Source organism: Heterodontus francisci, chromosome 1 (assembly GCF_036365525.1).
Source record: "Heterodontus francisci isolate sHetFra1 chromosome 1, sHetFra1.hap1, whole genome shotgun sequence".
NCBI lineage: Eukaryota > Metazoa > Chordata > Chondrichthyes > Heterodontiformes > Heterodontidae > Heterodontus > Heterodontus francisci.
In genome coordinates this window covers 139,145,825-139,290,003 of record NC_090371.1, presented here as the reverse complement: position 1 = coordinate 139,290,003, position 144,179 = coordinate 139,145,825, and the positions used below count along the sequence as shown (strand labels likewise).

Below are 144,179 nucleotides of genomic sequence, written 5' to 3'. Positions count from 1 at the left end.
CCATCCCTCAACCACGTTCCCGTAATAGCTATAATATCACAATCCCATGTACCGATCCATGCTCTGAGTTCATCTGCCTTACCTGTAAGGCTTCTTGCATTAAAATAAATGCAGTTTAGCCTATCAGACCTTCCACGCTCCCTGTCCTGCCCCTGCCCGGCCTGTCTACTTGACTTGCTTGCTTTCTTCTTTGGCCTCCTTGTCACGAGAGACAATGGGTAAGCGCCTGGAGGTGGTCAGTGGTTTGTGAAGCAGCTCCTGGAGTGGCAATAAAGGCCAGTTCTAGAGTGACAGACTCTTCCACAGGTGCTGCAGATAAAATTGGTTGTCGGGGCTGTTACACAGTTGGCTCTCCCCTTGCGCTTCTGTCTTTTTTCCTGCCAACTGCTAAGTCTCTTCGACTCGCCACACTTTAGCCCCGCCTTTATGGCTGCCTGCCAGCTCTGGCGATCATTGGCAACTGACTCCCAGGACTTGTGATCAATGTCACAGGACTTCATGTCGCGTTTGCAGACATCTTTAAAGCGGAGACATGGACGGCCGGTGGGTCTGATACCAGTGACGAGCTCGCTGTACAATGTGTCCTTGGAGATCCTGCCATCTTCCATGCGGCTCACATGGCCAAGCCATCTCAGGCACCGCTGGCTCAGTAGGGTGTATATGCTGGGGATGTTGGCCGCCTCGAGGACTTCTGTGTTGGAGATACGGTCCTGCCACCTGATGCCAAGGATTCTCCGGAGGCTGCGAAGATGGAATGAATTGAGACGTCGCTCTTGGCTGACATACGTTGTCCAGGCCTCGTTGCCGTCGAGCAAGGTACTGAGGACACAGGCTTGATACACTCGGACTTTTGTGTCAGTGCGCCATTTTTCCACACTCTCTTGGCCAGTCTGGACATAGCAGTGGAAGCCTTTCCCATGCGCTTGTTGATTTCTGCATCGAGAGACAGGTTACTGGTAATATTTGAGCCGAGGTAGGTGAACTGTTGAACCACTTACAGAGTGTGGTTGCCGATATTCATGGATGGGGCATTTCTGACGTCCATTCCATGATGGTTAGGTCAAATTTGTTGCAGGCAGCCGCAATCCTGTCGATGAGTCTCTGCAGACACTCTTCAGTGTGAGATGTTAAAGCAGCATCGTCAGCAAAGAGGAGTTCCCTGATGACGACTTTCTGTACTTTGGTCTTAGCTCTTATTTATTTGAGAGATACAGCACTGAAACAGGCCCTTCAGCCCACCGAGTCTGTGCCGACCAACAACCACCCATTTATACTAACCCTACAGTAATCCCATATTCCCTATCACCTCCCTGCACTAGGGGCAATTTACAACAGCCAATTTACCTATCACCTGCAAGTCTTTTGGATGTGGGAGGAAACCAGAGCACCCGGCGAAAACCCACGCAGACACAGGGAGAACTTGCAAACTCCGCACAGGCAGTACCCAGAATCGAACCCGGGTCCCTGGAGCTGTGAGGCTGCGGTGCTACCCACTGCGCCACTGTGCCGCCCATGGCACGATGGGCATGTAACGATGGGCAAGTTTGAACAACCTGCCCCCTGATCTTGTGTGGAGGAAAATCCCTTCTTCTGAAGACTTGAACGCATGTGCGTGCTGAAAGTATAGCAGGCTTGGCACTCTTGATGATTTCAGGGGTAATGCCGTCCTTCCCAGGGGCTTTTCCGCTGGCTAGAGAATCAATGGCATCACTGAGTTCCGATTTTGTTGGCTGTACGTCCAATTCATCCATGACTGGCAGAGACTGGGCTGCACTGAGGGCGGTATCAGTGACAACATTTTCCTTGGAGTACAGTTCTAGGTAGTGCTCCACCCAGCGGTCCATTTGCTTGCGTTGATCAGTGATTGTGTTCCCTGATTTAGATTTGAGGGGGGCGATCTTCCTGATAGTTGGCCCAAAAGCTCTCTTAGTGCCATCATACATTGCTCTGATGTTTCCGGTGTCGGAGGCCAGCTGAATATGACTCCATAGGTGTTGCCAGTAGTCATTTGCGCAGCGCCTGGCTGTTCTTTGTGCATCGCTTCTGGCTGCTTTCAGTGCTACGGATGTTAACTCGCTGGGTTTCTTGTATTTCAGCAGTGCAATGCACTTAGTGGCTATGAAAGGTTCCAGCTCTTCAAAGTGAGATTGAAACCAGTCTGCATTCTGCTTCACACATTTGCCATAGGTGTTCATTGCTGAGTCATAGATGGCGTCTCTGATGTGGGCCCACTTGGTCTCTGATTCCCCTGTAGGAGTGTTTTGCAGGGCTTTTTCAAGTGAATTTAGAAACTTATGTAACAGTTGTGGATAAGAAATTCTGCTCGTGTTGATGCGCAGGCAGCCCTTCTGCTTGGAGTGATGCAGCTTCTTTGGTTTGAGTCTAACCTTGCTGCACACCAGGGAGTGGTCGGTGTCGCAGTCCGCACTGTGAAAGCTGCGTGTGATTTGAACGCTGTTTAAGGAGGCTCGCCTTGTGATGATGAGGTCCAACTGATCTTGGGTGCCTCCAAGAAACCTGGTGACAGGGTTGAGTATGAAAGAACGAGTTGGTGATGCAGAGGTTATGATAGGTACACAACTCAAACAGTCTCTGTCCATTCTCACTCATTCTTCCAATGCCATAGCACCCAAGGCAGGAGGACCATGAGTCATGGTCGGCCCCAACCCTGGCATTAAAGTCCCCCAGCAGGAACAGATGTTCGGTATTGGGGATGCTACTAATGATATTATGGAGTTCCTCATAGAACTGGTCTTTAGCTTCAGGTGGGGAGCAGAGTGTTGGAGCACAGATGCTGAGTATGTGTACTGGACCAGAGGCAGTCGGATGGACAGTATACGTTCCGAGCCATTTGAGGGTGGCTCTATCATGCTGAGCAAAGAGTTTCTGATGGTGAAGCCCACTCCATGCTGTCTTGGTTCTTCAGGATCCCTACCCTGCCAGAAGAAGGTGTAGTCTTGCTCTCTTAGAGATCCGCTCGCAGGGAGGCGTGTCTCCTGCAATGCTGCAATGTCCACATTGAGTCTACTGAGCTCGTTGTTAATGATGGCGGTCTTCCGAGAATCGTTGATTTGTGTAAGGTCATCCGACAGGCCAGGACACATAGTTCTGACGTTCCAGCTTGCAAAACGAAGGGCTGGTACCTTCTTTCCTTTTTTTGTCGTGCTATTTGGTGTGGTGTTGGTGTCCACTTTTCGGGCAATGACCCTGAGCTCCAAGCACCCATTGAAGCAGGTGGACTGTGGCCGGACAGAACCTTACTGACCAGGGACTGCCCGGTTTGAGGCAGGCGATAGCTGTCCAGTGAGATGCGATGATCTCTCCCACCGACAAAGGCAACCCGTGGCACCCAATCTCTATGCCAACTGAGCTGGATTTATAACCCGTAACTGCTGCCTTCCATGTTGTTTTGGTCGCTGTGAGGCGACTATGGAGTGACCTCTCCATGGCGCATGCATGGAGTGGATGTGAGTTGCCCAAGTGTCAAAACCCCCCTCTCGGCCTTCCTGGTGGGGTCCAAAGGAGTGCAGAGCACAACGTTTGGCACCGGTATGGCTGCAGGAACTGCCGGAAACATGCCAAAGGTGACACATGACGGCCTTCGGGGTTCCGCTCCGGATTTTCTGTTCGGGTTTACTCCCTTAGCCTTGGTCTCTCCCGAGATGCTCACAAGGCAGTGGTGTTGTTAGGGCCCCTGCTGTCAGTGGGAGGAGGGGGTGCGAGGGGGAGGGGTGCGGTGGGAAGGGGTGGAGGAAAGGGGGTGCGAGGGGGAGCTGGGATGGTGGTTGCAGGGGGGTAGGGGAGGGGTTGCAGAGGAAGGGGGTGCGAGGGGAAGATGGTGCGAGGGGGAGCTGGGAAGGGGGTGCGGGGGGGGTGAGGGGGGAGGGGGTGGAGGAAGGGGGTGCAGGTAATAAAACATTTCATCAGCTCCCACCATGGGCTGTCGGAAGGCAGGATAAGCAAGTGTTGGTGAAGGAGTCTGAGCCTCCGCCGCCGCCGGGAAAGCTCACCGGGTCCTCCGGGAGGTGGGCAACAGCTTCGAGTGCCAGTACCAGCAGGAATTCGCCAACATTGTGCTGCAGATGCGCTTCGAGCCGCATCAGAGTACCTGAACGAATTCAGGTACAACAAAGGCAAGGTCTCCCTCCATGCTATACACTGGGGGGGCGCTGATATCGAGGAGGCCGTGCAGGCTGTGGGCTGACCTTCTCGCCAGGATCGCGATCCACTTATTGACAAAGACGATGCAGATGGAAGCGAACAGGTTCACCGAGAGCCCAATTTACCTGACGAAGTCCTTTCTTAAGTGCATTGCTTGCTTTAACCTTTACATCAACTATCTCATCAGAGAGCAAACTACTTTGGGTCCCACCCCCCTGCAAGACTAGTTTAAACCCTCCCGAGTAGTACTCGCAAATCTCCCTGCAAGGATATTGATCCCCTTCTAGTTTAGATGCAACCCGTCCTTCCTGTACGGGTCACCTCTGCACCAGAACAGATCCCAATGGTCCAAGTAGCTGAAGCCCTCCCGCCTACACCAGCTCTTCAAACACACATTCATTTGCCTTATCCTCCAATTCCTACCCTCACTAGTACGTGGCACAGGGAGTAATCCTGAGATTACAACCTTAAAGGTCCTGCTTTTTAACCTGCTGCCTAACTCCCTATATTCACTTTGCAGGACCTTATCTCTCTTCCTGTCTATGTCGTTAGTACCAATATGGACCACGACCTCTGGCTGCTCACCCTCCCCTTTCAGAATGTCCTGCAGCCGCTCCGAGATGTCCTTGCCCCTAGCACCAGGGAGGCAACATACCATCCTGGAGTCTCGTTTGTGGCCACAGAAACGCCTATCTGCACCTCTTACAATAGAATCCCCTATCACTATAGCTCTTCCAACCCTTTTCCTCCCCTGCTGTGCAGCAGAGCCCTCATGGTGCCTCAAACTTGGCTGTTGCTGCTTTCCCCTGGGAGGTCATCCCCCCAAACAGTATCCAAAGCGGTATATCTGTTTGAGACGGGGATGGCCACAGGGGACTCCTGCACTACCTGCCTGCGCCTACTACTCCGTCTGGTGGTCACCCATCTCTTTTCTGCCTGTGCAGCCATTACCTGCGGTGTGACCACCTCACTAAACATGCTATCCATGACGTCCTCTGCATTGCGGATGCTCCACGCTAAATCCACCCGCAGCTCCAGCTCCGTAATGCGGGTAGCCAGTAGCTGCAGCTGGATACACTTCCTGCACACATGGTCGTCAGGGACACTGGAAGCGTCCCTGATTTCCCACATAGCCCAGAAAGAGCATATCACGGGGCTGAGCTCTCCTGCCATGACTTACCCTCAAGTTAATTAGTTACTCCCTTAATTAAAAAATACTAATTACACTAGGGGCCTTGTTCTACCCACTCCAATCTAAAGTCTTTAAAAATAAAACACTTTAGTAGTACTCACCTTTTTTTCCAACAAAAAAAAACTTTCCCCTTATTTTTTTAAGATATTCTAACAGCTGTTACTCACCGACCAATCACCTTGCAACTCTCCTCTGACGTCGCTGTTGGCTTTTTTTTTCAAAACTCCGCCACGCTAGAAGAGCTCCGCTCCCGGAAGGTAAAAGACTGGGCCTCGATCCTCGGTGTCGATTTATAGGCTCAGCACTCGGCGTCCTCCCTACAGGTCCGCTCCGGTCTGCTCCCGGAAGATAAGAGCAAACAATACTCTAGGTCTCTGAGTTACTAGTCCACTGATAATACCACTACACCATCACCCTCACTACACCATCACCTTTTGTTAAGTTTTTATTTTTTATTAGGTCACATAAATTTTTTTGTTTTCACCGCTTTTGCCATCTTGTCCATTCTTGGTGCTGAGTGATAAGTGGGCTCTTAGGTTGTTTGATGAATGTGAGGGCATGAATTTATGGGGACCAATGGGGGACGTTGAAGGGGGGTGTTCGTTGGTTGCGAGACTGCTTTGTGTCACTGACATTGGTTCGGGGAGGGGGAAGAGTGGTGTTGCATGATTGCCTTTAAGAGTGATATCCCTTTAAGATCTTAACCAACAACTGCCAAGTTATCTGCATACAATAGGGTCACCCAAGCCTTGCAGTGGAACACTAACAATGCAGCTACGGCAAGTCAGCATGGAAGCTACAAATATTTTACCTGATATACGGGAGTGGACCAGCGGTGGCAGGACCTCAAGTGTAAGGACCTCAACAACATAACTATCCATGAGTTCACTGAGAGAGCGGCAAACAGCAAGAGAGGAGCGGGGCATAAAGAGCCCAGGAGAGAGAGAGCGAGAGTTCACTGGAGAGCGGCAAACAGCAAGAGAGGAGCAGGGCATAAAAAGCCCAGGAGAGAGAGAGCGAGGGTTCACTGAGAGGGTGGGAAACAGCAAGAGAGAAGTGGGGCATAAAGAGCCCAGGAATGAGAGAGAAAGAGGTGTTCACCAAGAAAGCGGGAAACAGCGAGAGAGAAGCGGGGCATAAAGAGTCCAGGAGAGAGAGAGAAAGCAAGAGTTCACTGAGAGAGTGGGAAACAGCAAAAGAGGAGTGGGGCATAAAGAACCCAGGAAAGAGAGAGTGAGAGTTCAGTGAGAGAGTGGGAAAATGTAAGAGCGGAGCGGGGCGCAAAAAGCCCAGGAGAGAAAGAGTGGGAAACAGTGAGAGAGGAGTGGGTCATAAAGAGCAGAGAGAGAGAGCCAGAGTTCAATGAGAGAGAAGGAAACAGCGAGATAGGTGTGGGGCATTAAGAGCCCAGGAGAGAGAGAATGGGATACAGCAAGAGAGGAGTGGGGCATAAAGAGCCCAGGAGAGAGAGAGAGCAAGAGTTCACTGAGAGAGTGGGAAACAGCGAGAGAAGAGCAGGTCGTAAAGAGCCTAGGTAAGAGAGAGTGGGAAACAGCGAGAGAGGAGCGGGGTTTTACGAACCCAGGAGAGACAGAGTGGGAAACAGCATGAGAGGGGTGGGACGTAAAGAGCCCAGGAGAGACAGAGTGGGAAACAGTGAGAGAGGAATGGGGCATAACAAGCCCAGGAGAGAGAGCGAGAGGAGCAGGTCGTAAAGAGCCCAGGAGAGAGAGAGAGCGGGAAGCAGTGAGAGAGGAGCGATGCATAAGGAGCCCAGGAGAGAGAGAGAGCAGGAAACAGTGAGAGAGGAGTAAGGCATAAAGAGCCCAGGAGAGAGAGAGTGGGAAATAGCAAGAGAGGAGTGGGGCATAAAGAGCCCAGGAGAGAGAGAGAGCAAGAAACAGCAAGAGAGGAGTGGGGCATAAAGAGCCCAGGAGAGAGAGAACGGGAAACAACGATAGAGGAGCGAAGCATAAGGAGCCCAGGAGGGAGAGAGCAGGAAACAGTGAGAGAGGAGTGAGGCATAAAGAGCCCAGGAGAGAGAGAGTGGGAAATAGCAAGAGAGGAGTGGGGCATAAAGAGCCCAGGGGAGAGAAAGCAGGAAACAGCAAGAGAGGAGTGAGGCATAGTGAGCCCATGATTCAGAGAGTGGGAAATAGCAAGAGAGGAGCGGGGCATAAAGAGCCCAGGAGAGACAGAGAGAGCAGGAAACAGTGAGAGAGGAGCGGGGCATTAAGAGCCCAGGAGAGAGAGAGGGGGAAACAGCAAGAGATGAGTGGGGCATAAAGAGCCCAGGAAAGAGTCAGTGGGAAACAGTGAGAGAGGAGTGGGGCATAAAGAGCACAGGAGAGAGACAGAGCAAGAGTTCAATGAAAGAGCAGGAAATAGCGAGACAGGAGTGGGGCATTAAGAGCCCAGGAGAGAGAATGGAAAACAGCAAGAGAGGAGTGGGGCATAAAGAACCCAGGAAAGAGAGAGTGATAGTTCAGTGAGAGAGTGGAAACAGCAAGAGAGCAGCGGGGCATAAAGAGCCCAGGAGAGAAAGAGTGGGAAACAGCGAAAGAGGGACGGGTTGTTACGAGCCCAGAAGAGACAGAGTGGGAAACAGCATGAGAGGGGTAGGGCATAAAGAGCCCAGGAGAGACAGAGTGGGAAACAGTGAGAGAGGAGAGCAGCATAAAGAGCCTAGGAGGGAGACAGGAGGAAACAGTGAGAGAGGAATGAGGCATAAAGAGCCGAGGAGAGAGAGAGGGGGAAACAGTGGGAGATGAGAGGGTCGTAAAGAGCCCAGGAGAGAGAGAATGGGAAAAAGTAAGAAAGGAGGGGGCATAAAGAGTCCAGGAGAGAGAGAGCGCAAGAGTTCACTGAGAGAGCGGGATAAAGCAAGAGAGGAACAGGGCATAAAGAGCCCAGGAGAGAGAGAGTGGGAAACAGCAAGAGAGGAGTGGATCATAAAAAGCCCAGGAGAGGGAGAGTGAGAAATTGCGAGAGAGGAGCGGGGTGTTATGAGCCCAGGAGGGACAGAGTGGGAAACAGTGAGAGAGGAGAGGGGCATAAAGAGCCCAGTAGAGAAAGAGTGGGAAACAGCGAGAGAAGAGCAGGTCGTAAATAGCCCAGGAGAGAGATAGTGGGAAACAGCAAGAGAGGGGCGGGTTGTTACGAGCACAGGAGAGACAGAGTGGGAAACAGTGAGAGAGGAGAGTGGCATGAAGAGCCTAGGAGGGAGACAGTAGGAAACAGTGAGAGAGGAATGAGGCATGAAGAGCCCAGGAGAGAGAGAGTGGGAAACAGTGAGAGAGAAGTGTGGCATAAAGAGCCCAGGAGAGAGTGAGGGGGAAGCAGCGAGAGAGGAGCAGGGCATAAAGAGGCCAGGTGAGAGAGAGGGGGGAACAGCAACAGAGGAGTGGGGCATAAAGAACCCAGGAGAGAGACAGTGGGAAACAGTGAGAGAGGAGCGGGGCATAAAGAGCAAAGGAGAGAGAAAGCAAGGGTTTAATGAGAGTGGGAAACAGCAAGACAGGAGTGGGGCATAAAGAACCCAGGAGAGACAGAATGGAAAACAGCGAGAGAGGAGCGGCCATAAAGAGCCCGGGAGAAAGAGACAGCAAGAGTTCCCTTAGAGAGTGGGAAACAGCAAGAGAGGAATGGGGCATAAAGAGCCAGGAGAGAGAAGGGGGAAACAGTGGGAGAGGAGCGGGGCATAAAGAACCCAGGAGAGAAAGAGAGCGGAAAGTAGTGAGAAAGGAGCGGGGCATAAAGAGCCCAGGAGGGAGATAGCGGGAAACAGTGAGAGAGGAGCGGGGCATAAAGTGCCCAGGGGAGAGAGAGTGGGAAACAGCAAGAGAGGAGTGGGGCTAGCTGCTGCTGGTACTGCTGCCAGTCTGCCGGTTTTCGGAAAGAAAAATCAAGGTGTGACATCACAGGGAAGCAGGTAGGTGATTGGCTGGTGAGTATTTCCTAGTTATTTAAACTAAGAAATAAATTGGTGTGTCTTAGCTTTTTTTATGGTAATGTTTATTACTACCAATAAAGTTTATTAAGTATTAATAAGGTATATTAACATTAGTAAGATTTATTAATAGTAGTAAGGTTTATTAGTATCAGTAAAGATTTATTAGCAGTCGCAAGTTTATTAACTAACAAATAAAGGAATGGCAGGGCCATCGTTCTCATATCCTGGATAACCATATGTACAGGAAGTGCTGTCAGTTGCAGCAGCTTGAGATCCAGGTTTCAGAACTTTAGCAGCTGCTGGCATCACTATGGTGCATCCGTGAGGATGCGAGCTTCGTGGATAGCATGTTTATAGATGTGGTCACCCCACAGCTTAAAAGTATACAGGAAGAGAGGATATGGGTGATCATCTGACAGTCAATAAGAAACAGGCAGGTAGTGCAGGAGACCCCTGACTGTGTCTCACTCTCCAACAATTCTGAATACTGAGGAAGGTGACATTTTGCTAATGCTGTTGGGGAGGGTTTGAACTAGTTTGGCAGGGGGATGGGGACCTGAAGATAGACTCAGTTTGGACAAAATTGGAAATGAAAATAGAAGGCAGAAAATTAATGGACGCGTCTGGTAGACAGAGGAAACAAAGGTCAGAAAATTTAAAAAAGAGTTTGGCAGTGCTCAAGGGCATCTACTTCAATGCAAGGACTATAGCAAATAAAGCCAATAAGCTGAGGGCACAGATAGACACGTGGCAGTATGATATTATAGCTATTACAGAAATATGGCAGCTCAACATTCCTGGTTACAGAGTTTTCAGACGTGATAGGGAGGGGGATAAGAAAGGAGGGGGAGTGGCAATTTTGGTCAAGGAAACTATTAACGCTGTGAGGAGGGATGATATGTTGGAAGGTTCATCAAATGAGGCCATGTGGATCGAGCTAAGGAACAAAAAAGGGGCAATCACACTGCTAGGAGTATCCTATAGACCCCCAAGCAACCAGATGCAGATAGAAGTGCAGATATGTAGGCAAATCTCTGAGAAGTGCAAAAACAATAGGGCAGTAATAGTAGGGGATTTTAACAACCCCAATATTAACTGGGATAGTTTTAGTGTGAAAGGAATTAAGAGAGCAGAATTCTTGAGGTGCATTCAGGAGAACTTTTTTGGCTAGTATGTAGCAAGTCCAACAAGAGAAGGCGCAGTTTTAGACTTAGTTTTAGGAAATGAAGGTGGGCAGGTGGAAGGAGTGGAAGTGGGAGTGCATTTTGATGGTAGTGATCATAATTCAGCCAGTTTTAACATAATTATGGAAAGGACAAGGATAGAACAGGAGTTAGAGTTCTCAATTGGGGCAAGGCCAATTTCTCTAAGCTGAGGAGTGATTTAGCAAAAATGGACTGGAAACAGCTACTTGAAGGTAACTCAGTATCAGAGCAGTGGGAGGCATTCAAAGGGGAGATTTAAGGGGTTCAGAGTAAACATGTTCCCACAAAGAAAAGGGTGGGATGGCCAAATCTAGAGCCCCTTGGTCGTCAAGTAGCTTACAGGGTAAGATAAGGCAGAAAAGGAAAGCTTATGTCCCGAAACCGAGAACTCAATACTACAGAAAGCCGAGAGGAGTATAGAAAGTGGAGGGGTGAAATCAGAATGGAAATTAGGAAAGCAAAGAGAGGGCATGAAAGAATATTGGCAAACAAAATCAAGGTGAACCCAGAGATGTTTTATCAATACATTAAGAGTAAGAGGATAACTAAGGAAAGAATAGGGACAATAAAAGACCAAAGGTAACCTATGTGTACGGGCGGAAGATATTGGTATGGTTCTTAATGAATACTTTGCACCTGTCTTCACAAAAGAGGGGGATGATGCAGATATTGTAGTTAAGAAAGAGGGGTGTGAAGTATTGGATGTGATAAACATAGGGAGAGAGGAAGTATTAATGGGATTAGCATCTTTGAAAGTTGATAAATCACCAGGGCCGAATGAAATGAACCCCAGGCTGTTAATAGAAGCCAGAGAGGAAATAGCAGAGGGTCTGACCATCATTTTCCAGTCCTCACTGAATACAGGTGTGGTGCCGGAGCATTGGAGGTCTGCTAAAATTGTACCTTAGTTTAAAAAGAGAGCGAGGGATAGACCAAATAATTACAGGCCAGTCAGTCTAACCTCAGTAGTGAGCAAATTATTGAAATCAATTCTGAGAGACATGCTAAACTGTCACTTAGAAAGGTACAGATTAATCAAGGATAGTCAGCATGGATTTGTCAAGGGAAGATCTTATCTGACCAACTTAATTGAATTTTTTGAAGAGGTAACAAGGAAGATTGATGAGGGTAATGCAGTTGATGTGGTCTATATGGATTTTAGCAAGGCTTTTGACAAGGTCCTACATGGCAGACTGGTTAAAAACATAAAAGCCCATTGGGTCCAGGGAAATGTAGCAAGGTGAATACAAAATTGGCTCAGTGGCAGGAAACAAAGGGTAATTGTTGACGGGTGTTTTTGTGACTGGAGGGCTGTTTCCCCTGCTTTTTGTGGTATATATTAACGATTTGGACGTTATGCAGGGGCATGATCAAGAAGTTTGCAGACGACACAAAGACTGGCCATGTGGTACATAGCGAGGAGGATAGTTGCAGGCTGCGGGAAGATATTGATGGACTGGGCAGATGGGCAGAAAAGTTGCAAATGGAATTCAAGCCGGAGAAGTGTGAGGGGATGCATTTAGGGAGGTCAATCAATACAAAGAAGTGCATTAATTAATGGGAGAATACTGAGAGGTGTAGGGATCTTGGAGTGTATGTCCACAGATCCCTGAAAATAGCAGGACAGGTCGATATGATGGGTAAGAAGGCATATGGAATCCTTTCCTTTATTAGCCAAGGTATAGAATATAAGAGCAGGGAGGTTATGCTGGAACTGTATAACTCTTTGGTTCGGCCACAACTTGTGTACTGTGTGCAGTTCTGGTCACCTCATTTGAGAAAGGATGTAATTTCACCAGAGAGGGTACAGAGAAGATTTACAAAGATGTTGCCGGGACTGGAATAATGCAGCTAAGAGGAAAGATTGGATAGGCTGGGATTGTTCTCCTTGGAATAGAGGAGGCTGAGGGGAGATCTCATTGAAATGTACGAAACTGTGAGGGGCCTGGATAGAGTGGAGGTGAAGGCCTATTTTCCTTAGCAGAGAAGTCAGTGACTAGGGGGCATAGACTTAAAGTGATTGGTAGAAAAATTAGAGGGGAGCCGAGGAAAATTTTTTCAAAGTGACTTCTGACAACGCATCCTCGCCCCAACGTCATCAGAACGCTCCCAGCTGCGCTCATGCGCAAAACGGTCTCTTGTTGTCAGTAAGGTGCTGCGCATGCACAGCCTATATTCTTGCCAGAACTAATTTGTGCATGTGCGCAAAAGCATCATCGCATACTGGAATGTCATCCCGCTTATCTTCCCTGGCACTGCCTCCCGTGCCCGTCTGCTCACAACTGCATCCCCATCAGCCGCTCACTCCGCTCATCGCTTCAAACCACCCCCCTCGTTGGCTATTCGCTTCAGGCCTCGCCACTTCATTCCCCAACCCCCCCCCCCCCACTTACCCCTCTCATCCAGTCTCTCTCTCACAGTCTCCTTCCCCTCCCCTGCCTATCCCTATCTTGCCACACCCTCTCTCTCTCTCCCCCGCTTCCCTCGTGGGGAGTGGGGGGGGTGGGGGGAGAAGTGGGAGGGAGCAGGCGGGTGGGGAAACGGGAGGGTGTGGGGGGGAGAAGTGGGAGGGAGCGGGATGGGGTGGTGGGGAAGGAATGGTTGGGGGAGAGGCGGGAGTGAGCGGTGGGGGGGAGAGGTGGGAGCAAGCGCTGATGGGGACCGAGTGGCCAACTTGTGGGTGGGGGGTTTAAGCTGGCAGCGTGTGGCTGAGGGAAGGTAGCGACAAGGCCAGGAGCGAGCGGCGAGCAGACGGGCGTGGGAGGCAGCACTGGGGAAGAGAAGGGGGATATCGTTGGGGGTGCAGTGGGATCGCAGAGATTGAGTTTAATTTTTTTGTGATCAATTGAGCAGTGCCATCTTTAATCCTGGCAGCTGCCTGTGACGTCACAGACAGTGACGTTTCAGTGCATGAGGTCGTATTTGCGCATCCGCAAGTACTGCGCCACCTAGAGGTTGCATTGTCAGCAAATGCAACCAAACCTTTTTCAGAGCGTGGGGGGTCTGGAACTTACTGCCTGATACAGTAGTAGAGGCAGAAACCCTCAACTCATTTAAAAGGTGTCTGGATATGCACCTCAAGTGCCGTAACCTGCAGGGCTACAGATCAAATGCTGGCAGGTGGGATTAGACTAGGTGGCTCATTTTTCAGCCGCCACAGACATGATGGGCTGAGTGGTCTCTTTCTTTGCCGTAAACCTTCTATGGCTCCATTTATTCAGGTTATGGAATCCATCCTGACCCAAGCAAAGTCGAAGATGTAAGGCATATGCCTACCCCACAAGACAAGGAAGCCCTCCAGAAATGTCTTGGATTTTTCAACTTCTTGGCACCATACATTCCAAACGTTTCTGACAAAGCATCATCACTGAGAGAGCTCTTAAAAAAAGACATAACATTTGTATGGCAGGAGGACCATCAGTGTATGTTTGAGTCTCTCAGACAAGCATTGTCAGCAGAAACCTGTACCCTGCAGTACTACGACCCAAGGAAGAAGACAATCCTGGAAGTCAACACCTCACAGAAAGGGCTAGGAGTGTGCATCCTGCAGGATGGCAAATCAATTGCATTCGGGTCCAAATCTTTATCCGCAACATAGTTCAATTACTCAAACATAGAGTATGAAACACTTGCTCTGATGTTTGAAATCGTAAGATTCCACACCTACCTGTTCAGTAAGCAGTTCATGGTGGAAACTGACTGCAAACCACTGGAGATAATCTGGCGCAAACTATTGACAAGCACACCACCTCGACTACAGCGGCTCTTAGTGAAAATACAGGGGTACGACTTTGACATCTGCTACAAACTCGTTTCCAAAGTGGTCACCTTGGATACGCTGAGCAGATTGCCAAACCTGAGCAAGAATGAAGAATGCACAAGAAGACAGCATGGACATGGAGCTGAAGATGTGCTCAAAATTGATTTATTGAATTTTGGTCAGCACAAATGTGACCAACTACAATCAGAAATAGACAATGACCCACAGCTGAAGGGACGGTGGAGGGCCATCATAGAAGGTTGGCCTGACACAGTAGAATAAGTGTCAGAAACCCTCAGGTGCTTTTGGCCTTATAGAGATGAACTGGGTATCTCGAGAGGCGTCACCTTCAAAGGAAAACAAGTGATTGTGCCCAAAGCTCTCCAACAGGACAGCTTGTCACAATTTTACCACGGCCATATGGCATGGAGCGAACCAGATAAATGAGACAGTATCTATTGACCAGGGACATCAAAAGGTTGGTGAGGATGTGCGAGGCATGCCAGAGTCACCGGCCACAACAACGCAAAGAATATCTACACCCTCACAAGATTCCATCAGTCCCTTGGTCCAAAATCGCCTCTAATCTATTTTCCGTTAACGGAGACAACTTTATCTTAGTCACGGATTATTTCTCCAAATTTCCAATTGTCAGGCAGGTAAAAGTCACTTCAAGTGTGGTCATCACAGACACATTTAGAGCCATATTCAGTCTATTCGGTGCACCTGAACAAATCATTTCTGATGATGGGCCACAGTAAACGGGCAAACCTTTCAGGGATATGTGCGCCAAATGGGGTGTAAACCATGTGACGTCCTCACCACATTACCCCAGGTCTAATGTTTTGCCGAGTGAATGGTTCTCACAGTTAAATCACTTATCCTGAAGTGTAGGACAATGAAACAAGATTTTCGTGTTGCCATGCTCCATCTCGGAGCTACACCTATGGATATGAGCTTACTTTCACTAGCAGAGATCATGTTTGGCAGACAAGTACTAACAACTCTTCCAAGCCATCATCTGTCCAAATTCTCTGAGATGCAGGAGATACTGCTCGAAAAACAAGGGAGAATGAAGATGCTGACATGCAGGGGCAGAACTACCTAAGCTACACATGTGACAAAAGGTCAGGGTCATACATCCCACATTGAGAACATTGTTACCTGCAGAGGTATCCAAAGTATGCAGTGAGCCTAAAATAAAAACAAGAAATGCTGGAACCACTCAGCAGGTCTGGCAGCATCTGTGAAAAGAGAAGCAGAGCTAACGTTTCAAGTCAGTGACCCTTCTTCGGAACTGACAAATATTAGAAAAGTCACAGGTTATAAGCAAGTGAGGGGGGTGGGGGGGGGGGAGGGGGGCAAGAGATAACAAAGGAGGTCTAGATTGGACCAGGCCACATAGCTGACCAAAAGGTCACGGAGCAAAGGCAAACAATATGTTAATGGTGTGTTGAAAGACAAAGCATTAGTAAAGATTAGGTGTGAATACATTGAATATTGAACAGCAGCAAGTGCAAACCTGAAAAAAAAACAGTGGGTAAGCAAACTGAACAAATTAAGATGAAATGAAATAAATGCAAAAAAAAGATTGTAAAAAAGAATGTAAAAAAAAAGGAAGAAAAAATAACTAAAAATGAAAGTACAATGGGGGGCTGTCATGCTCTGAAATTATTGAACTCAATGTTCAGTCCGGCAGGCTGTAGTGTGCCTAATCGGTAGATGAGAAGCTGTTCCTCGAGCTTGCGTTGATGTTCACTGGAACACTGCAGCAATCCCAGGACAGAGATGTGAGCATGAGAGCAGGGGAGAGTGTTGAAATGGCAAGCAACCGGAAGCTCATGGTCCTGCTTGTGGACTGAGTGGAGATGTTCCGCAAAGCGGTCACCCAGTCTGCGCTTGGTCTCCCCAATGTAGAGGAGACCACACTGTGAGCAGCGAATACAGTATACTACATTGAAAGAAGTACAAGTAAATCGCTGCTTCACCTGAAAGGAGTGTTTGGGGCCTGGGATAGTGAGGAGAGAGGAGGTAAATGGGCAGGTATTACACCTCCTGCGATTGCAGGGGAAAGTGCCTTGGGAGGGGGACGAGGTGGTGGGGGTAATGGAGGAGTGGACCAGGGTGTCGCAGAGGGAACGATCCCTTCGGAATGCTGACAGGGGAAGGGAGGGGAAGATGAGACTGGTAGTGGCATCACGCTGGAGGTGGCGGAAATGGCAGAGGATGATCCTTTGGATATGGAGGCTGATGGGGTGAAAAGTGAGGACAAGGGGAACCCTGTCACGGTTCTGAGAGGGAGGGGAAGGGGTGAGGGTAGAGGTGCGGGGAATGGGCCGGACATGGTTGAGGGCCCTGTCAACCGCAGTGGGGGTAAATCCTCGGTTGAGGAAAAAGGAGGTCATATTAGAAGCACCGTCATGGAAGGTATCAGAGCAGATGCGTCGGAGACGGAGAAACTGGGAGAATGGAATGGAGTCCTTACAGGAGGTAGGGTGTGAAGAGGTGTAGTCGAGGTAGCTGTGGGAGTCGGTGGGCTTATAATGGATATTAGTAGACAACCTATCCCCAGAGATGGAGACAGAGAAGTCGAGGAAGGGAAGGGAAGTGTCAGAGATGGACCATATAAAGGTGAGAGAAGGGTGGAAATTGGAAACAAAGTTGATAAAGTTTTCTAGTTCGGGGCGGGAGCAGGAAACGGCACCGATACAGTCATCAATGTACCGGAAAAAGAGTTGGGGGAGGGGGCCTGAGTAGGACTGGAACAAAGAATGCTCGACATATCCCACAAAAAGACAGGCATAACTAGGACCCATGCGGGTACCCATAGCGACACCTTTTACTTGAAGGAAGTGCGTGGAGTTGAAGGAGAAGTTGTTCAATGTGAGAACAAGTTCAGCCAGGCGGAGGAGGGTGGTGGTGGATGGGGATTGGTTGGGCCTCTGTTGCAGGAAGAAGTGGAGAGCCCTCAAACCATCCTGGTGGGGGATGGAGGTGTAGAGCAATTGGACGTCCATAGTGAAGAAGAGGCGATTGGGACCAGGAAACTGGAAATTGTCAAAATGACGTAGGGCATCAGAAGATGTAGGTGGGAAGAGACTGGACCAGCGGAGAAAAGATAGAGTCTAGATAGGAAGAAATAAGTTCAGTGGGGCAGGAGCAGGCTGACACAATGGAGTGAGCCTAGGTCATCTGAGCAGTGTTGAGAAGGAACCAAAGCCAACTAAGAGAAGTGTGCAATACTCCAATTGTGCACAGTGGACTTGAAAGAGCGCACTCCGATGATGAGGGTGTGACGGAACAACAGGACACCAACCAACACAGTGACAATATGCCTGCAAACCCAAAACAGCCAAGGGTGAAATCCACATCCCCAGAAGGTTGTACCATAACCAGAGTTCTTTGCGTTGTTGTGGCTGGTGGCTCTGGCATGCCTCGCACATCCTCACTAACCTTTCAATGTCAGTGTTGATCCCTGGTCAATAAACAGTGTCTCATGCCAGACGTCTGGTTCGCTTTACGCCGATATGGCCTTGATAAAGTTGTGACAAGATGTCCTGTTGGAGAGCTTTGGGCACAATCACTTGTTTTCCCTTGAAGGTTACTGGAAGAGTTGTCAAACCACCAAAACTATATATGGACTCTTAAGCTTCTATAACTGTAAATTTTATCATCTATATCCCGTTTAACTAATTTTGATGTTATCTAATTTTATGTGTTTTTATTTTTAGCATACAAGATTTATCTTTCGAAAGAAATGGGATGTTGTATGATTCCCTTTAGGAGTGATGTCCCTTTAAGATCTTAATATGCTAATGAGCTAAATACCCAGGATGCAGTCATGTGACTACAAGCCAGAGTCACTCTGCAACTGTAACACCTAGAGGAAGGTTTGCTCTGTACTGTATATAATAGTTTAGCTGTAATAAATCTGTTTGAGATCTTCAACAAACTGGACTCCAAATATCTCATTTATGTTGTATCAGACAACATAAAGAACTCATTACAAGTGGCTGTTGCATTTTCTGGTGACATGGGTGCACTGGTGCAAACTAAGTGAAATGTGCTTCGATAAGGGCTTCCCTGGCATCCCAGGCAACAATAGGAGCAGCTGGGGCGCATTGCCCTCATCTCCCTCCTCTTCCTCTTCTTTCTCCTCCCACTCCGAATCATCTGAGGAGGATCTGAGCTCTTTGCCTTGTTCCTCAGCATGGCAAAAAAATTACCATTCTGGAGTCGCTGGCTGGTGTGTTCTGAAAGGTGCTCCTAGATCTGTCCAGGCATCTTCAGCATGCTGGTGGCCTGTTCAATCACACATCTAGTGGTGACATGGCATTCATTGTACTGCTGTTAGGCTTCTCTGGTTGTGTTTCTGATGGTCATCATAAGCCAAATTTGCAGTGGGTAGGTATCCCTGACCGCCTAGCAGCCACCCCTTAATTCTGCTTCTAGATCTGAAGAGATAAGGGATCTTGGGCTGCCGCAGGATGAAAGCATCATGGCAGCTCCTGGAGAATCTTGCATATATCTGCATAAACATCTTTAGTGGTTGCGCTTCAGCTACACATCGATGGAGTGGAAGCCCTTGTGGTTAACAAGTACCCCTGGTTATACAGGGAGTACCCAGGTTACCATGTGTGCAGCCGAGAGTGCCCTGTGCCAAAAGGATGCCATCCAGACCTGCAAAGTCAAGTGCTCACTCATTCTGACGGCCATCTTCAGTGGTAAAGTTGATATAATTGGCAAACAACTCATCAGTCACCTGTCGTATGCACTTGGGAGATTCTGCATGTTTTTGTGGCAGAGCCTTGGAAAGATCCAGAAGCAAAAATGTTGAGGGCCATGGGTAACTTGTTGTAGCCAGGTTCAGCAGACAGCTTGTCTTCTTCTAGGAGGCTGCAGATATCTGCTATGATCTGACAGGACTTCCTGTGTCTCCTAAGACACTGGTGTTCAGACATGTCAAGAAAATTGATCCTCTGTCTGTAGACCCTGTTTCTCTGTCAGCTGCATTTTTCTGCTGGTCTTCTCTCTTCTGGTCCCTTCTCTGCTGTGGAGCTACAGGTTTGTGAATAGCAAGCTGCTGCGGGTGCTGTTGCTGGTCATTTTAGTCCTCATCTGAGGTCCAATCTAAAGCAGTATGAGCGGAACCCATCCTGATGTGATAAGGCAAACCTCCAAAGTGTAGAAAGTATCTTCTAAATTGTAGAAAGTAACCTCTCAGCAAAAGTGGTGTGAACAAACCCTTTCTACAGAGCAGGTCAGAAAGCAGCTGTGAGTGCTGAGTATTTAGTGATGCCTTTGACTGAGATTGCTTCAGCCCCCTCAATTAACACTTGCCTTGGTTTCACAGGCAAGTTTCAGGAAGCCCGGGAAACCCGTGAATCCAATGTGAAACTGAAAACTGTGTGTCAATTTTACTTTAATTGAGCAATTAGTAAATGGAAATTAACAACCCGTCTCTCCCCAGGGGTTTACAGCACGCAGCCTAACGTACTGCAGTGGGAGTTTGCTGTCACATTTCCTAAATTACAACAGTAACTACATTTCGAAAGTATTTGATTGGCTATAAAACGCTTTGGAATGTCCTGAGGTTGTGAAACATGCTATATAAATGGAAGTCTTTCTTTCCTTGGAAAATGAATCCTCAGCTTGGTTTGTATGCGTTCAATTAGGCTGGCAGTTGAAGAGGAACTAGGAACTTCTGTGAGTTAAAGATTGGCCTTTCTCACTTGGGACCTAGACTCGAAACAGGTCAGAGTGTCTGCTTGCTGTAGGGGTCCTACATGCGTTGAGTTCCCTAGTGGGATTGGATTCACAGCACTGTCCCCAGTTCAGCACTCATTTGCAATAAATAGGCAATTTCAATACGTACAGTTAGGCATGAAGGGTGCAGTGGAATGTGGTAGCACAGGAAAAGGAGGTCAAATTTAATGACAGGACCTCATTTTTTTTTCTTCTGTTCCCCGCTCCGCAGCCAGCCAGCTTGTCAAATGCAGTAGCAGATGGCTGCCGCCGGGGGCCCTTGGTGACAGCCCCTGGCAAATGGGGCAGGGGGATAGTGAGAGATCGAGCTTGGGCAGGGGGAAGGTCGGCAATTACAGCATGGGGGCAGAGGAGACCGCTATTGGCAGGGCGGAGGCTGAAGGCTTCCTTAAGGAGTTGAGGGAAACACTCCTGGCCCACAAGGAGTGCTGAAAAGGCCTTCTTGAGCCAGGAGCTCCCAGCCCCCAACTCCCCTTCTACCGCCAGTTTTCCCAAGACTTAGGAGACCCACACAGCAACTATTAAATTTAAATCAGCCTCCTGATTGCAGCATAGGAGCCCAATTTAAATATGATAATGAAGTTTTCCACTTCCCAAGGTTGGGATACTTACATGACGTGAAACCCCTTGTCCTAAGATTAGCAACAAGCTCGTCCACAGAAGGTTGGGGTTGCATTCCCCACTTTAAGATTTTTAACCCCCTCCCCCACAATCCTCTCCTGCCCCTCATTGGGTGGGTTAATATTGAGATTAATATTGAGGTGCGGAAAATGTTGAGTTGAAAATTGTACCTGAGCTGGAAATGCTTTTACTGGATGCCTGATATGCAATATCAGTTCTTTGATTCCAAGTTTATACGCCAGAAGCAATGTGCTTGGCAGACAGGGGCATTCTGGCAGAGAAAACGCTATGCTAGCAGACAGAGGCATTCAAACCTGACAACTATTTGTGTGAGCAATTCATGTCAGTTCTCATGTGGGTGCGGCTGGTGACATCGATCTCACTCAGAGTCACCTTCAGGCAAAGTGGAAAGAGACTGGAACAGTAGAAATGACCAAACCTAACTATAGTTCAGCAATTTGTTGCCAAAGGTAAGAAATTAAAAACAGGGCAGGGCCAAAGCAAGAATAGAAATTGTGTTAATAAACCCATGATTCATATGGGCGTTTGTCAAATTATTAACAGTGTAATCCTACAATTATAAAATGTTAGCCTTTTCACAAATACTAACACAATTTGGATTTCCTGCAAAAGTTGCCAATGAAGTAATTTCATTCTATTAGAATATTCAGAGCACCTTAGATTGCTACACAACAAACATGTATGTAGTTTAGCTTAAATTTAAACAACTTTTTAATTTGTAATAGTAACTGAACAATCCAAGTTTTATTGATTCACTAACTGAATATCTAACAAGAATTCATCCAAACCAAATGTCTACGAATGATTTTAACCTCAATAGAATCATACAGCACAGAATAAGGACATTCAACCCATCATGCCTGTGCTGACTTTTTAAAAGAGCTACCCAATTAGTCCCACTCACTTGCTCTTTCCTGATAGCCAAATGTCCTCTAATGCTCCCCTATACCCTAGACCTGAACTCATATCTTTCTCTAGTTTCTCCTGTATCTCCCCTCATCTTGTCCATGAGACCCACCTCCTGCTCTCTCGATCCTATTCCCACTAAACTGCTTACAACCCAACTTCCCCTCCTGATCCCCATGTTAGCCAATATTGTTAATGGTTTTCTCCCTTCAGGTATTGTCCCTGTCGCTTTTAAATCTGCTGTCATCGCCATCCTCAAAAAACTAACACTTGACTCCATTGCCCTTGCAAACTACCGTCCCATCTCCAACCTCCCTTTTCTCTCCAAAGTCCTAGAATATATTGTCATCTCCGAAATCCATTCACATCTTTCCCGGATGTTTGAATTGCTCCAATCCAGTTTCTGCCCCCGCCACAGTCCCGCAATAGCTCTTATCAAAGTCACAAATGACATCCTATGTGACTGTGACAAAGATAAACTTTCCCTCCTCGTCCTTCTCGACCTGTCTGCAGCCTTTGACACGGTTGACCGCACCATTCTCTTCCAATGCCTCTCCACTGTCATCCAGCTGGGTGGGACTGCTCTCACCTGGTTCTATTCTTATCTATCTCATCGTAGACAGAGCATCACTTACAATGGCTTCTCTTCCTGCTCCCTCATCATTACCTCTGGTGTCCCCAGAGGATCTATCCTTGCCCCCCTCCTAGTTCTCATCTATATGCTGCCACTCGGCAACATCATCCGAAAGTTAGTTTTCACAAGTATGCTGATGACACTCAGTTCAATCTCACCGCCACCTCTTTTGACTCCTCCACCGTTGCTAAATTATCAGAATGCTTATCTGACATCCAGTACCGGATGGGCAGAAACTTCCTCCAATTAAGACTGAAGCTGCTGTCTTCGGTCCCCACTCCAAATTCTGTTCCCTCGCTACTGACTCCATCCCTCTCCCTGGCAACAGTCTGAGATTAAACCAGTCCATTTGCAACCATGGTGCCATATTTGACCCCGAGATAAGCTTCCAACCTTATAATTGCAGCATCACTAAGATTGCCTATTTCCACCTCCATAGCATCACCCACCATCACCCTATCTCAGCTCATCTGCTGCTGAAAACCTCATTCATGCCTTCATCACCTCTAGACTTGACGATTCCAAGGCACTCCTCGCTGGTCTCCCACATTCTAACTTATGTACACTTGAGGTTATCCAAACCTCTGCTGCCCGTGTCTTAACTCTCATCAAGTCCCTTTCCCCTGTCACCCCTGTACTCGCTGACCTCATCCTTGTTTTCAAATCCCTCCACAGCCTCACCCTGCCCTACCAGCTCCACAGTCCTCTGAGATATCTGTGCTCATCTAATTCTGGCCTCTTGAGCTTCCCCCGATTTTAATCGCTCTATCATTGGTGGCAGCACCTTCAGTTGCCTGGGCCCCAAGCTCTGGAAAACCCTACCTACTCCTCTCCAACTCTCTACCTCGCTTTCCTCCTTTAAAACACTCCTTAAAACCTACCGCTTTGACCAAGCTTTTGGTCATCCGACCTATTATTTCCTTTTGTAGCTCATATTTTGTTTTATAATGTTCCTGTGAAGCACATTGGGATGTTTTATTACGTTAAAGACACTTTATAAATATATGTTTTTGTTGTAGCCTGCAAATGTTTCCTCTTTAAAAATAGCCAATTCCCTTTTGAAAATTATTATTAAATCTGTTCCCACCACCTTTTCAGGCAATATATTTCAGATTGCTGCGTAACAATAATACTCATCTCCTGCAGCTTTTGTGTCAATTATTTAAATCTCTGTCCTCTGATTACTGACCCTCCTGCCAGTGAAAACAGTTTCTCCCTATTTACTAATTCAAAATCCTCCAGGAGGGTTCCCATTGACTAGAGTCACTGGGAATGAGGGGAAAAACTCTCCGCTGGTTGGAGTCATACCTAGCGCAAAGGAAGATGGTTGTGGCAGTTGGAGGTCAGTCATCTCAGCTCCAGGACATCACTGCAGGAGTTCCTCAGGGTTCCCAACCATCTTCAGCTGCTTCATCAATGACCTTCCTTCAATCATAAGGTCAGAAGTGGGGATATTCGCTGATGATTGCACAATGTTCAGCACCATTCGCAACTCCTCAGACACTGAAGCAGTCCGTGTAGAAATGCAGCAATACCTGACAATATCCAGGATTAGGCTGATAAGTGGCTAGTAACATTCGTGCCACACAAGTGCCAGGCAATGACTATCTCCAACAAGAGAGAATCTAACCATCTCCCCTTGACATTCAATGGCATTACGATCGCTGAATCCCCCACTATCAACATCCTGGGGTTACCATTGACCAGAAACTGAACTGGAGTAGCCATATAAATACCATGGCTACAAGAGCAGGTTAGAGGCTAGGAATCCTGTGGCGAGTAACTCACCTCCTGACCCCCAAAAGCTTGTCCACCGTCGACAAGGCACAAGTCAGGAGTGTGATGGAATACTCTCCACTTGCCTGGATGGGTGCAGCTCCAACAACACTCAAGAAGCTCGACATCATCCAGGACAAAGCAGCCCACTTGATTGGCACCCCATTCACAAACATTCACTCCACCACTGACACATAGTGGCAGCAGTGTGTACCATCTACAAGATGGGCTCCAGCAACTCACGAAGGCTCCTTTGACAGCACCTTCCAAACCCACGACCTCTACCACCTAGAAGGACAAGGGCAGCAAATGCATGGGAACACCACCACCTGCAAGATCCCCTCCAAGCCACACACCAGCCTGACTTGGAACTATATCGCCGTTCTTTCACTGTCACTGGGTCAAAATCTTGGAACTCCCTTCCTAACAGCATGGTGGGTGTACCTAACCCACATGGACTGCAGCAGTTCAAGAAGGCAGCTCACCACCACCTTCTCAAGGGCAATTAAGGATGGGCAATAAATGCTGGCCTGGCCAGCAATGCCCACATCCCATGAACGAATTTTTAAAAACACCTTTATTAAATCTCTCCGTAACCTTCCCTACTCTAAGGAGAACAACTGTAGCTTCTCCAGCCCCTCCACATAACTGATATCCCAAATTCCTGGTACCATTCTGATAAATCTCCTCAGCGCCCTCTCCAAGGCCTTAAAATGTTTCCTACAATGTGGTGCCCAGAATTGGGCACAATACTTGAGCGGAGGTCTGACCAGCGATTTATAAAGATTTAGTGTAACTTCTTTGGTACTCTATCATGCCACTATTTACTCAGGACTGGGAGGAGAATGGGGGAAGAGGCGGATAGACTGGAAATACAAACTTAATAATTTTCCCGATGTCCTGCAGGATTTAAACGCAGGACGTCTTTTTAAATTTTTCAGTCGATTTCCTGCCAACGGCCAGCCTGATTGGCAGACGGCCCACCTGTTGGGTAGAAAGCAGCTGTGGAGTGGAAGCCAAGTAAATGTGGGGAGTCAGATATCACAGGGGATGGGGGCCGGAGGTCACTGGGGCTGGGGGCCGGAGGTCACGGCCTGGGGACCGGAGGTCATGGAGGCTGGGGGCTGGACATCACGGGGGCTTGGGGCTGGAGATCACAGGGGCCGGGGGCAGGAGATCACGAGGAATGAGGGGCTGGAGATTTTGAGGGCTGGTGGCTGTAGGGACTGGTTGTCGGATTTCACAGGGGCTAGGGGCCGGAGGTCACAGGGTCTGGGGGCCGGAGGTTACGGGGCTCGGGGCCGGAGGTTGAATATCACAGGGTGGAGGTTGAAGATCGTAGGAGGAATTGGAGTTTGCAGGGGTTACAGCAGTAAGCTTGTTACAGCTGGAGGAAACACTCCTGCTTCTCCTGGTCCACAAACAGTGTTGTAACAGCACTTATCTTGCCTCATTTTTCCTGAGAATTCCTGAGCCCCGTGAATCCACGAGATAAAAGTAGAAAACCTGTTAAAGTAAAGGCATGCATAGTTTTATCAAGTTGTTATGCCACCTTCAGTGATTTGTGTACAGACCCCCACAGGTCTGTAAGGCAGAAAAGGAAAGCTTATGCCCAACATAGAGAACTCAATATTACAGAAAGCTGAGGAGTATAGGAAATGGAGGGGTGATATCACAAAGGAGATTAGGAAAGCAAAGAGAGGGCATGAAAGAATATTAACAAGCAAAATCAAAGTGAACCCAAAGATGTTTTAGCAATACATTAAGAGTAAGAGGATAACTAAGGAAAGAGTAGGGAGCATAAAAGACCAAAAAGGTAGCCTATGTGTAGGGAACAGAAGATGTTGGTATTGTTCTTAATGAATACTTTGCGTCTGCCTTCACAAAAGAGGGGGATGATGCAGATATTGTAGTTAAGAAAGAGGGGTGTGAAGTATTGGATGTGGTCAACATAGGGAGAAAGGGCGTATTAATGTGATTAGTATCCTTGAAAGTTGATAAATCACAGAATCACAGAATTGTTACAGTGCAGATGGAGGCCATTCAGCCCATCGTGTCCCCACCAGCTTTCTGAAAGAAAAATTCCCTCAGTTCCATTCCCCTGCCTGCTCCCTGCACATTCTTCCTTTTCATATAACTATCTAATTCCCTTTTGAATGCTTCAGTTGAACCTGCCTCCATCACGTTCTCAGGCAGTACATTCCAGATCTTAACCACTCGCTGCGTGAAAAAGTTTTTCCTCATGTCTCTTTTGCTTCTCTTACCAAATACTTTAAATCTGTGCCCTCTCGCTCTCGATTCTTTCACGAGTGGGAACAGTTTCTCTCTATCTACTCTGTCCAGACCCCTCATGATGTTGAATACCTCGATCAAATCACCTCTCAGCCTTCTCTTCGCCAAGGAAAACAGTCCTAACTTCTCCAAACTATTTTCATAACTGAAATTTCTCATCCCTGGAACCATTCTCATGAATCTTTTCTGTACTCTTTCCAATGCCCTCACGTCTTTCCTCAAGTGTGGCGCCCAAAATTGGACGCAATACTCCAGCCGAGGCTGACCTGGTGTCTTATGCAAGTTCAACATAACTTCCTTGCTCTTGTACTCTTTGCCCCTATTGATAAAGCCCAGGATACTGTATGCTTTATTAACCACTCTCTCAACCTGTCCTGCCACCTTCAATGACTTATGCACATATACACCTAAGTCCCTCTGCTCCTGCACCCCCTTTAGAATTGTACCCTTTATTCTATATTGTCTCTCCATGTTCTTCCTACCAAAATGAATCACTTCACATTTCTCGGCATTGAACTTCATCTGCTACCTGTCTGCCCATTTCACCAACTTGTCTATGTCCTTTTGAAGTTCTACACTATCCTCCTCACAGTTCACAATGCTTCCAAGTTTCGTATCATCTGCAAACTTTGAAATTGTGCCCTATATAACCAGGTCTAGTTCATTAATATATATCAGGAAAAGCAAGGGTCCCAACACTGACCCCTGGGGGACTCCACTACAAACCTTCCTCCAGCCCGAAAAACAACCATTAATCACTACTCTTTGTTTCCCGTCACTCAGCCAATTTCGTATCCATGTTGCTACCGTCCCTTTTATTCCATGAGATACATGTTTGCTCACAAGTGTGTTGAGTGGCACTGTATTAAATGCCTTTTGAAAGTCCATGTACACCACATCAACAGTATTGCCCTCATCAACCCTCTCTGTTACCTCCTCAAAAAACTCCAGCAAGTTTGTTAAACATGATTTTTTCTTAAGAAATTCATGCTGGCTTTCTTTAATTAACTTGCATTTGTCCCTGTGACGATTGATTTTGTCCCTAATTATTTTTTCTAGAGGTTTTCCCACCACCAAATATAAACTGACTGGCCTGTAGTTGCTGGGATTATCTTTACACCCTTTGTTGAAAAGGGTGTAACATTCGCAATTCTCCAGTCCTCTGGCACCACACCTGAGTCTAAGGAAGACTGAAAAATTATGGCCTGTGCCTCTGCGATTTCCACCCTCACTTCCCTCAGTATCCTTAGATGCATCTCATCTGGCCCTGGTGTTTTATCCACTTTAAATACAGACAGCCTAACTTCCTCTTAATCAATTTTAAACCTCTCTAGTGTCTGACTTACCTCCTCTTTCAACATTGCCTGGGTTGCATCTTCTTCCTTAGTAAAGACAGATGCAAAGTATTCATCTAATACCTCAGCTATGCCCTCTGCCTCCATGCGTAAATACCCTTTCTGGTCCCTAATCGGACCCACTCCTTTTACCACATTTTACTATCTATATGCCTATAGAAATCACCAGGGCCGGATGAAATGTACCCCAGGCAAGAGAGGAAATAGCGAAAGGTCTGACCATCATTTTCCAGTCCTCACTGGATACAGGTGTGGTGCCGGAGGATTGGAGAATTGTTAACGTTGTACCTCTGTTTAAAAGGTGAGCAGGGATAGATGGAATAATTACAGGCCAGTCAGTCTAACCTCAGTAGTGGGCAAATTATTGGAATCAATTCTGAGAGACAGGATAAATTGACACTTAGAAAGGCACAGATTAATCAAGGATAGTCAGCAAGGATTTGTTCAGGGAAAATCTTGTCTGATCAACTTGATCAAATTGTTTGAAGAAGTAACAAGGCAGATGAGGGTAGTGTAGTTGATGTGGTCTACATGGATTTTAGCAAGGCTTTTGACAAGGTTCTACATGGCAGATTGATTAAAAGAACTAAAATACCATGGGATCCAGGGAAATCTAGCACGGTGGATACAAAGTTGGATCAATGGCAGGAAACAAAGGGTAATTGTTGACGGGTGTTTTTGCAACTCGAGGGCTGTTTCCAGTGGCGTTCTGCAGGGCTCAGTACTGGGTCTCCTGCTTTTTGTGGTATATATTAACGACTTGGATGTAAATGTGGGGGCATGATCAAGAAGTTTGCAGATGACACTGGGTGTACTCTGGGTGGGGGACTTCAATGTCCATCACCAAGAGTGGCTCGGTAGCACCACTACTGACCGAGCTGGGTGAGTCCTAAAGGACATAGCTGCTAGACTGGGTCTGTGGCAGGTGGTGGGGGATCCAAAACGAGGGAAGAACATACTTGACCTCGTCCTCACCAATCTGCCTGCTGCAGATGCTTCTGTCCATGACAGTATTGGTAGGAGTGACCACCGCACACTCCTTGTGGAGACAAAGTCCCGCCTTCACATTGAGGATACCGTCCATCATGTTGTGTGGCACTATCACCGTGCTAAATGGGATAGATTTCAAACAGATCTAGCAATGCAAAACTTGGCATCCATGAGGCGCTGTGAGCCATCAGCAGCAGTAGAATTGTACTCAACCACAATCTGTAACCTCATGGCCCAGCATATCCCCCACTCGACCATTACCATCAAGCCAGGAGACCAAAACAAGAAATGCTGGAGTCACTCAGCAGGTCTGGCAGCATCTGTGGAAAGAGAAGCAGAGTTAACGTTTCGGGTCAGTGACCCTTCTTCGGAACTGACAAATATTAGAAAAGTCACAGATTATAAACAAGTGAGGTGGGGGTGGGGCAAGAGATAACAAAGGAGAAGGTGCAGATTGGACCAGGCCACATAGCTGACCAAAACGTCACGGAGCAAAGGCAAACAATATGTTAATGGTGTGTTGAAAGACAAAGCATTAGTAAAGATTAGGTGTGAATACACTGAATATTGAACAGCAGCAAGTGCAAACCTGAAGAAAAACAACCTGAAAAAAACAGTGGGTAAGCAAACTGAACAAACTAAGATGAAATGAAATAAATGCAAAAAAAGATTGTAAAAAATGTAAAAAGGAATGTAAAAAAAAAGGAAGAAAAAATAACTAAAAATGAAAGTAAAATGGGGGGCTGTCATGCTCTGAAATTATTGAACTCAATGTTCAGTCCGGCAGGCTGTAGTGTGCCTAATCGGTAGATGAGATGCTGTTCCTCGAGCTTGCATTGATGTTCACTGGAACACTGCAGCAATCCCAGGACAGAGATGTGAGCATGAGAGCAGGGGGGAGTGTTGAAATGGCAAGCAACCGGAAGCTCAGGGTCCTGCTTGCGGACTGAGCGGAGATGTTCCGCAAAGCGGTCACCCAGTCTGCGCTTGGTCTCCCCAATGTAGAGGAGACCACACTGTGAGCAGCGAATACAGTATACTACATTGAAAGAAGTACAAGTAAATCGCTGCTTCACCTGAAAGGAGTGTTTGGGGCCTGGGATAGTGAGGAGAGAGGAGGTAAATGGGCAGGTATTACACCTCCTGCGATTGCAGGGGAAGGTGCCCTGGGACGGGGACGAGGTGGTGGGGGTAATGGAGGAGTGGACCAGGGTGTCGCGGAGGGAACGATCCCTTCGGAATGCTGACAGGGGAAGGGAGGGGAAGATGCGACTGGTAGTGGCATCACGCTGGAGGTGGCGAAAATGGCGGAGGATGATCCTTTGGATATGGAGGCTGGTGGGATGAAAAGTGAGGACAAGGGGAACCCTGTCACGGTTCTGGGAGGGAGGGGAAGGGGTGAGGGTAGAGGTGCGGGGAATGGGTCGGACACGGTTGAGGGCCCTGTCAACCACAGTGGGGGGAAATCCTCGGTTGAGGAAAAAGGAGGTCATATCAGAAGCACCGTCATGGAAGGTAGCATCATCAGAGCAGATGCGTCGGAGACGGAGAAACTGGGAGAATGGAATGGAGTCCTTACAGGAGGTAGGGTGTGAAGAAGTGTAGTCGAGGTAGCTGTGGGAGTCGGTGGGCTTATAATGGATATTGGTAGACAACCTATCCCCAGAGATGGAGACAGAGAAGTCGAGGAAGGGAAGGGAAGTGTCAGAGATGGACCATGTAAAGGTGAGAGAAGGGTGGAAATTGGAAGCAAAGTTGATAAAGTTTTCTAGTTCGGGGCGGGAGCAGGAAACGGCACCAATACAGTCATCAATGTACTGGAAAAAGAGAAAAAACTCTTTTTCCGGTACATTGATGACTGTATCGGTGCCGTTTCCTGCTCCCGCCCCGAACTAGAAAACTTTATCAACTTTGCTTCCAATTTCCACCCTTCTCTCACCTTTACATGGTCCATCTCTGACACTTCCCTTCCCTTCCTCGACTTCTCTGTCTCCATCTCTGGGGATAGGTTGTCTACCAATATCCATTATAAGCCCACCGACTCCCACAGCTACCTCGACTACACTTCTTCACACCCTACCTCCTGTAAGGACTCCATTCCATTCTCCCAGTTTCTCCGTCTCCGACGCATCTGCTCTGATGATGCTACCTTCCATGACGGTGCTTCTGATATGACCTCCTTTTTCCTCAACCGAGGATTTCCCCCCACTGTGGTTGACAGGGCCCTCAACCGTGTCTGACCCATTCCCTGCACCTCTACCCTCACCCCTTCCCCTCCCTCCCAGAACCGTGACAGGGTTCCCCTTGTCCTCACTTTTCATCCCACCAGCCTCCATATCCAAAGGATCATCCTCCGCCATTTTCGCCACCTCCAGCGTGATGCCACTACCAGTCGCATCTTCCCCTCCCTTCCCCTGTCAGCATTCCGAAGGGATCGTTCTCTCCGCGACACCCTGGTCCACTCCTCCATTACCCCCACCACCTCGTCCCCGTCCCAGGGCACCTTCCCCTGCAATCGCAGGAGGTGTAATACCTGCCCATTTACCTCCTCTCTCCTCACTATCCCAGGCCCCAAACACTCCTTTCAGGTGAAGCAGCGATTTACTTGTACTTCTTTCAATGTAGTATACTGTATTCGCTGCTCACAGTGTGGTCTCCTCTACATTGGGGAGACCAAGCGCAGACTGGGTGACCGCTTTGCGGAACATCTCCGCTCAGTCCGCAAGCAGGACCCTGAGCTTCCGGTTGCTTGCCATTTCAACACTCCCCCCTGCTCTCATGCTCACATCTCTGTCCTGGGATTGCTGCAGTGTTCCAGTGAACATCAACGCAAGCTCGAGGAACAGCATCTCATCTACCGATTAGGCACACTACAGCCTGCCGGACTGAACATTGAGTTCAATAATTTCAGAGCATGACAGCCCCCCATTTTACTTTCATTTTTAGTTATTTTTTCTTCCTTTTTTTTTACATTCCTTTTTACATTTTTTTACAATCTTTTTTTGCATTTATTTCATTTCATCTTAGTTTGTTCAGTTTGCTTACCCACTGTTTTTTTCAGGTTGTTTTTCTTCAGGTTTGCACTTGCTGCTGTTCAATATTCAGTGTATTCACACCTAATCTTTACTAATGCTTTGTCTTTCAACACACCATTAACATATTGTTTGCCTTTGCTCCGTGACCTTTTGGTCAGCTATGTGGCCTGGTCCAATCTGCACCTTCTCCTTTGTTATCTCTTGCCCCACCCCCACCTCACTTGTTTATAATCTGTGACTTTTCTAATATTTGTCAGTTCCGAAGAAGGGTCACTGACCCGAAACGTTAACTCTGCTTCTCTTTCCACAGATGCTGCCAGACCTGCTGAGTGACTCCAGCATTTCTTGTTTTTGTTTCAGATTTCCAGCATCCGCAGTATTTTGCTTTTAAGCCAGGAGACCAACCCTGGTTCAATGAAGAGTGCAGGAGGGCATGCCAAATGAGGTGTCAACCTGGTGAAGCTACAACCCAGGATTACTTGCATGCCAAACTGCGTAAGCAGCATGCACTAGACAGAGCTAAGCGATCCCATAACCAACGGATCAGATCGAAGCTCTGCAGTCCTGCCACATCCAGCCATGAATGGTGGTGGACAATTAAACAACTAACTGGAGGAGGTGGCTCCACAAATATCCCCATCCTCAATGACGGGGGAGCCCAGCACATCAGTGCGAAAGATAAGTCTGAAGCATTTGCAACAATCTTCAGCCAGAGGTGCCGAGTTGATGATCCATCTCGGCCTCCTCCTGAAGTCCCCAGCATCACAGATGCCAGACTTCAGCTAATTCGATTCACTCTGCGTGATATCAAGAAATGACTGAAGGCATTGGATACTGCAAAAGCTATGGGCCTTGACAGTATTCCGGCAATAGTACTGAAGACCTATGCTCCAGAACTTGCCGCACCCCAAGCCAAGCTGTTCCAGTACAGCTACAACACTGGCATCTACCCTGCAATGTGGAAAATTGCCCAGGTATGTCCTCTACACAAAAAGCAGGACAAGTCCAACCCGGCCAACTACCGCCCCAACAGCCTACTCTCAAACATCAGTAAAGTGATGGAAGGTGTCATCAACAGTGCTATCAAGCGGCACTTGATTAGCAATAACCTGCTCAGTGACGCTCAGTTTGTGTTCCACCAGGGCCACACAGCTCCTGACCTCATTACAGCCTTGGTTCAAACATGGACAAAAGAGCTGAACTCAAGAGGTGAGGTGAGAGTGACTGCCCTTGACATCAAGGCAGCATTTGACCAAGTATGGCATCAAGGAGCCCTAGCAAAACTGAGGTCAATGGGAATCAGGAGGAAAACCCTCCGCTGGCTGGAGTCATATCTAGCACAAAGGAAGATGGTTGTGGTTGTTGGAGGTCAGTCATCTGAGCTCCAGGACATCACTGCAGGAGTTCCTCAGGGTAGCGTCCTAGGCCTAACCATCTTCAGCTGCTTCATCAATGACCTTCCTTCAATCATAAGGTCAGAAGTGGGGATGTTCGCTGATGATTGCACAATATTCAGCACCATTCGTGACTCCTCAGATACTGAAGCAGTCTGTGTAGAAATGCAGCAAGACCTGGACAATATCCAGGCTTGGGCTGACTGATAAGTGGCAAGTAACATTCGCGCCACATAAGTGTCAGGCAATGACCATCTCCGACAAGAGAGAATCTAACCATCTCCCCTTGACATTCAACGGCATTACCATCGCTGAATCCCCAACTATCAACATCCTAGGGGCTACCATTGACCAGAAACTGAACTGGAATAGCCATCTAAATACTGTGGCTACAAGAGCAGGTCAGAGGCTAGGAATCCTGAGGCGAGTAACTCACCTCCTGACTCCCCAAAGTCTGTCCACCATCTACAAGGCACAAGTCAGGAGTGTGATGGAATACTCTCCACTTGCCTGGATGGGTGCAGCTCCAACAACACTCAAGAAGCTCGACACCATCCAGGACAAAGCAGCCGGCTTAATTGGCACCCCATCCACAAACATTCACTCCCTCCACCACCAACGCACAGTGGCAGCAGTGTGTACCGTCTACAAGATGCACTGCAGCAATGCACCAAGGCTCCTTAGACAGCACCTTCCAAACCCGTGACCTCTACCAACTAGAAGGACAAGGGCAGCAAATACATGGGAACACCACCACCTGCAAGTTCCCCTCCAAGTCACACACCATCCTGACTTGGAACTATATCGCCGTTCCTTCACTGTCGCTGGGTCAAAATCCTGGAACTCCCTTCCTAACAACACTGTGGGTGTACCTACCCCACATGGACTGCAGCAGTTCAAGAAGGCAGCTCACCACCACCTTCTCAAGGGCAATTAAGGATGGGCAATAAATGCTGGCCTGGCCAGCAACTCCTACATCCCATGAATGAATAAAATAAAAACACAAAGATTGGCCATGTGGTTGATAGCGAGGTAGATAGCTGTAGGCTGCAGGAAGATATTGATGGTCTGGTCAGAGGGGCAGTAAAGTGGCAAATGGAATTCAACTCAGAGAACTGTGAGGTGATGCATTTTGGGAGGTCAAACAAGGCAAAGGAATACACGATTAATGGAAAAATACTGAGAGGTATAGAGGAAGTGAGGGACCTTGGAATAAATGTCCACAGATCCCTGAAGGTTGCAGAACAGGTCGATAAGGTGGCGAAGAAGGCATATGGAGTCCTTTCCTTTATTAGCCGAGGTATAGAATATAACAGCAGGGAGGTTATGCTGGAACTATATAACTCATTGTTTAGGCCATGACTTGAGAACTGTGTGCAGTTCTGGTCACCTCATTACAGAAAGGATGTAATTGCACTAGAGAGGGTACAGAGGAGATTTACAAAGATGTTGCTGGGACTGGAAAAATGCAGAATTGAGGAAAGATTGGATAGGCTGGCGTTGCTCTTCTTGGAACAGGGGAGATCTGATTGAAATGTACAAAATTTTGAGGGGGCTGGATAGAGTGGAGGCGAAGGGCCTATTCACTTTAGCAGAGAGGTCAGTGATGAGGGGGCATAGATTTAAAGTGATTGGTAGAAAGATTAGAGGGGAGATGAGGAAAAGTCTTTTCACCCAGAGGGTAGTGGGGGTCTGGAATTCACTGCCTGAATGGGTAGTTGAGGCAGAAACCCTCAACACATTCAAAAGAAGTCTGGATATGCAGTAAGTGCCGTAATCTGCAGGGCAATGAACCAAATGCTGGAAGGTGGGATTAGAACGTGATTTGGCCGGCACAGATACGATGGGCCAAGTGGCCTCTTTCTGTGCCATAAACATTCTAAGTTTCTATGTCTCTCAGCTCCTGCACGTCCTTTTAAAATGTACACATTTTTCCTTCCAAAATGCATCACTTCACATTTCTCTGCATTGCATCTACCATGTGTCTGCCCATTTTACCAGTCTATGTCCTCCTGAAGTAACTACTGTCCTCCTCATTGTTTACTACATTTCCAAGTTCCGTATCATTTGCCAACTTTGATATTACGTCCTTTATAACCATGTCCTGGTCATTAATCTATAGATGAAAAAGAGTAAGGGTCCTAATAGGGACCCCTGGGGAACACCACTGTACTTCCCTCCAGTTTGAAATACAACTGTTAACCCCTGCTCTCTGCTTTCTGTCTCTTGGCCAATTTGATATGCACACTGCCACTGTCTCTTTAATCACATGGGCTTCAACTTTCTTTATTTCTACTGTGCCTACCCACTGTTTCTTTTTTCATGTTTGTACTTGGGACCAGGGCTGTTAATTTTTCTGTCAATTAACACCCTCTCTGTACTAGCACTTTGTCTTTCAGCACACCATTAACATACCATTTGCCTTTGCTCCATGACCTTCTGGTCAGTTATTCTCTGTGATCTTTTCCATTCAACACCTTCCCATTTGTTATCTCTTTCCCCACCTCCGCTTTATTTGCTTATAACCTTCTACATTTCTAATATTTTCCAGTTCTGATAAAGGGTCACTGACCCGAAACGTTAACTCTGCTTCTCCCTCCACAGATGCTGCCAGACCTGCTGAGTATTTCCAGCATTTCTTGTTTTTATTTCAACCTTCTTTTCTGAGTTAAACCACAGAAATTACACAATCAAATGTACAATTATTATTTTGTTTTTAATGCAGTGATATTTCTAAACTTAAATGCGGGAGTTGGTAGGTGTGCCCTGTCATTGAGTGAGTGATTGTCCAGCTAAGTCCTCTACCCGTGTTAACTGCTGGGCTGTGTCAGGGGGTGCTGTGCTGTGCTGAGTCAGGTGTGCTGTACTCTGCTGGCTTAGTTAGTGGGTGCTGTACTCTGCTGAGCTGAGCTAGTGGGTGCTGTGCTCTGCTGGGCTGAGTCAGGGGGTGCTGTGCTGTGCTGGGCTGAGTCAGTGGGTGCTGTGCTGTGCTGGGCTGAGTCAGTGGGTGCTATGCTGTACTCTGCTGGGCTGAGTCAGTGGGTGCTGTACTGTGCTGGGCTGAGTCAGTAGGTGCTGTGCTGTGCTGGGCTGAGTCAGTGGGTGCTATGCTGTACTCTGCTGGGCTGAGTCAGGGGGTGCTGTATGCTGCTGGGCTGAGCTACTGGGTGCTGTGCGGGGCTGAGTCAGTGGGTGCTGTGCTGTACTCTGCTGGGCTGAGTCAGCGGGTGCTGTACTGAACTCTGCTGGGCTGAGTCAGGGGTGCTGTACGCTGCTGGGCTGAGTCAGCGGGTGCTGTACTGTACTCTGCTGGGCTGAGTCAGGGGGTGCTGTACGCTGCTGGGCTGAGTCAGGGGGTGCTGTGCTGGGCTGGGCTGAGTCAGGGGGTGCTGTAGTCTGCTGGGCTGAGCTAGTGGGTGCTGTGCTGTGCTGGGCTGAATCAGGGGGTGCTGTTTGTTGCTGGGCTGAGCTAGTGCATGTTGTGCTCAGTCAGTGGGTGCTGTGCTGTACCCTGCTGGGCTGAGTCAATGGGTGCTGTACTCTGCTGGGCTGAGTCAGTGGGTGCTGTGCTGTACGCTGCTGGGCTGAGTCAGGGGGTGCTGTGCTGTACTCTGCTGGGCTGAGCTAATGGGTGCTGTGTTGTGCTGGGCTGAGTCAGGGGGTGCTGTATGCTGCTGGGCTGAGCTAGTGCATGTTGTGCTCAGTCAGTGGGTGCTGTGCTGTACTCTGCTGGGCTGAGTCAGGGGGTGCTGTACTCTGCTGGGCTGAGTCAGTGGGTGCTGTGCTGTACTCTGCTGGGCTGAGTCAGGGGTGCTGTACTCTGCTGGGCTGAGCTAGTGCATGCTGTGCTCTGCTGGGCTGAGTCAGGGGGTGCTGTACTCTGCTGGGCTGAGTCAGTGGGTGCTGTGCTGTACTCTACTGGGCTGAGTCAAGGGGTGCTGTACGCTGCTGGGCTGAGCTACTGGGTGCTGTGCTGAGTTAGGTTGTGCTGTACTCTGCTGGGCTGAGTCAGGGGGTGCTGTACTCTGCTGGGCTGAGTCAGGGGGTGCTGTACTCTGCTGAGCTGAGTCAGGGGGTGCTGTACGCTGCTGGGCTGAGCTACTGGGTGCTGTGCTGTGCTGAGTTAGATTGTGCTGTACTCTGCTGAGCTGAGTCAGGGGTGCTGTACTCTGCTGGGCTGAGTCAGGGGGTGCTGTACTCTGCTGGGCTGAGTCAGGGGGTGCTGTACTCTGCTGAGCTGAGTCAGGGGGTGCTGTACGCTGCTGAGCTGAGCTACTGGGTGCTGTGCTGAGTTAGGTTGTGCTGTACTCTGCTGGGCTGAGTCAGGGGGTGCTGTACTCTGCTGAGCTGAGTCAGGGGGTGCTGTACTCTGCTGGGCTGAGCTACTGGGTGCTGTGCTGAGTTAGGTTGTGCTGTACTCTGCTGAGCTGAGTCAGGGGTGCTGTACTCTGCTGGGCTGAGTCAGGGGGTGCTGTACGCTGCTGGGCTGAGTCAGGGGGTGCTGTACTCTGCTGGGCTGAGTCAGGGGGTGCTGTACTCTGCTGGGCTGAGTCAGGGGGTGCTGTACTCTGCTGGGCTGAGTCAGGGGGTGCTGTACTCTGCTGGGCTGAGTCAGGGGGTGCTGTACTCTGCTGGGCTGAGTCAGGGGGTGCTGTACGCTGCTGGGCTGAGTCAGGGGGTGCTGTACTCTGCTGGGCTGAGTCAGGGGGTGCTGTACTCTGCTGGGCTGAGTCAGGGGGTGCTGTACTCTGCTGGGCTGAGTCAGGGGGTGCTGTACGCTGCTGGGCTGATCTAGTGCATGCTGTGCTCTGCTGGGCTGTGTCAGTGGGTGCTGTGCTGTACTCTGCTGGCCTGAGTCAGGGGGTGCTGTGCTATGCTGGGCTGATCTAGTGCATGCTGTGCTCAGCTGGGCTGAGTCAGTGGGTTATGTACTCTGCTGGGCTGAGTCAGGGGGTGCTGTACTCTGCTGGGCTGATCTAGTGCATGCTGTGCTCTGCTGGGCTGTGTCAGTGGGTGCTGTGCTGTACTCTGCTGGGCTGAGTCAGGGGGTGCTGGGCTGTGCTGGGCTGTCAGTGGGTGCTTTACTCTGCTGGGCTGAGCTAGTGGGTGCTGTGATACGCTGGGCTGAGCCAGGGGATGCTGTACTCTGCTGAGCTGAGTCAGGGGGTGCTGTACTCTGCTGGGCTGAGCTAGTGGGTGCTGTGCTGTGCTGGGCTGAGTCAATGGGTGCTGTGTTGTACTCTGCTGGCCTGAGTCAGGGGGTGCTGTGCTATGCTGGGCTGAGTCAGGGGGTGCTGTACTCTGCTGAGCTGAGTCAGGGGGTACTGTACTCTGCTGAGCTGAGCCAATGGTTTCTGTGCTGTGCTGTGTTGTGCTGAGTCAGTGGGTGCTGTGCTGTGCTGAGTCAGTGGGTGCTGTGCTGGGCTGAGTCAGGGGGTGCTGTGCTGTGCTGGGCTGAGTCAGGGGGTGCCGTGCCGAACTCTGCTGGGCTGAGTCATGCTTGGCTGCTGAAACCTACAGACTAGGGAAATGAATACCATCAATTATCCTACAAGACATTTGGGTGGTGAAATCAATTCATGGAGCTCAGCTGCAGCTATTGATTTCTAACAACATAATATAAGAAGTAAGAGCGGGTGTGGACAATTTGGCCCTTCAAGAACACAAGAACACAAGAAATAAGAGCAGAAGTAGACCATATGGCCCATCGAGCCTGCTCCGCCATTCAATACAATCAGGGCTGATATTGGGCTTCAATTCCACTTTCCTGCCTGCTCCCCATATCCCTTGATTCTCTGCGAGACCAAAGATCTATCTATCCCAGCCTTAAATGTATTCAATGATGGAGCATCCACAAGCCTCTGGGGTAGAGAATTCCAAAGATTCACAACCCTTTGAGTGAAGAAATTTCTCCTCATCTCAGTCCTAAATGATTGGCCCCTTATCCTGAGACTGTGTCCCCGTGTTCTAGATTCCCTGACCAGTGGGATCAATCTCTCAGTGTCTACCCTATCAAGCCCTTTCAGAATCTTGTATGTCTCAATTAGATCGCCTCTCATTCTTCTAAACTCCAGAGAATATAGCCCCAATTTACTTCGAGCCTGCTCCGCTGTTCGCTAAGGTCATGGCTGATCATCTACTTCAACTCCATCTTCCCGCGCTATCCCCATATCCATCGATTCCCTTCAGACCCAAAAACCTATCGACCTCTGTCTTGAATATACTCAACGACTGAGCATCCACAACCCTCTGGGGTAAAGTTCCAAAGATTCGTAACCCTTTGAGTGAAGAAATTTCTCCTCATGTCAGTCCCGAAAGACCTAAATTCTCCACTATTTTCACTCGCTTGGGAAAGAGAAAACGTGAGTGTAGTAATTCCTCCTGCCCGCCAGGTGAGCGTCTTTATACCAGGGCTGGATTGCTGGTTTTACACCTGCCCAGAATTGCTCTCCATTGCTTCAATGGAAAGTAAAATCAGGGGATCTGTAAAAGGAGCATTGAATCCACTCTCGTCAGTTTTCTGACAGGCAGGTTAGGTTAAAATTGTTCCTCACAGGTTAGAAAATCCATTCCCTCATAAGGTGGATTTCTGGGGTGGAGCATGTGGGATTTGAGGCAGATCCTTGATCTACTGGAGTTCTGCTCAATTAAATAAAGCTCAAGCAAATTCCAATCTGAGGGTGTGAATGCTTCTTCTGTCCATGCCCCTGACATCCCAGGTCGAGGCATTCCTGCCATTCCTGAGTGAACACTGCTGAGAGCAGGCATCAGCTCTGGGCTGAAAGTGGGCCTCATAGCGTCGATTCCAGGGGATGGTTTACTCTTTGATTCAAACCCATTAATCTATAATCAGGAAGTGAAAATTCTCCTGAAGTTTAAATCTTCGGCCTGGCCAGCCTGTGCCTCCCCTTGTCTGAGCAATACGGTGCCAACTTTAGGATTCCAAAGTCCGTGCCCCTCATAGTCTAAAGATACACTTCCCCAAGATTGGGGACAGGGTCAGACCAGTGTCACACCAATGCCTGTCATCCTGCATTGCTGGAATTCTTTTGCAACAAGTATCCTGCAAGATATTGGGGGAAGTGAGGTTATTGTGTGGGGACCTGCTGCAACTGCTCATTTCTGAGGAGAGCATTTTATTGGTGGAACATGATTGGGCAGAAACTTGAAATTAGAAAGAAAAGCTTTGCACAACAGGGGCTGAATTTAATGAGGCTGTTTGGAGCGGGAATGGAACTGTGGGGAGGCCAGAGAATAGCGTTGGATGAGTCGGCCTAGAAACGCCACATCCTGACGCTTGTGCCAGATTTAGTCAGCAGCAGGAAAACACCAAGGTGGCATTGTCACCCTGACATGAAGTGAGTGCAATTTAAATTGCAGAACAGTTAGTTTTAATACATCAGCTTGTAATTGATCACAATTAAATGGTGGGCTTGGAATTAAGTGGACGGCGGATGGCCCTCCCTTGCCTTTGGATCCTGGCCATTGAAAGCTGGTAGCATCGAGGTGATTCCTCAGTGTCATGACGGGAAGGCAGCATAGGGGAAGACCAGGGAGCAGAGGCCATTGTCGGACTGCAGTGCTGTGTACTCTGCATAGGTAGGCGTGGTCTCGCGTGGCAGTACCAGGTGGGCTGGGTCTTGGGGGGCAGTGCCAGGTGGGCTGGGTCTCGGGTGGCAGTGCTGGGTGGGCTGGGTCTTGGGGGGCAGTGCCAGGTGGACTGGGTCTAGGGTGGCAGTTCTGAGTGGGCTGGGTCTTGGGTGAGTGCCGGGTGGGCTGGGTCTTGGGTGACAGTGCAGGGTGGTCTGGGTCTTGGGTGGCAGTGCCAGGTGGGCTGGGTCTTGGGTGGCAGTGCCAGGTGGGCTGGGTCTCGGGTGGCAGTGCTGGGTGGGCTATGTCTCTGGTGGCAGTGCCAGGTGGGCTGGGTCTTGGGTGGCAGTGCTGGGTGGGCTGGGTTTCGGGTGGCAGTGCCAGGTGGGCTGGGTCTAGGGTGGCAGTGCTGGGTGGGCTGGGTCTCGGGTGGCAGTGCTGGGTGGGCTGGGTCTCGGGTGGCAGTGCTGGGTGGGCTGGGCCTTGGGTGGCATTGCTGGGTGGGCTGGGTCTTGGGTGGCAGTGCTGGGTGGGCTGGGTCTCGGGTGACAGTGCCGGGTGGGCTGGGTCTCGGGTGGCAGTGCTGGGTGGGCTGGGTCTCGGGTGGCAGTGCTGGGTGGGCTGGGTCTTGGGTGGCAGTGCTGGGTGGGCTGGGTCTAGGGTGGCAGTTCTGAGTGGGCTGGGTCTCGGGTGGCAGTGCTGGGTGGGCTGGGTCTCAGGTGGTCTGCAAGGGGGGGGCTTGGTACTGGGTGCCCATACCTATTGGATGGCAGTATCGTGCGCCCATAATGCTGGGTAAGAGGGGCCGGTGTCCATACTGCTGGTTGAGAGGGTCAGCTATCAGCAAGGGTGGGCACTGAGGACCATTAGCGAGTTTGCCAAAAGACGTAGCAAACGGAAAGCTGCCAAGGCAGGTTCGTCTCTGCTAGGATAGGACTCTGGAGCCTACTTATTACCTGACCTGGGTCTCATACACCCTGTCTTTTTGGACCCCTGTGGTCTGATGCGGTGCCTCTGATGGAGAAAGGGCCACACCGCAGCTGTGCCTGTCCGTGCAACTCCACACTGACAGCAACAACAGCCGGCCATGCCATGAAGGGCCCACCTGCGCCAGAGAGTGTACCGGACTCGAATCAGTTACCTCCAAATGTCCAAGCAGCATTTTCAGCAAAGACCACAGCTCTCTAGGGAGGCCGTCAACGACTTATGCTGCAGGATAAGTTGTGACCTATGTCAGTGGCCCTGAAGAACACCATGGCACTAAACCTCTGTGGATCTTTCCAGGGATCCAGTGGGGACATGTGTGGTGTCTCCCAGGCAGCAGCCCACCGCTGTATCAAGGAGATGACCTGTTCAAGAGGGCTGGTGACTATGTGCGCTACCGGACCGACCCTGACAGTCAGGCCGAAAGGGTCGTCGGATTCAGGGCTATCGCTGGAGTGATATACTATAGATTTGAAGGATACATCCCAGGACTTAACCAAGTTCCAGAATGCACCTCATGGATAGAGCTACTAAGATATAATTTGCTGGAGCTAATTACCAGCCTTTACATTTTCAGCGGTTTCACAACACTGCTGAAAGATCAGGAGTTTTTTTTCATTTGTTCATGGGATTTGGGTGTCGCTGGTTAAGCCAACATTTATTGCCCATCTCTAATTGCCCATAAAAAGGTGCAGGTGTCTGCCTGCTTGAACTGTGGCAGGCCATGTATTCACAAGAACACAAGAATTAGGAGCAGCAGTAGGCCATTCAGCCCCTCGAGCCTGCTCTGCCATTAAATAAGATTAAGGTTGATCTGATTGTGGCCTGAACTTCTGGCTGCCCCTCCAAACCTTGACTTCCTTGTCAATCAAAAATCTAACTCAGCTTAAATAAATTCAATGACCCTGCCTCCACTGCTCTCTGGGGAAGAGAATTCCACAGACTAATGACTAATGGAGAAAACATTTCTCGTCATCTCCGTCTTAAATGGGAGACCTCTAATTTTTAAATTGTGTTCCCTAGTTCTAGACTCCCCCACAGGGTGAAACATCCTCTCAGCATCCACCCTTAGGATCTGATACGTTTCAATAAGATCACTTCTCATTCTTCTAAACTCCAATGGATACATGCCCAACCTGTCCAACCTTTCCTCAGAAGATAACCCCTTCATCTCAGGAATCGGTCGAGTGAACCTTCTCAACTTCCTCGAATGCAATTTCCTCCTTTCTTAAGTAAGGAAACCAAAACTGTACACAGTACTCTCGATGCAGTCTCACCAACACCCTGTCCAACTTTAGCAAAACTTTTATAAAAGCAAAATACTGTGGATGCTGGAAATCTGAAATAAAAACAGAAAGTTCTGGAAATACTCAGCAGGTCTGGCAGCATCTGTGCAGAGGGAAGCAGAGTTAACGTTTCAGGTCTGTGACCTTTCATCAGAACTGGCAAAAGTTAGAAATGTAATAGGCTTTGAGCAAGTGAAAGGTGGGAGTGGGGAAGAAGAACAAAAGCGAAGGTGTGTGATAGGGCAGAGGTCAAGGGCCTCCCACACCATCCCTCCCGATTTCCATCCTCCAACCCCAACCCTCCTGATCTCAGTCTCCCACCCCCAACCCTCCTGATATGATGGGCAGGAAGTGAACCGCCCGCCATGTTGGTGAAGCGATGGGCCCTTGATGTTGGGCTGAGAAGGGATATGGGACAATGATCCGTAATGGAGATTGCTGCTCATTTTTGTGCGAGCCACATTTTCTGCCATCAGTTCCAGAAGAAGTAGCTACCCATTTCTGGACATTTATTTATTTATTTGTTTTATTTTATTTATTTAGAGATACAGCACTGAAACAGGCCCTTCGGCCCACCGAGTCTGTGCCGACCAGCAACCACCCATTATACTAACCCTACAGTAATCCCATATTCCCTACCACCTACCTACACTAGGGGAAATTTACAACGGCCAATTTACCTATCACCTGCAAGTCTTTGGCGGTGGGAGGAAACCGGAGCACCCGGAGAAAACCCACGCAGACACAGGGAGAACTTGCAAACTCCGCACAGGCAGTACCCAGAATTGAACCCGGGTCCCTGGAGCTGTGAGGCTGCGGTGCTAACCACTGTGCCGCCCCATATGCATATGCATGTTAATAAGGTAGTAAGGACATGGTGACATCATACATCCCACATGCATCATATCCACCTCATTTCAGCTCATTAATCGCACCAGTATAAACTAGAGTCCAAGGTTGCTAGGCGTCTTCCTGAAGGCACAAGTTAGTTTTAAAGGGACAAGTATATTCAGTTGTCGTAAAAATGTTAGTACTGTATAATTTTATTGTTTCTTTGTTGTTGCCATGTACTTTGCAATCTGCTTTGTACCATTGGTTAAGGGACTGCCATTCCCCCTCGTGCCCATTTCAGAAAGAGCACAATGGGTGATAAGTGGGAAGTTGATCTGGCTGACAGGTTGTAGAAAGAGGGTCTTGACCACACCTTCTTGCTTTCACTCTTATCTATTTGACCATAGTCAGAGCATCTCCTGCAATGGTTTCTCTTCACACTTAAAGGATCCATGTTTAGATTCCTCCTCTCTCTTATTTATGTGCTGCTTCTTTTGTAAACATGGGGTCAGTTTCCACATGTACACAGATAATACCCACCAGCTTCCGACCATTCCATTACCTCTTTGCTGTCAGCCTACTTCTCCAATATACAATCTTGGATGAACTGTAATTTCCTGCGGCTAAACATTGGGAACACTGAAGACTTTAATTTGGTCCAGGCATAAACTCGATGCCCTCGACAATGTCTTCATCCCCCTCTGTGACCTCTATATCGGGCTCAACAGGGCTGTTTGCAGCTTTGGCACGCAGCATGGCCCTGAACTGAGGTTTTGCAATAAGGAAGGAAGCTGAAGTTCAGGCAGAGGAAGCCGAAGCTTCTCCTGGCCCCACTAGGCCATTTAGTAAGGACCCTGCCGGCCTCACACGGGTGTCTTTGCCGCCTACTCAGAAGAGCCAGTGAAGATCAAAGTTGGTGAGAGCCAGGCAGAACATTGGTGGGTAGGTCACTGGTTGATCTAAGCTTCCTGTCCACCCAGTTTCTACCAGGGGCACAGTTTTAAAATTGACCCCTGGGTTTCTTGAGTTACAAATTCAGATAACTGCAAATAGAAATACTTTCAACCCATCTATCACCTATCAGAAATCACCTGGCAGAGGGAAAGGAGGAGCCCTAGGTATGTTAAAAAAAACACACCAAAAGTAGAAAGAGTCAAAAAGATCAGAATCTTTTACATTCTCTCAAGAAGCTATTGAATTGTGTTCATATTCTTTTTATATTTTAACCCTTGCATCACTCTTTCCTTTTATGAAGTTTGCATGTTGAAGTTTGAACTGTTCACTACTTTCAGACTGGAATTGCTGAGATCAACTTTCACATTCACTCCATCTTTCACAAAGGCTGGAATTTTACCGGGTCATTACGAGTGAGTTCAGAGGCGGGGGATGTGAGTTGGCGGGGTGGTGCTATAAAATGGCTGGAATTCTGATGTCATATTGTTTTACTTCCAGATTTTACCAGTGGTGAGAATCCTGGAGGGCGGACCTGACATCGAGGTGGTGGGACACCAATTGAGATATTTAAAAGGCCAAATAACTGAATTTTACGGGGCGTTTTGGATTTTATCAATGACGCACGGGAACCACGGGGCTTCGGAACCCCGCCTGATGAAATGAGGCAGCAAGGAAGTGGGGGGCTAATCACTTTCTCTCTAACGAAGACATAGGGTGCCAGGAGTGTGGGGCCGTGTGGCCAGGGTCAGTCACATTTGTCCTGAGGAGAGGACTCAGGAACAGGTTTGGGGGTGTCGGAGGGGGTGGGGTGGGGAAGGGGGTGGTGGTCATCCTTATAGAAGGCCTAGGAATCGGAGAGAGGACGCATGCCATAGGCTCATTCACCCAGGCCTCATGGCCCCTGTTGAGGAGGAGGGGCAGCTCAGAGGGTGGGAGGTCCAGGCACCGAGGTGAGGGGGAGGCACGTCACCAACCTCATGACAAGTAAGAGGGACAGCCTCAGGATGGACATGGTGCAGAAAGCACAGGGGGCAAGCCAACAGACACATGCGCGCAGAACAGCCTAACCCCAGGAGAGAGTCCACTGCCCAAGGCTGCACTTACTCCAAATGCCTGTGGCAGTGGCAACGGAGACTGTGACTCTCAAGGGAGGCCATCACTGATCTCTGCAGCAAGCTGCCCCGTGGTCTGGGATGATCTTGGCGGCTGTTCTCTGGCTGCCTGAAGCCTGGAAGGCCCTGGCATACTGAGGGCCTCCTGCACAGGCATAGGACTCTCCTCTGTCATTATGGCTGTTTGAGGTGATGGCAGAGGGGTTGAGGAGCTGCTGTCCACACCAGGAGCAGAAGGCAGCCATTTCTCCTCCCTTACAAGGCACACTTGTATCTCCCTGCTAACCTGAGATGGATAAGGACTTGGTGAAGAATCCAGATGCCTTGTCCCTCTTATCTTGCCACTGCTGCATTGAGCTCATTGGCAAGGCGATGGCCTGCAGGTCTGCACGCATCTCCGGCGTCCACTGAGTTGTCTGCTGGATCTGGCTGTTCATGAGGGTTGCCAATCTCCCGATGGAGGAAGTGAAGCGTCGATGCCACGGCAGCACTCATACCCTGGATGGACTACTGCATTGTCCGTACATGGGTGTGCATAGCCTCTGGAAGCTCTGTCAGATGTTCCCTCACCTCTCGCTGCAGCTGCAGTGTCGCAATTCACTCCAGAGGCACATCATCAGCCTGGGGCTCATTATTGGCCTGTCCTCCCACAGTCCTTCAGTGGAGTAGGCTGTAACAGAGTACGTCAGCTGCTCAGGTGCATCTGTGCTGTGCTCACCAGCTTATGACCCTGATTCTAATTTGGAACACATACTCACCAACGTGAGAGTATCTCAGGCACCATCTGTCACTGCTGATCCCCACAAGGTCCCTTGAGAGTGGCTGTATACAGGGGGCATTTGTGTGCCCCCGTCATGGACCGCTGGGTCCCCAACAACATAGGCTTGTGCTTGTGGGGAAACTAACAGTCTTCCTTTTTGTGCTTGCAGGAAAAGATGGCACACAACATTAAAGAGAGGGCCAAGACTGGCGGGTGGGTGGTGACAGCACCTACTACGGCGTCAGCTGATGCTGATCCTGCTGCCCACTTTGCTATCTCGAGCCTGGGATGGGATAGCCCCTGCGCCTTAATTGGACAGCCCCTGAGCTGCATGTTCCTTAATTGGTTGGCCGCCACAAGATACCTGGCTCGCCTTCTATTAGCCTTCCCTTTGTACCTCTTGGCTGGTTATCCGTAAATTCCACTGTAACCTTTACCTTTTCTTGAGTTATGTAGCCTGGTTTCAGCCTGGCACTTGCCAACACTGATGCTACAACATTGCACTCTCTTTTGTAACCTCACTGGGTTGTGACTGTTGCTGCTTCTGTCACCCTGGTTCTAAAATCTCCAAAAGGCTCCAGACTGATCATGCTGAGTAACCAAGGGGTTTAAGCTGTTTCAAATTCAGCTGGAGGGCCTCAGCCAGCCTCTATCTACAAGAACTGAGTCCAGTCCTATGGGATTGGAGCCATTGTAATTAGAGTTGGGTCTTCCTCTTCCAATCAAAATCTCAGTCAGGATTAGTAGGGATCCTGCCCATGCTTTTGATGATGGAGTCTGGGGAGTTGACCGATTAACCTTGGCCAGTGGGTATTTTCAGCAGCAACTGAGGCTGCAGCTCTAGCCTGACTCTGCTACATTGTTTCCAATGAAACAATCCCCCTTTATACTCTATTATATTGTTACTCTGTGCTTGAGAACTTTTCTCAAAGAAAACCTGAGACATTATGCAACCTGGATACCCAGGGAGAGGGAAACAGCATCATGTTCTCATAGATTGCTCCAGTGGAATGGACAATTTTATGAACTATTTACAATCATTAAACTTTTTTTCCTAAAATATACTTTACAAATAAAATTTGTTCAACTTTGACAATCCTATTTACAACCATTAAATGTTATGCTCGTAGTGGGAGGCAGTGTTCGAGTGCTATGCAGGGAGTCCTGCCTTCCACTACTTTACAATGATGTGAGTATGCTGCAAAAGCATTGCATAAAATCCAATACTTCATCTTTCAGTGCAGAATAAATGTTGCATTAATACAATTTTCTCTCCAATGTCTCTTAACCTCTTCCCTGTCTCTCTGCAGCACTCCAGGTTGCTGATGCAAATTCCACCACTGCACTTTCTGCCAGTCTCCAGTGAGAAGCTATAAAACTGGGAGTTATCAGCACAGTAAAGATGTAAAGTCAGGAGAAGGCAAGGTAGGAGGACGCCGCAATCTCACTCTTGACTGGAGACAAGTCATTCATTTTGATGCAAGATTTTGATTTTAATATATATTTTAAAATACTATATTGAACAAGTGGAAGAAGAATGTGAAATCAGAGAATCAATTAAAGAATGCAACTGATCATCAAACTAATCTTACAAGGGAATCATTTGCTTATTCATATTGATTAATATACCACATGATGTGCTACAAACACAAAATGGGAAATTGTCACATATTTACTCATTGTGTATGCATCCAAACATGTATCTGTGTACATGAAAACTGGTTCTCGAACTTATGGTTTAATGCTTCAAGTATGCTGGTTTGAGGAACGTTTTGTTGCTTCACTGTAATCATAGAAATAAGACAGTGCAGGAGGAGTTGGAGGAATTGTCTCTTTATGACTGTGCGGCTCTTTAAAAGGTCTATCCAGTTAGTTCCATTCTGCTACCCTTTTTCCATATCCCTGCATATTTTTCCACCCTTCAAGTATTTCTCCAATTCTCTTATGAAAGTTATTATTGAACCTGTTTCCACTACCCTTTCAGGTAGTGCATTCCAGATCACAACAACTTATTGTGTGAAAACAATTTCTTGTTTGCTGCACATTCTACTTTCTGGACTGACCCAATATTCAGTCCTCAATGTTAAATTCTTCTCCGTTTGCTTTGTTGGCAATCATCTAGTCAGGCTTTGCACAAAAATCTTGGCAGATCTCCATCAACAGCTCCAGTCTTTTAACACAGCATTTCAGCAAAACCTCAATAGCCTCTCACTGAACCTGCTGGCTTAATGCTTCTTTGCATTTTCTGGCTCAAACAGGATTTATAAGCACAAAAGGAAGACTACTGACCACTTTCATAGCTTTCCACTTCCTTCAGACTCATATTTTGTGCAAACAATCTCTAGTTCGATAGATACATTAAGATATTCTTTGCAGCAGATCACAGAAGCTTTCTCGTTTTATTCTCACAGTAATTGGCACTATGAAACAACAAGTTAATCTGTCAAGTTCTTTTTATGAATTATAAATAGTTGCACTATGGGTCAAAGAGTCTCAGCAGATTCTAAGTAATGGTAGGAGTGTAGTCCAGAGTTTTTATAACTCCACCCTTCCCCCTTTGAGTCCGCCCTAAATTCGGGTGGTCATGTGATTGTAGAAGAGTACTGGCTGTGTTCAGGGCAGTAGGATTTACATTACATTCTCAAAGGCAGAGAGAAAGCAGAGTCTGTGAATTAAAATCAAGGACTACAGTGGGGAATTTACTAAGCTGAGACAAGTAAGTTTTATTTTTAAATCATACTATAGCTAATGTTAATGTTTTCAGTTATAAATTTATGTGTAATATGTACAGTTTACTTGAAATGTTTGACATGCACAAGCTGTAGTTCAATTATTGTTATAAGTGAATGGAGGGCTAGTCTTAAACATTTTGTAGAAGATATTCCTTATTCCTGGTTATTGTTTTACTCAGTTGAAACTGTGTTTCCTCCCTGTATTTTTGACTGACTCTTTTTTGTCTCTTTCACAATCGGCTCCCTCTCTCAGACTTGTATTATTTCACATTCAGATCCCTTTAACTTTATCAGATGCCCTAAATTTTTATCTGTATATTGTAAGGCTGCTATTGCATAATGTATGAAGCTCTGGACTATTCACTCATCTGTTACTGCCCTGGTATCCAAGTCATTTCCTTTTCCTCAGTAATAGTCCTGTCACCTTATATTCAGGAGGAGAAAGAAGCCAATTTGACATTACCTGAAGGAAAAAAAATCAAATTTTAACTCTTGTGACAAAAAGAGACAGACGAGACAATGTACTGATTTACTTCAACTGCTTAAATGCCTATTGCTGTAAACAATTATTTTGATCAGTAACATTGGAAGTGAGTGACATCCAGGAAGAATTGCAAAATTAATAATATATTGAGTGATGGTTTTTGTCTGATCACTTGAACCAACGAGAAATGTTATCACTGTTGGATCATTTGTACATGTTTAGCCAAATACAAGGTTTTCTGGTTTGGGTGGTAAAAGTGAGAAGGGTAAGGAATAATAATGTGCAATGTGCTGGTTTGTGAAAAGGTATCTAGAGATCTCTTCATCTGTGTAGTCATTGTGAAGAAGTGACTTGACCTGCACTCAGTGGATGAGCTTCAGGGACCACATAAATGATATGGCTCTGATTACTAATGTCAAAACTCTGTGGCTGGTCTAAAAGTAATAATGAAATGGTTATAGCCTTTCCTGATATTTAGATTTTTTGCTTTCTGTCAAATCTTCTGGCATGGTCAGAGGTGAACATATTTCAGCTTTTGATCTATTCTGATCTTGTAATGGAAAGATTCCTAATACGTCAGGGTTCTATTCAGACATGTGACGATAATTCCATTTAACCCGAGACTCTGCCTAAACTCAGATGAAAGTAATCCAGGGTGATGCTGAGCCAGCTCTGGGTGTGAACAGTGCTGTTGTGGGTAGTGTATGCAGTTTGGTGCTACAACTGTTCAGTATTGTCAGAAAATTCATAGAAATATGGTCCCTTGCTTGTTTTCTGTCTTATTTTCTTCTTAAACTATATCTCCATGTTACTCCATCCACCCATTGAATACTGTGTTTTGAACACATGCACATATAATCAGCCTAAGTTCCTTTCCAGATTGCTGCCTGAAAATTCCTGCTTTAAAGTGCCTGGCTTTTGGATGAGGACAGCATTGGGCTTTCCTGTGATGCCATCAGTGATTGGATAGGCTGCATACTCTCAAGGGTGGGTTTTCGGTCTGTAGCCAGCCCGCTGCCCACACTATCATAGGTCTATTTCTGTTCCTATATTCATTTCAGCCTTTTGAGTTTTTTCTGCCATTCAGTGAGATCATGGCTGATCTGTACTTTAAATCCATCCACCCGCTTTGGCTCCATATCCTATGATACCCTTGCCAGATGGAAGGCAAAGTGCATCTTGAGGGTGCAGCCAAATCAGCAGTAAGCTGCATGCTACAGGCTGGAAGAATGTCGGATGGCTTGGAGGTATGGAGAGAGTGAACTAATTGCGGAGGCAGGAGCAGAGGGTGGCAACAGCTTTATTATTCTTGTGGAGCCTGGGAGAGCATGCTTGCTCCACCTGCCACCATAAAAATGATTTCTCACCTTTTTGGGGCCTCTTCCTCTTCATGTGTGCACGGTCTGCTCAATTGTTCCTCAAAATTGCATCAAAGTGCTATATACAACATAGAATCCCAATTTTCATTCAGTTATGAGGTTCCCACCTAATTCAGGTGGGTACCTGGGCCACTGAGCAGAAGGAAAGAGATTATGTGACAGTGTAGCAGGAACAGGCAGTAAGTTCACAGCAGCAATTTTAACTCCGCTAAGGCCTGCTTCTGGCAGGCAGGCAAAGTTAAAATCAGCCCATTATTGCCCCAGGCTCTCAGCAAGAATGGTCTGTTGGAAAATTTGCAAAAGGACTGCTGGTGCCTGTAGAGCAGTATCCCAGAAAGATTCAGTACATTCAGGAGAGGGGAGAAAAAGGAAAGAAATTTTGGGAAGAAACAGGTATAATTCAGTTACAAACAACCTTTTTAGCCCACCTCAAAAGAAAGTAAACATGTAGATTAGATTAGATTAGATATACAGCACTGAAACAGGCCCTTCGGCCCACCGAGTCTGTACCGACCATCAACCACCCATTTATACTAATCCTACACTAATCCCATATTCCTACCAAACATCCCCACCTGTCCCTATATTTCCCTACCACCTACTTATACTAGTGACAATTTATAATGGCCAATTTACCTACCAACCTGCAAGTCTTTTGGCTTGTGGGAGGAAACCGGAGCACCCGGAGAAAACCCACGCAGACACAGGGAGAACTTGCAAACTCCACACAGGCAGTACCCAGAATCGAACCCGGGTCCCTGGAGCTGTGAGGCTGCAGTGCTAACCACTGCGCCGCCCCGCGTAGCATCAATGTAAGTGATAATGGTGAATTGAAACTATATTTCCTTATTTGTCAGTTTTATATAGGTGAGTTCCGTTTAGGACCTGTTTATATAACCTGATGAATTGATTAATGGGTATGATTTATAGTGACGTTTAGGCACAGCATGGCATGGTTACAATAAATAACATTTCAAATCTGTCACAAAAGAAGAAAATACATAATGCAAAAACAGAATAAGCAGCTATAGTATGGTCAAGGATCCAGACATACTTTATTTCTTTAGTTCAATTAAGTAAGATTTAAACATTAACTAGTCTGCCCTTCCTCCAGCTGTCCCACTTTGTTCCACTTTCTGTTCGTGCCTTTTAGTTTAGTTCTGTGCATCGACAGTAGAAGTCAGGACTGACAGCCCCATAGAAATCATCAACATAATGTAATGGACGTGCGCTTGAGTGGTGCAAGACCGGGTACACATCAGGACATATTTCCCTTACTTCCACTAAGAAAAACATTTGCTGAGTTAGGACCAAGTGTAGACTGCATCTAGAGTACTGTGTACAGTTTTGGACTCCTTACTTAAGAAAGGATATAGTTGCATTAGAAGCAGTTCAGAGAAGGTTCACTCGACAGATTCCTGGGATGAAGGGGTTATCTTATGAGGAAAGGTTGAACAGGTTGGGCCTATACCCATTGGAGTTTAAAAGAATGAAATCTTATTGAAACATATAAGATCCTGAGGGGACTTAACAGGGTGGCTGTGGAGAGGATGTTTCCCCTTGTGGGAGAGTCTAGAACTAGGAGACAGTTTTAAATGTGAAACCTCTAATTTTTAAGCTAAGAAGAGGAGAAATTTTTTCTTTGGAGGGTTGTTAGTCTGTGGAATTCTCTTGCCCAGAAAGCAGTTGAGGCTGGGTCATTGAATATATTCAAGGCTGAGTTAGATAGATTTTTGATTGATCAAGGGTTATGGGGGGGTAGAGAAGAAAGTGGAGTGAGGTCACAATCAGATCAAGCATGATCTTATCAAATGGCGGAGCAGGCTCGTGGGGCTGAATGGCCTACGCCTCCTAATTCTTGTGTTCTTGTGACTACTCCTGATCTTCCAGCAGCGTTATGAAACTGCTGAAAATGTTAACACTGGTTATTAGCTCCAGTAAGTTATATCTTAACAGCTCTGTCCCTGAGGTGCATTCTGGAACTTGGTTAAGTTCTAGGACTTATCCTTGGAATCTGTAGTATATCACTCCATTAATGAGATGTTTCTGCTTGGGTTCATTTGAAGGAAAGAGCATCAATAACCTCATTCGTACCTATGGCATTTATATATTATGATTCTGTTATACCAGTGTCAAGGTGCAATATCGTGTTTGAAGAGTGTTTAGCTTTTCACTGTTATGAACAGGCGTGGCTGGGTATGGCTTGTCTTTCCAGAGGAATCTCAATAATAATACTGAACAGCCATGAATAAAGAAAATTAATTGACTGTCAGACTATGTTTTTTATGTAAGTTTGTGTAGTTTTTAAAATTTTTATTCCTAACAGGTTTCTGTTCCTTTCTTTGTAACTGCTAAGTCATACTATTATGATCTTCATCTATACTCTCTGATAATTAATGGTCTTTAGATCAATAAGTTTTTAAAAAACTAGTCTCAAGGGGCATGACTGGTCCAGTACCAGAAATGTTATGCAAATCAAACACTAGTACAACATGCTATGTAACAAATAAAAAGAAGCTTCCTTTGCACTCAATTTTAATTGCTGCACTATTGACTGCCTTCAACTGCCAAGGCCCTAAGCTTGAATTCCCACCCTACCCATCCTCTGTACCTCTCTCTCCTCCTTTAAAACACTCCTTAAAACCTACCTATTTGGCCAAGTTTTTGGACAGCTTTCCTAATATCTCCTATGTGACATGGTGTTAAATTTTATTTGAGCATGCTCCTGTGAAGTGCTAAGGATGTTTTACTACTTTTAAAGGCATTATATAAATGCAAGCTGTTGCACTGTCGACCTCAGTAAGTTCATTGTTTTGATTTTATAAAACTCTGAAAGCTTTGTTCCATAAATATCTCTATAACAATAAGTAATACTGTTCTAGTGTCCCCTTGTTTAGTAAGAATTGTGTTTCATGCCTGAAAGTTATGGGATTCTTGAGTCATGAGCTTCCAGTTTCCACAGTGGTTCTGGTAGCGATTCTGGGATTTATAGGGTTAATAAAGTAAGAACTTTAAGGACTGGATTATTGGAAAATGTAGAGTGGAGCATGGCACCAGGAGACAGTGCAATCAGTGTAAGGATAGATTGCCTATGTATTTTCACTGAGTGATGTAGTTTAAATTTTGAGCACAAGAAAGTTTCGGACATGTTTCACTTCAATAAATTAAAATCACAGTAGATCAAAACACAAGGCCATAGATGGTCTGAAAATTGCACGGAAAGTGCTGTGGAGACCACAAGACCAGAAAAAACCCCCATTGGGCTTTGAGCCAGAGGTTCCTTGGAATGTAACATTGCTGTGCATCGTATGAATCGTAGGCTGAAGTTATTTTCTCTGTTTATTACTTGATTTTGTTTTCTGTTGGGCTCCTACTTTATTCTTCCATTAATGTTGCAGGCAATAGAGAAAAGTGGCCCTGTGCTTGTGTAGACCGCTTAGAGATAGCACTGTTGTAATGCAGCTATGAAGTGATTCCATCCTTGTTTCCAGCTTCATGCTGGTTGGGAGTGGGGGTTGTGGAGGAGGATGCAAGTTTCACTGCTTGTGTATCAAAGTTCATTCAGTCCCAGAGCCTAATTATTCATATTCAACCTTTCCTGTAAGAAAATACACAGTATCATATATAATGTGCTAATATAGTTGGGGAGAAAAGGAGGTCAGTTTGAATGTTAGTAACACCTTGATCCTTCACCGCTGAATGCAATGCCTGACTACGTTTCTTTTTGGTTTAGTGCTGTGCTGGAACTGCTTGCTCCTGCCCTGCAAATCTAAGAGTCACGAAAGATTTCAGTTCACTCAAAACCCATTCACTTACACAGAATTAAAATTGGGCCCCCTGTTTCTATTACCAAGTCCCACCAGCAGTTGGCCTCAAGTGAAGTCCAGTGGACTTTGTTATTGCCACTGGCTGTGTAGGATAGCAATTGTGCATCAGGAGCCAGCCTTTTAAACACTGTAGTTAATGAAGTGATCTGACAAAACCAGTTTTAAAATTTTCTGATAATGCTCTGCTTGGAAGACACCAAACATTCGATATTAGTGTTCTTATGCTATTTAAATAAATGTATTGAGAAAATGATGTTGAGGGTCTGAAAGCTATCGCACAGTAATTTCATAAAAGAACAAGTAACATTAGTAAGAGTCAGTCACGTCCACCTAACCCCATTAGCCACCGAAACTGCGCAGCCACTAAACACTCGCTCCCTTACAAGGCAGCATTGTGGCTCGCACAGTAAAAACAAGCCCTCCCTTCCAAACACACATGACCACACCCAAAAAATAAAAATATCTTAAGTTACCAGTCTCAACTATTCTCAACCTATACCCTCAGTTCTTACACTTTATAGATAGAAAGGTCTAAGGGAAAGTATTTTGAGTACCAATGTTTCAAAGATATCTTAAAAGTAGGCCACAAAATCCTTCTGTGCAAAAAAAAATCCCAGTGAGACTGTCGAAACAAAAGTTATAAAAGTCAATGAAAGCAATGCATTGAAATAAAGCATATCAAACATCACAGGAAAAGCCTACAAGACTCTGATAACTTTTGAGTTTGAGCTAAGAGTGCATGCACCTTCACTAGTGTAATAAATAGTGTATGATTCCCATACCTGTCACCCGCAGTTTATAATCTCTGCAGGGGTTATATGTTTTGAAAGGTACTTGAGTCCTAAGTTGATTCAACACAAACTGGTTCCCTCTACAGGTCAAAACAATGATAGCTGTGGACTAACTGTGATAGCTAACTAGCGATGAATACAGTAATCATTTCTTGATTCAGGTCAGTCCAAAATCAAACAAGTATATTCATTTTAAGAATAAATATCATATATTTTATATATAGGCTTAATTTGAACAGATTCATATTCAAAAAGAAGAAAAATAAAGAAAGAAGCATTAAGTTCATACAAGTTCAGTGTGTTGTCTGTTCTGTGCTTTCAGAATATCATATTGTAACTTGTGCTAAATATTTTACTTACTGGTTGTAACAGCCATAAGGGTGTGACTGGGCAGACTGGCAGCAGGCTGAGGGAGGTGGCTAGATGCTCATATAATTGTATCTGGTGGGGGAAGTGCCTGTATTCCCTGGCAGTCTAGGTAAGTTCTTTGTTCTGTTAATCCTTCTGGCTTGTTGTTAATGGACGATATTAAATTCAGGTGGTCCAAATTCATATATTAAGTCCAAAGTCATATAAATTCTATGAAAACAGTTTGGTGTTTTCACTGATTAGCTTGCTAGTCTGACGAGAATGGTTGCTTTGTACCTGATGTGGATTTCCACTGTAAAACCTGCAGTAGAGGTGGAAACCAATCTATAATAATATCTGTGTGTTAGTGATAATGACAAAGAACCTAATATGAGGGAGTGATATAAGGGTTCGTATTACTCAATAATACTTGTTTGTTAATATTATTGTATTTGTGTTTTGGTGCTTTTAAGAATTTGATTTACTTATGATCAACAGTGAAGGAGCAGCACTATAAAATATTGAGCAGCACTAGGAAAAACTTTTTTGACTTTATATATGTATAACCCAAAGGCTTTATAACTTTTGGAGAAACGAGGAGCTGAATATAGGGAATCTCATAAGCCTAGTAAATAATGTTAATAAGCACCTGATTGTTTTCAACATCCCCAAATTCACGCCAACATTGCTTACTGGCACCAGAAGCGATACGATTTTACCTTGTGATAAAAGGGATTCATTCAGTCCCAGGAATAGTAGACAAGGTTTAACTGAACGGTATCAAATGAAAGAGGATTTGTTTTCTTTAAAAGATCTATATTCCCATAAGGCGTCACTTGTTCATTTGTTCAAATAGTAGCAAACTCAAAAAACAGCTTAACTCTGGACTGAACATTTACAAGCATCGTTCTCCTAACTAAAGAACACTCATCGATGTCAGTCAGCATACAAATGGCAAGCAGCCAATGATCATTTCCTCAAAACCCCCTGACCCGAACTGGCCCAGCTGCCCATGTAAATAAGGCTGTTTAGAATGTGTAAATGCCTCTCCCTGGTTTCACTCCACCTCAGCCAGCCAGAGCAGTTTCCTGCTCTTTGTTTCAAGGCTGAGGTTTGCGTCATGCATTCCAAGTGCTATTTCAATGTTCTTTCCTGTTTAGGTTGTTTTCTACCAGAGGAGCTGCAGCCCTGTCCCAGCCCCAGTTCCTCCCTGCCCCCAGATCCATTATCTGTTGACACATTCTGTACTGATGTTCGCTTTTCTGTGGTTGCCTCCAGTCAGGAAAGATGAAGCTTCTCACGAGATAACTGTTTACACATTGATTTAAACTAGGTGATCAAGCATCACTTTGCAGTTATTTTATTTGACAGAAAAGTGACTATACACAGTACTCTAGGAGTTGAGACAAATGAAGGAAATATCAAGTTATTGTAAGTTAAATTTGTGACGTGTGAAGTATTTGTGGAGTGACTTTTGCAACTTTATTTCAAACATACCTTTCTGCAATATTATTGTAACTGAAATTATAACATTTTCCTGATTTTCTTTTTCCAGGAAGAAACTGTTGACTGAGAAAGGGACGACATTAGTTGAGTGAAGAGATAAGGTAAGTGCTCAGTTGCGATTACCTCCTCCTAGGTTAGGTAACTTTATTATGTGGGCGAGATTGTGTTGCATCTGTTGTAAACACATGAATATGCATTGGCCGATGAAGCTATTTTTCACGAAGACCTATTAATTTATTTTTATTATTTATATTCATTTACATTCATTTATTGGGGTGTTTGTGCTGCCAATTCTCCAAGTGAGGGTCCTGTGTAGCCAGCACCAATCCCAAAGTAAATACATTGGTTTTGATTAGGCAAACTGATATTAAACGAACAAGCGGTCTTCCTGGTGATCGACCTTAGCAAATCTGCCACATTCATTCTGGGAATGTCTCTGGCTCTATGAGACCACACCATGAGAGCTGGTGGCACCAACACTCCACTAAATCCAAAAGAGGAGCATCTTTAGTTTATTTATGGTAGGTACGGTGTCTTGAGGGTACAACAGATCACATTCACAGAATGTAAGGAAGCTTTGATCAGTTTAAGAAGTTTAGCTGACTGAAATGTTTAACTGAATACTAATTCAATTTAATTGCCTTTTTGACACATAAGTATACCATCTCCTTATTACATCAATATTGATCCATCCATTCAGCTTGTGAAGCTCAGAACAGTAATGCAAATCTAGAAACAAAGACTAGCATGGATAGATTTCCACTCCCACCAGATATGCTTTGAATGTTTGAGAATCCAGGATGGTGTGTCCATATTGTCAATCAAAAAAGGAAGACTCTCTGCTTAAATTTATAAAGTATCAAGGAGACCCAGATGACCTCATCATTGTCTTAACACCTTACTCCAGTTATGCTGCATGGATTGTTAAACCCAAATGACTGTGTTAAAGAGTCAGTTTGGGCCTGACTCTAGAATTATTCTGTCACTGCTGCATCACTACAAAGCAGGAGTTATTTAATAACAATACAAAAGTAATAATATAACGCCCCCTTAACTTAACATTGCATCCAGCTTGCTCTTTATAACTATATATTGCTTTATAACTGTCCAGTTGCTACACCCAGTTGTACTCAAATCAAGTTGTGACACTTATCATGTGCCTGCAGGGAAACAACTAAACAGACCAGGCTCCAAGAGCTGAATGGCCTCATTCTGCTCCTTTTCTTATGAATATGACAATGACATGCTCATGTCACCATATGCTAGAGTCTAGGATGTTTTTCTTCAATCTGAAATAAATTAGTACATTGGAACAGATAACATTGCTGCTATAGGACACTTATATTGCTGAAGATAAAAGAAAAAAAACTGCAAATGATGGAAGTTTGATAAATAGAAAATGCTACAAGGACAGTATTACCACCTGAAAATAGGAAAGACAGATTAACCTTTCAGGTTCAAACTCTGTCAGAAACTAGTTCTTGAGTTCTGATGAATGGTCGTTGCCTGAAACATTATTCTGTGATTTTTCTCTTGTCAGATGATGGTGAGTCTGCAGTATTTTCCAGTATTTTCATTTTAACCACCAATTACATTGTGGACAGTTTGTACTGTAAGCTTTTGTCGGGTATTTACAATCTGGTTGCTTCTTGCACCTTTCTGCAATTAAATAACAACAGGAAATAGGTTCTTATTTCTTCATCTATTGGTGATGTGTGCATCGAGGCAATTGGGGAATAGGGTTTCTACACTTTCAAATAGTTAATGATTGGTTCATTACAAGTTGCATGTTCATGTTAGTTCTAAAGGTTAAAGTGGGACTTGGTCTCATTCTTTTATCAGACAATTATGTAATGTTTAAGTTCACAAATTTCATTCAATCAGCTAGGCTTGATTTGAATTGAACTCAGTATTCCAACAAAGGTCAGCGTGCTGATTCAAATACGATATAATTTGTCAGAATTGCCAGTTAATTGTTTTGGCAGATGTGTATTCACAGCATATAAGAATTATGTAAAATATTTATTGACCAAGTTTTATTTTGTTGGTGTGACTTAATGATCTACAGATGAAAATGTTAGCTCTGTAATCTCATGTAGAAATCATAGTCCAACAGAAACGCATGTTTTACAATGCAATTTATGAAGTAGAAATAGTTAGCAAACTCTCTGGTATGGAGTTGTATTCTTGTCCCAAGCAGAAGTTTGGGTTTGAGACAGGAAACCAGACAGCAGTCTGCTCTGATAAGGGAGGGTATTGTCTGAGGGAGTTGGCTCAAGTGCACTCCCTGGAGATTTTTGGGTGGGAAGGGATGGCTGACAGGATACCACATGTAAAGCTGCCTAATATTCTTCTCTGTGGCTGGCTGTTTTTACTTAAGTGACTAATGGGAAAAGCCTGCATACATGTAAAACGTCATTTCATCTTGCATTTAATTGTATAACTTTGTCACAAATGCTTTCATTTCAGTGTTTGTTTGAATCAAATTATAATACAGTGCAGTCATCAGCAGACAAGAGAAATATTTTCCAAAGTATTTGAGCATGAACGTTGTGAGCAGGACTTGGGGTGTTTGTGGGGTGCATGAAAATATCTGGAAGAATGATAAAATTGAACAAATCTAACTCTTCCCTTGATCACAGCTGCCATTCTTGGTGAATCAAATAGAACATGTGCATTTCTATGGCAACAGCACACATAGTTGACAGCTTTGTGAATTTTTCTCAAAACTCCACGTCTCAAGAAAAGAATCATTTGGTTCTTTTCTCCTCTTGTATTCTTGCCCTTCCGCAGTCCCCTTCATCATCTGTACACCATTGGGAATTCTCTCTACTCAGAAGATGGGACAGTCTAGGCCTATACAATGCTTGGTCAGTTCCACTGTACAGGTAGCCACCCAGAGCTGTGATTCAAGTCAGCTGAACCCAATCAGATCAATGTTTGCTCAAGCTCATCTACATTACCTTGTTCCTATGTGGCAGACTACCTTTGCAAAAGTGAGGGAAAACTCACTCCACTGGGACCATGACGCCAACAACAACAATCTTTATTTATATAGTGCCCTTGACATAGGAAAAAAAAATCCCAAGGATGGTATAAAGGGGTTTTAAAAAATAGCTAATTCAACAATGAACAAGAATGACCAAAAGCCCCATTGAGCTGGACAATGGAGGTGAGGTCTGGAGGAGGAAGAGAGAAGATGCTGTAGCATGGTTACAGTCATAGTGGATGTAACTTGTGACTTCCCTTAGGGCCATTCTGGTGCTGTGGCAGGGAGGAAACCTGAATAGAGAGATTCAAACTGGGAGTTGTGGGAAAGACGGGCATGGGTTTTAAAAGCCACAACATGTTCAAAGACTTTGGAGGGAAAAGAGAAATTGGAGATGGGTGAATAGTTTGCAAGGACAAAGGGACCAAGGGTAGGTTTTTTTTAAAAAGAGGCTGGTGATAACAGTGGTTTTGAATGGGAGATGAACAGTGTCTGAGGGCTGAGAGTTATTTATAATTCCAACTAGCATAGGGGATAGGAAGGGGAGATGGTGATCATCTTTAGAACAGAAGTGGAGTTAATGTAGCAGGAGGTGGGTCTCGTGGATGAAGTGAGTTTGTGGGCAGAAGGGGTCATGGGAGAGAAACTAGAGAGACACAGATTCACGTCTGATGCGGGGGAGCTTCAGAGGCGTTTTGGCTTGGGGAGGGGAAAAGGGGGAAGCAGCAAAGGTAGCTGAACTGATTATTGTAATACAAGTGACAAAAAAGTCCTTGAGCTCCTTGCACGAAGGTGAGCCTGGAGGGAGTAGGAGAAAAGAGGTTTAAGGCAATGGCTGATCAAAGTGGATAAAACAAACTAGGGACTATCTTTGCTCTTCAAGATGATCCTGGAGTAGTGACTGATTTTGACAAAACTTAGAATTGACTTTTTAATGCCAGGTTAATTCATCTTAGGTTAGACTTCTTTTCAAAATAACTTGTCAAATGGACTGTTTCTTGTTCACAAAATAGCTTCTTTTTTTTACTATTTTGCCTTTCCAAAAATACTTTCTTTAATTTGTTGAAATAACACTGCTAGTTTGCGTGAGATGTTAGTACGATAATAAACTTTTATAAATCCATGTGAATCATAGGACAGTTGTGTGTAATAATTAGACAAAGTATATCTAAAGTCCTCTTGTTGCTATGGGGCAGCTGGGATTGGAAATTGTGCCAATTTGGTTCAATGTATCCTGTGGGTAAACATTTTGCTGAGTGAAATTTGATCTTGGAGCATTGGAGGTGAATCATAGTTTGAGCTGAGAACATATTCATCAGAAAATGCTCTTATTTCTCCTAAGACTTACATGAAATACTAAAAATGAATGTCTGCTTTCATTTTGTGGGTTACTGATTTTTGTTGTCCCACAGTATTTAGTTTCAGAAATGTACTGTGTAGACGTTGTGTTCAAAGACAATTGACCATTCAATTAGATTGCATTGAAGCTGCTTAAAATCACTTCAAATAAGAGACTTTCCTCACATGTATTTCTTTTCCCTTGTGCTAATTGTTGTTAAGCCTTTGTGGAATTGACTGCATTATGAAGTTCTTTTTTATGTTGAGGTGTGTGTGTGTGTATATATATATATATCTGTTAAATTTAATTTGACATTTTCTCTGTGTCTGAAAAGAATGACTAGTAAGACAAAGTGCGTTTCTCTGCTTGTGACTGAATAAGCTTAGTTATTTGCGTGACCCAATTGGTTAATGTCCTTGGACAATTGCACACATTTTATTGGCTTTGCCTCCTCATCCACCTCATTTGCATACTGAAGTGGTTGCTTAGTTTCATGATGCGGGAATGGGTGGATTATGTTTCCAAATTTCTGTCTTGTTTGGGCAAGTTAAACAGCCTTGACAAAGGGCCATGGGGCTGGGTGTGGAAAGGCAGGAACGTAGAGTGCCACAGAACATTTTTTAACAGAGGAAAAGGTGGATTGTTTGCTTACATTAATAGCACTCTGCAACAAAATCATCCAAAAGAGCAGTGAAAAATAATGTGAACTTGTGCTGTTTTCTTCGGCATGTTCTGAAATCTGTTAGTAGAGTGTTTCCTATGGCCATTAGCTTAGGTCTCCCTAAAACAGTCTCCAGTAATAAACTGTTTATAACACCATTCCTGAGTACAGTAAGATAAAGCTCATAACATGATTTGGCTAGATTTCAAATATTTAAACCCAGGAAATTTTGTGATAAAACTAGGATCTGAAAGGAGGTTGGGGTGTGTAGGGTGGGGGAGTAGGACTTTTAAAAGGAACATAATCATTAAAAATTGTTCTTCCTGACCTGTTTCTGGCATGAGGCAATGTTAGAAATCTCATTAAAATGCACCATCCCACCATTTGCACGTGGCATCACTGTGATGAAAATGCTTTTGTCTTTTGGCTGTTGTTTAAACAATAGATCTGCCAAACAATTCTTCATAACAAACACCAAAGAGCTATCAGACATTCTAAGAAATATAGTGATGGGGTGGAGAGGGGTGGATCAATTCATATTTTCCAGAAAAAATATTGTTGATAGCGTTAAAAAGTTGAAATGAAATCCAGACAATAAGCTAACAAAAGAAAAATATAATCAGGATAGGAGCAACAAAAATGGAACTATCCTGTGTTAAATTGGAACATCTGGTTAACTTATTTTAAGCCACTCAGATATACTGTGAGCTCTGATATAACAGACATGGTTTATGTCTCCAACAGTAATCGAGAAAAACGAATCCTTATAAGGAAAAGACCTTTAAAGCACAGCAAGTCACTACAGATAGCTTTATAAAAGTGTGATTTAAAGGGTGTATTAATGGAGGCAGAAATGTGAGTCCTCGCCTATACTTTACCTTAAAAATCTTTTTGAATGTTTCAAAAGTACATACTTTGCATAAAACCTAACTTTTTAACTTAACTGAATCCAGTCCCTTGAAGTGGTCGCAGTTCAATGAAGTCCTATCTCCTCACTGCACCTACAGAACTAAATTACTGATTGACAGGGCTGTGAATTTTTGGATTCTGCTACTTTAATACCATGATCCTGTATCTGACATGCACAAGAGCTCAGAAAGCGAGTTGCTAGTTGTACACTGATTAATAACACTCAATTTAAATGTGGACTACAGTAACATCCATCACTTTAGGTAAGTGAATAAGAACCACTGTACTGGTATTTCAGCTGTCAGGCAAAAAAAAGAGTAAAATAAATCTTAAATTATGTCAACTTTGGAAACTAGTGGAATTTTATTCACTCTTTAAAGTAGGGGGTGACTCTTAATTAAATCCTGCTGCTCATGGTGAAGCAGACAGGAATGTAAATGCTCTACCACCAAAGTCAGTAAGATATAGTCACGAGCACCTGGACAGCAATGTTTACGGATCAGAGATTAGATCAGAAGGGGAACAGTTACTTTCAAGACATACCATGGCTTATTGCTCTATCTTCACAGTCACCCACCTCCCTCCACCCCCAGAACCCAGCGAGCAAAGGTAAGATGCAATCAGTTAAATCAGATTTGCAATGTTTAAAACACTATGAAAGATGTCCAGAGGTTATTAACTGATTTCTATTCACTGCTACTACAGGTATGTGAAGCAATTTGCACTTCTCACTATTGTAAAGTTGCAATAAAAGTTCAGAGACAGGGTGTAACCTGACTCTACAGAAAAAAGACCTCCAAAATTGGTTTGCCTGATTTGTAATCCCAATCCTTACTTGCATCAGTCAACAGGTGGCTGTCTAAATAATTTCACTTCTAATTGCTAGGAAAGAAGCGCTGAGCATGTATGCAGGTCATTCTCATGGATTGGAGAATTGCAGTTCAGGCCTGGCGGTTTAAGTGAGACACATAGCTTCAGCGCTGATCCAAAATAAGAGATGAAATGTGGAAGTGGGTCAGTGTTTGCTGGGTGATGTTTCACATAGCACTGTAGATGCAGGGAAGGAATAAAAGCACAAAAAAGTGTGAACCATGGCTGGAATTTTATGCCGCCCCCCTCCCCAAAAGAGCGGGATGGTGGCATGGGTGGGAGGGTGGGGGAGGTGCGTAAAATGCAGCGGGAGGCTTGGGGGGGGCCCTTCCTGACATGCTCCCGCCTCCGCTGCCATTTTATGCAGGGCAGCAGTGGCGAAAAAGCCCCAGGCCAATCAAGGCCCTTGAGTGGCCACTTAACAGCCACTTAAGGGCCTCCACCCGCCACCATACGGATTTTACCCTAGGCTGATGGGTGGCCCAGACCCGAGAAAATCCGCCTGTTAAAAGTAGGCAGCTTTCTGACAGCCTGGGGGGGAGGGTGGCCCTCCTGATCAGGCACCCTGTGCCTGATGGGCTGCCCCTAATGCCCAAACCGCTCCCAATGCCCAACATGTCCCGTCCCCTCCCGTCCCCCCAATCAACCACCCTTGCCTCGTCGGGGCCTGACCGATTGCACCAGTGAGGCCCAAAAAACTTACTCGGTCTCCGGGGCTCCCCGGCATCTTCCATTTTCAGCTGGGTTGCAGTCCCAGCAGTGGCCACCGCTCCCGGTGGTGCTGCTGGGATGAACTGACGGCCCGCTGATTGGATGGCAGCTTCATTAGACGGGATGTCCTGCCTCAATGAGGTGGAAGTCCATCCTCAGACCAATTAAAGGCCTGGGGACTGCAAAATGCGGTCTGGATCCCCAGGCCAGGCGGAGGCGGGTTCGTCACCGACTTCTCAGTCACTGGATGGCTCCCATCCGCCGAGGGTAAATTCCAGCCCATGGCTCCGATGGTAGCACTCTCACCTCTGAGTTAGAAGGTTGTGGGTTCAAGTTCCACTCCAGGACTTGAGCACAATAATCAAAGCAGACACTCCAGTGCTGAACTGTCAGAGGTGCCGTCTTTTAGATGAGATGTTAACCGAGGCCCCATCTACCCTCTCAGGTGGATGTAAAAGATCCAGGGCACTATTATGAGGAGAAGCAGTGGAGCTATCCCTGGTGTCCTGGCCAATATTTATCTCTCAATCAATATCAGAACAACAGATTTTCTTGTCATTACCACATTACCGTTTGTGGGAGCTTGTGTTTTCTACATTGCAACAGTGGCTGCACTTCAAAAAAAAAATAAGTACTTCATTGGCTGTAAAGCGCTTTGGAATGTCCTGTGGGTGTGAAAGGTGCTATATAAATGCAGTCTATCTTTCTTTAAATGGCTCCGTTTTCACTGAAGGCCCACCTGAAACAAAATCAACCTGACTTAGGCTTCATTTCAGTTTGCTCGCCTTCATCCCTTGGAGTTTTAAAATAATTTCACAGCAGTTTCAATAACCGATTAATGAAAGATCTTGTCCCATTTCCTGTAGTTTTTGTCCTTTTTAAGGTGAATCATAGTAAACAGTAAACATTTGTTTCCAACAGGGAAGAAAGCAGACTTTGCCCATAGCTGTACTCTGCATTGACACATTAAGTTGCTACTGTTGTATAACCGTGGGGACAGTTCAGCTCATGGCACTGGTGTGCTCGGCATCTAGTAGCACAAATGAACATTGTTTTGGCAGTGTGGGAATCCTGGTTTTAGTGCAGTATTTTTCTTCGGGTAGTTTGTATTCTAGTACAAAGTATGTTTGGTCACTTTTTTTCTTGAAATTTGAAAAAGACACTTTATACAGAAGGAGGAACACTGGTCTTTCTGGTTTCAGAATGTTTCTTGCTACTGAAATAAATGGTAGGTGCAGGAATAGTTTTCATTTGGATGAATCATGACCAAAATCAGGTAAACAACTGGCATAAATCATTTGGGAGTTAGTGACTCTGCAAGAAGCTTGCAAAGCAATTATATTTGTAACTGAATATTCTGCTAATCACTAAACAATGAAAATGAATCATTGGCACACAAACAAGTCATCATGAAAATGCTATAACTTCCTGGTTAAATGTATTTTTAGCCTCTTCCACGGAATGCTGTCCTGCTTGGCCTCCTATCTTTCACCCTCCAAACTTTGCTGCCCATATCTTGAGTCGCACCAAACCCCATTCACTCTTCATCACTGTGCTCACTGACTGATGTTGGCTCCCACTCTGGTAACACCTCAGTTTTTCAAATTATCATACTTGTTTTTGAATCCCTTTACGGCTTCAACCTTTCCCCATCTCTGTAATCTCCTCTACCCCTACAACCTTCCAAGTTTTCTACACTCCTTCAATTCTGGCCTCTTCTATATCCTTGATTTTCATCGCTCCATCATTGGCGGCTGTGCCTTCAGCTGCCTTGGCCCTAAACTCTGGAATTCCCTCCCTAAACCTTTCTGCTTCTCTTCCTCTCGCTCCTCCTTAAAACCTACCTCTTTGATCAAGTTTTTGGTAAGCTATTCTAATATCTCAATATGTCATAGAGTCGTACAGCACAGAAACAGGCCCTTCGGCCCATCGTGTTTGTGCCGGCCATACAGCACCCAACTATTCTAATCCCATATTCCTGCACTTGGCCCATAGCCTTGTATGCTATGGAGTTTCAAGTGGTCATCCAAATACTTCCTAAATGTTCTGAGGGTTCCTGCCTCCACCACCTCTTCAGGCAGTGCGTTCCAGATTCCAACCACCCTCTGGGTGAAAATTGTTTCCTCAAATCTCCCCTAAACCTCCTGTCCCTTACCCTAAATCTATGCCCCCTGGTTCTTGACCCCTCCTCTAAGGGAAAAAGTTTCCTCCTATCTAACCTATCAATGCCCTTCATAATCTTGTACACCTCAATCATGTCCCCCCCACCCCCCTCAGCCTTCTCTGCTCTAAGGAAGACAACCCCAGCCTTTTCAGTCTCTCTTCATAACTGAAATGCTCCAGCCCAGGCAACATCCTGGTGAATCTCCTCTGCACCCTCTCCAGTGCAATCACATCCTTCCTATATGTGGTGACCAGAACTGTACACAGTACTCCAGCTGTGGCCTAACCAGCATTTTATACAGCTCCATCATAACCTCCCTGCTCTTACATTCTATGCCTCGGCTAATAAAGGCAAGTATCCCATATGCCTTCCTAACCACCTTATCTACCTGTGCTGCTGCCTTCAGTGATCTATGGACAAGTACACCAAGGTCCCTTCTGTCACTTCTGTCTAATTACACTCCTGTGAAGCTCCTTGAGACATTTGTATGATGTTCTAGGTACTATATAAATGCAAGATGTTGTCATGATGAATAGCAGTAAATTGTGCATTTCAGCCATAATATACTTCAACAGGAATAAATTTTCTTTAATTCATGTACTCAAAGTTGAGAAATGTTATTGTTTGGGAAATGGGGCAATTTTTCCATTTTAGGCTCTAATGATCGGAGTCAAGCAGCCCAAGATAGATGTGAAATTGATCACCCCCTCCTAATCTCTCCTTTGGTTCAGCATCCATTTTTCATTACGTGAAGCATCATATGAGGCTTCTCTCTGTCAAGGGCACTATCTAAATATAAATGTAGTTATTGAATGAAGGCCCTACCATCCTTTTCACAGTGTGTTAATCAACTGCCACCCCCCCCGCCCCCCACCTCCCCCAACACCCCAAGATTATCAACTATTCCACCAGCAAATTTTGTCACTGGTCACAAGAGCCATCCTTATGGCCTCTGAGTAAGCTAGCTAATTTATAACAAATTCCAAGCGGTTTTGTGCAGTAGGCCTACAATGCACACTCAAAACACTGTCGATACAGCGTAACCTCATGCGGTAGATGTTCTGATCTATTGCTTCTGGTTGAGAACTTCTGAGAAATACCATTCAGCAGTGCCCCTGCCATCTCCACCCTCTCCATCATCGGAAGCTCTACATCAGAAGTGCCAATAAGACTGTAGGCTGCTCAACAACAGGGAACAGATGGGGAAAGCTGTAATGAAAACAAATGTAATTCAGAATTGATCTTGCTGTCTGCTGACAGCACAAATGCCAGAAGTGCCTGCGCTGGGGTGCCAAGTTGTCACTTGCTCGGATACATGCCCCAACAGCTCTACTTCAGTAAGTGATGGTCGACACTATGTTTAAACTTCTACATTCAAGAGACGCAGTTCCAAGCAATGGGGCTGTCTGAGAAAGTTCCACAAAGACAGTCGTGCAAAGTCTCACTGCTAAGTTATACAGATTCTGTGCTTAGAAAGAAGTAAGTTTAAAACTTAAATAATGGCAGCAGTCTGCTGAAGACCAGGATCCAGTCAATTGAAGAAGTGTGTGTCGAGTACCATACCACACCCATACTGACTGCACAATGGTGACATCACAAGGTAAATATATTAATTTGCTGTTGAGTAAGGTTTGCAATGAGTAACTTTAATCACGACATCTTGGCATGTCGGTGTACCAGTGCATTGTGGTACACTGTGGTGCAACATGGCTGATGTCACAATTCCTATCACGTAAAGTTCTTCATCTCAGCCAGGGAATTAGGGGGAGATGCATATCAGAAGGTAACAAGTTAGAGGGTGTGAACCAACCACCAGCATGCACTTTTTAGTAGCCAATTACAGAGCAGGAATAGCAAAGACTTCAGAACAAGTTCCCTGTTTGGCCTATTGGCTGAAGAGTGGCTTGCGGCAATGAAGGAATGTAAATGACAAAAACATAAACCAAAGAATGGGAGGAGAAAAAACAGGATTTTAGAACATTTATGAGGAGCCTCCCAGTTGTTTGTATATTACATTTATGCACATGAATTAATTTGAAAATACAACTTGAGAAAGTTGTAGAATTTTCTCTGGGCCATAAATAAATATTGTCAGTCATCATTAAATTGAATTGAATCATTAAAAGCGTCTGGAAAAAGTTGCTCATCAGAGATTGTCAGCCACTTGGACAACATACAGCCCAACAGGTACCTGGCTAATGTGCAAATGCCCCGTGGCACCCAGATGGAAGCATAATATTTGAGGGCTGCTGTCACTTTCATTGTCATGGTCCACTGTTACAACTGCTCGGTCCAAGTATGCAGAGCTTTGTGATGAAGTTAGTAACGATGCTGAATGGCACCCTTGGAAAAGTGCAGCTGTCCGATAAGGGAAGTCAGGGGTCCCAAACATTTCTTCTGGGAAGAGAGGAAAACACTGTGGTAAAATGAAGTGCAGATGTCAGTGATAAATAAGAATGAAGGAATGGATTAAAAAGTTCCTTGACAACCTCTAATCGGTAAGTGAAGTGATGTTCATTACAGCTCAGCAAAGCCCTTGCCTACTAAGCAGCGGAAGCAACATGCTATAGACTGAGGTAAGTAATCCCACAACCAATGGATCAGATCAAAGCTCTGCAGTCCTGCCACATCTAAACATTACTGGTGGTGGACAATTAAATAACAAACAGGAGGAAGAGGTTCCATCAACTTCCCCATCTTCTATGATGGGGGAGCCCAAAACATCAGCGCAAAACACAAGGCTGAAATATATTTGCAACCATCTTCAGCTGGAAGTGCCGAATGGATGATTCATCTTGGCCTCCTCCTGAGGTCCCCAGCATCACAGAGCCCAGTCTTCAGCCAATTCGATTCACTCCAAGTGATATCAAGAAATGGCTGAGCGCAGTGGATCGCAAAGGCTATGGGCCCTGACAACATCCTGGCTGTGGTGCTGAAGACCTGTGCTCCAGCTGTGCCTCTAGCCAAGCTGTTCAAGTACAGCTACAACACTGGCATCTACCCAAAAATGTGGAAAATTGCTCAGCTATGTCCTACCCACAAAAAGCAGGACAAATCCAATCTGACCAATTACTACTCCACCAGTCTCTCAATCATCAAAGTGATGGAAGGTGTGATTGACAGTGCTATCAAGCAGCACTTTTTCAACAATAACCTGCTCATCGATACTTAGATTGGGTTCGAGCAGGGCCACCCGGCTCCAGACTTCATCACAGCCTTGGTCCAAACATGGACAAAGGAGCTGAATTCTAGAGGTGAGGTGAGAGTGCCTGCCCTTCACATCAAGGCAGCATTTGACCAAGTATGGCATCGAGGAACCCTAATAAAATTGGATCAGAAAACTACATGTAGGCAGAGACAGGAGTTGGCCTTGACCTCCATACCTGGGAAATCGTACCAGGACTTCGCCATTGACCTTTTGGCTGGAATATAATGAGCAGTCCTCATGACTCTCCCAATCTTTTTTCAGTGAACAAGGGGAACAATTACGGGCCTGCACCTTTTCAAGCCTTCAGCCTGGGGAAAAGCACGTTTAACAGTGAACTCTTTAAAATCATCAGACCAAATGCACATTATCTTTATAAACTATATCTTTTCTTGAGAGTAGATGATGTGTATATTTTGGGTGTTGTATAATCATTTAGGTTTTCTCATAAGTTTAAAAAAGAGAAAGATGTCATGTGTCTGTTCTTGATAATTAAAGCACTCGAGTAAAAAAACACTTTTAAAAAAAAACACTATCCTCGATCAGTCAAGAGGTGAAAAAGGGGGAACCATCTCTATCATCTCTCTGCTGTCTGTAACACCATCACTTTGCTGATGATTGAGAGTAGTCTGATGGGATGATGATTGGCTGGATTTCCTTTGTCCTGCTTTTTGTGGACCGGATATACCTGGGCAGTTTTCCACTTTGTCGGGTAGATGCCAGATGGAACTGTAGCTGTGATGGAACAGCTTGGCGAGAGACACTCCTTACACATTCACTGCCTTTACCATCAACACATTGTGGCTGCCACATGTACCATCTACAAGATGTACTGCAGCAACTCACCAAGGCTTCTTCCCAGTTCCGTGGCCTCTACCATCATGAAGGACAATTGAAGCTGACATATGGGCACACGACCATCTCCAAGTTCCCCTCCAAGTCACACACCACCCTGACTTGGAAATATATCACCGTTGCTTCATAATCGCTGAGTCAAATTCCTGGAACTCCCTACTTAACAGCATTATGGGAGTACCTTCACCACACGGACTACATCGATTCAAGAACACCACCTTCTTGAGGGCAGTTGGGGATGGACAATAAATTCTGGCCTTGCTAGTGATGCCAATGTCGCATGAACAAAAAAATAATACTCTTATCTGAAGTGCCAGGAGGAGCTTTTAGACTGGTGTTTTTGGGTGTAAACATACACCCATCACAGAAGCAACATAACCCAGGAGATGTCCATTTACTTGAACAGTGTAGCTCGGTACTGAAGGGCTTTCACAATCATAAGATTTTTAATGATTTTGAATTTTGCGTAGAGTGCAATAATGGTACATAAGCAGCACAATGTCAGTTTGTGTCAAATTTGCAATTTCACAGGGACGGAAGAGATAAAAATCTGAGAAATGGTAATTTCATCCAGGGCAGTAGGCTGTGCTCTTCTGTGGCTAGTGTTGAGGCACATTATTGGGATGTGGTAGTTGGAACTTCCACCCACAGTTGGCCATCCAAGCTGATATCGGAGTACTCGATGTTGATACCATGTTGAGAACCATATGAGTTCATACTGCTGGCAGCACAAATGACTAAAATTGCCCCTTACATTATGAATCCTCAGGATTGGTGGCCCTCATTTTAATGAGACAACAATTTTAACCAGTGCATAAAATTTAGAGCACAGAAACAGGCCAGTCTTCCCAACAGGTCTTTCCTTGTGTTTATGTTCCACATGAGCCTCCTCCTACTTAACTTCATGTCTCCCTACTAACATATCACCTCACACTATCAAAATATCGGTAGTACATCTATATTTATATAGATATTGTACTTGTCTGACTCTAAAACACATTGATTAAAAATGTACCTTTGCAAATAGCAACATAAAACTGAGAGAAGAAACATAAAATTCCAGAACTGGCTCCAGACTTTTACACTCTGAGCTCAGCCAACAGACTGCTGACCTGACGCAGAAAGAGAGTACCAACAGCGAACAACTAGTAAACGTACATCATTTGATGGTTATACATTCAGAAATACTGAAGCAAATGCAGTAGAGTACATTATATACAATGCATTGCAGCAACTCACCAAGGCTGCTCAGACAGCACCTTCCAAACCCACAATCTCTACCACGTACAAGGACAAGGGCAGCAGATGCATGAGATACCACCACCTGGAAGTTACCTCCAAGTCACACACCATCCTGACTTGGAACTCTATCGCCGTTCCTTCACTGTCGCTGGGTCAAAATCCTGGAACTCCCTTCCTAACAGCACTGCGGGTGTACCTACCCCACATGGACTGCAGTGGTTCAAGATGGCAGCTCACCACCATCTTCTCAAGGGCAATTAGGGATGGGCAATAAATGCTGGCTTTGCCCACATCCCATGAACGAATATTTTTAAAAAAATTATAGACATTAAGGCCACAGCAGATTTCACAATGGAGCTCAATGCTCAATTATCAAAGATTGCTCATAGCTATGGTAGCGCCTAAATTAATTTATTAAATGGAATTCAGCCATCTGTCGGTCCAAAATTAGGCTTTACATGTACAGTATAGCAATTGTGTAGGGATAGGAATAAAGGCCAGCACAATGCCACTAAACAAAAAACGAGCAGACTGTGATGAAGTAACCTCTGAATCACAGCTTTGTCTTTCTGGCAGAAAATAGGATGTAATAAAATGAATTTTCCTCTGTCCCTTTGTTAAACTAAATATATATACAGTGCACCACTCATCTGTTCGGGTAAAAGAATCAGCCGATACCTAAAATCTAAAGTGAAAACAGAGAATGCTGAAAATTCACAATTCTATCAATGTTAGAAAAGGACAGATGAATGATTCAGGTGGGAGCCTTCATAATCGTTGCCCAATTCTAGAGGAGGATTATACCTGAACCATTAACCTCTCTTTTAAAATAAAACTAAAAATGCTGGAAATACTCGACAGGTCTGGCAGCATCTGTAAAGAGAAAAACAGTTATTTCAGGTCGATGATCTTCAATCAGAATCTTTTCTTTTATCCTCTTCTTTAGATGTGGATTGGTCTGCTCCGTATTTCTGTTTTGTGTCAATTGTATATGTTCTAAATATTGTTCTGGGTCTGCATAGACCTTAGGAACATATAACTTCAGTTTTTTTCTTACTTTGCTGGTTCATATATGAGAAGAGTTTTAACGCAGACATGCATTTTTTGCCTTTTAATGTACTGAAAGTTTGTATTTTGAGTGTATTGTCCTAGTTTTTGTCTCTATTATCTGTCATCTTCATTCACCATGCAGGTCATATTAGAACTGCAAAATGCTCCACCCTAGGCAAATATCTTAGCAGTCATTTTTTAATTTCCTTATGTTAAATACATTGAAGTCATTTCTAAGTACATATGTCAGGCTGTGTTTATTATGGATTATTGTCATAAACTGATGCAGGCAGCCAAATATGTCACTAAATATGTTTTTAACTATAAAGGGAAAGTTAGAGACCAATCAGATAAGAGAAATCCCATATACAATAAAGGATTAAACTATTGCGTGTACTGCTATTGAAAACCTGCAGTCTCGCACCATTGAGCGAGTTTTATTGGGGCAATTCAGAAAGATGTTCGAGGCGTGCACGTCATCCACTAAGAAGCTGTCATCGCCATTCTGGCATCACCTAAGCCTCCCGTGCTCTTGTAAACATCTTTGGCGTTCACATGGGTGGGGTGGGGGAGGGTGGAGAAATACCACGATGTACACAAACCAGTTTTGGCACTCCTACCTGAAATGATACTTGTGTATTGTGAAGCACACAGAGTTTTGTTACAATCATTCTAACTCTTGTACTTTAAATGGTAATTACTTATTAAATTAAGCATAAAGTGGCCAAATTTCTTTTTAGCTTGAGAAGCACTTAATTAACAGAGCAAAGCAGAACAAACGAGTTAATGACCTGTCGCGCCATGTTTGCTTTTACCTAAAAGGGGGAGGAGGTGGAGGAGTGCTTGTGTCTCATAATTATATGTCACCATGACTCCTACCTCAGTTTCCAGGGTCTCTGCTAGGAAGAGGCCCAGATGTACATTGCCCAATTATAGTTGCCCTTAATGCTAGTGTCTAGCTCCCTCAGATCAGAGGATCTGGAAAGAGGATCAGAGCAACATCCTGAAAATGGGGGGGAAAAGTACTGGGTAGCCAAACCTGAAGTGGTAAATACTGAATGTAGTATTGTCTATTAATGCTGTGAAGAAAAGACCACCATTCTCACACCAGTCAAAATTTTATAAAGCTAACACTCTTGCCTCTAAGTCAGAAGTTGTGTGTTCAAGTCGCACTCCAGATACTTGAGCATAAAATCTATAGGCTGACTCTTGACTGTAATACTAAGAGAATGCTGCACAGTCATAGGTGCTATTTCTCAGATGAAATTATAAGACAAGATCCTGTCTGCCCATTCAAGTGTATGAAAAGGTCCAATGGCATGATTGTAAGCTGAGCAGGGGAATTGTCCTGGCCAGCATTTATCATTCAACCAACATCTAAAACACATTATCTAATCATTTATTTCATTGTTTTTGTGGGAGCTTGCTGTGCACAAATTGGCTGCTGTATATCCAACATTACAACAGTAACTACACTTCAAAAGTACTTCATTGTCTGTGAAGCACTTTGGGATGTCCTGAGTTCATGAAAAGCAATGCAAGTTCTTTCTTTTACCAAGGTAGCTGGGGTTCCTAAAGTTATTGTTGTAATAAAAAGGTACTGTTTTCCACAAGAAGGTGGGTATAGCAGTAGCTAATTAAACATCCACTGCTATTTTTCTTCATCCCTGTCCGCACTTAGAAATGCAAAAGCAGAGATAGAAAATGCAGCAGAAATATTTTGAAATTTAGTTGGTGCAAAAATCCACTGGCAACAATTGAATGGAAACCTACATATAGTGAGCTTCCTAGGTGGTCATGGTGCCTTTCCTTTCTCCCTTCCCTTTCTGAAGACCTGCACGTACTCAGTTTTGGTAACCTGGTGGAAGCAACCATTGTTGAGTTGGGACACACCCTGTGTAAAGTTGTGTATTGAGGTAATTAATAAGTAAATGGTTTCAAGGAACAGTCTCATCAATATACAGCATCCACAAGATGTTTAACTTGGATTGTAAGGTAGATGCAGCCAATGATGTCTGATGATATAGTCAATCAAATTCACACTTAACCATTTATTTCTGCATTGTACTTGCAATAAAAATATTTTTAAACTTCCTTAAAATGGTTTGCACATCAGTTTACAGTTGTTTATATGATAGTGATGACATTTTCTAAAAGCTCTCTGCTTTCTCATTATTTAGATTGAATAACTGCATTCAACGCAACTGATGTGACAATGTGTTAACGAGCTGGTGCTTAAACTTTTACCGCTTTCTATTGCAAAGTGGGTTTCAGAACACTGGTGGCAACGCTGAAAAGCATCATACGTACAACATTTGAGCATAGAATAGTATAACACAAGGAGGCCATTTGGCCCATCGTACTTGTGCTGGCTCTTCAAAAGAGTTATCCAATTAGTCCCACATCCCTGCTTTTTCTCCTCAGTCCTGCAGATATATTTCCTCAAGTATTTGAGCATGCTAAGTTATCCCAGGGTCTTTTCACAATCTTGCACATTCAGTTGCTCACAAGTAATGTTCCAAACTTTTAACATTCTAATATTTGGCCCTTCTCAAATGTTGGGATAAGGTCCATAGGGAAAGCAATAACAGAAATTCATTGCTGGTCTGTGTCAGCGAGCTGAGAACTCGGCCTGTTTGTGGCCAGAACAAAATGTGTCCCGCAGTGTGCAGCACCAACACCAGTGGCAATTTATATTTGCTGCCTGTGGCGTGGAAGAAACCACCTCTTTGAGATCAGTCCCTGTGTTGCCAGAGACACTAACAGTCCCTCATTTATATTACAGCACTATTGCCAGAGTTGGTGCTGTAAAAAAACGTAGCCAGTGCTTGTGGTCATAAAGTACACGTGGACTATATCCTTTTGGATTACCAAAAAATTTACTAAAGGAGCTACATTTTTTTAAAAAATCTGCAGTAATCACAGCACTGTACAGCCAAAACCTAACGAGAGAAAATAGCAATCTGGGCTTATTTGATAATTAACTCTGGATAGATCCGAAGACAGGCACCTCTTGTCACATACAGATCATTGTGCTCAGTGCACCATTAAAACCAGTGTGATTTCTCAAGCAAAACTGCTGTAAATATATATCAAATAGGTAACTGGTTTATCAAAGTATACGTTCTGAAAGGTGTGACACCTGATGCAAAATAATTGCTGTTTTAGTTTCCCTGCCCAAACCTTTAACAGAAAAATACACAGTCTTGAATCAAGAAATTAAAATTCCTGAATTATGATTTATCACACACATCGCTACGTACACTAAGGACACATGGCAGTGACCCACACACATCTGTGTTTTATATTAAAATTACCTAAAACCCTACTCTACCAAGCAAGGTATTTATTCAGTGAGACATTCTAAAGCACTGAATGCTTATTTATTCCAAGGAAATTGGTAGGGTGACGAAAGCAATTTTAGATTCAAAGAATTAATCTTCCATTAGATTTCTGTAAGATGTGTTATGCTAAGTTAATTGGAATGCCATCACAAAATAAATTCTATAGGTAAATTTATCCTTCATATAAAAAGAATTTTAAATAGTTCACCTTTTATAATTTGTGCCTGACGGTGACTCATAATACTTCGCCGTTTTAACAGTGCATTTGTAATCCAGGGGTGAAATTGGCAGAAGCATAGAACAGGTAATGGTGAATGGATGATCGGCTTTACACAACATCTGGTTTATTTTCCCATTAACTTTAATGGAAAAATAAATGAGGCGCGGTGTAAAACATGTTACCGATTTGCTATCGCCCATTTCACATTTGTGACAAAAACCAATATCAGCCCCACTGACATTTAATTTAGGTTTCAGTTATTTTCCTTTCTCTGTTCCTGTTCCATAGTTCTCATGGTCTTCATCATGCGTCAATACTTTGCCAAACTGACCTTACTTCACTGTACTAATTTCTCAACTATGTACTTCCTGCCTGGACCTATGCCTGCCAGAAGTGCATTTGGTGATGTTTTCCATTGAATTTAGTGAACAAAAATCATGGGAGTACACCCAGGTGTTGCATGTGGAATGACATGACTGTCTCTCAAATTTACGGGTGAGAAAAGATCTTTAAGAAAAAAGGATTGCTCAGTTGGGTTATATACTTGTTCTTTTTACACTTGTAATATTGATTTGCTGTGAACTGTAACTATAGAACTACCTGTGTCTCCCTGATTGGGAATAGACTTAGAGACAAAGGGTTACGACAATGCAAATTATTAATCAAGAATGTAGAAACACTCTGGATTTTTTGTTAACTAGTTGACGGTGTGATATGATTTCCTGAAATTGATGGTTGGGAAGCGAAGGGAGTGCCAGCTGATTTTTATTTTTCTCTGGAGGCCTGCAAATGTGCTTCAAAAAGAGGATGCACTGTGTTAAAGCAAAAGCAACCTTATCGGTTGGCGTCCATGTCCTCTCTTTGAAAAATGTATCTTTTTGGAAAGGATGTTGTGATGGTGAATTCTCATGCCTTCTAGTACTGGCTTCTAATCGGGGTTGTAGTGGGTCATTATCTGTCAGAAGTATTTTAAATCTTGTATTGTGGAAATACCCACTGCTATTTCCTTGGGTCCATGTGTGGAAAAATTATCCTATTGTTTGGATTTAGAGGGTCTATCCATACAAGCAGTCGGAGATCAGAAATTTCTGCTGTAACTGGACACTTTGGAGATTGAAATAGTCTGTGTGAAAACTGTAACAACCATTAACTCATTCATTTGTCTGCTAATTTAACAAAGGTTTTAAACATTTATTTTATATTGATTAATCCCTTAGTTAAAACAGTGGACAGAGAAACTTCATACAAGCACATTAGCATGTCTTTTACTATAATTCCACTACAGCAAAATTTCAATCCCGTGTTCCAGATTTATTAAAGATATAGTCCTGTCTCCTTACAATATTGTGCAGAAAGTGCTATATGCTGCCTTAAAGCCACATTGATGTGTATGGCATTCCCATTTTGTAACTGCTTGGTTAAATTTGTGTGCGTGTGTCTGTGTGTGGTGGATCCTTTCCTTATCTTTTATTATCATCCTCCGTGTTCTTCACAAACTAATCATCTTAATAGTGCCTTGGAGTTGTGCAGGATTCCTTTGGTGTCTGCCTTATACCCCTATATTTTACAGAACTGCTTCAAGCAGAAGTGGTTCAGCAGTATTCTTGACCTGCCGGTGCTCTGGAATTTCTCATGTTTATGTCATCTGCATAAGTTACTGCAATTGTGACTTTCACTTCTGCTCATGGGCCTAAATGCCAGCAAGTGGAAAACATTATGACAGGACTACACAAGCTGACTGTCCAGTCAGCTGTCTACTACTGGAGAAAAATTGGCAAGCTGATATTCGCTGTCAACAGTGCTGCTGGGAGCAGAATAACCGATGAAAAGCTAACCACTGGGGTGAAATCTGCTTCTCCTGCATTGTCATGGAAGTCAGTTGGCATCAATGGTGGCATTGTGACATAAATGAGCCCTACTGTGAGTCATTAACTGAATTAAGCACTGTATACCAGCTGTCACCTGCCATTCCCACACTGGTTCTTCTGAGCTCTCATTGTAAGTTTGGCCAGAAGATTGGCAGAAACGGCCATCGATGAGCTTTCTTCAGGGTTTTTGTTGATCGTCCACCAAAGTGGGAGATCGGGAAACCCATGCTGAATTTCTACCTTGAGATGTATAATGACTGTACAACGATGGGATCATTTACTGAGCGGCCAGAAACCCGCCGGCCCATACATCATAACACAAATTGCTGGACATGCCACCCACCATTTTCCCCTCCCACCACACCCAATTTCCCCCTCCCCCGCCCCAAACACTCGTGTGTACTCAGAAGATCAACCCCTTAGCATCTACTTCTTAGAAACCATATATAATCATTTTGTTGTTCAGATGCTGAATGCAAGGGAGTTCTTTCCATGTTCTGGCCAATACCTACCCCTCAACCAACGTCACAGGAACACATTATCTGGTCATTATCACATTGCCGTTTGTGGGAGCTTGCTGTGCAGAAAAAGTGGTTGCTGCATTTCCTACATGACAACAGTGACTACAGTTCAAAAGTACATCATTGGCTGTAAAGTGCTTTGGGGAGTCCAGAGTTCATGAATGGCACTATATAAATTCAAATTTTTTCCTTTTGTTTAGATCTGATTTTATTTTTCTTGAAACTCTTTAATTTAGAATTAAATGCTACCAACACAATCAGGGTAGCAAGCATGTCTCAGGCAGCTGCGTCAGTCGGGTTCTGCCGCTTTCTCCTTTGGGATGGGTGCTAATTAAAGACGCTTTGTTGCTGCCCTTAAAAGATTGTGGCATTCTATTCAGGAGAACATAATTCCTCCCCTGAGTTTAGGTGGATGAGGAGACCAGTCACACCACACTTCTGCCATGACAGATTCAACTTCTAACAAAGGCCAGCACACCCTTTCTATAGTTATTCATGTAACAAGTTGTTCTCAGTTGTTGGTTAGGCCATCCCTCCTCACTAAACAAAACAGTGGTGAGTGATACACCCTTTGGTAGATTCATTTGTATAAAATTACACCATCTGGTAAATAAGTGCTCAAGAGCTTACTACTGCCCCTCAGTGCCAGTTACAAACAAAGGGAGAGGGGCCTGTCAGTTTTCATAACTAGGGAGTAACGTGCTACATGGGAAGGTATTGAAGAGAACACATTAAAATAATATGTTTCTTTTAATTGATATGGGTGTTATGTTATTTGGCCTCATTTGGTCAAAATGAAGATGAAAGCCTTGGAATATTTACCAGCTGTGCACAGAACTAATACAATGGATGTAAAAAGTTACTACTAAAATCATTTGTTTTAACTCTGGCAGGAATCAGGTGGGTGGAGGGACCGAGATGAGTGACAAACCACCGACAGCACCACCCTCCCCCCCCCCACCCCCCCCACCCCCGCAACTCCCACCCACCAACTTCAGCAGCATGAGGTTCAGCCAATTTTAAGTGAGTTTAGTTGCTCACCTGAAATCAGTGCGAAGTGGCAGCTGGCTGATGGGTGGAAGCTGAATGTCCCAACCATTAGCACAGTAAATTTCACTGAGCTTCCCACTTTTTTCTGTATTTTTGTTTCACCCAATTAAAGTAGGCAGCAACAGGATGCATATTTATTCAAAAACTGGACTAACAATGTGGACGTTAGAAAATAACTGGAGGGTAACTTTCACAAATATTTCCTTTCTGGATTAGGAGTCCTGCGGGAGCCGCTGACTTTAGCATACATATTCCCTGTGTGTGCTCCCAGCGGTGAAACTCTGTGCCAGAAGCACAAATTCATTCAAAGTTATCTTTATATGTTTGCAATTATGTTTGCTGAACATTTGCTGTCTGTCTGCATTACTCTGTTGCTGGTGAAAATGTTTAATACAAAAAGGAAGTCACTTGCAAGATAAAGGAAAAAAGTCTTTTACGGCTTTAGACTTGAATTTGGAAAAAAGGAAGCTATGCATCTTCAGCAGTTTTGAAAAAAGCAGAACTCTTTTTTTTTTAAATAGACACTATCTTAATGAGAAACTGTTCGAGAAACGTTAAAGCCAGGCATAGTTTATACCATAATTGCATATTGCACAAGTCACACATTCTGTAGTTTCACATGTTTGCAATTATTGCATCATGTGTTTGTAAATAAGATGAGGTATTTGGGATATGTTATTGCATGAAGCTAGTTTTCTTTCACATTGTTTTGTATTGCAGTTTAGATAAATTCCACTCTGTTGCTTTATCTAGAGCTCCCAAAAGACCGATACTTCCCATTGTGGGTGTATTTTGGGTGCATCCTTTGTTCAAATATGTGTTGCTGAAGTAATTAGTGCCCGATTGAGGGCTGCCCCCGCTTCTCCAACCACCCAAGATGCCCCTCTTTCCGCCCCAAGTGACCACCCTTGCCTCACCGGGACCCGAGCGATTACACCCGGCGAGTCAACCCAAACATACCTGGACTCCTGGCTCCATGTCCTCAGCTGGGCTGCAGTCCCAGCAGTGGCCACCGCTCCCGGTGGCACTGCTGGGACTAAGAGCTGCCGGCCCACTGATTGGCCGGCAGCTCAATGAGGCGGGACTTACTCCCTAAAGTGGGTGTAAGTCCTGCCTTGGAACAATTAAAGCCTGGGGACCCGTAAATTGTGGGATGGATCCCCAGGCTAGGTGGAAGCGGGTTTGCCACCAACTTTTACGTTGGTGGCGACACCAAACCTGCCGAGGGTAAAATCCAGCCCCACATCAGATGCTCTGCCATGCTTCTCACAGCCGCTTAATCCACTTGGGTTGTGCTTTATTTGTAGGCACGGAGCAAGTTTATGATTGAAGTTCAAGATCTTTCCTTTCCTTTTGACAGACAGAAAACCTAACTCTTGCTGGGGTTGCAACACGCTCAAAATGCTTATGTTTGACCGTTTGCCTGGCAAACAAGACCCAATGGAACCAGTTTCGATGGTGAGTACGAATTGGTGTCATTAAACAGTTGGTTAAGCAGCAATATCTTCGAAAGTTAAATCCATTACTAGTGTTTAGGATTGTTATCTATTTTCTGATTCAGGGCTTACTAGACACTTCATCAATGCAGATGAAATGGTCATGCTATAAATAACAGGAAAATGCCCTCCTTCAAAATATAGCAGACAGAATTCTTCCTTTTTAACAGTGGGTTTTAAAACTTGCATATTTTGATTTTGTTTCAGCTTACAAGAAGTTTATCTAGCTGAGCCATGCAGACCAATAAGCTCTCATTTTGATCTACGATCAATGCCATTAGCTGATCTTAGCTAGAGTAAGAGGAAGAACATAGGGCAGCATTTCCACTCCTGATCATTATCCAGTGACCCTCTGCTGGAAGTACACATCTGTGGAGTTTGAATGAGGACAGTTTCAAGCTACTTCTGTCCCTCCTTTATAAGAACATGAGAAATAGGAGCAGGGGTAGGCCATACGGTCCTTCGAGCCTGCTCCACCATTCAATAGAATCATGGCTGATACATGCATTACAACAGTGACTACTCTTCAACAAAGTACCTTGTTAGCTGTAAAGTGCTTTGAGACATCCGGTGTTCATGAAAGGCACTATATAAATGCAACTCTTTTTTTTCTTTATGATCTTCCTCCTCAACTTCACGTCACTGCACTATCCCCATATCCCTTTAATTCTCTTAAAACTCAAAAATCCATCGACCTCTGTCTTAAATATACTCAAAGATTGAGCATCCACAGTTCTCTGAGGTAGAGATTCACAACCCTGTGAGAGAAGAAATTTCTCCTCAACTCAGACTAAATGGTCAACCCCTAATTCTGAGACTGTGATCCCATTTTCTAGATTCTCCAGCCAGGGAAATATTTTCTCAGCATCTACCCTGTCAAGCCCCTTAAGAATTTTATGTGTTTCAATTAGATCACCTTTCATTCTTCTAAACTCCAGGGAATAGAGGTCTAGTCAACTCAATCTCTCCTCATAGGGTAATCCCCTCATCCCTCTAGAGCAAGTATGTCCTTCCTTAGGTAAGGAGACCAAAATTGCACACACTATTCCAGGTGTGGCCTTACTTATGCTCTATATAATTGTAGCAAGACTACTTTATTCTAATACTCCAATCCCTTTGTAACAAAAGGTAACATACTATTTCCTGTACCTGCATGTTCATTTCTGGAACTCTTGTACAAGGACACCCAGGTCCCTCTGAATGCAAACAATTCTCAGTCTCTCACCATTCAAAAAATATTCTGCTTTTTTATCTTTCCTACCAAATTGGAAAACTTCACACCTCACCACATTGTATTCTATCCGCCATGTTCTTGCCTACTCACCCAACCTGTCTATATATCTCTCTGCAGCCTCTCTACATCCTCTTCACCCCTTCCTTTCTCAACTAACATTGCATCAGCAGCAAACTTGGATATGTGACATCCAGTCCCTGCATCTAAGTCATTAATATAGATTGTAAATAGCTGAGGCTTGTGATACTTCGCTAGTTACAGACTGCCAACCTGAAAATGTCCCATTTATTCCTACTCTCTGTTCTCTGTCCATTAACCAATCCTCAATTCATGCTAATACATTGCCCCCAATCCCATGATTCCTAATTTTATGTAATAACCTCTTGTATGGCACTTTATCAAATGCTTTTTGAGAAGGTAAATGCGCTTCACCACTGGTACCCCCTTATCTCTTCTACAATGCTGAAATCGATGAGCTTAGTGACTTCCAAGCTTTAATCATCTATGAAGCAGCAGAAACATCATTTGGTAAAGGCAGAACCCACAACAAGGGCTGGTTTGAGACCTACTCAGCTGAGGTGATATCTGTCATTGATACAAAAAACGAAGCCAACATGATGCACAACATAAACCCAAAAGCTAAGATACTGCACAACCTGAAAGTAGCCAAGACAGCCGTGCAAAGGAGAGGGCAATATGTGCGTACAAGCACTGGATCAGCTTATTTCAAGAAGTCCAAACTGTATGTGACAGAGGAAATCTACGAGCTATATAATGAAGGGATCAAGAGGGCGCTTGGCCCTGCCATCACCAAAGTTGTTCCCCTGAAGTCAGCAGATGGTGACGTACTCACCGACAGAAGTAAACAGTTGTCCCACTGGGCTGAACAGCACTATAAGCTGTACTCCTGTGAGTTAGATATTTCCCAGTCTGTGCTTGACGTTCTCCCACAACTTCCTGTCATGAATGAGTTAGATGAAGAATCCTCATCACTGGAGTTCGAGAAGACCATATACTGCCTAGTGAACAAAAGGGCAACAGGTAAGGACAGAATCCCAGCCAAATTGCTCAAGCATGGAAAGTTCCATCTATTGCCGCACCTTTATAACCACCTCCTTCTATGCTGGAAAGTAGGCTCTGTTCCACAGGAGATGCATGATGCCAAAATCATCTCACTATACAAAAACAAAGGCGACAGAGGAGACTAGAACAACTACAGGAGCATCTCACTCCTTAGTGTCACAGGGAAGGCCTTTGCTAGGCTCATACTTAAAAGACTGTGTTTACTTGCACACTGAGTGCACCTGGAAGCACAGTGAGGTTTCTGTGCCGACAGATGAATGTGATCATCTCCATAGGCGAGCTGCAAGAGAAGTATGAGGAACAGAGTATATCCGTTTACCTTACTTTCATAGATCTCACTAAGGCATTCGACACCACCAGCAAAGCAGGGCTCAACAAGATTTTGGGAAAAATTGGCCGTCCACCAAAGCTCCTCAGTCTCATCTGCTCCTTCCATGATAACATGCACCGCACTGTACAGTTTGATGGCTCCACTTCTGACCATTTCGGAGTGTAGAATGGAGTGCAACAGGGTTGTGTCCTAGCCCCACTCTGTTTGGCATCTTCTTCTCCGTGCTCCTGACCTTTGCCTTCCCTGCAGATATGGAAGGAGTCTAGTTGCACACTCGGTCAGATGGCAAGCTCTACAATCTATCAAGGCTGAAAGCGCAGACAAAAACACATCACATCCTGACCAGAGAACTCCTCTACACTGATGATGCTGCGCTAGTTATTCACACAGAAACTCAGCATCAAAGGCTCAGGGACTGTCTCTCCCATGCCTCTAACTTGTTCTCTTTCACTATAAGCGTCAAGAAAACCGTAGTCATGGGACAAGGTGTTGCATCTCTGCCCCTGATCACACTAAATCACACCCCACTGGAAGTGGTTAGCAAATTCTGCTACCTTGGGTCCATGGTGACAGACAATCTGATGCAGAACTCGATACATGCATAGGGAAAGCAGCTACCACCTTAGCTGACTCACGAAACGCGCATAGGATAACACCAAGCTGATCCTTAGGCCAAGCTGATGGTTTATGAGGCCTATGTTCTCAACACCTTGCTGTAAGGCTGTGAAACATGGATGACTTAGAGCTATCAGGAAAAGACGCTTAATCATTTCCATCTTCATTATCTGTGATGCATTGTGGGTATATTCTGGCAGGACAAAATCACAAATGCGGCAGTCCTCTCCAAGGCAGAGTTCCCAAGTGTGTTGGCACTAATCAAACAGAGACTGCTTCGGTGGATTGGACACGTCGCAGGATGGAAGACAGTCGTATGCCCAAGGACCTTCTGTATGGTGAGGTGGCTGGGGCCAGACGACCAGTGGGGCACCCAAAGCTCTGTTTCAAGGATGCTTATAAGTATGACATGAAGGCCCACAATCACACCCAGGAGTCACTAGCTGGTGAAAGAGGGAAATGGCGACACATCCTGTAGATTGGTATGCACTACCACGACGACCAGTTGCTACAGCAGCTTGGCAACAGGTGCCAACATCAAAAAGACTTGGCAGCTTCACATGCAATGCACCTGCCTCTCAAGGATTGTCCTTCACAGCCATCAGCAAAGGTGCACCAAGAGAAGACACCCCACCTGAATGGATTGTTTGCTGTCCATCATATTTTGTAGACAGAAGGCTGCATACCAACCAAGCAGTTACGTCCTCAAAAAAAGCTCTTAACAGATTTGTCAAACACAATTTCTCTTCCATAAATCCGTGTTGACTCTGCTTAAACCTATTATGTTTCATTAAGTGTCCTGTTTCCAAGTTCCTAGGAATAGATTCTAGCATTTTGCCTACTATTGATGTTAAGCTAACTGACCTATACTCCTCCATTACCTTTTCTTCCTCCTTTCTTAATTAGCGGGGTAGTGTTGCTACCTTTGAATTCTTGGGAACTGTTCCAGAATCTAAAGTGTTCTGGAAGATCAAAACCAAAGCATCCACTATCTCTGAATCTTCCTCTTTCAAAACTCAAGGATGCAGGTCGCAGATTCATGGGATTTTGTGCCATTTAGTCCCACTAATTTCTCTGGTACTGTTTTACTTAGTCTGATTTAAGATACTCCCATGTTGTGTTTAGTAACCTACTGAGAATGCAATAAGGAATCAACCCTCTCAAAGGAAAGGGGAGAATGTCGTTGGGCAAAATTGATAAGACAAAAATAAGCTACAGTATTGAGGAACGAGGACTTATTTACAGTATATTCTTATATAATATTTCCTACTATAATGTCAATGGTAATTTTACCTATACCCCATCAAGTTTGTATAGAAAAATTTAAGTTTTGGGTTATGGGTTTGCGGGTGACCCTATTTGAATATGCAAAAAAGTTCAATTACAATAATACAATCAACTGTTATCTCTACTCGTATAAAAAAAAAATGCTTTACCCATCATACTTTAACAAAATGTGACTAGGTTTACTATTGCCAGCACTGTCAGTGGTATTTCTCTCTCTGTTACCCAAATCAAGTAACACGTACTAAATTGGGATTGTTCATACCCACTGCAGATCTTTGCTTCTTTTCATTAATCACACGGCACAGTGGCGCAGTGGTTAGCACCGCAGCCTCACAGCTCCAGGGACCCGGGTTCGATTCCAGGTGCTGCCTGTGTGGAGTTTGCAAGTTCTCCCTGTGTCTGCGTGGGTTTTCTCCGGGTGCTCCGGTTTCCTCCCACAAGCCAAAAGACTTGCAGGTTGATAGGTAAATTGGCCATTATAAATTGTCACTAGTGTAGGTAGGTGGTAGGGAAATATAGGGACAGGTGGGGATGTTTGGTAGGAATATGGGATTAGTGTAGGATTAGTATAAATGGGTGGTTGATGTTCGGCACAGACTCGGTGGGCCGAAGGGCCTGTTTCAGTGCTGTATCTCTAATCTAATCTAATCACAATTCTGGACGGTGCATATTTAGCATTCTATAACAGAATTGGCTTCTTATTTTGTTCTTATTGCTGTTGCTTTCTCAATAACCAAGGGGCATAAATTTAAAGTAATTGGCAGAAGGATTAGAGGAGAGTTGAGGAGAAATCTTTTCACCCAGAGAGTGGTGGGGCTCTGCGACTCGCAGCCTGAAAGGGTGGTAGAGACAAAAACCCTTATCATATTTAAAAAATACTTGGATATGCTGTTGAAGTACTGTTACCTGCAGGGCTATGGGCCAAGAGCAGGAAAGTGAGGATAGGCTGAATAGCTCTTTCTCACTGGTACAGACACAATGGACCAAATGGCCGCCTCCTGTGCTCTAAATATTTTGTGTTTGTATGTTGCTTAATGACTTGCTGGTAAAATATCTGTCCATGCAGCATACAGTTTATCAGCAAAGGATCATTTATATCATTCCTTGTTCTTATGAAATGGGTCCATTAACGTTTGTTTGTTAGCCCCACAACGCTGAAACATTCCTTTTAGTTGATCATTACTGTCACAAGTGAAATAAATTGTGTTAGCTGTTTTATTTTTTAAACATTATCAAAACAATAGAGTATATTATGCATTTTAATTGCTTTGCAACACTGATAGGAAGTACAGCAGGTCTGTTGTGCAGATATTGGGGTTGCCTTTTGATGTGTAGTGCTCAGTTACTACCACAAGATATCTCGAGAGTGATTAGTGCCTTGTAGTAAACCATTGGTGTGACAGGAAATTAAGTAAAAACAAAATTCTGTTAAGCCGCTTTGTGGAAATAATAACTAAATCAGGTAAGACTAGAAGCTCCAACTGTGGAGTGTGTTTTGCCATAGTTAAGGAGCAATGAAATAATGAGTTACAAAATATTCAGTTGTTTCTGTTATCATTTAATTACTTGTTTTATTCTCTGCCAATTTCTCCCCCTGCCCCACCCTCCTCTTCTCAAAGTATTCATTGCCTCCTTGCTGGGATATAGTTCCCAGATGGAGGTCATCTTCCAACGCAATTCATCAGATGGCCATTATTTATATATGAGCCTTGACTAGAACTTGACAATGCTATTCAATTGCAAGATGATTCACATCCAACCCTGATGATATTCTACCCTGACATTTACAATCAGAATCTTTGAACAGTTTGCTCCTCCCTAACCCAGTGGGCTAGTTTTAGTACCGATACTGTTGCCTGCTGAAGTTATGTGATTCAGCACAGTTCCAACTTTTCTGATTTGTGTGACACTGCTGCTCACTAGGTAAACTGTTGGAGCCATCACGATAGCTAATTGTTAAAAGGCAAAATATAAATCCGCACAAAGAGATCAGCTGTCACACTGCTATAGTCCATATCACAAGTTTCACAGTAATTTTAGAAGGACCAGCCAGAGCATTGCTACTCTAATCCAGTGCTTGGACACAGCCTAGCAATGTTCCTGCAGCAAATAACATGGACAGATTGACAATGACTTTGCGGTCCTAATACAGCACCATCTAGTGACAGTCCTCACAACAATACAATATATATACTACATTTTATCCTTCTTACCTGTAAAGTTGGTGCTTAAAATTTAGTTACTGAATGGGTTTAACTAGCAGTGCAGAAATTTTCAATAACAGGAAGAACTGAAAAGCTTCACTTTATAAATGCGTGTTTTAATTTATACTCACCAGAGCAAATACAAATATCATGGATGCTGGCAATCTTAAATAAAGACAGAAGGTGGTGAAAACATTGAGAATAAAGAAAGAGTTTTCATCAGAACTGGAAGATGTTAGAGATTTAACATTTTTTAAAAAATTTTTTATTTAGAGATACAGCACTGAAACAGGCCCTTCAGCCCACCGAGTCTGTGCCGACCAACAACCACCCATTTATACTAATCCTACATTAATCCCATATTCCCTACCACATCCCCACCATTCTCCTACCACCTACCTACACTAGGGGCAATTTACAATGGCCAATTTAACAATCTGCAAGACTTTGGCTGTAGTTCCAAAGAAAGCTGAACGGCCTGAAATGTTAACTCTGTTTCTCTCCTCACAGATGTTGCCTGACCTGCTGAATCTTTCCACATCTTATGTTTTTATTTTATATTATGATTATCATAATTTAAATGATAAGAATGATCTTTTACCAACCTGCAGGCTATGCAGCTTTTAAGAATTAGGAACTATTTGGTGTCATGGAAAGCAGAGCTTTTCTGGGAGAATCTGAAAACACAATCTGGGCAGTCCTGGATTCATAAAATGTCCTGTGGTTCAAAAGGATACTGAAGTATCAATCAAGCTCCCACCATTAAAAATAAACAGGAGCCTATTTGACCACCTTTTAACCATGTGGACCTCTGAACTATTATTGAACATCCTCCACTTGGTAAAATGCAGATGGACTATTTTGTGTGTACTTCATTATTGGCCAGGCACAAGTGTCATAGCCGTTCTGGGACAACTTGAACAGGGGAAAGCTGATTCTATTGGACAGGTTTTCAATCTTACCATGGAGATGGTGTTCCTTAATGTCCTGGGAGTAAACAAAGTTAGCTGAACATTGGCATCTCTCAAATGGGGGCCCCAGTAGTGTTATGCACTTGGCACTTTTGGCTGAACATAGAACAGTACAGCACAGTACAGGCCCTTCGGCCCACGATGTTGTGCCGAACCTTTAACCTACTCTAAGATCAAACTAACTACCTACCCTTCATTCTACTATCATCCATGTACCTATCCAAGAGTCGCTTAAATGCCCCTAATGTATCTGCTTCTACTACCACCGCTGGCAGCGCATTCCACGCACCCACCACTCTCTGTGTAAAGAACCTACCTCTGACATCTCCCCGAAACCTTCCTCCAATCACCTTAAAATTATGCCCCCTGGTGATAGCCCTTTCCACCCTGGGAAAAAGTCTCTGACTATCCACTCTATCTATGCCTCTCATCATCTTGTACCCCTCTATCAAGTCACCTCTCATCCTTCTTCGCTCCAATGAGAAAAGCCCTAGCTCCCTCAATCTTTCTTCGTAGGACATGCCCTCCAGTCCAGGCAGCATCCTGGTAAATCTCCTCTGCACCCTCTCTAAAGCTTCCACATCCTTCCTATAATGAGGCGACCAGAACTGAACACAATATTCCAAGTGTGGTCGAACCAGGGCCTTATAGAGCTGCAGCATAACCTTGCGGCTCTTAAAATCAATCCCCCTGTTAATGAAAGCCAACACACCATACGCCTTCTTAACAACCCTATCATCTTGGGCGGCAACTTTGAGCGATCTATGGACATGGACCCCAAGATCCCTCTGTTCCTCCACACTACCAAGAATCCTGTCTTTAAGCCTGTATTCTGCATTCAAATTCGACCTTCCAAAATGAATCACTTCACACTTTTCCAGGTTGAACTCCATCTGCCACTTCTCAGCCCAGCTCTGCATCCTGTCAATGTCCCGTTGCAACCTACAACAGCCTTCCACACTATCCACAACTCCAGCAACCTTCGTGTCATCGGCAAACTTGCTAACCCAGCCTTCCACTTCCTCATCCAAGTCATTTATAAAAATCACAAAGAGCAGAGGTCCCAAAACAGATCCTTGTGGAACACCACTGGTCACCGAGCTCCATGCTGAATACTTTCCATCTACTACCACCCTCTGACTTCTATGGGCCAGCCAATTTTGTATCCAGACAGCCAACTTTCCCTGAATCCCATGCCTCCTTACTTTCTGAATGAGCCTACCATGGGGAACCTTATCAAACGCCTTGCTAAAATCCATATACACCACATCCACTGCTCTTCCTTCATCAATGTGTTTTGTCACATCTTCAAAGAATTCAATAAGGCTTGTGAGGCATGACCTGCCCCTCACAAAGCCATGCTGACTGTCTCTACTCAAACCATGCTTTTCCAAATAATCATAAATCCTGTCTCTCAGAATCCTCTCCAATAATTTGCCCACTACCGACGTAAGACTGACTGGTCTATAATTCCCAGGGTTATCCCTATTCCCTTTCTTGAACAAGGGAACAACATTTGCCACCCTCCAATCATCCGGTACTACTCCAGTGGACAGTGAAGATGCAAAGATCATCGCCAAAGGTGCAGCAATCTCTTCCCTCGCTTCCCGTAATATCCTTGGGTATATCCCGTCTGGCCCAGGGGACTTATCTGTCCTCATATCATTCAAAATTTCCAGCACATCCTCCCTCTTAACATCAACCTGTTCGAGCATATCAGCCTGTTCCACGCTGTCCTCACAAACGACCAGGTCTCTCTCACTAGTGAATACTGAAGCAAAGTATTCATTTAGGACCTCCCCTACCTCCTCCGACTCCAGGCACAAGTTCCCTCCACTATCCCTGATCGGCCCTACCCTCACTCTGGCCATCCTCTTGTTCCTCACATAAGTGTAGAACGCCTTGGGACTTTCCTTAATCCTACCCGCCAAGACTTTTTCATGTCCCCTTCTAGCTCTCCTAAGTCCATTCTTCAGTTCCTTCCTGGCTACCTTGTAACCCTCTGGAGCCCTGCCTGATCCTTGCTTCCCCAACATTGAACATTGGCAATGTTGAACATTGGCAAACACTTCAATCTGCTACCATGAGTTGGTTAACTGCACATTCTTGACTGGATGCCATAGGGCTATAGATCTATTGGTTTTCAACTGTTTTGTTTTGTGTGGAATCTGCTGCTTTTGGTGTTTTGCATGCTGAGACCCCTATGGACTAGCGTTACTAGGTTGTGTCTCATCGTAAGCTGTGCTATGTGCTGCCCTATTGAGCATAAATCAATCTCTTGGCATGATGGCAGTGGAGGAGTGAAGGATGTGCCAGATCATGAGATCCCAATTAGGAACATAGGAACAGAAGTCGGACATTCAGCCCATCGAACCTGCTCCGCCATTCCATACGATCATGGCTGATCATCCACTTCAATGCCTTTTTCCCACACTATCCCCATATCCCCTTATGTCATTGGTATTTAGTCAATCTCTACTTTAAACATACTCAATGACTGAGCTTCCACAACCCTCTGGGGTAGAGAATTCCAAAGATTCACAACCTTCTGAGTAAAGAAATTTCTCCTCACCTCTGTCCTAAATGGCTTCTCCCTTATTTTGAAAGTTCTGGGCTCCCCACCCAGAGGAAACATCTTACCTGCATCTACCCTGTATATCCCTTTCAGTATTTTGTAGGTTTCAATGAGATCACCTCTCATTCTTTGAAACTCTAGAGAGTACAGGCCCAATTTCCCCAATCTCTCTACATAGGAAAGTCCTGCCATCCCAGGAACAAGTCTGGTGAACCTTCATTGCACTCCCTCTGTGGCAATAATATCCTTCCTAAGGTAAGGGGACCAAAACTCCAGGTGCAGTCTAACCGAGGTTCTATACAATTGAAGCAAGACTTCTCTACTTCTGTACTCAAATCCTCTTGCGATAAAGGCCAACATATCATTAGCCTTCCTAATTGCTTGCTGCACCTGCATGTTAGCTTTCAGTGACTTATTGATGAGACACCCAGGTCCCTTTGTACATATACACTTTCTAATCTCTTACCATTTAAGAAATACTCTGCATATCTGTTCCTCCTACCAAAGTGGATAACCTCACATTTTTCCACATTATATTCCATCTGTCACATTCTTTCCTACTCACTAAGTCTGTCCAAATCCCCTTGAAGCCACTTTGCATCTTCCTCACAACAAACATTCCCACCTAGTTTTGTGTCATCTGCGAACTTGGAAATATTGCATTTGGTCCCCACATCCAAATCATTAATGTATATTGTGAACAGCTGGGGCCCAAGTACTAATCCTTGTGGTGCCCCATTAGTCACAGCCTGCCAACATGAGAATGACCCGTTTATTCCTCCTCTCTGCTTTCTGCCTGTTAACCGATCCTTAATCCATGCCAGTATATTCCCTCCTATCCCATGTGCTTTAATTTTGCTAACCAACTGCCTGTGGGGACTTTATCAAAACCCTTCTGAAAATCCAAGTATACCACATCCACCAACTCCCCTTTATCAATTCTGTTAGTAACATCCTCAAAAAACTCCAACAGGTTTGTCAAACATGATTTCCCATTCATAAATCCATGTTGACTATGCCCAATCAGATCATTATTATCCAAATGTCCATTTATCACATCCTTTAGAATATATCCCAAAATTTTCCCTACTACTGATGTAAGGCTAACAAGTCTGTAGTTCCCCATTTTCTCTCTCCCTCCCTTCTTAAATCGTGGGGTGACAATTTGAGATTGTGGTGGTATATAATTCTGTTGCTGATGGCTCACAGCATCTCATGGATGCCCAATTTTATGCAATACATCTGTTCCACTTGGTTAACCAGTTGAGTTTTTTTTACAACAGTGTGACAGCTTTCATCATCATCCTGGTGCCAGATATATTGCATTTCCAATTTGACATGGTGAGATTTGAACTCATAATTTCTGGGTTGCTAGTTCAGTGGCATAACCAGTAGGCTACAGTGCCTAAAAAAAACGAACTGAATTTTCAAGACTGTGCAACACTGTTGAGAGCTATATCATATATGAGGCATTTGTCAGACTTTGGGGATTTCTTTGCTAAATGCAGAAGTACTGAATGAAAGCAGCGAGGCAGGTGTCATCAGCATAGCAGCAATTATCAACACCACCTTAAGGCTCAAACTTTGGAGCAGCCATCAAAGATCAGATTTCTCCCTTTGGTCTTGCAATGTCCACAGAGGAAGAATATTTCCTCTCGTGCTCTGAAAAATGTTATTCTTTTATGAATTGCTGTCATGGACATTGGTTGTTTAGGAAGTGCCAGTTATTTTGTACCATGAGGTACATTGTAAAAACAGGGATATACCCATTGACGGGTCCTTCTATCCAAAGCACAGGTGCTTCTTTATTTGGATAAATGGTTGTAACAATTTTAACGGAACAAGTCTGGTAGCCTCCAGTATATTTTGTTTGCAGAACATTGATCAAAGCAACAGAATTAGATCCTGTTTATACATATTTTTACAAATTTGTATTTGTTGTCAATTTTCAACTCAGTTGTTGATGCTGGGAAAAGGCAAAGATTGAGGCATTATTTACTCCCATTAAATTCTGAAGGAAAATCTCTCTCCTCTTGACCTCTGTTTTGTCCAGAGCAATGGAGAAGAAGATTTGCATGAGACTGATAATACTTGCAATAAATATGCTTTAAATGAAAAGTTATTGCAGGCAAGCAATTTAATTAAATCTAATCCTATACTTCACTGCATGAACTGATTTCAGACAACCCTCACCACAGACTCGGGGGAACTGTGCTTAGATCAGGTCATCATGATATGAAGCAAATGCAACCTCAAGAGGTTTGAAAATACAAATAAGGTTTCATATTCAACAATGCTCAACGTGACCATTCAGCACAGACGAGACTGCAGTTGACTTTCAGAATAAAGAACTCCGTGATGCATTAAATTGGGGAGGCAGAGGGATAAAATTCAAATCTCTCAAGTATCTTTTAATGAGCAGGAGGAATTTAGATATTGGTTGAGTTCATTGGTACAGCTTTGCGCATTGAATAGGAAGATTTGCAGGAAGACTGTTATTTACAGTATTGTTCATTGAAGATTCCACTGTTTAATGCAGATATAAAATTCTTAGCAATGTACGTTGAAGAAAAAGCACAGTAATCAGTAATTGTGGATGGGCGGCAGAGTAGTTTACTAATTATTTTGTGTATTTTGCATAGGAATGGACAGGATGGGAAAAGGCATCTATTCAATCAAGTGAAATGAGAAATCACTGCTAGCATGTCTTATACCCCTTGCTGGATTCCTTCACCAAAAAAATAAATAAACCTTTGGCACTATTTTTACATCATCTATGAATATCTTGGCAAAAGGGAAATGGTTAGTTTGGTTTATGTGATGATGTTTGGTGAAGTACCCTGCCTAATGCTTTATCTTTGACGCTCTCAGAATATATGTAGCCACTACCATAGCTTTGGTGATGTGTCTAATTTTTGAGCACAAAAGAAAGGATATATTTCCCCTTCTGCTTTCATTGGTCTCCCAGTATCACTCATCAATCTCAGTTGAGCAGCAATGTCCTTCTCCCAGGCCTCCTCCAATGATGCTATTAATTTAGTACGTCAGACATTTGTAAAGATCGGCCATTGTGATCATTACTGAGGATTTCCCCTCCCTATGAGATTGGGGAACAGTTTGGCTCCATGTTATATTGCAATCCTGTGCCTGAGCTCAGTAACACACTGCATGCAATGATTTTCATAAATCAGATTGAAATATTGAATTGCCAGTCACAATAATTTAATATTGACTGTTAACAATATCTGACAAATAGTCTGATTGGGAATCTATTCACACACAACTTGGAGTCACATAGGTTCTTGGAACCCTCCTGGGAAGGAAGCAAGGAAGGAAAAAAAGAAAAGATTAGCATTTCTATAATGCCTCACATGACTTCGGTACATCCCAAAGCACTTCACAGCCAATTAAGTACTTTTTTGAAGTGTGGTCACTGTTATAATGTCGGAAGCAAACAAATATATAAAGAGATAAAAACAAAAAGTGCTGGAAATACTCAGCAGGTCTGGCAGCATCTGTGGAGAGAGAAGCAGTTATCATTTCAGGTCTGTGACCTTTCATCAGAACTAACGAACTGACTAGTTCTGATGAAAGGTCACAGACCTGAAACATTAACTCTGTTTCTCTCTCCACAGATGCTGCCAGACCTGCTGAGTATTTCCAATACTTTTTGTTTTTATTTCAAATTTCCAGCATCTGCAGTATTTTGCTTTTATTAAATATATAAAGAGCCTGAGAAAACCGGAGCCTCCTCTTGCCCTGTTCTTGTGACCTAGAAGCTGAGCCTATGTTATGAAAGAGAAAAACAAAACTGGGCAACAGCATGGCCAGTTTTAAATTCTTGTTTCTGTCCCACCCCTAGATACTATTCTCTAAAATCCATGTTGGTTGCTAGTTCCATGTAAAACAATCTACATTCATGCTGTTATTGACTTTATCAGTCTCTTCACATCTATGAATTGCAGCAGACATTCCAAAAAGCAAATGAGCCAATAAATCTGGCAATCTACCAATCAGTATTTTAACGTGACAGCATTCAGTTCTTAAAGAAGCAATGTCTCAATCACTGAGAAGAGATAACAGCCAGCACAACCATGTCATTTTCAACCTCATGCCATAAATATCAGCAACTCGTGATATTGCTTTGATGCAATAACACATTTTGTGTGATTTATGCCATCATATCATAGTGTCTGACAAACTTGAAACAAGAACAAAATACTGCAGATGCTAGAAATCTGATATAAAACCAGAAAAATCTGAAAACACTTAGGGCAGGCAGCAACTGTGGAGAGAAAAACAGTGTTAACATTTCAGGGCAATGACCTTTCATCAGAACTGGAAAAAGTTAGAAATGTAACAGGTTAAAAGCAATTACAGAAGCAGAGAAATAGAGGGGAGAGAAAGAAAGAACAAAATGGAAGGTCTTTGATTGGTGAAGGGCATGTGAGATTAAATGACAAAGATGATGCAAGGTAAAAGGGGGTAGTAATTGGACAAGTAGAGAAACAAAAGTTGGGTCAAAAGGAGCAGGAAATGGCAACACTTGAATCATTACCAGCAGCTGCTGCCTGAAAAAAATGGGAGCACTGGTTATGCGCTGAAATTGTTGATGTTGAGTCTGGAAGGCAGCAAAGTGCTAAATGGAAAGACGAGGTGCTGTTCCTCGAGCTTTCGTTGAGCTTCATTAGAATAGTGTAGGGGGCCAAGGACTTAAAGCAAAGCTTACTGAGCACTTCACATTAAGATAGCTGCTCTTCAAAGAAAGGCCAGACTCTCCCATTGCGTTTTGTTATGTCATTTACTTCATTTCAATGGCTGTTTATTTTGTATTTAATTAACTTTAACTGCCTTTTATTCCATCTTTTTAAATCTAGTAAATAAAGGGATGCTTTAGATATTCAGCTGCTAAAAATGCTAAACCACTGTGCTACCCAGCCCGAGGTCTGGTAAAGTTCTGTTGTAGTCTCATTGCACCTGTTTCCTATTGGTTTAGTGTGACGCTTCTAAATTCACATGTGCAGGATTACTCTTAATTTTGTTTTAGCTTCCAATTTGAATCCATACATATCCTCAAACCCTATGAATTCCAACAGTTTTTCTCCATATAATGAATACAGTGTGAAGTAGATAATGACCTAATGTGAGGAGCTATAATTTAAAACGCCACTATTCACGTCAGTATTAGCAACAAGATAATTGGATTTTTTCATACCCTGAGCTACTGTTGGAACACAATTTATGGTTGTTTTCTTTTACCTCAGAAAGCCTTGGCTTCACAACTTCTGATTTAACCTTTCAGTGCCTATGCCAAGATCTCAGATATGTTACTCTCTTTTCAAGCTTGATGCTGCCAATTAAGAAATGTTCAAAGGTTCTCTACATGCATTTCCTTCAACTTTAGAACATTTCAAATTTAGTAGATAGCATTGGCCCTGATTTTAAATGAGAAGCAGTTTATGGCGGGTGAACAGTGATGTGAGGTAGAAACTCACCTGCTGCTCCAGAAATGAGGCCAGTATATTTTAACTCCCAGGCCTCAATTAAATCATCATAAAAGCAAAATACTGCAGATGCTGGAAATCTGAAATAAAAAAGGTCTCTGTGACCTTGTCCTATCAACACCTTCCCTTTTGTTATTTCTTGCCCCACCCTCGCTTTACTTGCTTAAAACCTATTACATTTCTGGCTCTGCCAGTTCTGATGCAAGGTCACTGACCTGAAACGTTAACTCTGCTTCTCTCACCACAGATGCTGCCAGACCTGCTGAGCATTTCCAGCATTTCTTGTTTTTATTTCTCATTTAAATCAGACCAGACAACTCTCCACCTGTTCCAGCCTGGAAGTCAGGGGGATGAGACAGAAAATCGCCCGCCCCTGAGGCCGCCCGCTGACAAGTGGGCAAGATCAGCTGTCCAACCTTCCCACGGGAAAACCACAATCAGGAGGGGGCAGTGTGTTTGCATAGGTGAGGCAGGCCTAAGCTTTCTTTACTGTCCCTGGAGGAGCACTGCTGTTCCTCTTGGCCTCAGTAGGTCTCTTCTAGTCCCGATCCTCTTCTCAGCAGGGTTGGTCTGGCAGGGCACACATAGCCACTTTCCACTCAGGCCCCTGAGTTAAAATTGCATTTGGATCCTGATGACATCATTGTGATCCAAAATGCTTTTGACTGCTATCATTGCTGGCTGCTCAGAAGAACAGGTGAAGCACAGAATCTGTCAGCTCTGTGGCTCTGAGGTGGGTAATTAATGGCCAATTTTAGCTACCCACCCATGTGGTTTCCACCAAGTAGCTAGGGGTAGAAGCATGCCCATTGTCCCCAAAATTATGCTGGGTATGATGTTTCCCATCAAAGTTCAAGGATGACCAACCTCATTGCGTGTGGATGGCTGACTTTTACTGGTGAATGTTTAATATCTTCAACTGAAGTCTCTCTGTCCCCTACTTTATTGCAGATATTAAAAGAAAAGGGTAAACCTTCATTAACATAGTGAAGAGAGAGGTTTCAAATGAATGCACTAAGCATTCACATTTTAGGACCCCAACAGCTTAATTTCAGGGTTGATGCTCTACCTGGTGTGTATATTCAGAAGCGGAAATAACTTTCGGTTCTTAAAAATTTAAAGAAGAAGTAACTTTATAAATACGTGTTTAACATCAATATCTATTTGGAGAGGCACTGAGGCCAATTTTAGTGACCCTATTGCTGTCAAAGCTGAGATCAGCTAGCTTACACAGACTGGGAAGGGAATATAAGACTGGAAAGAGAATATGGTTCAGTTACACAGTGCCATTATTAATCATGCCATTAAAGGAATTAAACAGCTGATCCCTGAATATATTTTACAATGGCACATACCTTTAATTCAGCATAGTGAAATGCAGACATATTGCTATTCCATTTCTTGACAAATGGTCAAAGTAGCTAAAGACTGGACTAGAGGAAACACAGAAGCCAAAGTTTCTCGTCGTGGCTGCTATCTAGTGACTTGGCTTTGTGGATGTTGGATAAGGACAGGACTGGGCTCATCATCTCTGACACTCTCTTGGGTTGACTAGTCTGCTACTATTTGCTGTTTAGGTGCTCTCGTGCACACACACAGATGAAATGTGAGGTGACAGCCAATATCTGTCAAAGAGCAGGGCAGACACACCTAAAATAGAATAAGGCTATTTTACACTTTTATCTTAATAATCAAAACATAGCTATGTAATTACATTGACGTCAATCTTAGCTATTGTGGAAACTGAAGGAGTGTACAATAATCCCACAATTACAAGGGGCTTTATGTCCAAGGGCACCATCACATGGCATCCTGAGAATCATGATGTTACTGTTAAAATTTAGGTTATGTAAAGACAACATTGTATGGTACAGTGTAGTGAATAAGGGGTTGGATTGGAATCTGTTTCTAGGATGCTCTGTTGATATGGTTCTTCTGTTTGAAACACCTTTACCGGTTTTGAAGTTATACAAACATATCCACTCAAGAATATTGGGGCCTTCAGTCCTTCCAATGCTTTCCAGCCATAACTCAAGAGGAAATATAGTAGAAAAGCTGGAAAATATGCTGGGTCCAACATGCTTGAGACGTTTCTGCTTTTAAGGAGCACATCCTTCACCCACCCACACTTTACACAGCCAATGACATGGAATGGATGGGCCTAAAGATGGGAGCACCCTTTTAGCGTGTATATGCAAGTTTCCAATTGAGTGACTTCAGAGCTGTAGTTTTGAATTTCTACATGCCAAATAATTTTCCATCCTTTTCTTGCAGTCATTCCAGCAAGGGTACAGGGTCCGAATAAGGAACGATATTAAACCTGAGAATAAGCACAGCATCATTTACTCACCGCTTCATGGCTGCCACAGTGGACTCTTTCAATCGCTTGAGGCCAATGGAAGCCAAATTGAACCAGTGGATCTGTCATTGAACAAAAGACACTCTCCGCATATGTCAAGCTCCCCCTCCTATTCAATGACTATGCTAACTTCTGCATCTCCCACAATGAATATATCACCCTGCAGTTCACCTAATAAGAGGTCGCCTCAGCCTCCTATCAGCATGCCGCTTACCATCCCCACAGTGCTTACAGCTCCACTGTTATCTCGCTCGGGCATCCCCGGCTCAGGCTTGTACTCAGTTATTCACCCAGTGGTAGTGCAGCCTGTCGTATACACGCAACCTATAATGGTCCCTACTATGAGAAATGACGACATGAGAAATAATCAGCAAGGTGAGTGCAGTTACAAGGGTGTACATTGTACTATCTGAGCAGGCCATCGAAGTCTACAGGGTGAATGAGCTTTGCGCTTTTGTTATGCTGGTATGTGCACTAATGATTACATTGCAGCCTATATATTATTGTCAAAACCTTTAAGGAGAATAAAGAACTTACCATTTCATACCCTCAGGACATCCCAAAACACTTCACAGCCAGTGTGATCACTGTTGTTATGTAGGCAAACATGGAAGGAAATTTGTACACAGCAGATGCTTCAGAAAGCAATGGGATGGGTAACCAGTGAATCTGTTTGTGATGTTGGTTGAGGGATAAATGTTGGCCAGGATGTTGGGAAAACTCCAATACAAAAGCAGATGCTGGAAAATTGAAATAAAAACAGAAAATGCTAGAAATACTCAGCAGGTCTGGCAGCATCTCTGGAGAGAGAAACCGAGTTAGCATTTCAAGTCTGTGACCTTTCAGTTCTGATGAATATTTCCAGCATTTTCTGTTTTTATGCCAGTCAGACTCTGCTGCTCTTCTTTGAATCGTGGCATGGATATTTAGCATCCACCTGAGGAGGGCCTTGGTTTTTTTATCTCATCTGAAAGGTGGCACATCTGACAGTAGAGAACTCTCTCAGTACAGTACTGAAGTGTTCGACTAGATTGTTTGCTGAAGTTCTGGAGTGGGGCTTAAAGTCATAACCTTCTAGATCAGAGTTGAGAGTGCTACCATTGAGCCAAGCAACCATTTAAGGAGATAACTTATTTCAAAATTATTTAATATTATTTCATTTCCCACAAATATCAAAATCTTGGTTAAGCATATTTACTTTTTGGGTTTGATTTTCCTCCCTGTGGTGGAGTAGAAGTAGGACAGGATATCCGCAATCTTCTCCGTCTAGTTTATTGGCCATATATGGTGCACTCTCAGTGAGATTTCAGGCACCAAGAGGGAGCCTGCCATAGTTAAAGAGGAAATAAAAGCAGTGCTGCTATGAGTAGATTGAGACAGCATCTGTGAGGTATCTTAAGGGGGAAAAAGGTCCCTAAAGAAGGCAGGAGCTGCATATTTGTAAATCTTCAAGACAAAGGCCTACAAAGTTACCAGTGCGGGAGACAAGCTTGGAAGAGAGGAGGCCTCGACTAGGCCTTTTCCCACAATGCCTGCTTGTCAGCCATGACTTCCCCCCACCTCGGGTCTACCAGCACCTTCCACCTGAGTCCCCAGGAGTAGCAAGAACAGTAAATAGATGAGAGAGAAATAGGATGGAAGGGCAGATCCTTAACCACTCCCCACCCACCCCCCCCCACCCCTCACCCCACCACCATCCCCAACCTAGCCAATTTTTAAAAATAGTGGGCAGTGATGGAACGGCAATCATGGCGGGTCAGGGGGTGGAAAATTGAGGATGAGGATGGGAGGTGGTGGTCGACGTCTCCACTACATTTTCTCACTGTTACCACCACTCTCACCTGATTTAGCACGTGATAGCGGAGGGGAGAAAACAGCCCAATATTTGCAAATAAAGTAATTGACATTGAAATACAAATGTGATGCATCTTTTGCTTTCTTGAGTATTTTCCCATTTTATATTTCTTTCTCCTCCTTAGGTCCTCCTATGCAATGCACGATTTCTGGTGCCCGACATCTTTCCAGGCAAGAGCATATGCAGCTTTGTAACCATGCACGAGGAGGTAAGTAAGAAAGACACCATCCTGACTTGGAAATATCTTGCCTTTCCTTCATTGTCGCTAAAATACAATAATTAACATAAAAATAATGTAAGTGAGCTTTGCTTACTGCTGAATATTAAGAGCCTGCTCTTCATGTGCAATATGTTACCATGTGCCATAAAGCCTCAGTTTTTGATTAACAGTTCATTTTGTTTTCTGTTGACTAGTTCAGCTGCTTAATTCTGGTGAAGAAAATCCTATGATGATGAAAGCAATAAAGTGTGAGCAAGAGTACGAATTGTTAAATAACTGCATCAATGAGGTGTCTTCAGGACACAGTCCTATGCAGCCAGTTACACCACATGAGTAAGTACTTTACACACATTTTCTAAACCATTTTTATTTCAAGCATTAATATGGAGATACAGGATATGTATGTAAATGATCTGTGTGGGTAATCTTCAGAGGGAAAGGAGAGGAAAGATTGAGGGGAGCTCCCTTCTCCGCTCCCCTTCCCTTTGGATTCTATCATCCCCAGACACACCATGTTACTACTGTAAAGTACTGCTTCACTGAGACACCCGACCTGTTTTTCATTCTACTTATACATGTAATATATGCCTCTAAGAAATGTAGGTTTGCAGGTTGTAGGAATGATTCTGTTTCTGGGGAAGAGTAACAAAATGTCGGTGTCAATCAATGTTAGGAGGGTTGTCGGAACTCTTGTGTAACTGCAGAGTGGCTATGGCATGTTGGATCGAGGATTGCTATGAAAACAGTCCCGGGATTTTGATTTATTACATTTTTATTTGTTGTGACAGAACACTGTGTTTGCCATGTTAACAGGTAGAACTATCAGTTATTCATTACCAAGCCATGCCCAGCTCCCCAGATGTTTGAAGGATTCAAGAAATGTTTCCAAGTGTTTAAAAACTTTATTATTTTATCAGTACCTGAAACTCTGGAATTCTCTCCCTAAACCTGTCTGCCTCCCTGCCTCTCTTTCGTCCTTTAACAAACTCCTTAAAACCTATCCCTTTGACCAAGCCTTTGATCATCTGACCTATTGGGCTGCATTTTAAGAGTCTGCCGCTGCAGTAGGCAACAATTGTGAAAAAATGCGGCCCGTCATGGAGTCGCAGCAGCGCATTTGCATGGCCGTCACACCTGCCCCCCCCCCCATGTTGATGTGGAGGGGGCGGGCGAGCTGTCGCTGCAGTAGGCATCCAGCAGCAATGTGCTGGCGCCATTTTTAAAGGGCTCACAGCCCTCAATGGACATTTAAATTTTAAATAACAGCATGCAAATGCTTAACATAATCTCAAATTTCTCTCTTTGCTATTTGAGGAGCTATGTTAACCTTTTTTAAAATTCATTCTTGGATGAGGTCAGTTAAAAGTCAATCATGTTTCTGGTGGACTGGAGTCGCGTATCAGTCAGACTGGGTAAGGGTTGCAGCTTTCCTTCCTAAAAGGACATTTAATAAACCATTTGGGTTTTTATAACAATCTGATAGCTTCATTGTCCCTTTTTGTTTTACTGACACCAGCTTTGTTTAAATGGAATTCAGATTCACAAACTGCCATGGTGGGATTATGAACTCATACTCTACTTGTTTATTAGTCCAGGACTTTGGAATATTAGTTCAGTAATATAAGTACTATGCTGCCATAACCTGTTGTCCTATAAGGGAAGAGTGCGAAGATACAAAAACAGCACAACCATAATCTATTTAAAATAAATGGATGAACAGCTTTGCTAAAATAGTGGGAAGTGAGATTTTAGACAGCCATATTAAGAATTTGTACACTATTACTCCACTACAGTTTCAGGGCCAAGTGTTAAGATGTTTTATCATTGTCATTATTGTTTGTGTACATTTTTGAAAGTTATACTTGGAGAAGTGTTATAAATGTTTTCCTTTACAATATGTAGCAGATTGGAATTATTTGCACATTTGCAGTCTTTTGTTACTGCGGACTTTCAGGATGCTTGTGGAGAATGGACAGCTACTCTAAATTGCATCTCAATTTAAAATAGTCCCTGTCACTATGTTACCTTATGGTACGTCAGTTACAATCCATATTCTCTGTGTGTGAGATAATGAATGCTTACTCCCAAGAGTTTGCTGGTAATTAGTCCTGCAACTTCAAGTAATGACACATCACTGGCAGCTCCAGATTCATGAATGGTAGCATTCCTTTCAGATTCGGTGAATTATAACTACTGGTTAGAGAACTAATTATGATATATAATGCATTATCATGTGTCAAGCTCTATTGGAAAGAAATCACAACATGTGAATGTTATGTTTATGTTGGGCAATGACTTCCTGCATTGGCAAATTGCCTGCGATGACAATTTTTCCATCAAGCCCATACGCTCAATATTGCATTGTGATTGAGTCATTGTTTTATGCAGTATTATTTTAGTTTAAGTGTACAGTTTCACAAATGATGCACCCAGTGTTTACATCAATTAATTATTTCTATCATCATCTATGCATAAGCGTGTTGGTTGTTGATCTAATGATTCAGTAGCAGATCTCATCACTCACCTCTGCATTGCTAAGCATCCTTACCAAAGTTATACAAAATACAGCACCAGCATCTATTGTCATTTAGCTGATTTTTATTGAGCTGCATTGTTATTTTAATTTATAAACAGTGCTTTCTACCTACATTAGTTCTTATACTCGAGTACATTTATGCGTTACCTGGTAGGTCTATGTAATCTTGATAACTTCAGCCTTTAAAAGGAGTGCACAGTATTGTGTACAACATCGCAGCTGTAGAACACATCCACCAAAATATCAGAAAATTATGTAGTTATTAAAATATGCTTTTTTTTTTTCATTTTGCTGACATTTTCTCTCTTTTCCTGAAAACATGAATACCTTACTGGGTTACATTTCAGTTCTCATATCTCACCAAGTGACCATTTTTCATTCATGACAATGGTTGGAATTTTACAACCCCCTGCTGGTATTTTACCAGTGATGGCTGGGCACTTCACCCAAGGAGGCAGCGCAGTAATACCTGGTGGCCTCCTTGCAGGCTGTGGGGGAGGGGGGGTTGCCCTCCTGATCGGGCACCCTGTGCCTCACAGAGGGACCCCAGCAGCATGGCCCACCCCAGCTAAAACTGCCTCCCCTGCCCTGCTCTCTGACCCCCACCCCTTCACCGGGGCCGTGCCGATTGTCCCCAGCGAGGCCCAAACCCCACTTACCTTTTTGAAGGGCAATGTCCATTGTCCTTTTCTGTCTGGGTCAGTCCCAGCAGTGGCCACCCCTCCCGGTGGTGCTGCTGGGACTTGGGAGCTGCGGCCCTCTGGCTGGCAGCTCCTGGATGCAGGACTTTCTGCCTCAGTGGGGTGGAAGTCCCAACTGAGGCCAATTTCAGCGTGGCTTCCAGGCCCGGTGGAGGCGGGCTCGGCCCGACTTTTCAGCCGGTGGACGGCCCCACCACCACAATGTAAAATTCCGGCTAATGAGTATTAGTAGGATATTTAATATGACATGTAGAAAGGGTAGAAAGGGCAATCATTGTAACTGAGCCTGATCCTATTGTCACTCCATATCCATGTATGCTGACCTCTCCGTAGGATTCATTAGATAACGATCACAGGAGCACTGACATTCACCCACCCCCCCCCCACTCCCCCAAACCCATTATGCTGAAGTCAATTGTAGTCCCCAACTGTACCTTGGCTTAGATCGGAAAACTCTGCATAGAAGATGGGGAAGCTAGAAGAAGTGTCTTGGGAACTTCATGGTCTTTATAAAGCAACTATGCAGTGAGGCACCAGGCAGCTAACAAAATATGTCTGCATTAATTTCTTTAATGCTGTATGCACATAAAGTTACTTAATGGTACTGTTAGAATTTAATGTCAGCTGTTTTGTGATATTAAAGTTTACCTCTATTAACACTGCACTGTGCTCACAATTTGCTGTGATGTTGTCATGTACATGATTAAATAACATTGCAAATTTCTTTGGTAATGATTGGAAAAAAATCTTCTATCATAAAACAAAGTGATTAAAGCTAATACAGTAGCCTACTGGACTGACAACCCAGAGATCATTAGTTCAAATCCCACCTAGCCAGTTATTTATTTGAGTTCAATAAATCTGGTAATCTATGGGCTAGCATGAAATCTGCTAGATTGTTGCAGAAGCCTGATTGGTTCAGTATGGTCCTACTGGGAAGAGAAGTTGCCTGGTCTGATCTACATGTAACTCCGGTCCCACGCAATGTAGTTGACTCTTAAATGCCCTTCTAGAAAAGAGGGTTGGGCAATCAATACTGCTTGCCGATGTTTCCCACATCTCTAGAACAAATTTATTTGTAAGTATCAGAGCAATTGCATGTACAAACACCAGCTGAAAATATGTGGCCCATTTGGCACAACCCAGCTTCAGCCTGGCAAGATTTGGATGGACCAAAATACTGCCGGTACTGAGATTGCAGCCTTAGGTCAGGGAATCTGTACTCCTTTGAAAGGCATTTTTTATCCTCCACCTACCCTTACAAGGCTGACATCATAGGATGTGGAACTGCCAACATCAGAGTTCCCATGTTCCCAGCCCTCAAAAGGAACTAGTACACCAGGCTTTGTAAAGGGTGTAAGTATCTCCACCTAGGATTCCAGCTTGAGATTGTGGTCTGATATTGAAATGTTTAAGGTGGAAATTCGTACAAAACAGGCTACGGTGGGGTACATTTTAGCTCTTTCAACAATAACAATAACTTGTATTATTATAGAGCCTTTAACTTAAGGGCCTCCTCCTGCTGCCACTGGTATTTTACCAGTGGTGGATGGGCACTTCAGCACCCTAGGAGGCTGCCCAGTAATATCTAGCAGCCTCCTTGCAGGGTTGGGGGTGGGGTGTGCCCTCCTGATGGGGCACCTTGTGACCCACAGAGGGACCCCCAACAGTATGGGCCACCCTGCTAAAACTACGTCCCCTGCCCTGCTCTCCGACCCCCTCACTGGGGCCATGCTCATTGTTCTCAGCGAGGCCCAAACCCTTTTTTGAAGGGCAGCGTCCATCGTCCTCTTCTGGCTGGGTCAGTCCCAGCAATGGCCACTGCTCCCAGTGGTGCTGCTGGGGCTGAGAAGCTGCGGCACTCTAAAACATCCCAAGGTGCTTCTCAGGAGCATTATCAAACAAAATTGGGCACCAAGTCACTTAAAAAGGTATTAGAACAAATGACCAAAAGATTGGTCAGAGAGAGAGATTTTAAAGAGTGTCATAAAGGAGGTGAGGGGCAGAGAGTTTTAGGGAGGGAATTCCAGAGCTGAAGGCCTAGGCAGTTGAAGGCACTGCTGCCAGTGGTGGAGCAATTAAAATTGGTGATGCACAAGAAGTATGAATTGGAGGAGGGCAGATATCCTGGAGGGTAGTAGGGTTGGAGGAGATTAGAAGGTGCGAGGAGCAAACATGGAGGAATTTGAAAACAAAGGTGAGAATTTTAAAATCAAGGCATTGCCAGACTGCGAGCCAATATAGGTCAGCAAGCACAGGGGTGATGGGTAAATGAGGCTTGGTGCCAGTTAACACATGGGCAGCAGAGTTTTAGATGAGTTCAAGTTTGTGCCTTTGTTACCTCTGGATTTGACTATTCCAATGTACTCCTGGTCAGCTTCCCACATTCTCCCCTCCATAAACTTGAGGTCATCCAAAACTCTGATGCCAGTGTCCTAACTTCCACCAATTCCTATTCACCATCACCCTTGTGCTCACTGACCTACATTGGTTCCAAGTTAAGCAATGCGTCTTCTTTAAAATTCTGATCCTCGATTTCAAATCCCTCCATGGCCCTTCCCTATCTCTGTAATCTCCTCCAGCCTCACAACCCTCTGAGATATCTGCTCCTCTAATTCTGGCCTCTTGAGCATCCCTGATTTTAATTGCTCTACCATTAGTGACCATACCTAGGCCCGAAGCGCTCTCCCTAAACCTTTTGACCTTTCTTCCTTTAAGATGCTCCTTAAAACATACCTCTTTGGCCAAGCCTTTTGACCTGCTGCCCTAATATCACCGTATGTGGCTCAGTGTCAAACTTTGCTTTATAATGCACCTGTGAAGCACCTTGGGATGTTTTATTATATAGAGGTGCTATATAAATACAAGTTTTAGTTTTTGGAGGGAAGTTACCGACATCCTCACAGTCTGTCATATATTCCAGTCTCTGCAATAAGTCAGTACAGATTGTGTCAGTGCCACTTTTGTCATGAATATATTATGTTCAGGTAATGAAATTGCATTTTTAATAACTGTGACTTGTTTCTATAGTAAATGAAGCATTGTTATTTTGTTGTGTACATACAAACTGCTCAACAATTTCTGTGCTAATTTTAAAGAGGTACCATGTGTTTTAAAATTCCCCTTATACAGACTCCTGTTGATTTCACGTTTCTTTATCAAGATTAGCTTATTAAAGAAAGTTTGTTTATTTATTATAATGTGTTAACTGACAGCAAAGTACAGACATGCAATTCTATGATCATATCTATTTAAAGTTGTTGTATTCCCATCCTAGCTAATTTTAGTAACCAGGTCATTGAGTTTAAACTGCCTGCTTAAAACCTCACACTAACCTTTTAGCAAATACAGGAATTTCACCCCAAAGTCTATTTAAACATCTTTATATGTTAAATACTGGGTGAGCAAAAGAACCTTTTGGAAATTTGTTTGTGAGGCGGTGACTCTAGCAGACATCCTGTGGGTGGGATCCACAGCTGAAACTACTTTTAGGTGTTGACATCAGTGTTTGAGAGCAGCCACACCCTACAGGCAGTATCAAAACAACAGGAAACAGTTAATAGCACATTGAAGGAGTTGCTCCAACAGTAAAAGTCCAGATTTCTAAACCTTAACAGACAGAAGAAGTAATGGAGGAGAATTTTATAGAATCTAAAAAACAAATTGCCTCACTAATAGCTAACGTAATAGACGCATGGTTGTACTCAAGGTTACGGATGTCAGTGCTGGAGAATGCAACGCTTGAAAGGATAGTGTGCCACCCAGACCCTTCATTTTGATGTTTTAAATCCGAACTATTTTCACATAATATTGAAGTTTATCATTCCTGAAAACTTTTTTTGTTTAACAAAGTTAAATACATGGAATTGCTGTGTTATTTCATAAAAATGAATACTGATTTCACAGAATCACTGATTTGTTGCAGCACAGAAGGAGGCCACTTGGCTCACCGTGTCTGTGCTGGCTCTCCAGAAGAGCAATTTACCTATTGCCACTCCCCCGCCACCTTCCCGTAGCCCTGCACTTTCTTCCTTTTCAGATAACAATCCAATTCGTTCTTGAGTGCCTCGATTGAACCTGCCTCCACCAGACTCTCAGGCAGTGCATTCCAGATCCTAACCACTCGCTGCATGAAAAAGTTTTCACTTTTGTTGCCATTGCTTCTTTTGCCAGTTACCTTAAATCTTGTTCTTGATCCTTCCACCAATATTTCTCCCTATCTACTCTGTCCAGATCCCTCATGGTTTTTAATACCTCTATCAAATCTTTTCTCGACCTTCTCCAAGGAAGACAGTCCCAACTTCTCCAGTCTATACATGTAACTGAAGTTCCTCATCACTGGAACCATTACAAAGAAATCCTTTGGATTCATGGTGACCTGATGTTTCCTGTACCATTATGGAGAAGCACTGAACACAGTTTTGGCACTCCCTCATTTGTATATAGTTGTGAAAATAGTTTTTGCAGAACAGGGGGCTGTGGGGTTTGAACTTTTCACTTTCCTGCCCACTCAGAAAGCACCCTTTCACTGGCAGCTATGGAGGGCCCTTAATAAAACTGACTTGAGAAATTGGAACATTCAGTGTAAACAAAATCACAGAACTATCCTCCAGTTCAGTGCAAGTAGTGGACAGACTACAACTGGCTAACAAACTTTTGGGAATGAACCATTCATCGTGATGCAGAAGGAGCAGCCATTTAAACACATCAAGCTAAATTTATACTATGGTATAATATTTGTTCTACGTTTACATTTACGCCATTTGAGGCAGGAAGTTTACATAGTGTTGGGGTCATGTAGGATAATACCATATTCATCTCACCCATGTCATACTTGAGCTTAATACTATCAGTGGAAACAAAGGGAATAAAATCCCTTTTTCAACTTTGTGATTTCTTACCATTTAAGCATAAAAGGCATTGTCAAAAGGATAAATTAGAAAAAGACTACTGCGTGACTCAATGTTTTAAAATCCTTTCAGAAAATCTGGGAAACTTTATAATATGTCAGTAATCATCATGATTGTACAGAATTTTATTTAATACCGTACCATATCATCAACAACTCTGCTTCCAGCTCATCCTTCAGATAAATTTCAGTGGGCCTGTTTGAAATTTAAGGCCTTCTTCCCAGAGACATTTGCTTCCACTGGAATCTAATATCTGGCAATAGAATGAGCCATAGGCTGTCCAGGATTATTCAGGGCTGTTAACCATGGCACACAAAGGATTAGCCCTTGGTGAATCGTGTTGCCTTTGAAGCTTATTGAACAAACTCATATTGAGATGGGAAATCCTAATAGTCCATGTTAAAAATGGAAATGGATCTGAAGAAAACCAAGGAAAGTTTCATATTAAACAATTCTACAGTTCCTTATATTCAGATGGGTGGGTTAGTAAAAGAGTAAAAGTTAGTACTCCGAGATACTAACCCAACTTTTAGTTTATTCAAAACATATTTGAGTGTAATCTGATCGTGGTATAGGTAATCTAATACTGTAATACTTCATGTTTCATAACATATTTTGCTGCCTTTATCATTCTGGTTCCCTTTTGATCCCTATTAAACAAAACTCATTTTAAACAGTTCACTTTAGATAATTGCTCATGAGAGTTCTAATATAAATAGTCCACTTAATAAAACCTTACCCGACTTTCTCCTCACATTCATATTAAACAATCCTGGCTTTATATATGTATATGGGAACTGTGGTACTATTTATAAGATAGAATGTACCCTTCCCACCCCTCCCTTCCCCTTCAACTTCTACCATCAGAGGAGCAACTACTGAAAAATGACCAAACTTATTTAAAGTCCTTTCATGTGGATTGGAATAACAAGTGTTTACATTTGTGTGAATGAGATCATTTTGTCCAAATATCTTGAAGCCCTCCAGATAGGGAAGACGCTTTTAGAAAACTTGAGTCCAAATTTTCATTGCGGTAGATTGGAAAAAATCTCTTTGGCCAGAATTTTTCTCTGGTAGCAGAAGTCCTGCTGTTGGGGCCAAAAGGAAGGGGGGGCAACCCCACTTCAGCGGGCAGCAGGACCCAGGGCCACATTTTACCAGCAGCTCTGCAGTGCTACTGCCAGCGGTGGACATTGCTGAGGCTACAGCTGCAAGATGTAGGCCGGGCACCCTCAAAGAGGGGTAAGTTGGATTGGGGGTAGCTGGGGCCTGGCAGACAGGCCCTGGAGATCAGGGTTGGGGGGAGGGGGTTGCTGACGGCAGGCAGCGCTGTTGCCATGGGGTCTGCAGTTATCGCCGGGGGCCCTTCACTGGGCCCTGGAGTGCTCCAAAAGGAGGGCCCCACTCCCCCCCCCCAATCCTGCCTCCGGAGTCCACTGAGAGATGGCCAAGTTTCACATGTCCTCCTGACGTGGGAAAAATGCCCATGTAGGTGGGTGGTGACCCTTAATTGGCCACCTAAGTGGCTCAACTGGCCTCCCGACAAGCGGCTGATCTGCCAGTTTTCCCACCGCTAGCAAAATGGCATGACTGTGGGACGACGTCAGGCCCCACCCCCACCCCCACCCTACGCCTTCCCGTGCCATTTTGTCAGGCTTCCCACCTCACAGCCCATCTCCAAAGGGCTGGCAAAATGCAGCCCTTTGAAGAAAGACAAGTTTTTATCAATGTAGCTGGGGCAGCATTGATATATAAACTGTACAATTTTATTGCCCTTAAGCCTAGATTGAGTTTAACCATTCCATCAGCATTAATGGTCTTAAATGTTTCAAATCACAAACAAATTTTCAAAATTCTGTACCCACATATGCCCAGTGATGTACACACAATCTGGCTGCTAATTCAACACATACATTGCTAAAAACAACAATCCACTGTTGATTTCTTTATGACATAATTCTCCATTCAACAACACAGGGTAGTTATCTATTTCAAACTGGCACTGCCCCTCCTCCTAACCCCCCAGCATTGAGTGGGATTGTCTTGGTGTGTATGAACAAATTTTTGTTCCAGATTAATTCTATTTATATAGAATGAATCATAAAAACGCATCTGGAATTTTGCTAAAATATGCCAGGGTTTGAAGTTGACCTTTACATACAGGCACACATATACACAGACACAGAATTGCACACACCAACCACATATACACAGCAATACACACACAGCAATAACTGGAATTTTTCATGACCACAATTTGTTCATTTAATCACAGTTTTGGCTGCTAAACAAATTGGTATTTGCAGAATCCTGCTGATGGAATTCAACCTGTGCTTGAGCTGAAACTTTTTGAGCTGCAGAAATACAAGTGATGTTAGTGTCTTTCTTTGGAAACCTGTAACTCAACCAGGAGAATGCAAGTTACGCACTTCAGGAGGCTATTTGCCATCCCAGAATGATGGTGTTGGTGGGACCAGTTCCTTATCTCATGATAAAATTACATGAAAGTAAATTGGTTTAAATGTGTAATTTTTGGAATTACATTACTAATGGGATAAATACGTTTGTTGACAGAACTAAATTATTTAATGAGCAGAGATGCGTCATTCACTTCTGGGATTCTCTCATGGAAAGACCATTAGAGAATCTCTTTTACATATTAACTCCTCAACAGGTTTCTAATGTTGATAAATGATTCGGTAAATGAACAGGAGGTGTGACTTTATCCGAACTATGTGAGAATAAGATAAAAGGTCAGCTGCCAGTAACAATGGATTTATGTTTTTGCCATTTTAGAATTATCAGCCAAGGAAGTGTCAGTAAGGATAATGCAAAAGTACAGTTTTGCACTAATACTGTCCAACTTTCTATAGTGTAACACCTGGGAGGGATACTTAACAATAACCACCAGAAAATGTCTGCTCTATTTTGCAATAAGTGCTATTACACTTTTATAAGCTTATCGACTTTCAGGAGTTTTTGAACACTTCTCTTTGACATGTGGGGAAGGATATGACTAGGTTCATTTCCACTTTAAAGATTGAAGAGAAAGTGGGCAGGATTTTCCCGCAGACTTCAGGACCCTGATGTCGGGACCAAATGGGGGTCCCATGCCTGCACTTGCCAGGAGCCAGACCGGCAGAGCTATTTCCCTAGAATCATAATTGGCTGTCTCCAAACTCGCCTGTCCAATCACAAAGCTGGCAGCTCTAGAGCCTCGGCAGCCACACCGGCAAAGGTGGGCGCTGCACAAGCAGGTCTGAGAATGCGAGGGTGCCTCGACATGGAGGCATCCTCAGGCATAAAAAAACAATTAAATATTTTGGAGGGGGGAAGGTAGTAGGTTCCTCAGATCTGAGGGAAAACCCCTCCAGTTGGATTGCTGGGGCCATGGGGATGGCCTTTTCTGCTCGTGGCCCCCTCTTTGGGGTTGGAGCCTTTAGTTCTGATGGCGCCACGGACTGCCACAGGGAGGCTGCCTCCATGGAGCTGGTGGCCTCCCATGTGGCGGGAAGGCTGCTCCGCCACTGGCAAAATGCTGGTGGTGCTGCAAAATCACTCCGAATTGAGTCCTTAACAATTTAAATCGCCCACCCGCCTCCGTGCAGTAGGCAGGCAATCTACTTTCCAGGCTACCCCAGGAAACATCCCTGGTGGTGGGAATGTGTCAGGGAGCCACCCACCGTGGCACCCCACCTTCTTCCTGGCCCCACTGCCTCCATTCCCATCACCATGGGGCCAGGAAGATTCAGCCCAATGTGTCAATAAGTAGTTTGTTACCATAGAAGACTTGGTAACAACAATAGGAACCACAGTATCTGTGTTCAGTTCACCTGGGTTTATGGAGATGAAGATGAAATAATGCCAAGATGTCATTTTTCTTCAAAGCTGCGTTCAGAAGGGGTTTTATATCTTATTTTAAGTTGATTGCCTCCAAGCGGCACTTGCTTAGCAATAACCTGCTCAGTGACGCTCAGTTTGGGTTCCGCCAGGGCCACTCAGCTCCTGACCTCATTACAGCCTTGGTTCAAACATGGACAAAAGAGCTGAACTCGAGGTGAGAGTGACTGCCCTTCGCATCAAGGCAGCATTTGACCGAGTATGGCATCAAGGAGCCCTAGCAAAACTGGGAATCGAAGAAAACTCTCCACTGGTTGGAATCGTACCTAGCGCAAAGGAAGATGGTTGTGGTTGTTGGAGGTCAGTTAACTCAGCTCCAGGGCATCACTGCAGGAGTTCCTCAGGGTAGCGTCCTAGGCCCAACAATCTTCAGCTGCTTCATCAATGACCTTCCTTCAATCATAAGGTCAGAAGTGGGGATGTTCGCTGATGATTGCACAATATTTAGCACCATTTGCAACTCCTCAGAGGCAGAAGCAGTCTGTGTAGAAATGCAGCAAGACCTGGACAATATCCAGGCTTGGGCTGATAAGTGGCAAGTAACATTCGCGCCACACAAGTGCCAGGCAATGATCATCTCCAACAAGAGAGAATCTAACCATCTCCCCTTGACATTCAATGGCATTACGATCGCTGAATCCCTATCAATATCCTGGGGGTTACCATTGACAGAAACTGAAATGGAGTAGTCATATAAAAACCGTAAAAACAAGAGCAGGTCAGAGGCTAGGAATTCTATGGTGAGTAACTCACCTCCTGATTCCCCAAAGCCTGTCCATCATCCACAAGGCACAAGTCAGGAGTGTGATGGAATAATCTCCACTTGCCTGGATGGGTGCAGCTCCAACAACACTCAAGAAGCTCGACACTATCCAGGACAAAGCAGCCCACTTGATTGGCACCCCATCTACAAACATTCACTCCCTCCACCACTGACGCACAGTGGCAGCAGTGTGTACCATCTACAAGATGCACTGCAGCCACGCGCCAAGGCTGCTCAGGTAGCACCTTCCAAACCCGCGATCTTTACCACCTAGAAGGACAAGGGCAGCAGATGCGTGGGAACATCACCACCTGTAAGTTCCCCTCCAAGCCACACACCATCCTGACTTGGAACTATATCACCGTTCATTCACTGTCGCTGGGTCAAAATCCTGGAACTCCCTTCCTAACAGCACTGTGGATGTACCTACCCCACATGGACTGCAGCGGTTCAAGAAAGCAGCTCACAACCGCCTTCTCATGAGCAGTTAGGGATGGGTAATAATGCTGGCCTGGCCAGCGGCGCCCACATCCCGTGAAATGAATGAAAAAAAGTTCTCAATATAATAGCAGAAAATTCTGCAGAAATTGTTACAAGGCTGAATTGTATAGGCAATAATGCCAATGTTGTACCCAGTAAGGGCTGATGGGGAGATGGTGGCGTAGTGGTAATGTCACTGAACTAGCAATCCAGAAGTCCAGAATATGCCATAGATATGCCTTGGGGACACGGGTTCAAATCCCACTATGGCAGCTGGTGAAATTTAAATTCAATTAATTAATAAAATCTGGAATTGAAAGCTAGTCTCCATTTCATGACACCATTACTATCATCAATTGTTGTAAAAACCCAGCTGGTTCACTCCTGTCCTTTGCGGAAAGGAAATCTGCCGTTCTTACCTGGTCTGGCCAGCATGTGACTCTTAACTGCCCTGCGAAATGGCCTTGCAAGTCACTCAGTTGTCAAGGGCAATCAGGGATGGGCAACAAATGCTGGTCTTGGCAGTGCCGCCCACATCCCGTGAAAGAATTTTTTAAAAAGTCCTATTCATAACTTTAAACATGGACAGTATTCAGCACAGAATCTTCTGGAGCTGTATTTTCTTTCTAAAATGAACCACAATTGACACTAAAATGCTGCATAAGAAGGCTGCTAAGGGTCAAGTCACTTGAAATTTCAGCCCAGACTCGGAAGTATCTCAAGTCTCCAGAAAGTTCCTAATTGAATGACCATGGGCGGAGTGCCTCCCTTGAATGGACATACCCATACGAAACCCTTTTGGGAAATCACACCTCCTATTGTTTGTGGTCTTACCCAAAGCTCAGTATTTGTGGAGTCCAAGACTCACTGTCTCCAAGCTTGAAACTTAATTGAGAGAGCTGTAAGAAACCAGTTAAATCAAAAGTAGGTGCAAATGGCCACCATCCATCTCCCATTGCACAGCAATGGCTTCAAACTTCAAATCGTTTGGGTGGACAATAGAAGTGTTGATCAGGTGGTCACCCGACCGAAGCTAATCAGCAGATATCAAATCTTATTACTCCAAGCACCAGGAAGAGACTAGATAGTCTGCAAAACAACAGCTGCAGAGATAGCAGAAAATGCAAAACACTTATGCCTTAAAATTGGAGACTACCACATCTTAAGGCTTCCAAGCCTGTTCCTTTTCAAGTCCACCATTACAGGTCCACCTAGTAGTAAGACAACAAGCAACTAACTTTACGACAAAATGAAAATTCACCCTTCGAGAGAATCCTGCAACGCCTTTGATATACAATTCCGGCTATCGAATCCATCTATACTTCTGGAGTGAAAACGCCGCCTTCACCGGGCCCACAACGCATGCCTTTTCCCCAAAATGAGCCAAATCACGTGACTTATGAACTATTCCTTCATTTGCAATTTGTAAAATTGCACTGTCCTCTTTAATGACTTTCTTTCTCGAGTGTGTATAGTGTTACGATTTCGGGGTGAACATGTGAATAAAAATAGTCCTCTTATTTCAAGCCACAAAAAGCGTGTTGCTGGTTATTCAAATTCGTCATACACTTAGGAGTTAAGAAACACACCCATCTTCCTTTTCAACTAAAAAAACAGATTATGGACGTAAAGGGAAGGGAACTGGGGTTTCAGTTCTCTCATCTGTAACATCAGTGTTCTACATTAAAAGGCCAATTTCAGTCATTTCATTTTTGAAAGATATTAGCATATGTACACGTATGAAACTCAGAGGTCATAAAAGAAATAGTTGAGGCACTTGTCTGACTTATTGCTGCTGTTCTGAATGCATTCTTGTGAGTTTAAAGTTGAACTTTCTTCTTGTAGTGTAATCTACTTTAATAAGAAAAAAACTTTGGCAATGAATAATAGAGACCTGTTTTTAGAAGAGTGACTTGGATAGTATCAGAAGTCCACTAATTATGAATGTAGCTTTCTCAATTTGATACCATCAATGACTTATTTATAAACAGAAATTTTAATATAGAGTTTCTGCCACCATCACACTCAATATGTTAAATACCAATCTGTAAAACTATGACTAATCAGATATGCCCAGTCCATGCCCAATGTTGTTTTGGCTTTTCTAGGTGCTCATCACTGTACTAAATGAGCTTTGGCTCATCTTCCTTCTGGAATTGTTTAACAAAAGTCTTCAGTTCTAGGAGGTCTCAAAATGAAGTTATCATAAAATTGTAGTATTTTATCCCTGTGTTTTTTGAAAATTATATACCAATAAACAGCACGTGCCTTATTAAAATATGCCAATTATTCTCTATTTTGCTACATTTGGCATCAGATGCGTGTTGGCATTGTAGCTTCTGTGACATCTGTTCTTCATTACCCATGACACCCTCACTAGTGCAGATACCTTACAATGCAAGAGTGGATTTATAAATTGAAAGAAGAGAGAAATGTGCCTTGTGTGTTTATCTGAAAGAGTAGATGGTTATAAACAAATAAATCTTTGAAACCATGTTGGTTTCCAGTTTTCAGTCAGCTGTTTAATTGCTAGTTGTGTATGGTCCACAAAACTATTATGTTTGAACTTAACTCCTAATATTAACTTAAGACAAGTTGAATCAATGGAAATGAAATGAAAGGAAAAGTAATGACCGTTATAAAGATTATACCTATCCAATGGTATGTGCTGAAGAAGTGTACAAATTAATGAAGTTCATTCTGGAATCTCTTGGACTGAGAAAGGCTCAGCCAAAATCCTCAATGCTATGCATTTTGAGCTTGTTACTTCTTTGCGAAGTCTGTTGGCTTTGATTGCTTTGTATGTGGTGGCTTGGATAATGTATTGAAAGTGTTGTTGTATGAGCAGCCCTTCCACTTTGTTCTGTGAGTAAAAGATGAATTAGCACAGAGTCCTGGGGTACTCAGTGAGTGATCCTCTACAAAGAAATGGTCTGTTCGTAACAAAGTGAAGTGAATCCCTGAATCTGAATTTTGTGCATCAATCCATTACACATTCCTGAGTATTTACATGATTGTCAGTTCTGAACTTTAAACAATCTTTATTGGGGACCATTACAAATAAATATCTCTGCAAAAAATGTCTCTGCTCAGTATTGAATCAACATGTAAAAAGTGTGAATGTCTTTCATGTGTTATGAGCTCAGGCGCACGGATTTCACTATCTTATCTGAAGTCCAGCTCCTAATTATATAAAGAAATTGGAATATTAGTATTGTCAATGTATGAGCAATCCATTGTTGGCTGAACAGATGAAATGTGATACTTTATTTCTTTTCTTTCAGGAGCCATACTCCTTCAGTTATAGTACGCGCTGTATCAAGACCACACCCAATCGAATCCCCAGACACTCAGAAGAAGCGTCGCATACACAGGTGTGACTTCGATGGATGTAACAAAGTGTACACAAAGAGCTCACACCTCAAGGCACACAGACGGACACACACAGGTAAAAGAAAGGGACTATCATGTCTCATGAGTTCAGATGTTTTAAAATAGAGCCCTTAAGCTATTGTCTGTACAAAAATCTTCTGGGATTAGCTGTGTGTCCTGATCATTTTAATCAAGTTGTTCAAGCTAAACCCTAACAGTTTGTTGTAACCATTTAAAGAACCCAGCCCTGAATTTCTGCAGGATTTTCCTGATCTCCTGTTGTAGTTTCAGTGAAAGTCCTGAGGTTCCACTGTCTGTTGCTGGAGAGTCACTGCAGAAATTCCAGGCAGGGTCGTGTCTTTTTTCACTACATCGACTAGTGGCTCAAACTGTCACATTTTTAGACCAATTTCATTGATCTTTGTTGTTTTGTCAGCTGTTACTGACTACTGATTCTTTCTATTTAAAATTGTGTTTATTCTGTTTTCATACATGGTTGCAAGGTGATTGAGACTGGGAACTGGATATTACGGGCGGCGCAGTGGTTAGCACCACAGCCTCACAGCTCCAGCGACCCGGGTTCAATTCTGGGTACTGCCTGTGTGGAGTTTGCAAGTTCTCCCTGTGTCTGCGTGGGTTTTCTCCGGGTGCTCCGGTTTCCTCCCACAAGCCAAAAGACTTGCAGGTTGGTAGGTAAATTGGCCAATATAAATTGCCCCTAGTGTAGGTAGGTGGTAGGGAAATATAGGGACAGGTGGGGATGTGGTAGGGATTAGTGTAGGATTAGTATAAATGGGTGGTTGATGGTCGGCACAGACTCGGTGGGCCGAAGGGCCTGTTTCAGTGCTGTATCTCTAAACTAAATTAAACGGGCCTAGTAGTTAACACAGGTTATTGATGCAGTTGAATTCATCTTCTTGAAGTCATCCCTTTATTTAATAGCAAGTATTTTCTTGGTTTGTCTGGCAGATCCTAGTACTAGTAAAATTAATTTTAATGGATGGGAAATGCTGTACTGAATTCATGCCTGAATTCCCAGAATGTATGTAGTGAGAGCATGAATTCATAAAATACAGCCTTACATGTTAATGTTGTTCCAACTCACTCAGTCAGCGCCTGTAGTCGGGCTGCAAATTGATCCCATTTGCGTAATGTCATCTTACTGCTTGGTGTTCCTGTGGAAATAAACCTGCATTTTAAAGAGTATTTCTTGCAGTTTTAAATTTAATTGCTTTCACAGCAGTAATTTAGATGAGTCATTAGTTAAAATTAAAATCCTTATTCTGAACTAATCCAAGGACAAACTGCTTATTCAGTCAAATCATTATATCTACACTCACAATTACTTTGATGTTTGTTCTGGATTTTCCTTCATAATATGCAAAGGTTAAACATAAGGACCGTTACAATGAGTTCAAACCATTTGTCATGACTGAACTTACATTTTGTCTTTTTCCTGAAGGTGAGAAGCCCTATAAATGTACTTGGGAAGGTTGCACGTGGAAGTTTGCCCGCTCAGATGAGTTAACCAGGCACTATCGCAAGCATACTGGCATCAAGCCCTTCCAGTGCCCTGACTGCGACCGCAGCTTCTCTCGTTCAGACCACCTCGCCCTACACAGAAAGCGTCACATGTTGGTCTGAGTTTGTCACCATTCACAATGTAAGCCAGACAGGATGCAAATTAAACACGTACCTTTTCTTAACCATGATTCAGCTGGGCCGAATCTTTCAACAAATGAACACTTTCATGTAGTCAGTATCTGATACACAAAGCTCATTTTTCTTGTTATATGCAGGAGTTATGTTTAACAATATGAATGTCTTTACATTAATGCATAGCATTCCCCACTATGTGCACGGGCTGGGCAATTTTATAAGTATAAAATTATCTATTTGCGCAGTCTGATTTGTTTGTTGAAATTGTCGGCATTTCCATTGATTAATAAGCCTTTATCATCTTGCCAGTGAAATTCCCTCTTCAGTATAGAATGCTGCTGTATGCCATTTCCTTGACCAAAACTACACCTCATCCAAAATGCTTTTTTTGCAAAAAAAAAAAATCTGTTGATGTTTTCTCATTATTCAGAGATAGATTTGCAATGGAAATAACGTATTTGTTGTGAGGATGGAGGACTCCAGTAAATTTTTGACCAAACAACTGTGAAAGAAGGAAAGGCCATAACAAGGGATTAGAGGAACCTGCCCATTTTGACCCACCTTTTTGACACATTTCAAGATTGCACTCACCTCCTGTTTATCAAATGTCATCTAACATTTCAGTGTTGGTATTCTAAAGGTTCATTTCTTTACAGCCAGCTTCAGCATTGAAGTTGATATTGAAACATGGACATCAAACAGGTTAATGAAATTAAACACCAAAAGTTCACCAACAATGAGTTCACTTCATATTGCTGCACAATGAGAGCATCATTTTCCTAAAACCTCCTTTATTAGAAATTCTCTCATGCAAATCAAGTGGAAGTTTCATACTTTCAGCGGTAGAGCTCCGACTCAATAAAAAGAACAGGAAATCAACCTATTCAGTACCCTAGAGTATGTAACAGTGAGGTTTGGCTACTGATTCTTTGTCCTACACTATGTTGCACTTTCATTTATGGTCTAGTTACCTTTTTTATTTGATTTAGAACTGTTAACCAACTTAATGTAAACAAAAATTTAAAAAAGGGTTTCCCAGATGAAATAGTTTAAATTACCAAAAAAACCTCAAATGTTTAGGAGTTCTGAAGAAGGGTCACTGACCTGAAACGTTAACTCTGCTTCTCTCTCCACAGATGCTGCCAGACCTGCTGAGTATTTCCAGCATTTCTTGTTTTTATCCTAAATGTTTAGGCCCCTTTTTCAGAATCTGCCTTTGTTGGGAAATATATTACCAACCACATATAAGATAGTCAAAAAGCTAAGAATATTAACGTTTTATTTTAGAAGATTGATCATATTTTTGTCACATAATTTGGCCAAATTTGATTCCTCTCAGCCAGAATTAGTAGGTAAAAGGAATGTTGTGTAATGAGTACACAACTTCCAAAAATGATTGTCTTGCAATTACCAATAAACCATATTGTCACATAACATCATTTGTCTTTGATGTGGACAGTAGTCAAAAATGATTCAATTCACATTAAAAATAACAAAATTCCTTGATCATCTGCGTGAGAAAGGAGCCTGTTTCAGTTTCTGTTTCAAAGAATTCTGCTCCAACTATCATTGGCTGTACCAACAGTTTAGCTAAGCTACAATTATATCAATACCCTTGACATATTCCTTTGGCAAGTACAAATAGAAATTCATAGATACAAGCTGGTTTCATGATGCATTAAAGAGATGCAGCAGTTGCCGTGCTCTGGTAAAATCATTCCTGGGAAACCCTAAAATTATTAGTGTAATCAATGGGAATGAAGAATTGGGGGAATTTGTGTAAGAAAATATATTCTGCCAAAGAAGGCACTTTATCAAAGCTCAGTTTTCATTTATTGCAACAGTTATAAAACTTTGTTAATTACTTTAAGGTATTTGGGGCCAATTATATTAAGCTGCTCAAAAAATAACCATCAGTCTTTTAAATTCTTTTGTAAATATTTTTATTATTGGTTTAGTGCTTGTAATTGATGAGGTTTAACATGTTTCACTTTATCCAGTCAACAAGGTGAATGCTGAGAGTATAGGGTCACAACAGCCATCGGAAAGCATTTTAAAATGTGGTTTGTTAGAATCCAATTTTATTAATTTATGTCATATTTTGAAAAGTAAATTTTAATTGCCATAGGAGTATCTTTTCAAATATATTTACCACCAACTGTTCGAATAAGTTTTCTGCAGAAGTTTTAAAGCAATGCAATCTTTTAATTGAACTGCAAAACAAAGCGATGGCTAAAGCACCAGTAGACATCTGACAACATAAATTTTAAACACATGTAAAAATGGTTTGTAAGACACAGTCTGATATCACACACATATATAAATCACTGCTGTAAAATATATATTGTGGGTGAATCACTCCTCTTAAATTACTGTTTAGAAGTAGAAAGTAAATAGCCACTAATACACCAGTTTTCATTCTACGTTCATGCTTTGAAAATACATTGGCTGTAAGATGACTATAGTGACCACTGCAGCCAATATGAATATGTATTTAAATCAATAATGTACTGTAATGCATACCAAATATCAGAAATCATATTCCCACCCTTTGAAACAAAATAGAATTTGAGATACAACATTTATTTCTGCAGATTACCTAATGACTCAGTTTGTAAAAGCACTGATTAGTTTGGAATTAAGTCACAGAAACCAGGAAGGTCACAAATTCAATATCCAGTTCATAAGGAGTTAGTTAATCTCACCCCAGGCAGCAGTGGAGGTGCTACAATTGGCCTCAATGTCTTTTGGATACATTAGTCCAAAAATAAAGCAGTAGGATTTTCATTTCCAATCATGCTCAATTGACTAATGTTGGAAAGTGTATGTATGTATATATGACCATCAGGTGAGGACAGAATTGGGCTTGACTGTAAAGTCCCCCATGGTTGAATGGGCCACCGCCCTCCTGGAAGTTGTCTAGACCTGTCAAACTGCAACCCAACAGCAGTCAATCCTTTAAGAGAGAAAATTGGAAGTGAATTTTTTTCTTTGCTTTCTGCAGACAAACTAGTTTCCATTGTATTATCACAGTAAGGTGACAAATAATGGTAGGTAAAGTAAACTTTTCACACAGCAGATCAGTATTTCATCACATAGAAAATAGGACCCACAGAGTTTATAGGTTCAACAAAATGTGAACGTTGAGTAAGAAGTAAATATTCTAAGCATAATTTTTCAAAGTCACACTTCGAGTGTGGGGCATCACTGGTAGGAATACCTGTAAGGAATTGGCACAAGGTACAACATTTTGTGTAATAGGACAAGAACTGTTGACATCAGATTCACATTCATTTTAGTGAATTATTTCTATGCTAAACATGGGGCTGAGGGATAACCGTGAGCACAGCAATTTGTGGCAGCTGGCCTGCCTCATGGGTTGTAGTCATGATTCTTCTGCTTTTCGTATGAAATAATAACTTGGTTTTCTGTAATATAGAGGTGTGGGGCACCTGCCATAGAGTAGGAGATCTTTCAAAGAATTTATAATAAAATGCACTTGAAAATGGGTGCAATCAGGTAATGTTCACAACATAAATAATAAATGTTGTTTCTTTTTTGTATAAAAAGCCTCTGCTTCAAAAGGTTAAAAAAGTAATTTGTTAAAAATTTATAATAAAGCAGTGAGGGTGTGAAAAGACTATGAAACGTCCTATTGTGTGCTGTGTCTTGTACTGAGGTGGGAAGGGGGATTTGGATGGCATACACATTTTGAATCAATTCTTCTCAGCTTAGATACTTAAAATGTGAATTTTAACTTTTTTGATGGGGAAAACACGTTTAGGTTTTGAGTGTTAGTTTGGGGATAATAACTAGAAGATATTATTAATATTAAGAGGGATTTAAGAAAACACGAGATGCTGAACAGATGAAAGAAAATGTCATGCTCTTAGTAAATATGGTTTTGTTTTCATGATGCTATATAGTGGCTGTTACAGATGGACCTTAAACTGATCCACGGCAATATTTCCTAATGTGATTGACTATTTGGAGCCACACTCTGCATTGCGGTGATATTTATTATGCATTATATGCACAGATGTAAATCCTAAATTAAGCATTTACACTTTTTTTAAATTAGTATTTTTCACATTTGTATCTGTTAAAAGCTCTATGTATTAATATTAATACATAATGTCTATAATACAGCAATTAATGCAATATTTCAAGGCCAGTTAGAAAAGGTGTGTTCCTCAACACTTGCTCTACTGACCTGTGAAACTAGCAACATTCAGAGGAGGGCAAAATTCATTCTTGCCAGCAAGAATTAATCAAGGAAAATGCACGAGGGGCTGACTGGCCTACTCCTGCTCCTAATTTGTCTGCATGTATTTGTATGTATTATCATTTGAATTTGACTTCCTCAGTTGGATGATTTTCACGAGTCTCATGCAAGCCTCTAGATTAAGTTTGGTGGTGGTGGTGGGGGGGGGTGGGGGGGGGAAATCAATTGGCATTGCAGCAGTGATAACAGTCACGAGGGTCAAACTGTCCCCTTTTCCCCTCACCTCCACTTACTCCAAACCCTCTGACTAGTGGCAGATGTGTGGTGATGAGACACTTGCAACAGAGGAATGCTAGGGAAAAAAATTTAAAACAGCCAACACTGTTAGAAAAACAGTTTTGATTTCCAAATGTGCATTTTAGGTTCTTGTGTGGATCCACAAAAAAACACTCAAATATTATGTTCTGTTACCCTCGGTTGTGCAGATAATTCTATCCCCCATTCACTGTTAAGCACTTTCATTTCAGTTTGTAATGTTCTGCCCTTTACGTGGCCAGTGCTATTTCATCTGCTCAGCATCTCCACAGACCTGCTTTTGAGTACTCCAGTTTATTGCTCCTAGTTTAAGCAATAAATTATTTGCTGAACAAACAGAACAATATAGAACTATATTTCAAGGGTTAATAAGACTAATTCTGGGTTTATATTAAGTCTTGTTAACTTTATTTAAATCAAACATTAGTGTCTGCAGTCTGTATAATTAAAGATGTGAAATTCTAAAGATTTTTTTTTTGACTATTCAACATTTCTAGATTGTGCCATGGGAGTTTAGTAATGACATTGTCATATCAAACTGTGAACACAAATTTGTACTGTACAGTCTTCTGTATTCAATATGTATAGTAGTGTACATCTGTCAATAAAACTGTATATACACAAAAAGTATCTTTTTTCATCAGTGAAGATAGCACATATTGTAATGTGATGCCTAATCAAGCAGCAAGTCAGGGAATCCCGCACTCTCATTGCATCAGTGTAACTAATTACAACTCGGAATATAATCAATATGAAGAAATAAGTTCCATAAAAGAGGCCAATTGATACTGCAGAAAAGTCAACAGACACACTGATTCCACTGTCTGGCATTACCTGAGACAACACACTGGCTGGGAAATTGTGGATAAGCGGGGCCAGAATTTCCTGTAAATTTGTGTCCAAAGGGCATAAAGCTAATCCCCCTTACCGTAAAAGTTTGAGGAAATCCAGCAATAAGGATATTCCGGACAGACTTGGGCTACGTGCAAGGTTGCTGGAATTTATACATCCATTTATTGAAGCAGACACTTCATGGCTCATTTAATGGCTCATGTTGATTCAGAATAGGTGTAAAATTACACTCTGAATTTCAGGTGCATAAGCACCTAGAGGTGGATGTGGTAAATTGTGTCCAAGTGAAATTTAAAAGGATGGGGACAATTATAGGGGAGTATCACAATGGGAGGGAATTGATAAAACCTTTAGAAAAACCAAAAATGCATATTAACCCAGCAAAAGAGGCGAGGGTTCAGAAGTGACAGCAAAACATGAAGAGAAAGGAATTGCCATGTACAGGCTTGAGGCTGCAGCTCAGCAGTTCTGTTATTATCAGCCAAACTGCATATTAGCAGGAGTTGTCCATACAGCTCGGCATCTGGCTCTCTGACGCAGACTTTGTAAAGACAAAAGCAAAATATTGCAGATACTAAAAATCTGAAATAAAAATAGGTAATGTTGGAAATACTCAGCAGCACCTGCAGAGAGAGAAACAGTTAATGGGCTGAATTTTATGAGCACTCTGATGTCGGGGGTCATGGCAGGGGTTGGAGGGAGGGGGGGGAGCCTGGAAAATTCTTCCGGGAGAGGCCCGCCACAACCCCCGATGCCGAGAAGGCCCCGTCGCATTTTACGAGCGGCAGTGAGGCCCTGGCGAGGCCTTCATCTCCATATTGAAATCAATGGAAATGAATTCAAATGGACTTACCTGGTCCTGATGGCTATCCCGTGCTGATATTCCAGCTGCCGGCCGGAAGTCCCGCGCCTTCAGATCTCCGTACAGATAACTGAGGTGTGACATTGGTGGGGAGGGGGCAGGACTGAAATTCTCAGGGCGTGGGGAGGGGGGCAGGGGAGCGATGCTATTGACTGAGGGGATGGTGGGAAGGAGTTGAAGGGCAAAGGTTACCAAGTTTGAGGATGAAAGGTCGGGACTGGCAAAAATCATTTTTTGACGGGGAGAGAGAAATAAATATATTGTTTGATCATTATGGGGGGGGAGGGTTTGGAGGAAGGCTTTGAGTTTAATTATATCATGCAGGCCTCCACCTGCCAAGAATGAGGCACATTGGTTTTGTCATATGAACATTGATTTTGAACTGTTGCTGGAGTGAGGAAATGCCTTGTTGAGCAGATCAGCCGTGGCTGGAAAAAACATTTGCATACTAACAGACGGTGCTTGTGTAGACAAAGAACCACTCCCTGACACATTCAACCCACAATGGATGTTGATCACCAGACAGTGAGGGGGTGGGGAAGTGCATTCCAGGGCCTTCTGTGGTGATGCAATCCACAGGGGCCAGGACTGGTTGGGCCAGCTGGTCACATGACTAACTGGCTGTTCCAGGGTTTTTTGAACTAGCCACAGAGAGTTTGAACTCAGAAAGACTGTTTGCTCCTGAACTGAGAAGATCTCTCCTGTCTCTTTCTCACAAGCCTCTGAATCCACTTGATGACATGTGAATCCCAAGAGAGAAAAATCTCCTACAGCTTACAAGGTTTAAGAAGAATACTGGGCCCCAACGAAAAGCAAGAACTACCTACAATCGAGGACTCTACAGTAAGCTCGAAGAACTGTAACAGCAACTCTTCAGATATTGCCTCAAACTTGTCCACTTTTTTTTCTTCTGCTCTTTACTGTCTCTATTTGCATGTGTGTATTGTACATGCATGCTAGTGTGGGCGTGTTGTGTATCCATAGGTGTCAACCAAATTAGAGTTTTAAGTTTAATAAATTTCAGTCTTTTTAAACCTAAGAAAACCTGTTGTGCTGGTTTCTTTGCCTTATAATTGGAAAGCAGTGAACAAGGCTTCACCAAGGGGGAGCTAAAAACACAATGTGTTTAAAATTAAACCCTGTTATGGTAAGACCAGGTGAAGGCTGAGAGGGAACCCTGGATCCCTTTCTCACCTGATTGTCACAAATAACCTTTTTATTGAAATAGAAGGTGACGTTCCCTTTAAAATTTGAAATCATCTGTCGGGGCTTGAAACCCTTCAAAAATGGCACCAATGCCTGCACGGTGGCGCCAGACACCATTGCTGGGGACGGAGCGGCCACCCCCTTTACATCATCGGGGGCGGCCATTCCGCCCCCTCCATTTAAATGAGTCCCCGCGCTAAATATAGCGGGGGCTCAGCGACGGCCTCTCCACGCGGGAGGGCTGGCGAGATTGGTATGTGTCGTCGCGATTTGCAGCATGCTCAAAAAGTTCAGCCCAATGTTTCTGGTTGATGACCTTTCAACAGAACACCTTGTGAAGACTCTTACAGCTGTATCATGCACCAGTGGAGTGGAGACAACATTGTAAGACTCTGCTTTAACACATGGAAAATAGTCCACATGGGATGTTCAGCACAGGAAATTTGCCCAAAATACCACAAAGAGAAAAAATGTGTGCTGGGGGGTGGGGGGTGGGGGGTAGAGAATGAGAGAAAATTAAAAACAGCTAGAAAAACCTAAAAATACAAAACATAAACAGGGGTAATTTTTCAACTTGGTATACCTGATAGAACATAGAACATTACAGCGCAGTACAGGCCCTTCGGCCCTCGATGTTGCGCCGACCTGTGAAACCATCTGACCTACACTATTCCATTTTCATCCATATGTCTATCCAATGACCACTTAAATGCCCTTAAAGTTGGCGAGTCTACTACTGTTGCAGGCAGGGCGTTCCACGCCCCGACTACTCTCTGAGTAAAGAAACTACCTCTGACATCTGTCCTATATCTATCACCCCTCAACTGAAAGCTATGTCCCCTCGTGTTTGCCATCACCATCCGAGGAATAAGACTCTCGCTATCCACCCTATCTAACCCTCTGATTATCTTATATGTCTCTATTAAGTCACCTCTCCTCCTCCTTCTCTCTAACGAAAACAACCTTAAGTCTCTCAGCCTTTCCTCGTAAGACCTTCCCTCCATACCAGGCAACATCCCAGTAAATCTCCTCTGCACCCTTTCCAAAGCTTCCACATCCTTCCTATAATGCGGTGACCAGAACTGCACGCAATACTCCAGGTGCGGCCGCACCAGAGTTTTGTACAGCTGCAGCATGACCTCGTGGCTCCGAAACTCGATCCCCCTACTAATAAAAGCTAACACACCATATGCCTTCTTAACAGCCCTATTAACCTGGGTGGCAACTTTCAGGGATTTATGTACCTGGACACCAAGATCTCTCTGCTCATCTACACTACCAAGAATCTTCCCATTAGCCCAGTACTCTGCATTCCTGTTACTCCTTCCAAAGTGAATCACCTCACACTTTTCCGCATTAAACTCCATTTGCCATCTCTCAGCCCAGCTCTGCAGCCTATCTATGTCCCTCTGTAACCTACAACATCCTTCGGCACTATCCACAACTCCACCGACCTTAGTGTCATCCGCAAATTTACTAACCCACCCTTCTACACCCTCATCCAGGTCATTTATAAAAATGACAAACAGCAGTGGCCCCAAAACAGATCCTTGCGGTACACCACTAGTAACTAAACTCCAGGATGAACATTTGCCATCAACCACCACCCTTTGTCTTCTTTCAGCTAGCCAATTTCTGATCCAAAGCACTAAATCACCTTCAATCCCATACTTCCGTATTTTCTGCAATAGCCTACCGTGGGGAACCTTATCAAACGCCTTACTGAAATCCATATACACCACATCCACAGCTTTACCCTCATCCACCTGCTTGGTCACCTTCTCAAAAAACTCAATAAGGTTTGTGAGGCACGACCTACCCTTCACAAAACCGTGCTGACTATCGTTAATGAACTTATTCTTTTCAAGATGATTATAAATCCTGTCTCTTATAACCTTTTCCAACATTTTACCCACAACCGAAGTAAGGCTCACAGGTCTATAATTACCAGGGCTGTCTCTACTCCCCTTCTTGAACAAGGGGACAACATTTGCTATCCTCCAGTCTTCCGGCACTATTGCTGTCGACAATGACGACATAAAGATCAAGGACAAAGGCTCTGCAATCTCCTCCCTGGCTTCCCAGAGAATCCTAGGATAAATCCCATCTGGCCCAGGGGACTTATCTATTTTCACACTTTCCAAAATTGCTAACACCTCCTCCTTGTGAACCTCAATCCCATCTAGCCTAGTAGTCTGTATCTCACTATTCTCCTCAACAACACTTTCTTTCTCTACTGTAAATACTGACGAAAAATATTCATTTAACGCTTCCCCTATCTCCTCTGATTCCACACACAACTTGCCACTACTATCCTTGATTGGCCCTAATCTAACTCTAGTCATTCTTTTATTCCTGATATACGTATAGAAAGCCTTAGGGTTTTCCTTGATCCTATCCGCCAATGACTTCTCATGTCCTCTCCTCGCTCTTAGCTCTCCCTTTAGATCCTTCCTGGCTAGCTTGTAACTCTCAAGCGCCCTAACTGAGCCTTCATGTCTCATCCTAACATAAGCCTTCTTCTTCCTCTTGACAAGCGCTTCAACTTCTTTATTAAACCACGGCTCCCTCGCTCGACAACTTCCTCCCTGCCTGACAGGCACATACTTATCAAGGACATGCAGTAGCTGCTCCTTGAATAAGCTCCACATTTCGATTGTGCCCATCCCCTGCAGTTTCCTTCCCCATCCTACGCATCCTAAATCTTGCCTAATTGCATCATAATTTCCTTTCCCCCAGCTATAATTCTTGCCCTGCCGTATATACCTATCCCTGCCCATCGCTAAGGTAAACCTAACCGAATTGTGATCACTATCACCAAAGTGCTCACCTACATCTAAATCTAACACCTGGCCGGGTTCATTACCCAGTACCAAATCCAATGTGGCATCGCCCCTGGTTGGCCTGTCTACATACTGTGTCAGAAAACCCTCCTGCACACACTGGACAAAAACTGACCCATCTAAAGTACTCGAACTATAGTATTTCCAGTCAATATTTGGAAAGTTAAAGTCCCCCATAACAACTACCCTGTTACTCTTGCTCCTGTCGAGAATCATCTTCGCTATCCTTTCCTCTACATCTCTGGAACTATTCGGAGGTCTATAGAAAACTCCCAACAGGGTGACCTCTCCTCTCCTGTTTCTAACCTCGGCCCATACTACCTCCTTTCTGCCGCCGTAATACCCTCCTTGATTAACAATGCCACACCCCCCCCCTCTTTTACCATCTTCTCTGTTCTTACTGAAATATCTAAATCCCGGAACCTGCAACATCCATTCCTGTCCCTGCTCTACCCATGTCTCCGAAATGGCCACAACATCAAGATCCCAGGTACCAACCCATGCTGCAAGCTCACCCACCTTATTCCGGATGCTCCTGGCGTTGAAGTAGACACACTTTAAACCAAGTTCTTGCTTGCCAGTGCCCTCTTGCGTCCTTGTAACCTTATCCCTGACCTCACTACTCTCAACATCCTGTACACTGGAACTACAATTTAGGTTCCCATACCCCTGCTGAATTAGTTTAAACCCCCCCGAAGAGCACTAGCAAATCTCCCCCCCAGGATATTGGTACCCCTCTGGTTCAGGTGAAGACCATCCTGTTTGTAGAGGTCCCACCTACCCCAGAAAGAGCCCCAATTATCCAGGAAACCAAAACCCTCCCTCCTACACCATCCCTGCAGCCACGTGTTCAACTCCTCTCTCTCCCTATTCCTCGCTTCGCTAGCACATGGCACGGGCAGCAACCCATAGATAACAACTCTGTTTGTTCTCGCTCTAAGCTTCCACCCTAGCTCCCTGAATTTCTGTCTTAAATCCCCATCTCTCTTCCTACCTATGTCGTTGGTGCCTATGTGGACCACGACTTGGGGCTGCTCCCCCTCCCCCTTAAGGATCCCAAAAACACGATCCGAGACATCACGAACCCTGGCACCTGGGAGGCAACACACCAACCGTGAGTCTCTCTCGTTCCCACAGAACCTCCTATCTGTTCCCCTAACTATGGAGTCCCCAATGACTAATGCTCTGCTCCTCTTCCCCCTTCCCTTCTGAGCAACAGGGACAGACTCTGTGCCAGAGACCTGTACCCCATTGCTTACCCCTGGTAAGTCGTCCCCCCTCTCGTCAGGAGAGGATGTTCTAAATTTGAATGTATACGTTAAACAATTGTCTGACCACTATTTAGGAAAATCATACACAGCCTATTCGAATTTCCAATTTGCACTCCCATTAGAATTTCTGCTTGTAAAGTAAGAAAATCAACCCTTTGAAGAAGGGGATCAAGGCAGATGGTTGCATAAACAGTGATGCAATCTTGATTATGTCCATGAGTAACTCCATAAGAGATCAACCATTACTGCACACCCCATTCCCCCAAATTGCAAATGCGCAATGCCGTGGGCGATCTGTCAGCCTGCTCCTAATTACATTATGATTCAAGTCCTGTATAAGACAACAGTAAAAAAAAACACTGCTCCTTCCTTGTTCACTGAAGCTGTGACATAACGTAATTCAGCTCATGGTGAGGTTCCAACGTCAGTCAAATCATTCAGTTGAGTAAAGGTCAGTGGGTTAATCACCATGAACCATTCTTGTGCAATTTCCAAGAATGACGGCATCTCCCTGACTTTTATGTTAAAGAAAAATCTCAGCTGGGGGTACAAGGGATCTGAAAGATAAGAGAAATATAACTAACATCATTTATTTTGAGAATATTGAATGAGGGAAATGTAAAAGGCATAAATATTGCACATATGATAAATTAATGAAGCAATCAAATGATGATTGAAGTTATCCTGTACAGCACTGGATCTGTTTTTCAGTGCTCCCAGAGGAAGCAGCACTCACAGGGAGCCATTTTACAAAGAAAATGACGTGCGTTCATATAGCACCTTTCACGACCTCAGGATGTCCCAAAGCACTTTACAGTCAATCAAGTATTTTTAAAGTGTAGTCATTGTTGTAATGTAGGAAATGTAGCAGCCAATTTGTGCGCAACAAGCTCCCCCAAACAGCAATGCACTAATCACCAGAATCAGTTTTAAAGACGCTAGTTGAGGGATAAATATTGGCCAGGATTCCCCTGGACAGTGCCACAGGATCTTTTACATCCACCAAAGACAGCCTTGGTTTAATGACACATCTCAAAGAAAGCAGCTCTGACAGTGCAGTACTCCCTCAGAGCTGCACTGGAATGTCAGGCTATCTTTTTGCAGAGTGGGATTAAAACACACAACCTTCTAATTTAGAGGCAAACATGCTATCAATTAAGCCACCTCTGACATGTATACACAAAACACTAGTACAAACAGACGACAAGTGATGAGAGGCAAAGAGCAAGTCTTTCAGAAAGATGGGCCTATTAACATAGCCAAAGGAGTGGTATTATTGATAAGGGATTAATAGCAGCAATCAGAAAAGTATATAAAACTGCAGAAGTAAAAACAGCAGGAATTTAGGTAAAAATAATAAACATTTAAACTAAAGTATTATTGGTCTGCTGCTATCAACTGCGAGCTCAAGCTGGACGCTTAGATAAAAAGACATTTAGGCATGTGGGAGAAGTTGCAGTTAAGCTTAAATTGAGACTCTGGACCATTTCGAACATCCTCAGAGATGATAATGTTATCAACCAACAAAGGTGTGAACTTTAGTTCAGGAGTAGCATTCTTACTGCTTGAGTTGTAAAGATTTTGGATTCCAACCCCAATCCAAGACTTGATTATATATTCTAGGCTGGTACTTCAGTGTACTTCTGAGGGATTGCTGCCCTTAGTATTAGAACTTAAACCAAAGTCCTCTCTGTCCATTCAAGTGAAAATAAAAGATTCCGCAACAGTATTCAAAGAAAAGGGGAGTTCTACCAGTTTCCTGGCCAATGTTAATCCCTCAACCAACATCACTGAAGCAGATTATTTGATGATTTATCTCATTTCTGCTTGTGGCATCTTGCTGTGTGCAAATTGTCTGCTCTGTTTCCTTGCATTATAACAGGCACTGCACTTCAAACAGATCATTTGTTATGAAGCACTTTTAAATGTTGTGAAAGGTGCTATATGAATGCACGTTGTTTCCTTCTTCCATGCTGGAGTCAATTGAATAGAACGAGACGGATGAAAGTACAGAATTTCATAAAGATGAACACATAAACTACTTCACCACTTCGGTGTTGTAAGGGAGTGTTGCATTGTCTACTTGCACCACCAGGGCAGACAGACAAGAGCTCAGATGAGACATTGGTCCTATTCACTTGTTCCAGTTCATAGAGCAAGATAGTGCTGGGGATGCACCTATGATTGGCAATCTTCCAGGATTGTCCTGCAATCTCCAGGAATTAAGGATTAATTGGGCAGTTTAAAATAACTTACCTTTTGTTGCAGCAGCTTTTTCGGAAGCAGAGATAGTGCGAGCGAGTTATCAGCTGGAAAGGTCAGTTTCAGCTTAAAGTAAATTACCTTTTGTTTCGGCGGACCAGGGGACTGCTGGGTAAGTAAAAACCTATATATTTGGGCAGTGGCTGAACCCGAGACACTACACGTGTAGTGTCTCCCACCCGCCCTCCTCCTCTAACCGAAAAAAAGGACTCTGGTATGTTGATAAGGTAAGCTTTTTTATTTCTTCTGTATCGTGTGATTGGTTAAAAATTTACTTTCTTTTTTTGATTTATCTATTAATTGGTTATTTGAAAAAGACCATAGCAGAGAAGTATCAGAAAGTATTTAACTCATAAATTTATATAAAGTAATAAAGTAATTAACTAAGCAGAGATGGCTGGGCAGGTGATGTGCTGTAGCTGTATGATGTGGGAGCTGGCTGACCCCATTGTGAACGGCAGGGACCACATCTGCAGCAAGTGTTGGTTGCTGGAAGAACTCCGGCTCAGAGTTGATGATCTGGAATCTGAGCTTCAAACACTGCGGCACATCCGGGAGGGGGAGAGTTACCTGGACGTTTTGTTTCAGGAGGCAGTCACACCTGGTAGATTAAGTAATTCAAATTCAGTTAGTGATCAGGGACAACAGGGTGTGATTGCAAGTGAGGCAGGTAGGGGGATCCTGAGTTCAGGAGTGGAGGAGCCTCAGCCTTTGACCTTATCCAACAGGTACGAGATACTTGCTCCCTGTGTGGATGAGGAAAAGGGCTGCGGGGAGGATGAGCCAACTGACTATGGCACCATGGTGCAGAAGGCCATTCAAGAGGGGGGAGCAAAAAGACAAGTGGTAGTTATAGGGGATTCTATAATTAGGGGGATAGATAGTATCCTTTGCAAGCCAGATCGGGAGTCCCGCATGGTGTGTTGCCTGCCCAGTGCCAGGGTGCAAGACATCTCTGACCGGCTTGAAAGGATATTGGAGCGGGAGGGGGAGGATCCAGTTGTTGTGGTCCGCGTTGTGACTAACAACATAGGCAAGGCTAGGATGGAGGACCTGTTTGGGGATTATAAAGCACTAGGAAGGAAATTAAGGAACAGGTCCTCGAGGGTCATAATCTCCGGATTACTGCCCGAGCCACGTGCAAATTGGCTTAGGGATAAGAATATTAGGGAAGTAAACATATGGCTAAGGGAGTGGTGTGGGAAAGAGGGGTTCCATTTCATGGGGCATTGGCATCAGTTTTGGAACCGGGGGGATCTGTACCGATGGGACGGTCTCCACCTGAACCGATCTGGATCCAGTGTTCTAGCGAAACGGATAAATAGGGTGGTCTCTAGGACTTTAAACTAGTGAGTCGGGGGGAAGGGAAAGGGAAAACGACAGGGAGTATGATGATAAATGAAAAGGTAAGCAGCAGGTTAACATGTGTGCAGGAGGGTTTAAGTTCAAGGCAGACTATGAAAGAAGCAGAAAGGAAGGATAACTCAGGAGTTATTATTAGAGATGTTGGAAATCATGAGGGTAAGAAAGCTAGCATAAAGGCACTTTACCTGTATGCTCGTAGCATTCGTAACAAGGTTGATGAGTTAACGGCACAAATCATCGCGAATGAATATGATTTGGTAGCCATTACGGAGACATGGTTACAGGTTGGTCACGACTGGGAGTTCAATATCCAGGGGTACCAGACTATTCGGAAGGACAGACAGGAAGGTAAGGGAAGTGGTGTAGCTCTGATATTCAAGGACGACATCAGGGCGGTGCTGAGAGATGATATAGGTTCTATGGAGAATGAGGTTGAATCCATTTGGGTGGAAATTAGAAACTCTAAGAAGAAAAAGTCATTGATAAGCGTAGTCTATAGGCCACCAAATAATAACATCACATTGGGGCGGGCAATAAACAAAGAAATAACCAATGCCTGTAAAAATGGTACGGCAATTATCATGGGGGATTTTAATCTACATGTAGATTGATCGAACCAGCTCAGTCAGGGTAGCCTAGAGGAGGAGTTCGTTGAGTGTATCCGTGATAGTTTTCTTGAACAGTATGTAATGGAACCGCCGAGGGAGCAAGCTATCCTAGATCTAGTCCTGTGTAATGAGACAGGAATAATTAATGACCTCATAGTTAGGGATCCTCTTGGAAGGAGTGATCACAGTATGGTTGAATTTAGAATACAGATGGAGAGTGTGAAGATAAAATCCAATACCAGGGTCCTGTGCTTGAACAAGGGGGACTACAATAGAATGAGGGAGGACTTGGCTAAAGTAGACTGGAAACAAAGATTTTATGGTGGGACAGTTGACGAGCAGTGGAGGACTTTCAAAGCAATTTTTCAAAGTGCTCAGCAAAAGTATATTCCAGTGAAAAGGAAGGACTGGAAGAAAAGATATAATCTGCCATGGGTGTCTAAGGAAATAAGGGAGGCTATCAAATTGAAAGAGAAGGCATACAAAGTGGCCAAAAACAGCATGAAACTAGACGATTGGGAAAACTTTAAAGGTCAACAGAAAGCCACAAAAAGAGCTATAAAGAAAAGTAAGATAGAACATGAGAAAAAACTAGCACAGAATATAAAGACTGATAGCAAAAGTTTCTATAAATATATAAAACGAAAAAGAGTGGCTGAAGTAAACGTTGGTCCTTTAGAGGATGAGAAGGGGAATTTAGTTATGGGATATGATGAAATGGCCGAGGCATTGAACAGGTATTTTGTATCGGTCTTCACAGTGGAGGACATTAATAACATGCCAGTAATTGACAAAGAGACGAACGTAGGTGAGGACCTGGAAACAATCATTATTACGGAAGAGGTAGTGTTGGGCAAGCTAATGGAGCTAAGGATTGATAAGTCTCCTGGCCCTGATGGAATGCATCCCAGGGTACTAAAAGAGATGGCGGGAGAAATAGCAGGTGCACTGGCGGTAATTTTCCAAAATTCGCTGGACTCTGGGGTAGTCCCAGCAGATTGGAAAACAGCAGATGTGACGCCACTGTTTAAAAAGGGAGGTAGACAAAAGATGGGGAATTATAGACCGGTTAGCTTAACCTCTGTAGTGGGGAAGATGCTTGAGTCTATTATCAAGGAAGAAATAGCAGGGCATCTCGATAGAAATTGTCCCGTTGGGCAGACGCAGCATGGGTTCATGAAGGGCAGGTCATGCTTGACAAATCTTTTGGAATTCTATGATGACATTACGAGCATGGTGGACAATGGGGACCCAGTGGATGTGGTGTACCTCGATTTCCAGAAGGCCTTCGACAAGGTGCCGCACAAGAGGCTGCTGCATAAGATAAGGATGCATGGCGTCAGGGGTAAAGTATTAGCATGGATAGAGGATTGGTTGTCTAACAGGAAGCAGTGAGTGGGGATAAATGAGTGCTATTCTGGTTGCCAATCAGTCACTAGTGGTGTGCCTCAGGGATCGGTGTTGGGACCGCAATTATTTACAATTTATATAGATGATTTGGAATTGGGGACCACGTGTAGGGTGTCAAAGTTTGCAGATGACACTAAGATGAGTGGCAGAGGAAAGTGTGCAGATGACTGTGAAACTTTGCAGAGGAACATAGATACATTGAGTGAGTGGGCAAAGGTCTGGCAGATGGAATACAATGTTAATAAATGTGAAGTCATTCATTTCGGTAGGAGTAACAGTAAAAAGGATTATTACTTGAATGATAAAAAGTTGCAGCATGCTGCTATGCACAGGGACCTGGGTGTCCTTGTGCATGAATCGCAGAAGGTTGGTCTGCAGGTACAGCAAGTAATTAGGAAGGCAAATGGAATTTTGTCCTTCATTGCTAAAGGGATTGAGTTTAAAAGCAGAGAGGTTATGTTGCAGCTGTATAAGGTACTGGTGAGGCCGCACCTGGAGTACTGTGTGCAGTTTTGGTCTCCTTACTTGAGAAAGGATGTACTGGCACTGGAGACGGTGCAGAGGAGGTTCAGTAGGTTGATTCCGGAGTTGAGGGGGTTGGCTTATGAGGAGAGATTGAGTAGATTGGGATTATATTCATTGGAATTCAGAAGAATGAGGGGGGATCTTATAGAGACATATAAAATTATGAAGGGAATAGATAAGATACAAGTAGAGAGGATGTTTCCACTGGCAGGTGAAGCTAGGACAAGAGGGCATAGCCTCAAGATTAGAGGGAGCAGATTTAGGACTGAATTAAGAAAGAACTTCTTCACCCAGAGGGTTGTTAATCTATGGAATTCCTTGCCCAGTGAAGTAGTTGACGCTTCTTCAGTAAACGTTTTTAAAGCTAAGGTAGATATCTTTTTGAACAATAAAGGAATTAAGGGATACGGTGGGAGCGCGGGTAAGTGGATCTGAGTCCACGAAAAGATCAGCCATGATCTTATTGAATGGCGGAGCAGGCTCAAGGGGCCAGACAGCCTACTCCTGCTCCTAGTTCTTATGATTTTATAATCCAGGAGCTACCACACTGGCATCTACCCAACAAAATGGAAAATTGCCCGGGTGCATCCTCATAAGGAACAGAACAAATCCAATCCAGCTATTACTGCCCAACCATCTACTCTCAATCATCAGCAAAGTGCTGGAAGGTGTCATCAACAGTGCTATCAAGTGGCACTTACTCAGCAATAACCTGCTCACCGATGCTCAGTTTGGGTTCTGCCAGAACCACTTGTCTCCAGACCTCATTACAGCCTTGGTCCAAACATGGACAAAAAAGCCGAATTCCAGAGATGTGGTGAGAGTGACTGTTCTTGACATCAAGGCAGCATTTGACTGAATCCATCAAGGAGCCCTAGCAACATTGAAGTCAATGGGAATCGGGGTGGGGGGGGGGGGTGGTGGGAAACACTCCACTGGCTGGGGTCATACCTAGCACAAAGGAGGATGGTTCTGGTTGTTGGAGGTCAATCATCTCAGCCCCAAGACATTGCTGCAGAAGTCCCTCAGAGTAGTGTCCTAGGCCCAACCATCTTCATCTGCTTTATCAATGGCCTTCCCTTCATCACAAGGTCAGAAGTGGAGATATTCACTGATGATTGCATAGTGTTTAGTTCCATTTGCAATTCCTGAGACAATAAAATAGTCACTGCCCACATGCAGCAAGACCTGGACAACAGCCAGACTTGGGCTGATAAGTGGCACGCCATACAAGTGCCAGGCAATGACCATCTCCACCAAGAGAACATCTGGACACCTCCTTTGATACTGAACTGCATTATCACCGCTCAATCCCCTAGCATCAACATCCTGCGGGTTACCATTGGCCAGAAACTTAACTGGACCAGCTACATAAATACTGTGGCCTCAAGAGCAGATCAGAGGCTGGGAATTTTGCAGCAGGTGACTCATCTCCTTACACCCCAAAGCCTATCCACCATCTAAAAAGCACAAGTCAGGAGTGTGATGGAATACTCTCCACTTGCCTGGATGAGGGCAGCTCCAACAACACTCAACAAGCTCAACACCATACAGGACAAAGCAGTCTCTTGATCAGCACTCTATCCACCACCTTAAACATTCACTCCCTTCACCATCAGCGCACAGTGTGTACCATCTGCAATATGCGCTGCAGCAACTCACCAAGGCTCCTCCAACAACATCTCACAAACCTACAACCTCTACTGCCTAGAAGGATGAGGGCAGCAGACACGTGGGAACACCACCACCTGCAAGTTCCCCTCCAAGTCATACACCATCCTAACCTGGAACTATATCGTTGTTCCTTCACTGTCGCTGGGTCAAAATCCTGGAACTCCCTTCCTAACAGCACTTTGGGTGTACTTAGACCATATGGACGGCATCAGTTCAAGAAGATGGCTCACCATCACCTTCTCAAGGGCAATTAGTGATGGGTAATAAATGCTGGCCTTGCCAATGATGCTCTGTTATGACCAAGTGAGAAATGTGTCTAGGGGTCTGTTATTATCTTCACCTGGTCTTATTGTAACAGGATTTAATTTTAAACACACTGTGTTTTGAGCTCCCCTTTTGTGAATCCTTGTTCACTGCTTTCCAATTATAAGGCAAATAAATGAGCACAAACAGGCTTTCTGTGGTTTAAAGAAGAAAAGTGAGATTTATTAAACCTTAGACTTAAATTCTAATATGGTTAATGCTTACGAATATAAGACGTGCCCATGCTAGCATGCACACGCAAACACACATGCAAGTATGGACAGAAAAGAGCAGAAGAAAAGATAAGTAGAACAGTTTGAGGCAATATCTTGTTATTGTGCTTCGAGCTTGCTGTGGTCCTTGATTGAAGATATGGTCTTGCGTTTTGATGGGGCCCAATGTTCCTTTTAAACCTTGTTCACGTAGGAGACTTTTTTTCTCTTTGAGTTTACGTGTCTTGAATGGTTTCCGAAGCTGGTGAGAGCGAGATGAAGGCAGACAGGGGAGAGGTCTTATCAAACCAGGAGCCAGGAGCTTTCTGAGTTCGAATCCTTTGTTGGAAGTTCAAATCTCAAAAGCCAGCTAGTCATGTGACTGAAACTGGTCTGACCACTTCTGTGTATTGGGGAAGCAACGACTGGGTCCCTTTTGTTCCAACACTGCTAGTACTATGCAAATGTCCTTCCAGTCAGGGGCTTGTAATTTTAAGTTTTAATGTTCATGTGGCGAAATCATGTGTGCGTCAGTCTTGGTAGATGGGGGGATTTCCCTGACACCTCCACACCCAGGGGAATGAAATGCGATTTGAAGAAAAACGGCACATTACATTACAGAGTTTGAGAGAAGTATAAGATACAGAAAGAAAAACCATGCATTTCTCTCATTCATTTCCATTCCTTCACCAATCTTAAAGATCATTAAAAATGGTATTTTCTGGGTGCCAGGGCTGCTTTAATTTCCCCCTTTATTTCTCAGGAGAGTTAGTGGGGGGGAGGGTGGTGGGGGGGTGCGGGTCTTTTCCTGAACCCTCTGAGTCATGCAAAGACTTTTGACTTCAGGGGATGCTTGGTTCCCTTTTCCTCTGACAGTGGGGGAAGAGTTTTTGTTACTCTCCCCTTTGTTCTCTGGGACACTCCTACCTGCCGGTATTTGTGCAGACTTAACTGCATTCTTCTGTCACACTTCGACTAGGGAGGCATCACCCTCATGTTTTATCTGCCCCCTAGATATCTCTCTTTGTCTCTGCAGGTTCCTGCAAATGCTGTTAGCAACTCTGGTGGGGTGCTGCTAGAGTCTGCATTTACATAGGAGGATGTGGGGTCTAACTTTTCACATTTTCCTGGGTTGGTTGACCAGACAGTAGGGGCTTTCATCTGGGATTCTTCCCGGGCTTCCTTTAACCTGCCTTCTTGGTCACTTTTTCCCCTTCTCTTTCTAAACGTTTGGCCTGCCTTGTGCCTGCCTGTCCCCTTTTGTTCTTGGTGAGGGTCCCTTACAGTTCACCAGCCCTCTGCTGGAGGATCCTCCTAACACCGGTACAGAACTTAGGGGTGCAGGTTTCACTGTAGGTTGGAGTTTCCCCTCAACCTGGCACATGTGGCAACTCCTGCAGTACTCCACCACATCTTTGCGGAGTTTTGCCCAGTCAAACTGCTGCCTTATGCGGGTTTTGGTCTTTCGTATATCGACATGTACAGCCACTGTAGTCTCGTGGGCCCTTCTTAATATTTTTCTCCGGTACCTCTGTGGCACCACTAACTGATGAACTACTATCCACTCCTTGCTCTCATGTCTGTGAGGAGAACTCTATTTCCTCATCAGTACCTCATTCTTTAAACAGTAGCAATCAGGGACTCCCTTTGCTTCACTTTCAGACTGGGCAGCCTGTGCTAACTCTTGCAATACTGGGTCAGCTCGCTGAGCCTCACCTTGGGAAAATCCATTTAATTCATTCCCTGGGTCTCCTAACTTTCCAAAGAAAGTCTCAGACAGGCAGACCTCATGGTCAGCTGCCTGCAGTGCCAATTCAGTCTCCTCTGGGGAAGATGGTTTGATCATGGCCTGATCCACTACACATTCAGGGAAACTGCAGGAGACCGTTTCCTACCACTGCCCTGTCTCTCTGACCTCCTGCGGTCTTTCTTTCACTAATGGGGGGGCTACCACTCTCACCCCCGCCAGATCATTACCTAGGAGCAGGTCAACCCCATCCACAGGCAAACTAGGGACAATCCCTACAGTCACCGGTCCCGAAACTAGGTCGCACTCTAGGTACAGGTACAGACAAACACTGACCTCTAATACCATTCACCACCATTCTGATGTTCACTGCACTCTCTGGGGGAAAGGTCAGGCCTTTTCCCTGTAAAAGGGATCTATTAGCCTCAGTGTCCCTGAGAATCAGGGCTTGCTTGCCCACTCGAGGGATATGGGGTTACTTTCCCTTCAAATACAAAACCCTGATAACCTTCAGGAATCCTATTAACTTTTCCTGCACTGGCCATAGTAAGGTTCCTGGGTTGCACTCTTACTGCAGTTAAAACCACAGCTTGTTCTGTGTTTTCCATCAGGGTCCCATCTGCACTGAGCGGGTGTGCCCTAATTAACCTTACCGGTTTCCCCTTTAGGTTCCAGCAGTCAGCTTTTAAATGCCCTGCCCTATTATAAAAGAAGCACAGGTCAACCCCATCCACAGGCCTCCGGGTCTCACTCTTGCTCACAGCACCTTCCTTTCTGGCTGGAGGAGGGCCCCCTGTGTCTCCTGCTTTCCTTTCTCTTCCAGGACTGTCTGGGTGGATATCATCTTCCACCCACCCCCCCCCCCCCCCCCCCACCCCCGCACTCTGTCTTTTTCGGATTTGTGGGGATGATCAGGAAAGGTTCTCCCCTGGGAAACCACTTATAAATTAAAGCAAATTCATCGGCCAGAATGGCTGCTTGCTGGGCTCCCTGAAACAACTGCTCCTCTACATGACTTTTTATTGAGAATGGGACAGAGTTTTTAAATTCCTCTAACAGGATTACTTCTCTGAGAATCTCATAGCTGAGTTGTATTTTTAAAGCCCTCAGTTACTGGTCAAAAGCTAGCTGTTTGCTTCTTTCAAATTCCAGGTAAGTTTGATTGGCTTGCTTTCTGAGGCTTCTAAACTTTTGGCGATAGGCTTCGGGTACTAATTCATATATCCCGAGGATAGCATTTTTGGTCAGTTCATAATTTGATGAACTCTCATCTGGCAACAAGGAATAAACCTGATGGGCTTTTCCAGTTAGTTTGCTTTGCAAAAAGAGAAAGACCAGGTCTCAGCTGGCCATTTTAGATGCCTTGCCAGTTTCTCGAAAGACTCAAAAGATTCTTCCACATCTTCCTCATTGAATTTTGGAATTGGTTGGGTGGGTTTTAGCAATCTTGTACCCAGTCCTGAATTGTGCTCCTCCATATTGGCCATGCTTTCACTAGGGCTACTCTGTTGCCCCCTAGATAACTCAAGCCACCTTCACTCTCTTTCTTCGCATTCCTTTTGGAATATCCTTCCTCGGTCTATCTCCTGCCTTTCATTTTCTTCACATTCCTTTTGGAAGGCCCTCTCTTTCTCTCTCTCCTGCCCCTCTCTCTCTTTTTCCTGTCGCTCTCTTTCTCTTTCTCGTTCCCTGTCATCTAATTAAAGTTTATTTGGTTCCCATTGTATCTTTGCTAACAGTACCCTGTCTGGGTCTACTACTAAAACTGCTTTTGCTTCTTCAGATTCAAGGGAAAAATGGTT

The 144,179-nt window shown here is 44.1% G+C and overlaps 2 protein-coding genes across 10 annotated transcripts; one reads left to right on the top strand and one right to left on the bottom strand.

Annotated features, from left to right (window-relative positions):
- Nucleotides 1-25,434: 25,434 nt before the first annotated feature.
- On the bottom strand, nt 25,435-41,812 carry LOC137368666 (uncharacterized protein DKFZp434B061-like). Its single transcript, XM_068028843.1, has 7 exons — nt 41,607-41,812; nt 40,651-41,374; nt 39,773-39,903; nt 37,447-37,911; nt 36,975-37,347; nt 35,105-35,176; nt 25,435-25,500 (listed from the first exon to the last, which is right to left on the bottom strand). Exons 1-7 carry the CDS (start codon nt 41,810-41,812, stop codon nt 25,435-25,437), a joined length of 2,037 nt encoding a protein of 678 aa, XP_067884944.1.
- Nucleotides 41,813-49,160: 7,348 nt separating this feature from the next.
- LOC137372718 (Krueppel-like factor 3) lies at nt 49,161-125,864 on the top strand. 9 transcript variants are annotated; one of them, XM_068036888.1, is made up of 9 exons: nt 49,161-49,293; nt 55,877-55,951; nt 57,694-57,745; nt 82,003-82,100; nt 100,217-100,676; nt 102,281-102,364; nt 102,571-102,709; nt 118,951-119,114; nt 120,501-125,864. In XM_068036888.1, exons 4-9 carry the CDS (start codon nt 82,044-82,046, stop codon nt 120,680-120,682), a joined length of 1,086 nt encoding a protein of 361 aa, XP_067892989.1. In that variant the 5' UTR covers nt 49,161-49,293; nt 55,877-55,951; nt 57,694-57,745; nt 82,003-82,043; the 3' UTR covers nt 120,683-125,864. The 9 variants fall into 9 exon arrangements, with proteins under 9 accessions (XP_067892989.1, XP_067892971.1, XP_067893008.1 ...); XM_068036870.1 differs by lacking the exon at nt 55,877-55,951; XM_068036907.1 differs by lacking the exon at nt 55,877-55,951 and having other exon boundaries at nt 81,950-82,100.
- Nucleotides 125,865-144,179: the final 18,315 nt, after the last annotated feature.

Bases quoted from the DNA above. Each gene is read 5' to 3' on its own strand.
- LOC137368666 (XM_068028843.1), bottom strand. From the start codon at position 41,812: ATGCTGCTTGGACATTTGGAGGTAACTGATTCGAGTCCGGTACACTCT. The intron at 35,177-36,974 runs GTACAGCACAGC...TTTCATCTATAG, and splicing joins CCTTGACTCAGCCCAGTAGA to ATTAATGACCAGGACATGGT. The intron at 25,501-35,104 runs GTAAACAATGAG...TTACTTTAACAG, and splicing joins ATACGGAACTTGGAAATGTA to GTTTTCTACTTTTATCTCGT.
- LOC137372718 (XM_068036860.1), top strand. From the start codon at position 63,775: ATGTGGACTACAGTAACATCCATCACTTTAG. The intron at 63,806-82,002 runs GTAAGTGAATAA...TCCTTTTGACAG, and splicing joins AGTAACATCCATCACTTTAG to ACAGAAAACCTAACTCTTGC. The intron at 102,710-118,950 runs GTAAGTACTTTA...CTTTTCTTTCAG, and splicing joins CAGCCAGTTACACCACATGA to GAGCCATACTCCTTCAGTTA.